Below are 132,858 nucleotides of genomic sequence, written 5' to 3'. Positions count from 1 at the left end.
AGTTGTCATATTATAGTTATGGTTTAAGACAGAGGTTCTCAACCGGGGGGTTGCAAGTGACATTGTAATGCGTGTGTATGGGTGCATTAGTGACTACTGTTGTACATCACAACAGTATAAATCACTCTGCTCATCTCGGCTCATGAAACATGTTTTGGCTATAACTGCTGGTAAGTGAGACAACTGCATGAAAGGATATGACATGGGTAGTGGACACATCTGAGTTCTTGATTTCTGAGTTCCAGTATCTTTTTCCACTTGTTCCTAATTAGGCAAAAGTGTAAGCAGCTGTCTAGAGAAAAGACAGAACTCTTTTTTTTTGTTTTTTAGAGAACTTGTGTCTTTCTTTGTCCAAGCACTTCAAAGTGAAAATTTCTAATGAACAACACAGATGTTATGATCAACACACCTTTTCAGGCAACCTAGCAGATGGTACTATATGGGAAGTATGTAGTACAGCAGTAAAAACAAAGGTTTCAGGGAAAAGGCAGCATTTATAAACCAAAGTAGTAGTATTTAGTGTGACCTCTTTTTGCACTTAACATGTCTTTAACCCTTTGCTCAGACAATATGAGATTTTTAAATTATTATTTATTCTCAAATGTTTTAGAACAGGTTTTAATTCACATGTGGGATGTTTCTTACTGTTTGTGCTGCTTCTTGTCATGGTGTAAGGGGTCAGAGTAAAAGGGTCATTCCAGAATTGGAGGACATTTGACGTCCCACCCATCAAATTTTAAATAATCCATGTACAAAATACTAAAACATGGAATTTCTGTGTAAATTTACTCGTCCTGAGACCAAATCTAAAAAAAACTAGGAGAAAAGAATGTTTGTAAATAGTTTTAAAAATACCAAATAAGTCTGGAGTACCCCCTAAAATGCCATTTTTCACTTGTCCCAACCCCCTGATGACCAAATTGAATCTCAAATTGAATCTCAGAGTAAAAGGGTCATTCCAGAATTGGAGGACATTTGACGTCCCACCCATCAAATTTTAAATAATCCATGTACAAAATACTAAAACATGGAATTTCTGTGTAAAAGGGTCAGAGTAAAAGGGTCAGAGTAAAAGGGTCATTCCAGAATTGGAGGACATTTGACGTCCCACCCATCAAATTTTAAATAATCCATGTACAAAATACTAAAACATGGAATTTCTGTGTAAATTTACTCGTCCTGAGACCAAATCTAAAAAAAACTAGGAGAAAAGAATGTTTGTAAATAGTTTTAAAAATACCAAATAAGTCTGGAGTACCCCCTAAAATGCCATTTTTCACTTGTCCCAACCCCCTGATGACCAAATTGAATCTCAAATAAAACAGTTAAAATGAAATTTAAATCTCTTTGTTTTGGTATGACTTGTTTCATTGCTTTCTCTTGTAATTGTGGGAACATTTTTTTAATAAACATAATATTTTAAATAATAATTATTATGCATGGAACCTGTGTCCCACAACTTGCATGCAACCCTGTTACCCATAACCTTTTAGCATGGTAGAAGAAGAAGAAAGCAGTGAATCGCATGATATGCTGGAATTGACATCATCAGTCTTCCAAAAGAATGGGTAGAGCAAAGGTATGTCCTCTCTTCTACTTTTCATATTTTCAAAAGACTGTGAGCCTTGATTGAATGTCTCACTCTACCTCACGCAACCCTGTTACCCATATTAATAGGATAAGACAAATGCTGTTTGATTTTTTCTTTCCTAATTTACATAAGTAAGTGTGTCCTCTTGGTCAGCAGTAACAGCTAGCTAAGTAGCTAGCTTCTATGCCTGAGAAAAAGCTAACGTTAGTTTGGATTTGCAACCCTGTTACTCGCAACCCTGTTATTGTGATTAGAGTAACAGGGTTGCACTACATTAATAGGGTTGCATCTCCTCCAGTTTACTCAGACTTTACAAACTATTATTTATGGTTCAAGTCAATAATTTACATTATCTGAGATAGAATTTAGTTAATCTACATATTGTAAACACATTCCTGAATTTTCCAGACTGTATTGTTTCCTTTTATTTCCTAATGGTAGTCCAAACGGATTATGGTTGCAGCAGCTATCTTGATGGGATTATTTACTTGACATAAATCAAACTATATATAAACAATGAGTTACAATTCATAATAGGGGACACTAAATTAAGTTAGATAATTTTTTTTCTTACAGTGTGGCCCACCATTGAGGTCTGCTGAAAAGTAGAGATGCCACCGTGCCAAGTGTGATGCTGATGTACAGAGGAGAAAACAGTATTTACTAAAAGAAAGACAGAAATGGAGGAAAGATGCAGAAACAGGAAAGAAGTTGCTTCAAAAAGACTGCAGTGAGAGGGGACTGTGTGCCCAACGAAAAAAGCGGAGAGAGGCTCATAAGAGGAGGAAAGCCAGGAGAACGTTACCTGAAGGGTTAATAATGGGGGGGGGCTTAATATCAAATACCATATTAGCCCTGATTTTCTGATGCAACAAGATGTTCTAAGCACTCCTGTGTAATTTTTTTTAAAATTTTCATCCAAAACCCCCCCTACCCTGAAAATTACTTTTTTAACTCTGAAAATCACAACTTTCCCAGCTTCTTCACTCTTTTGTCTGGTGCAGTGTATAAATATGTTCATGATGGGCCATTTAATGATCTTATAAGTGCCATATTGTATCGTAAGAGTACTTTGTACAGTGAAAAGTCTAATGTCAAGGTCATGTTGTAGGTTAAAGGTCACCAAAATGCCTAGTTTTTTTCAAAAATTCATACCATTCTGACATTTTATCAAATCTGTCCTAAGTTCTGTTCCCTCTGGTTTCCTGGTGGGATCCCCCAAGGCCTTTGGCCCTTTAAAGACACATTAGAGACTAAATATTAAAACTTTACTTACTTTACATTTGAATTTGCCGCCATTAGTGTGACGGGAAACACTAGCACACATTTAGGAAGGAATCACCAACACTTCATTCATTCATTCATTTTCTGAACCCACTTCATCCTCACTAGGGTCACAGGGGTCGCTTGGAGCCTATCCCAGCTACTTATGGGCGAAGGCGGGGTACACCCTGGACATTTCGCCAGTTCATCACAGACTGAACATATAGAGACAACCACTGTCACGTTCACACCTATGGGTGATTTAGATTAACCAGTTAACCTATCAGAGCATGTGTTTGGATGGTGGGAGGAGCCAGAGTACCCAGAGAGAACATGCAAACTTCACACAGAAAGGTCCCACCCCCATCGACTGGTGTTAGAATGGAACCCAGGACCTTCTGTCTGTGAGGCACCAGGTCTATCCACTGCACCACTGTGTCGCCCACAACAGGACATATACATGTAAATGTCAAAGTCATGTAAAACCACCGTTTGTTCTTTTTGACATGTCTGTATGGAGAATACATGAGTGAATAGTTCTGTTTAATGTGTCTTATTGAATGGAAGTTGTTTGTGGTCAGTAGATGTGTTCTGAGGAGAGAACCTGAGCCCAGCATTTGGAAGAACTAACAGCTTCATTCCATGAAATATGCATTTGGACCATTTGGGTGACCTTTGACCTATAATTTGACCCTTGACACTACACCTTTTTTAGTGCAAAGCACTCTGAAGACATGACATGTCTCACAAAAAACATTTAAGGCCCAGCATGAACAGATTGTTACATTGTACTTCATCAAAAGTGAAGAAGGTTTGAAAGTTTCCAAAAACCCCATGTTTTCAGGGCTGAAAAAGTAATTTTCGGGATAGGGGGTGGTTTTTGGATGAAAATTAAAAAAAAAAAAAAATACACAGGAGTGCTTAGAACATCTTGTTGCATCAGAAAATCAGGGCTAAAGTTGAATCTGAAAAATTTCTTGAAATAAGCCCCCCATTATTATTATTATTGGTTTTTTTGTTTGTTTGTTTGGTTTTTTTTGGGGGGGGGGGTGTTATTTGAGAAACAGTGCTGACAGAAAGTATTAAAAGTTATTCAAAGAATACTTTGGTGTCTTGAGCATTTGTCACTTTTATATAATGACCTATAATCAGAAATAATGTAGCTAGACATCCTTGTTACTTTATGCAACCCTGTTACCCTACTTTCAACCCTGTTACCATATAATTTTAATTGAAAATAATCATAAATTACTTTCTCAACTCAAAAGTGTTCAACCCATTGCCCTTTAAAGAGTTTATGTAATTATATGCAACATGTGTCACAGTAAATATTGTAAAATAAATACTGAAATTGTTAAAGTGAAACATGCCACTATTGAAAAGTTGGCCGAGATAGATTTTGAAAGTTGCTAAAATTAATTTAAATCAAGTCATATGTGGAACCAAATGGTTATTCAGAGAGAATGTTACTTTCTTTACTTAATGGAAAAGGAATTACATTTAAGAAATTAATGAATGCACTTTTTTCAGGTTCCTTAGTGTTGGTAACAGGGTTGCACCAAGTATTACAAACACCAAATAAATCATGTAATAAAAATTGTACCATTGATGTGTAAGCTCAGCCAATCAAGCCTTTGATAGTTTATTACCTATTATTGATGAATATATAATGGAAAATTAGAAAAGTGAAGGTTTATTTTTCAAGAATTTTGAAGCCCAAATGTCCTCCAATTCTGGAATGACCCAAAAACTTAAAAAGACTAAAAAGGCTGCACACACATGTGTGCTCATTTTATCCCTGCAAAAAGAACAATGCCAAATGCAGCCTAAAATTTTTGCACAGTATTGAATGTGTCTATCTGGACAATAGGAATTATCACAACCAAGACAGAAAAGCCCATTTGTAGACATAGATCTGTTAGATCAGGGGTGTCAAACTCATTTTCTTCCGGGGGCCACATTCAACCCAATTTCATCTGAAGTGGGCCGGACCAGTACAATAATAGTGTGATGGCCAATAAATAATAATGACAACTCCAAATTGTTTTAGTGCAAAAAAACAACAACATTCAATTATGCCAATATTTACATTTACAAACTATCCAAATGAAAAGGATGTGAATAACCTGAAAAAAATGAGATTTGTTAAGAAATGTGATTACAATTTTATCAATATTCTGCCTCGACTTATCATTTACACATGCATTTACAGATCAGATCTACAAAGGCACAAAACATTCAGTAACAGGCAGCATATTGTTAAAATTACACTTAATTTACTTTAGACATTTTAGATTATTCCCATTTTATTGTTAAAGGATAGTTTGTTAATGTAAACATTTTCATAATTTGGTGTTTTTTGCAGTAAATTAAAGAGAAAAAATTGATGTTGTCATTATTTCTAGGTTATTATGATATTATTTTTGAGTTTGATGCCCTAACTTGCACTTTGCAAATTCACTCCAGGGGCCAAATTGGAACCTTTGGCGGGCCAGTTTTGGCCCCCCGGCCGCATGTTTGACACCTGTGTGTTAGATACTGAATGTTGTCACCCTACATTCTCAATTTCCTGGCAACAGTTTTTCCAAGAAGTCAAATATGGACAGATATTACCTAAAAAAAAAACTAACTCTCAAAGTCATAAAAAAATAAGCTTCTTTCCTTCACAGTTTTGATATTTCAAAGTATTGAGTCATTCACTGAATCAACAACACAATATCTCCAAAGCAGATGCAAAACAGTTCATTTTGGTTTACTTTGCCAATCAAATCAGTTAGAAAAGGCAAGGCTGTCTTACACACATCAGTGACCTTGTTTATTCAAAGGCTGCATCACAAATTGACTTGTCCAGGACTATCAGTCAAATAGAATTTCAAACAAGCAAAAACGGTTGGAGGGAATTATCAAATTTATTCATTAAAGTTTTTATGCTTTCATTCAGAGTCCTTTCTGATGAGCACTAGGGATAAATCTCTGAGACATTTTGCACTTGTATCCTGACACCCACTTGTACCCATGCCACAACATGGTGCTGTCTTACACTGTCCCTGAAAGATACATTGTGTGTGTGTGTGTGTGTGTGTGTGTGTGTGTGTGTGTGTGTGTGTGTGTGTGTGTGTGTGTGTGTGTGTGTGTGTGTGTCATGGACAGCACATACTTCTAAACTATTTTGTGCAGCAATCTTGTATAACATTATACTGAACAGAAATCACCTAAGGTTGACTGTGTTCTTTTTACATGTAAGGTTAATAGAACTCCATGTAACCTAGTCATGCTCAGAAACAGATTTTTGTGTTTTGTGTGAGTGTTACTTAGTTTAGTTTCCATATGTGAAGCCCTATTGAATAGGAACATTGGCTACCTGTTCACATATGTAGAACAAGGCTTCTAAACAAGTGTTGTTATAGTCACATACTCCAGAAAAAAATGATTTAATGTTTTTAAGGTACTTGTAATTGGAATTCATCTGGTCCATTGTCGTTTTATTTTACATTCTGCACTTTATAAATTCAATTTACTTTTGTTTGAAATACAGGATTATTGTTTTATCCTATTTGGCACTGTGTTTGCGTAATACAACAAATGCATGATTTAGACATTACCATCTTATAACTGATAAAAATAAACTCTTTTAAAATCAATCATTTCAGCCCCTCTTTTATTAATCTGTTTGCTTTCCTAGGTGTAAAGGTCTTTGATCATTTGAGCATTTTTACCACTGTCTGTGTGCCAGTCAAGCTGTAGGTAACGTCCATGTCTGTCCAGAATCTAGTGATGAAATTGAAGTTCTCTATATATTGGCATGTGCAACTCCAAACATGCTGTGTGCCCCTATTACCTATCTTATGTGATATGCAGAGGGGATTATTCAACAATCAGTCCACTTCCATTGTAGCATTAATACTCCAAGTAAAATAGAGAGAGAGACAAAAATGGTCTGAGTGTTCCATGAGTAGTCACAACGGCTATATAACACAACACAAAACCAATTTTTCATTGTTACTTAACCTTCCAGTATCCAGGTGAGCATTATGCCTGTTGCCTAGGGACTACAGATGGTAATTAACACTGTTGCTACAATCTGGCATATTTACAGTTGCAATTGTGGATGTTCATTAATATGCACTGTCCCTAAGAAAGAAAGAAAGAAAGAAAGAAAGAAAGAAAGAACACTTTGCATTTAATATTATTAAAGGTCATATTATTTTTCACAATTTGTATTAGATTAGAAATCAAAGTTGTTCATTTTTGCATGATTTTAAAAATTCTGACCCCGCCACTAAAATCAGCACATCATAAACAAAATATTTACACTAGCACCTTTCTATGAAGTGAGTAAAAAAATGTGCATTGGAACATTTTAGGTCATTTGACATAACACAAAAAAAAAAAAAAAATCATAATAATAATAATGCATATTACCAATGTTGCAATTAATCACTGACACATGCCAGGATGGAAAAAATGTTACAAATACGTATTTTTATATAGTATAGTGGAAACAAAAAAGTTCTTTGTGTTTTTTTGCATCAACAAAATATGGTTTGTTTACATTACAAGCATGGTATTTGAAGGGTTGATTGTAAATGAGTATTTGGTATTTTTGTTAATAGCTTATGTTTGTGGGTTAGATGAAATACGAAAAAAGGAAAAAACAAACTGTGATTTTTTTTTTTTTTTTATTACTGTGGCACTGCACAGATTATGCAGTCTTTGTGATTAGGAAGGGCCTCTGGGTGGGATGCTGGAGGGTTAATATTCAAACTGTCATCAAATTAATTGTGAAACACAGGATATAAAATGGATTAAATCAGACAGTTCTTTCTTTCTTTCTTTCTTTCTTTCTTTCTTTCTGTCTGTCTGTCTGTCTGTCTATCTGTCTATCTATCTAGGTGATGGCCCAGGTCTTCTGGATATTGCCCATGGCGCATCATTCTGACCAAAAAAAAAAAAAAAAAAAGCATTTTATTGTGGTCAGTGATGAGAGACAAGTAATTTTTCCCATTTCTATGTGTAAATGTCTGATCATGGTGAAAATGCCATTTTTGATTGGAATCTGTGTTAAATACTTATGTGCTATTAAATAAAAAAACAAAACAAAAAACTTGTTCATGTACAAAAGTCTGTGGCACTCTTTAGCTTTGGTGTTTTTCCAGGGTTGTAGTGGACGTGTCTTTATTTCTAACAAGAAAGATGCAGGAAATATGTGCACAGTATTGAAACACGTACACAAATCAGAACTAAAGAGTTTCTGCATGTAAAATTATTTTTTGCATGACCACTTGGATTTAGTAAGTCTTCAATCCTTTTGGGTTGACTGTCTGGATGTTTTCTTAAATAATCATGTGTTATATTACACACCTGCAGACTGTCCCAGAGACTTTCACAGTATTTAATCTTTTTCTCTGTCTAGATCAGGGATGTCAAACTCATTTTAGTTCAGGGGCCACATGCAGCCCAGTATGATCTGAAGTGAGCATAATAGCCTATAAATAATGACAACTCAAAATTTTTCTCTTTGTTTTAGTGCAAAAAAAATCAACATAAAATTATGAAAATATTTACATTTATAAATTATTCCAACAAAACATATGTGAATACCCTGACAAAACTGAAATTTCTTAACGAAAATAATTGCAATTTTAACAATATTATGCCACAGCATCATTTATAAAAGTGCATTATGGATCTTGTCCACCAATGCACAAACCATTTAGTATCGTTAAAATTGCACTGAATTTTCTTGAGACATTTTAGCTTGTTCATATTTGTTCAGGTTATTCGCATTTTATTGTTAAAGGGTAGTTTGTTAATGTAAATATTTTCATAATGTCATGTTATTTTTGTGCACTAAAACAAAGGAAAAATTTGGAGTTGTCATTATGTATAGGCATAATGTAATAATTTTTTTTCACATTAAATCAAGAAGAAAATTTGGAGTCATTATTTATAGGATGCTGTGCTATTATTTTACTTGAAATCATATTGGTCTATATGTGGTAGTGATGGGGATGATGCCGCCTATGTCGAAACTGAGTCAAGACCAGATTGTTGGTTTTCAAATGCAGTCGAGACTGAGTCAAGACCAAGTGTTTGAGGAGTCGAGACCAAGGCCAAAAAAATAGGACCAATGGCCCTGTAGCTTACCGGCCAAATTAAAAGCTTTGGGAAATGTATCCAGATGCCATTTATTATCACCCAGTTATGTGTATTTATTATATTACAGAAATAGCCCATGTTTTAGTCATATTCCAATCAGATCTGTAAAAATTCAAATTCCAACTTGATATCATTGATACTTAGTGATTTATTGTATCAATCCACTGCCTATCTCTTATAAGGGGGAAATTTTTCAAAGTCGCACCAAATCCAGAATCAGATCCAGATTGAAAAAATTTCAATACCTTGTGGTGACATCATCATAAAGAAGCTGTATACCAAGTTTGAAGTCAATCAGAACTGTAGTTTCGGAGAAGAAGATGATTGAAATTTTTTCCCCATAAGAGCCCGTGTAAAATTTTCCATAAGTTCCCGAATCCAGAAGAGGATCCTGATCAGCATGTGGCCATTATGTTTTGGTCATCTCCCCATCAGGGCTGTACTGTAGAAATTTCAACTTGATATCATTTATATTTACTGCGTTACTGCATCGATCCACTTCCTATCTCTTATAAAAGGGAAATTTTTCAAAGTCGCACCAAATCCAGAATCAGATCCGGATCCAAATAATTTCACTAACTTTTGTTGACATCATCATAAAGAAGCTGTATACCAAGTTTGAAGTCAATCAGAATTGTAGTTTCAGAGAAGAAGACGATTGAATGTTTTGTAACAGACAACAGACGACGACGACAGAAGACGACAACAGACGACGACAGACGATGACAACGCCGGACGCTGCATGACGACAATAGCTCACGGCTTGTCGGCCGGTAAGCTAAAAACTACTCCATTTTCATAACCATGATTTAATATCACCCCAGTTAATAATCAACATTTAGGCCTACAGACTAAGCCAGACTGGGAATTGTTCATAGGAGCAGTCTTACGTATATATATATATATATATATATATATATATACATATATATATATATATATATATATATATATATATATATATATATGTGTGTGTGTGTGTGTGTGTGTGTGTGTGTGTTAATTTAAATCATTCAACAAAACAATATGTTACAAATCAACAATATTTAGTTAATAATGAGCAAAAATATATGCATTTACAACACATTAACAGTGATATACTCTTTCAACCGAGTACTGGGTTTCTAACCTTTGTTCATACTACAGTATATTCCACACAGATTTGGTTTCAGCAGATTTCACAGTGCACTATGTAGAACTCACAGAGGAGCCAGCACCATGGCTCTTCAACCAGGTCCTTGTATCCTTTCTAAGATTAAACTTGGAAATAGGTGGGCCGTTGATATTAATCATCATCAAGTTGAAAGACGTTTATTTTGCCTTTCTCATTTGCATTTCCAACAATCGCCCATCTTTCAACAAGACGTGCAGTGACCTGTCAATCAACTGGGGTGGCACTAGCACCTGAGGTGTCCAATCAAGTTCCAGAGGTGGTCAGTGTCAGGGGACGATTTGAGTCTCTGGACGATGTGAGTCGTGCATGACTCACATCGTCCCTTGACACATGGCTAACATCCTCACCTGGCACACACACACACACACACGCTGTCAAGGTTAGCACGGCTCAGCTCTGAAGTAAAGTTAGCTCAGCCTCAAGTTTAGCTCAGCCCAGCCTGGGATGGTGAGATTGGGCGGACGGAGCAGAGCTGGTTCGGCCCCTTCCGATGGCTCCTCTCTATTGGTCAAACACTCACAGAATGGTGCGCATCAGGGGATTTAGAAGCAAGTATACTCAATGCTGACTGCAAAATAAGTAGGTATACCCTGGACTACACCAGTGGCTGAAATGGAATGAAATGGAAATCTGTTGGTCTTGAGGACTTGCTCTGAAATTACAAGTCGTCCTCCCATTGTGGTTCAACATCGAGTCAAGACCGAGTCCTCGAAAGGTCAAGTCCGAGACAAGACTGAGACAGTAGATAATGGTCTCAAAAACAGTCTACAACACTAATATGTGGCCCCTTAACTAAAAGGAGTTCAACAACCTTGACAGTTAATATCTTTACTTGCACTTTGCCAATTCATTTCATGGGCCAATTGGAACCTTTGGTGGGTCAGTTTTGGCCCACGGGCCTCATGTTTGACACTCCTGATCTAGATCACAGGGATGAATTTATGAAGTGCAAAAATTACGCTGAAGAAATTAACAATCACTAGTGTCAAAATCATTTTAATTTGAGTGATGGAGATGCATACAGACCAATTAGTTCTCAAATGGATCAGAGCAGTAAAATATTATAATATCCTAAATAATGACAACTGCAAATTTTCTCTTTGTTTTGGTGTAAAAAAGTTAAATTACATGAAAATGTTTACATTAACAAACTATACTTTTACAAAAAATGTGAATAACCTGAAAAAATATGAACACCATGTCTTAAGAGAAGTAAATGCAATTTTACCAACATTCTGTTATTAAATGTTATGTGTATTTGTAGATCCACCATGATCTGTAAGTTATAATGTACATGAGTAAATGATAAACAGAGGCATAATATTTTTTAAATTGCACTTATTTTTCTCAAGACATTGTAAGTTGTTCCTATTATTCAGATTTTTAAGGAAACTTTGTGGATGTAAATATTATCATAATTTAATTTAACTTTTTTCATTGTTATTATTTTACTGGTCCAGCCCACTTGAGATCATATTAGGCTGAATGCGGCCCCTGAACTAAAATGAGTTTGACACCCCTGGTCTAGATGATCCCATATAGCTTTAACAATACTCAGATTTTTTTTTCTGAAATGCCTAACCGCACATGCATTTCTTAGTCTTTGTATATATACTACTGGAACATACAGCAAATATGTAACAGTTTTATTAACAAAAATAAATTTCAGCAAAGATTCTGTTCAATGCACTAGATCCAATTTCAGTCAAACGATCAAACTCATCAATTCTTACTTTCAACCTGTAAGATATATTTCTTAAATGCCCAGAAATAGTCTTTTAATGGTTTTTATGTTAACCCATAATGACCCAAACATCCACTGCCAAACAAACTGTTGATTCACTAATCCTATCAATACATGTAAATAATTGTTGTAAAATGCAGTTTGTCATCTTTTCATGGTCATCATATATGATCCTTTTGGATGTCCAGAGGCTCCATAGTGAAGGTGGAAACACCATCATCTTCCGTAACATTGATTCACCAGTAAAACCCATGTAGTTTGATAAATGACAGTTGATGGAGACACTTGATTTATCTTCAGTTAATGATATATTTTACTGGTAAAAAATCACTTTTTCTTCAGTTTTATCTGTTTTCATATAATAAACTTTTACTTTACTCTGAGCTTTAATGAACATCTACACGATTAGTAAATTCAGTATAGGCAAATGCCTGATTTTGACTGAAAAATGACAAATTCAGTGGATAATATCACAATAAATTACTTGGGAAAGACAAAAAAAAAAAAAAAAAAAAATTGAAGTTGTGACAAAAATGGTTGTGGGTCCTTAAGGGTTAATTTGAATTAGAAAACTATCAAGACTAATATAATTAAATATCAGCTTAGAAATCAATTATATGCTTTAATATAAATTATGATCAGCAGCAATAAATGTATTCCATGTTCACGTCCACAACAGGCCAGACAGTATGAATAAACATTACAAGGACAGACTGAGCTCAGAATAATCCCCAGAAAAAATGTATCTTAGTCCTCATTTATGTTCCTCCACCAAATGAGGCGATCTATTGACAATATGAAGGCCTACCACGTCATGTCTCCATTATATGGAAATGCTTAGGAATAAGTTGCCTGCTCATAAACACACACGTACTGTACATGGGTCTCATTTGAACACTTAGAGGAGGCATGTAGTTTTTCTTGATTTTTGAGACAAATTCCTCCATACTGATGCTCAAGTTCCTACCGCAAATGCATATCTACATGTTCATCTATGTAAACTTCCAAACTCTGTCTTCAGACGTCACTCGATAGCCATATAGAAAGCCAAAGACAAACAGTGCACACTGGTCGCATTCATTTTCTACTTCCTCTCCTTCTGCCTTCAGGTCTGTGTGGAACCAAACCACACAAACTGGCCCAGATTTCCTTCATGAGTCCTTATTCTAGTGAAAACTTGATGTCATATATATGAATAAAGTCCACAGAGAAAGCTAGATGCATCTTGTCACTTTAACAGATGCAGCATATATCACTTATGTTCCTGTAGATGATCATTTTGGTGCTATGCAAATCACCAGAATATGTTTTTCCTAGTCAACACAGGGGTAATCCACAAAAGCAGGCTAGAGGCAGGTGGAGGCCGGTTTGGAACAGACATGACTATGTTGAAAGCAAACAGTCATGTCTGTTCTAAGCAAAGTCACATACTGTATTTTTGACCAACTGTCAGCATAACTTAAGTAGATGTTTTCATAACTAACATAATCATGAGAAAAGAGCCTGTTGAAGAGAAGAGGAGATTTTTTTTGTCTTTAGGTGAGTTAGTGACTTCACAGCATCAGTATTGCACACAGTCTCAAAGAAAGCTGGGAAAAAAAGAAACTTGCGGATCTGCAGGGTCTGATTTCAAAGTGTTTGTTCTAAGGAAACCAAATCGTGAGACAGGCAGCTGCTCTGTGACCTCCTGAAGGGGATGCATGATTTGGTAGACAAATATCCATGGAAAACTGAAAAGGCTTTGTGCATGTGCTGACTAGCTTTGATGGCATGAAGCTATGCCATTGATGCAAATGGCCTCTCATCACAAAGGCCAGGCATCAGTGTCCCAAATACACACCCACCTCAACACACACACACACACACACACACACACACACACACACACACACACACACACACACACACACACAGAGTCCCTTTCCAGGTCCAACTGTCTGACACATGACCTTATTGAACACTGAGTCTAATCCAGTGTTGCCTCTGACAGAAGAACATGCTGTACAGTTGGATACCTTTTTGCTGAGCAGGTTTATGGGTCCTCATCTACTTTTTGTGTACTGGTACTTATAAAGCTAAGGTGAGAGTGTTTCATGTACTTCAATTTTTTTTGTAAAATCCATCAGATCTGAAAGGTTTTACAAAGACTGAGGGGTTTTACCTAAATTGTTAAATGGTATAATTAAGTAAGTTTTACTTGGAAAAACATAGACGTGAAAATTTGAGACTGACTACTGATCATCAGCAAAGAATGAACATCTTTCAATGGGCAAAACAGTGAAAAGTTCTATTAAATAATATTCATGACAATGCCTATATATTTAAGGACTACCAATTAATATACATTGATAATAGGCACAGTAATAGTGAATTTTACTATCCTCAGGGGGAAGTTTGTCTCAGGCACACATACTACCTGTTGCATTATGTAATATGAACCAAAGCTCTGGAGTTCAGCAGCTTAATGAGGATTGAAAAAAATGGCAACTTCAAAAGATTAGCTTTGTACTTCAGTACCCTGAGTCTTCTACCTAATGGCAGTTCGTTTAGAAATGACAAGAGATGTTCAGGGTCGGCTACAGTTTTTGATGATATGCAGCTATTTACACCAACAAGCCTGCACAAAAAAAATACATAGTGGAATATGCAATGCATGTCTGCACCAGCACATGACTTTTACACAGGATACAGAGGTTAATTTTGCATATAATTTATACAATATAATTTACTTGTTACTAATTACTAATAGTTATACAGCTGCTACTTGCTGCCATATTACTACTTGGTTTCAAAAAAGATCAAAGTTTGGGTTAAAATAGATGCTCACATGATGTAATACACAACATCCATGTGGAAATAATATGCTTGGCTATGGATACATCCTGACATACTACTTCAAAATAGGAAAAGACGGTGCTCACAACAATCTCAAAAAGAGTCAAATGTATCTGTTGTTACTATTCCGCATAACTGCAGTTGAGGGACATAGTCTTTTTAGTAACATCTTATATGCATGCTTACTACACTACACTAGCAGCACTCAAATGCTGCTAGTGTAGTTTAGTGTGGCCTAGTGTCGGCTGACCGCTTTGTGACAACAGTTAAAAATAGCTTCAACAAGAAAATGAAGTGGGCACAAAAAGCATAAACCGCTGTGGGCGCTTCCAGGAAAGGACAGTGCTCTGTTGTATAAAGCAGTGAAAACCACCGCCAACTCAATGTTTGAGTTGATAATCCAAATGCAAAGTGATGCAAACCAGTGTTGGTTTACAAAAGATAAGCTTCCATTAAAAACATATAATATCACAAAAAAGGGAAGGAAAATAGAAGAAGGAAAAATAACAGGTCACTGCAGATGTAAGCTTTTAGATGACAATGTTACAATAGATTTGATGTACCATCAAATTTAAATTTCAAATTGCAGCTTGCAATTTGGATTTATAACCATGGATGTCAATTTATATGGCAGACGGTTTTGTAAAAAGGTAGTACTGACAAAGGCAAGTAAACTGGAATATGATTTTAGTATGTATATTTAATATACCTACTGTACTTTCTACATACCAAATTCTTAGCGCAAAAAGGATTGGCTTTATGTTAAAAATGAACTGTGGTAGAGGAAGTAATCTTAACCTTTAACCCTTTTGGTAAAAGTACCAACTGTGACAATGCCCCACCACTAGTATATATTCTTTATTTGAAACTTTGATTAACCCTTAAAGGCCTTGGACAAATTTTGTAGTGACTTCATATGGTTTTCGTTCTCCATATTTAGCCTTTGCTAAAGGCCTTTTTCAGTAGAATCTGGTGTTTTCCTGTATTTAGTTTACTGACCATGTAGCTATTCATAAAAGCTCACAGTAAATTCAATGGTTATTTTATTAATAACAGAGAAAACTGCTGCATCTTCTGCAACACTGATTCACCAATAAGACCTAGATAGTTTAACAAATGGCATTGGTTTTAGATATTCATTTTTGCATTCAGGTAAAGATGTATTATGCAGAAAACATCAGTTGTTCAGTTGTTCTTAATTTTTTTCTGGCCAGGGGGTTTCTGTTTGCATGTCTCCCCCCCCCCCCCCCCCAGCCATCCAGATAGACGGGTCACAATGACACACCGGTTATGGGCACAGGAACCAGTGGTCTGAGGCTCTGTCTGCAGCTGTTAGCACCGAGCTGCAAACATTAGCTGCAAACATTAGCTTGAGAGCAACTCCGGTTCCACAACCTCCCCTGTGAAGTGAAAACAAATGTCCAAAACTTCAATGTCCAGCTAAAGTTTCCCATTCTGTTCCACTCCAGTAGCGTATTTGATCACTATGTTTTACCTTCTCATCGCCAGCTTCATTGAAAACAAATGCACGTGGTCGGTGGAGGTGGATTAACGGTGGGTTTATGACAGTGAATATTTACTCCGAAACTGTAGGGGGGGCTTTGCAGAGAAAAATGCTACAAAAACAGCAAAGAAGAACCAAAATGGTAAAATGTTGCTTAGTTCCACTTAAAGGCCAGCAGAGAAGGCCTTGCTGGCCCTGATGGCCCACCACTAGAATATATGCTGAGCTTTTACAAACATCTACATGATCAGTGACTAAAAATTTTCACTGAAAAATGCTAAATGCAGAGGAAAATCCAATAAATGACATTTAGGAGTGGATAATGTATATAGAAATTAATTTGGATGTCACCACAAAAATAGTTGTAGGTCCTCAAGGGTTTCAGAAATCTTGAATGAGAAATTACTTAATGACATTCTATTGCTTCAAATGAATAAAATTATTTGAGGCACAGAAAGAAGGCAATTTGCTAAAGTAAAATGAGATCAGCAACTTGCAGAGTACTGAATTCATATTTTTCCTGGTTTCAGTGCAGGCTTGGTTTTTTCTATATGCCTTCAATTAGCCAACACTGTCCTAGTGGCACAGATAAAGGTGTAGGCTACAGATATGTCTTTTCAGTTTTCTTGTTCATAGTTGATGCTGTTGGTTTATCCTTGATGCCTTTTTTCCCTCTAGAGTAACAATGCGTTCCAAGGCACTTATCTACCTAGTTGGTGCCGTGTACATCTATTGTCAGGTAAAGATTTCTCTTAATCTAAGATGTTCCTAAAACTGTGTTTGTTGGCTTTAAATACATTTGTGAGTTTTAATATAAATGTATGATGATGTTTTGTACCTTTAAATAATGTCCTTTAGTGACTGAAAGCTGGACTGTGTAATTTGCTAATAGCATTATCATTAACACTGTTCTTTCATTCCAGGTCTTTGCACGTGAGTCACTTTGATCCATTACCACCAGAAGACACTGCATTCCTCTCACTGCTTCCAGCAGTCCTACAAATTTTGTTTTAATATTTTATTTAAATTCTTCCTCAAAGTTTCAGTGTTTAAGATTTAGTGACCTCTCGTGGCAAAGTTGCAGATAGCCAATTACAGTGGCCCTTACGCCACTGTAACCTGAAGTGGCCACAAAAAAAGAAAAATCCCTCTTTAGAAGTGATATTTGTCATGTCCGTTCCGGGTTTTTTCATCTTAACACTTGTGGCCCACTATGAAACATCTATTCTGAGCAAGTGTAGAAACATTGCAGTCATTAAAGGTGAACCACCACTATAAACAAGGTGACGAAAAACACAGCAATTCTTATTTCAAGGTGATTCTACACTAGTGACAATATGATCATGAATATCATGTTCCTTTTCTGAGGGTGGCATGGTGGTGCAGTGGTTAGCATCACTCCACAGCAAGAAGGATCTGGGTTCAATTCCAGCACCAACTGGCATCAGCTTTTATGCATAGAGTTTGCATGTTCTAACTGTGTCTGCATGGGCTCTCTCCAGGTACTCTAGCTCCCTCCAGCCACCCTAACACATGCACAAATAGGTTCACTGGTCCATCTAAAATGTGGTAAATGATAGTATAATCCATTTCTGTTATTAGAGCCTTCTAAATCCCTGTAAATCTTACACACTGGACCTTTTTGATTAATTATTTAAAGCATTTGTTTTTGAACATATGTTGTCACTGTTGGTGGAAATGAAAGTAAACTTATTTCAAGTGAACAGATGACGTCAACGGTGTTGTGTTGAGAGGTTCCCTGTGACTCAAATTGTGTATTTTAATCAGTACACTCACATGCAGTACCCTGTGTACATACTGTACTGACTTGTACTTTGTAGTGTACTGAAATACCCTATTTTCAACAAATGATGACTCAAATCAAACCAGTTGGGCAAAAATGATGATAGAATATTATTTTTCACAGTTTTTTAATGGTTAATCATAGCTGCATTGCCACCCATGAGAATGTCTGCCATCTCACTCAAATTTGTGTTTGTTATGTGCTACCTTACTCGGTAACATGTATTCCATATTGTGTTGTAAATTAATTTAATTTGTTTGATGTGGACATCACAAGTACATTGAGACTGTCCCAGAAGACAGACCAGATGCTTTGCTTAGGTGTATATAGCACACGTGCTAGTTTTCAATACATAGGCGGCTTTTCTAAAAAAAGAACATATGATCAACAACAGGAAATAAAACAGGTAAGATTCCTGATGACATCAATTATAGTAATAGTAATAATAAAAATAATAATAACAGTCCATGTCTATACATGTGAACACTGTTGTTTTGCTTTTAACCATGCTTTGAGCCCTCTCTTAAAAGCATTTTACATCAGTCTCCAGTTTCAAGTGAGTGGCTAAAGGTTAGGTTAGCCCCTTTTACTGAAAAGGCAGACTGTCCAAATGATGTTATGCACCTGGGAACAATACAGTCACCATTGTAGGAAGCTCATGTATTTACTTGGCTTGAGCTCCAATGTCTTTTTACTAATGCAGAAAACAGGGATGGGACATAATTCTGAAGACATTTAAAAACCAGTCTGATATTACAGTAAATTATGAAGTTTTCACATGCAAGAAGGTTGTGTTTTTTCTTGATGCCACAATGGTGCCATCTCATTGGTTTCTTATCCATATTTTTTTTTGCCTCTTTATATATTGTTATTACAGGTTTGAGAGTGACTTGGGAAGTTTGTGACCATGATGTGATGCAGTAAGACAAATAGGAGAGATTCATTGTGTGCATGTAAAGCTGTGCAGCTTTACATGACTGGTCTCTTCTGATAAAACAAACAGTTTAGGTTTGGTTCAACCTGCAGATGTACTGAACTTGGTTATCAAATTTGAAGGTCTTATCTAGTGTAATTCCCAAGTATTTGACCTCATTCACCTCAGTAATTATTTCATTTTTAATCATTACCTCAAACAGATTGTTCACAGGCTTATTACAAATAGAAATGCACATAGAAACAGTTTTCTTGACATTCAGGGATAGATAGATAGATAGATAGATAGATAGATAGATAGATAGATAGATAGATAGATAGATAGATAGATAGATAGATAGATAGATAGATAGATACTTTATTAAGGCTGAGGGGAATTAAAGTATTCAGCAGCTTTGCATACAGCACAAGAAGACAAAAAACAGACAGACCAAAACAAAACAAAACAGTGGGTTAGAAACCAGGTTGACACTAAGGTCAGTATATATACTCTAAAAGACACTTGCTAATGAACTTCCTCTAAAAGAGCTTCCTGTACTGTACTGTAAATAAAGACTTCTGATTTTATTTACACATTTCAGGGCAGTGATATAAAGTGAAAAAGGGATATAAAGTGTTGCAGCGATATAAAGTGAAACAGTGATTTAAGTGTAACAGTGATTTAAGTGATCTACGGTGGTTTGAAAAGTAGGTGAAGTCCAGCTACATAAGGTGCTTGGATGTTTTACAGTCTCATTGGATCAGTCCTATTGTGGTCATGACTTAGATAGAGACCCCCCCCCTGATCACTCGGTGATGAGTTGTACAGTCTGATGGCCAGGGGGATGAAAGAGTTCCTGAGCCTATTTGTGGAGCAGGTCAGAGACAGCAACCTGGAGCTGAACACACTCCTCTGTCTGATCACTGTCCTGTGCAGAGGATGCTGGGAGTTGTGCAGGATGGAGAGAATCTTCTCCAGGGTCCTTCTCTCTGCTACTGACGCCAGGGAGACCAACTCTGTACCAACCACTGAGCCAGCTCTTCTCACCAGTCTGTCCAGATTTGCAATGTCCCTTTCTTTAATGCTCCCTCCCCAACAAACAACAGCATAAAAGAGAACACTAGACACAACAGACTGGTAAAACATCACCTGCAGTTTCTTGCAGATGTTGAAGGACCCCTCAGGAAATACAGACGACTCTGTCCTCTCCTGTAGATGCTGTCTGTGTTATCTGACCAGTCCAGTTTATTGTCCAGCTGCAGTCCAAGGTACTTGTAGGTCCTGACCACCTCCACGTCCGTGCCCCTGATGGAAATGGGCTGGAGATGGGGTCAATTTCTCCTGAAATCCACCACCATCTCCTTGGTCTTGGAGGTGTTCAGCTGCAGGTGGTTTTAGCTGCACCATCCCACGAAGTCCTCCACCAGGCCCCTATACTCCCCGCCCTGTCCACCCTGGGTGCATCCAACAATGACAGTGTCATCCGAGTACTTCTGCATGTGGCAGAACTCAGACTCGTACTGGAAGTCAGATGTGTACAGCGAGAACAGAACAGGGAACAGTACAGCGCCCTGTGGTGCCCCCGTATTGCTGACTACAGTCTCCGATGTGCAGCCTCCCAGTCTGACGAACTGAGGCCTCTCCGTGAGGTAGTCCCGAATCCAGGTAACTGGGTGTGAGTCCACTCCCATGCTGCTCAGCTTGTCTCTCAGAAGGATGGGCTGGATGGTCTTAAAGGTGCTGCTGAAGTCGAAGAACATCACCCTCACAGCGCCACTCCCTCTGTCCAGGTGAGAGTGAGCCTTGTGCAGCAGGCACAAGATGGCGTCCTCCACTCCCACCTTTTCCTGGTAGGCAAACAGGAGGGGACCTGGGCGTGTTGAACCTGGGGTCTCAGGTGGTAGAGCAGGAGCCACTCCAGGGTCTTCATGACGTGTGACGTCAGGGCCACTGGTCTGACGTCCTCTGGTTGACTTGGGTGTGGATTCTTGGGGACTGGAACTATGCAGGACATCTTCCACAGCAGGGCACCTTCCCCTGATGAAGGCTCATGTCAAAGATGTGTTGGAGAGGCTCCCCCAGCTCAGCAGTACAGGCCTTTAATATCCTGGGACACACATTGTCCAGTCTAGCTGCCTTGCTGGCTCTTATGCTGCATTTCCACTACGTGGAACCGGCTCGACTCGACTCGGCTCGCCTCAGCTCAACTCGACTCGACTCGGGTACCAGGTCCCGTTCCTGGAGACCGTTTCCATTACAAGATACTACCGACTTTACAGTACCTGGACATCATAGCGATGCGACGCATTACTTTCATGTCGTCTGCTCAGAGAGTTGCTGATTAAGTCACTCGTTGAATGTTGTCTCATCAAACTCATGCAGAATTTTTACACCTGAACCTACTCGACAAACCATGGTGTAGTTTTTCGGGCTGTCATCATGTGGATTACCCTACCGCTATATTTACTGTAAACTTCTGCATCTATTTATTGTAATACTACAGGTCACAGGGACAACTTTGACCAATCAGTGGTCTGCAGTGTTTACACGTCACGTTTTAAACTCTGGTCCCCAGTTTTGGAACCTCGGTGATACCAAAAAACTAGTAAAGGGTACCAGATTCCAGGTCCTTTTCCGTAATGGAAAGGCAAAAAGGCCGAGTTGAATAGAGTTGCGTCAAGTCGAGCCGGTACCACGTACTGGAAACACGGCATTAGCTGCCTCAGCTCCCTGCTGACATCCTGTCTGGTGATGGTGGGGGAGAGGGGATCTGTGGTATTGTCCATGACCTCCCCCGACTGCTGAAGATGGGTGCTGAGGGGGTTGAGAGGGGAGCAGGGCAGTTAGGAGACACATTAGCATCACAGTGAAACCTATTAAAGAACTGGTTAAACTGGTTTGCTCTGTCTGTGTTCCCCTTTGCTTTTGTGATTGTCTTCATCCCCTCCCAGACCTCTCTCATGTTATTTTGTTGAAGTTTCTGCTCCACCTTTTTGCTATAGGACTCCTTTGCACAGACGGACCTTGAGTTCCCTTTGTGCCTGCTTCCTCTCCTCCCTGTCTCCATCTCTGAACGCCCTCTTCTTTCTGCTGAGGATGTCCTTGATATCACTTGTAATCTTGGGTTTATTGTTGGGGAAAGAACGCACAGTCTTCATAGGGAAGACAGTGTCTCTGCAGAAGTTCAAATAGTCTGTGATGCAGTGTGTGACCCCCTCAATGTCCTCACTGTCCGGCTCCTGCAGTATGCTCCAGTTGGTGGACTCAAAACAGTCCCTCAGAGCCTCCTCTGCCTCAGGAGACTACTTCCTGAAGGAGCAGGTGGTTGTAGGTTGGCTCTGAATCCTGGGAGTGTACTGGGGCTGGAGAAAGACCAGATTATGGTCTGACCTCCCCAGTGGGGGAAGGGGGTGTCTGTGTATGCTTCCTTACAGTTAGCATAGAAGAGATCTATTGTCCTGAAACAATTCAAGTCAGTTAGTGACATTCTAAAGTGCTTGGGCCAGGTGGTCAGCTGCTTTGCTAGCTGTTTTGGTAGATGCATAGATGACGGTATCATCAGCATACATCTGGCAGCTGACACCTGGACAACTTAGCAGCAGGTCATTAATGTACATGGTGAACAACAGCGGTCCAAGTATGGACCCCTGTGGTACTCCCATGCTGTTGGTGAGAAGTTGGGATTTCACCCCATTTACCTTGATACATTGTTGTTTTTCCTCCAGATGTGATTTAAACCACTAAATGGCATCTTTAGACATTTTAAAATGTTTTGAAACTACAGGAAGAATGGCAATAAGCCTATAGTTAATCGCCATGTCCCTGTCTCCCGACTTGTAAATATGGGTGATTATTGCTGTTTCCCAACTTTCTGGGAATGCATTTGTTCTTATTGAGAGGTTCACTAAATGAGTAATAGGCAGTAATATTTCTAGTATTTCTTAATTAAACCAGCATTTAAATTATGAATATCCTTTGACATTGAGTTGTTCATCTTTGGAATAACCTTTTTAACTATCACTGGATACTTCTTTGATGCGAAAACCATCTGAGGAAGCATTATCAAAGTCTTCATGGAATATCTCAGGGTCAGTTGATTTGAAATGACATGCCAGTTCATGTACAGGCTTGATAAAAAAAGCGGTTAAAAACATTTGCCATTGACTCATTACTGTCAATTAAGTAATTGTCTATTTCAAGACTGGTTATTTTAGGGTGTTTTTGTCTGCTTGAGTCTGTTAGTCTATGGATCTGCTGCCACAGTTTAGAACTGCTGGCCTCTTCAATTAGTTTGAGGAAATATTAAAGGTTTTCTTAAATGACCTTGGTTTTGCACGGAGCAGTGTTGAGCCCTGCTGTTGCTGCAATCAAATGGTGGAATTTCCTCCACCATTTTCTTGTCCCTCTCATTCCTCTACATCTGGCCAAGATGCAGATTGCCGTGTGTGACATGTTTTTGTTCCACAATCATTTTAGTCATTTTGAGCACACATCCAAGTACCTACAGTTTTAAACACTCAAAATAGAAAGTGTAAGTTAGAAAGTACATGATTTGAGACAGTGTTTGTTGTTGATGTTAGCTAGCTGCACTTCTAATCCAATGCTAGCTAATGGTGCATGATAATTACCCAAATCCTCTACATAGAAATCTGTGTACAAGCCGCTATCATGGATGGACAGGGATGGTTGTTAATGGTAAATGTCAGTAAATGACCAGCTCCCAGTACAAAACACATTCCAACACAAGATATGACTGACAAATCTGATGTATTGAACCTTTAACAGAGTTATTACACTGTAAACTGTTGTAGAGGACATCTACATTGCTGAACTGATGGTGGAGAGCAACGTCACACTCGAAGCAGAGACTATCCTGTCAGTTCTGAATTCAACCACAAACCTCCAAGTGACAGATGCCAACGGAGTCAACCACACAGTGACCCTCTTACAAAGTGAAACATTAGCAGGTATTTTTCCAGAGTTCCTCGTTGTGCTGGAGTTATTCCTACCAGGCCTTTTTTCAGTGTTAGAGGAAAGCAAGTTCAGTGTACAGTGTACAGAAGGGCGTGTCAAATGTGATTTTCAGCAGTCTAAAGGGTTTGAGGTCAGAGTATTTAACAAGAGGGGAAGGTGAAAAACTTTATATCAATAGGAATTTATACAGTAAAGGAATTTATACAGTAAAGGAATGTGGATGTAACCTCTTTGATCTCACCCATTGGTTTGTGGACTTGTCCTGAAGCTGGTGGAGAACATGGGATGAAAGTCTCCAAAATACTGATAAACGTCTGTGTTACTTACACATTATTTTGCATTTGGACTAGCACTTCTCACACTGCCTTCACTCAGACAAATGGACACTTGCTTGCTCAAGGCAATGGCATTACAGACTTTAAAATCTGTTTTTGGAGCTTTCAGATGACTTAAAGTTCATAAAACGGCCATGTTAAGAAATATTTCCACACTTTTTTGTACTTATAGGTGTCTAGGTTAGTTGTCCTGACTATGTTTCTAAATCTTTAACTTTCTTCCATGGCCAGGCAGGTTTGTAGCTGCTCTGAGTTTTAAATGTCCCTAAAACACTGCTAATGGTATCTCTTGGATTGTTAAAATTTCTGGAAATCTTCTTATACCCAAACCACCTCAGACATGATGAAATAATCTCCTCTCAGCTTTTGTGGAAGCTCGTTTGTCTTTCCCATGATTGAAACTCACCTTAAATATCTTCAAGGATGTGATTCATATGTGTGTAACAGCTGAAGCAACTGAATGATCATTACAGAGTTCCCAAAGGCTGAATTGTGTTTGAACGCCACTTTAGGCCATAAAAAAACTCTCAGAACGCTTTAAAGACAACACTATTATATAGGGGTTGAATATTGTGACATGGCTATCTTAAAAACATACTGTAGTACATTAATGCTACATCATGCATTTTCCATGGTGATTTTATATGTATCACTCACCTAATATAGAAGTCATCCAAAGCAGAATCTCAGTCTTTTAAAAAACTTTACCTGACAAATCCTTAAAATCTTTCGGGGGTTGGATATTTCTGATCACAACTGTAATTATCTTGTTAAGGCAGGGGTCTCAAACTCATTTTCTGTCAGGGGCCACATTCAGCCCGATTTGATCTCCAGTGGGTCGCACCAGTAAAATAATAACATAATAATCTATAAATAATGACAACTCCAAATTTTTGTTTGTTTTAGTGCAAAAAAACCTTATTAAATTATGAAAATACTTATGTTTATAAACTATCCAAACAAAAAAGATGTGAATAACCTGAAAAAACTGAAATTTCTTAAGAAAAATAAGTGCAATTTTAACAATAATATACCTCAACTTATCATTTATACAAGTGGATCGGATTTATGGATCGGATAAAAAAAGACACTAAACACTTAGTAACAGGTAGAATATTGTTAAAATTGTGCTTCATTTTCTTTAAACATCTCAGGTTGTTCTTATTTGTTCAGGTTATTCACATTTTATTGTTACAAGATAGTTTGTAAAAGTAAATATTTTCATAATTTAATGTTATTTTTTGCACTAAAATAAAGACAAAAATTTGAAGTTGTCATTATTTACAGGCATAATGTAATATTTTTTCACATCAAACCAATAGAAAATACGGAGTCATTATGTTTTGTAGGTTATTCTGCTGTTATTATTTTACTGTAGATCCTATTGGTCTGTATGTGGAACCTGAACTAAAATGAGTTCCACAGCCTTGACTGTGGAATTTCTACACTTTGCAAATTCATTCCACGGGCCGCATTGGAACCTTTGGGGGGCCGCATTTGGCCCCCGGGCCGCATGTTTGAGACCCCTGTGTTAAGGAGACTAGCCTAAATACTTTTGAATCCTACTTACGGGGACAAAATTCAAAAAATTCAATATTCTTCACTGATCTATCAAGAGAAAAGCTAACACATTCTTTACATTATTCATTAAAAATAGTATTTAAAAAATCTATAAAATAATAAAGCTAAATTCTAAAGAATCAGATTGTATAGACTTCAGGATAGGACTGCTGTAAATCCAATCTTTTCTCTTAATTTTTTATTTCTTGCTAGAGTGCCTCATTATTGGACCTGAAACCACTTGCAACTGTTCTGCCGGGTACATCTGGAGCAACGAAGTATGCTACAATTTCAACTGTTGCAGTGATGCTTCATGCTCAGGAAATGTGTCCTTCATCACACCCCTCTGCATTAGCAAGGTCCCAGGTACAGACTTTAAGAATGACAAATGATCTTCCCAGTATTTCTTACGATTGTTTTCTTGACAATGTGGAGAAAGGTCACAGTGGTCTGAAAGTAAATATTTGTGTGTTGCCTGATTTTATACCCACCTGTATGTTTTTTTTCTGATATGAACAAACAGAATTGTACAACATATCAGATCTGAAACTCATCATAATGTTCATTTTTAATAGTTCGCTTCAATGGATCAGCAACACTAAATACAAGCATGTGGGATGAGACGAAAACTGCAATGGTAAGAAAACAGAACTTTTGTGGAATTCATGTTTAACTACCATTTACACTTTTCGCTACTACATACTAACTCATTTAACTGCATTTTTTTTTAAAGCTTGAGACTGCCTTTAAAGGACTAAATGGATTTGAATCCCTGAACATAACTGCTCAGAGGTATTGTACTTTGTAATAATAATCATTTCCCTATATGATATGTTATGTTACAGTGCATGCCAAAGGCTAACAGGGTACTGTTTTCATTTGTGTGTGGCTTAGTGAAATCCTTAGTTTTTCCTGCATGTAGCAGATGAAATAATGAAATAGGCTAGTGTCCAAAAGTCAACTATTTAAACTGTTATAGCAATGATTCAGAAGTGGAATTGTAATAACTTATCCATAGTTAGAGTGACACCTGCAGTGAACTGTCTATTGTCGGATTCAGACATTCACTATTTTCAGATATGTCCATGCATCTCTTCAAAAAGTTTGTCCATGATTCTATAACCTCTCTAATGTGCTGTGGACAAGGGTGGGGCAACAAGCGCACTGGTCTGCCTGGTAGTTTCTGTTAAGTTATTATAAGGACAGGTAGGTCTGGTAACAACAAGGAACAAACCCAGGAGTAGTAGCAAAAATGTACATTTTTTATTTAACAATATTAATAAAATACATTTTTCAATTCATTTTAAATGAATTCAATTTAAATTCATTTAAAATTTTCAATTCATTTTTTGAGAAAAAGGCTAGTCTACCAAAAACAAAACCCACTGATAAAATATGGTTAAAGCAGGTGTGGATTTAAGCATATAGAAATAACTCTAAACTAAATCACCACAAACCAAAATTATAACAAAACCAAACATTAGTAAAGAAAAACTTAAATCCACATTAAACTCCTAACAAAAATACCCAGTGCTAGTACTTTGAGGGGTTTGATACAGTGCAAAGAAAAAAACAGCTAAAGCTAACACTGTAAAGCACTAAATTAACACCAAATCAACCTATACCCAAAAACTCCACTCACACCCTACAGCTGCACACTACAATTTAAGGCCAAATCGCCAACACTAAACAGTTATCATTAAAATTGGCACAAAATAGTTCAGTGCCGCTCACTATACCCACGCGCCCCTGAGCCAAAGTTTGAGAGCAAATCCACAAGCAATTGAGAGCAATGCTGAACAGTGGCAGCCCACTGAAAAACCATAAATGCACCCTGAAAGCAATTGCATAATATAAAGGATTTACCGGAACACTCGACCATGGCTTCACAGAGGCTTGGGGCATCTTCACAGGAGCAAGCGGTAGCAGTTCATACTCCTTCCCAACACCTTAACTCGAAAGTAAAATAAATCAGGGAAGCGATTGATTTAGCATTAAACAAAACACATTAAACATTGGGGATGCAATGGTACATGGTATGGCTCATTTGTCATTTAAAAATGACATTTCCAGACAACTCGAGTTTATATTAGAGCTTTGCAAGACGACTGACTTACAGATTTCTGTCACTGGTTGGAGCTGAACGCAGAGCCCGGCTACAGCCAAGGCCGCCTTAATGCACGGGCTAACCGGGGCTGAAGCCCAGGGGCCTACTGACTTAAGGGGCCTATCATTTTTACGTACTCCATAAGCATAAAAACTAATATCGATTTGTAATTTGTCAGTTTTCCTGTCTATCTTTTTATACGTACTGTTCGCACGTCTGAAGCTGCATATTGATCCCAATTGGTAAGCCCAGCCCCGCCCCCATGTGTCAAGAGGTCAGTTCAGTTACAAAATGTCGGGGAAGAAGAAATTTGAGAGCGGTGCCCATGAAAGAAAACTGGCACGAGAAAAGCATGATCGAGAGTCAGAATTATTAAAGACCATGCCAAAGCTGACAGGGTTCTTTAAATCAACCTCGGATGACAGCGGAGAAGGCCCCCAAATGAAACCAGTGGAGGAAGCAGCTGAGCCAGGGCCCATGCAGGTGGAGTTAACAGCCACAGAGGGGGAGAAGGAGGGGGAGACAGAAGCATCAGGGCGGGGGAGGAGAGCCAGATGAGCCTTTCAGCAGTGACCCGGGTCGTTGGGGAAACAACTTTGACCAGCAACAGGTACGCGCATACTGGGTGAAAATGGGACCAGAGGCGAGCCAAAATCCAGACACTGTGTGCATCAGAGAGTGTATACAAGCATCAGAGACGGGATTGTTCTAGAACTCATTTCAGCCGCAAACTAAATAACGGAGAGTGTGTTAGTAGAGAATGGCTGTTATTCACCATCAGCAGGCAGTGTGTTTTGTTTTGCATGCAAGATATTTGGTGAGAAAAATGAAAAGTCGGTATTTGCTAATGGGGGATATTCAGATTGGAAACATGCAGGTGATCGCACAGCAGAACACGAAACTGGTGACACCCACAGAAAGGCCATGATCGCTTATATCAATCAAGCAGCTGGCCGTGGGACAGTGGACTCAGAACTAAAAAAACAGTTGGATGAGTGTGAGTATTGGACACAGGTTCTACAGAGGGTTGTTGCTGTTGTGAAGTATTTAGCTGAGCGTGGGCTAGCTTTCAAGAGTGATAGCCACAGGTTTGGAGACACCAACAATGGAAATGATTTGGGCAGTATGGAACTGACTAGCCAGTTTGATCCTTTTTTAAAGGCTCATTTTGAAAAATATGGAAACGCTGGCAGAGGAACTCCATCCAACCTTTCTCTAAATGTGTGTGAGGAATTCATACAGCTGATGGCACAGAAGGTGCTGGATGAAAATATCAGTCGAGTGAAAGTTGCAAAGTATTTTGCTTTCAGTGTGGACCCCACACCAGATATTCCACATTTGGACCAGCTGACTTTCATTCTGTGCTATGTATCGCCAGAGGGCTGTATAGAAGAGCACTTTGTAAAGTTCCTCCCCATTGAAAGCCATACAGGAGAAGCACTTTATCTCCATGTCACTGTCCATGGTGCTGTGTGTGTTTGTGTGAGCTGGGGGGGGGGGGGGTGAGTTTACGCCTATGTGCAGGTGCATGGGTTCTCAGGCTTTATAGTTTGATCTGTTGCTGCTGTTAAATAATTGTTTTTCCTGACAGTTGATGGTTGGTGACAATAATTTTTATCATGAAGTCAAACTTCCATCCATCTTGGTTACAATCTACTCGCTGTTGTAGATTACCAAGATATTACATTTTATAATGAGGCTTGGTAATTTTGAAGGATGGGACAGGGGGGCCTACAACGCCTCCCTCAGCCCCGGGGCCTACCATTAGGTTAAGGTGGCCCTGGCTACAGCAGTACATTACGTGCGGAGCCGGACACAGTGAGCCTTGGCACCAGCCGCACGGCGGACTCTGGCCTGAGCTGGAAGTGGCGTGAGCTGGACACGGTGCGAGCTGGACATGGCGCGAGCCGTGAGCTGGAAGTGGCGGACCCTGGCTCGAGTCGGACGCAGAGCACAGCCCTTCTACTTCAAACTACCCTTCTCAATATTAACATTAGTAAAATCTCCTCTGTTGTCGCCATGTTTCTTATTATTGACTTTTTTCTTCTCAAAAAACTTTACTCTTCTTCATGGTATTCAGCCAGTATGGTAATTACGAGTGGCGCCCTCTGGTGGATTGATTGAGAAACGCTCATGCCAACGTACAGGAGGCACGACAATGTTAGAAACTCACAAACCTATTTACGTACGTAAAGGAACATAAATGAACCCCAAGGCTCTCCATTAGCTCCCAGTTATGTTCTGGTGCACAACCGGGCTCTAGCCGGGCTTTGCATCTGTCCTGTACTGAACCGTGACTCAAGAACACATACATACAGAACTGTGGATAACCTGTACCATTGTATCCCTATTAAACAAGAACTACTTACATGCTCCACAAGACATGGCAGCCAGTAACCCCAAACCCACTAGATGCTCAGTGTGCACACCTTAAATACATTGACTAATCAGTAGAAGTAGGATGTAGGAAATACCACCCCAGTAGGAAATACCACCACTAGCCGAAAACACACAATACTACCCGGTTACAATTCATTCAAACACAGTATCAATGGAACCGCTAAAATGGAATTTCCTCAGATTTGGCAGAAACACTTGGCCATTTTAGTATCCAAAAATCAACATGGTTAGAATAGAATAGAATAGAATAGAATAGAATAGAATAGAATAGAATAGATCGGATCACAAAACATGTTTTTGACTAGAACTCAAGATTTAAGATGCAATGGACATGCTCACCATACTCTTCAGGTGGTACACTGACTGTGGATAACGCCACTGAAGAAAATCCTGACTACCCCTTTAACACTAATAACTCTTTCAAATTAAAGGTCATCTAGTGTTTCAGTAGACAGACCTCCAGTTCATAACAGGGCTTTCATTTTGAACCATAGAAGAAGTGAGAAGCAGAGAAGTGTTTGGAAACCTCTCTATAATATTTTTCAATATTTAGATAAAAATTTCTCTGCACACTCAGTTTACGTTGCCATTTGGGTGCATCTTTCATTTATCTTCTGGGAGACAATGTCTTTTGATAAAATAAATGAGGTGCAATACAGCAAGTGTTTTAGTTACCATGTTCTATAATCTACAAAGTTTGAGTGACAAGCTATACATTAAGTACCAAAAGGCAACTTGACGGTGAAACCAGTGCTAAACTATCTTAAAATGTAATATGTCCAAGGGCCACTATAAGTTAACTTTTTAAAAAATCCTGTCTTCCACACTTCCATAGAACCGTTGAAATCTCTATAAATATCTTTTTCTGACAGACAACATTACAGTAGTTGTCATTCATAAGTTATACAAGTCTACTTCATTATTTGGTCACAAAAATGGTTGTGTTACACAAAATTATTTTTTGTCACTAAGCAAGCATTTAGCATATGCATTAGCATCATTTCCCCTCACACTCCATCCTGTCATCCAAATATGAGCACCAAAAAAGCCAAGACAGTTTCAGTCAAAGTAATGTTCCAGCTCTTACACGCTGTAAAAAAAAAATTCTGTAAGAAAACGGTAATATTCTGCCAAAAAAATACTGTTAAATAACGGAAAATAACCATCTCATAAAAATATGGAAAATTTCCATAATTAAAATACAGTTTTTTGCCTGAACGTTATATGAGATTTTGCATATTTTTTGACTTTTTAATGTTTAATAAAGAATATTTACATGTATTAAAACACTCAAATTACCTATAAATATGGATGAACATTGTTATAAAACAAATAATAGGGCTTAAAATTGCAGAAAAGTTCTGTTATTAGTTGGTGTTTATCACATAATTTTATGATAAAAACTTGTGTATCAATTAATATTTGATGTAGTAAAATGATATACTACACATAAAAACATTTGATTTATCTGTCAAAACCTGTCAATTAACTGGTAATAAACTAATTGTCTGGATTTAAATTTCAACAATTTACTGTTAATTTAAGATCATATAAAGTATAAACATTATGTTTATAGATTACTTCACATTCAATCATGTGGCTTTTTTGGATTACTTCTTTTAACAGAAGGACAATTTTGACATATAGTCACACAGGCTGTAGAACAATAACACATCAACCACAGTGCAATTCAAATAGCACAAGATGTGCTTTTAATTTGGCAAGTTCAGTGTTTGATATTGAAAAGAACTTGATTATCTTGGATGAACAGGAAAGGCATTGTTCAGCCTATGGCTTTCACTCATGGTGCGCCTGAACAAAAATACAAAAACAAACACAAAAAGGCCAATAAACATTACCATACACGTATTAACCCCAAATTTACACTAACACCACAACCCTGCTTGAACCCCTGCACATAAAAAGAACACGTAATCAACAACATGCCCAATACCCACAATGCAATGCGGCAAACATACCACAACATTATCTTTACTTTTAAAAACTGTCATAATACAAATAACCAACCATTTATAGTTACAATATCCTACTGCTAATTTAAGAATTTGTGAAGTGTTGTTGTTGAATGACATATACTTTTCAATGAGACTAAGTTGTACAATCCACTGATAACAACTGTATTTTGACAGTTTATCAGTGTTTATGTGTTATACATTCACAAAAATACATTTATTCAACATTTTTGTTCTGAAACCTCCCATAATCACACAAGATATTTATCAATTAACAAACAAGTCTTGTTAAACTTACAGAACAAATACTTCTTTTACAGTTAATTGACAGTAATTTTATCTCGTTTTTTTTTTTTTTTTTTTTTTTTTTTTTACAGTATTAAGCTTTAAATTAACAGTTTAATCTTATAAATAAAAAAGAAAAATTTGTGAAATTATGATACATTTGCAAATGTATTTTAACTGTAAATTTCTGTGAAAAAAGAAAACATTTCTTTTAAAAAATGGAAATTTTAGGGTTATTCACAGTTACCGTTTTTTTCATGTTATTTTACATTTGACATGTAAAATCACAGTCTATTTTTGTAATTTCATTGATATTTTCCTGCATCTGATATTTTCCTAAACTACATGAAAGATCTGTAAAATAAACAGTGAAAATTGTGTTAAATTACAGATTTTTTTTTTTTTTACAGTGCAGCTGTGGCCAGCAGTTTTGGGAATGATGCAAATGGATTCTTTGTATAAATGCGATTTATTTGTCCGTAAAAGCTTTTGAAATCTGCATAACATTTTTTAAGTGTTCTTCAGTGTACCTCAGAAACATAAAAACATAAAACACAACAAGGAAATTTTGTGATAACAATACTTGTGTTAAACTTTTGGCCATGACTGTAAACCTAAATCCTCCTTGAATTTAGATGTGATATTCATTATCCATCCAGTATTTCACTCGTCCATCAAAGACTAATTGCATTCCCTTGCAACACAGAGTCAAGACTCGGATTACATAATTTCTTTACATTTACCTACTAAACATAATTGGATTAGCAGTTCATTTGCAGTATGAACTCAGGGTTGGAGAGCAGGGGCTTGTTTCCCAGTTAACTAGCAAGTGCAACCTTAGCATACCTTTTAATGCAAATAGCGAGCTAACGATGGCGTAACGAACACAGAGGCTTCACAAACACAAAATCAGTTTCTGGGCTGGTTGCATTTGTTAATGTTGAATAGCTCCCACTGTTTCCGCTTCCATTTCAAGGAGATAAATTTATGACAAGAGTCCATATGTTGTTCTAATTTTACATTATTTGGAATTCGATGGAATTCACCATAACCGAGGACAATTTTATTAAAGCCAATTCTTTGCTTTGGTTCCAAAAGTATTCATTTTGTATTCATTTTATTAATGTATGATAAAAACCAATACAGTTTTATGTGATTTGAAGCATTCATAATGTTGATTTTGATTGGCTTCGCCCCATTGAACCCCTATTGGACCCCACCATTCTCCTGTCCCCTCAGCATTATGGTTTGAATGAATAATTATTATATTCACACATACTGTAGCCTTCCAGGTTATTCCACACTGGTGACTTTATTAACAAAACTAAAAGGTTACTTCTTGGCCGTAACCATGCCGAACAACAGGACAAAAAGACTGAATAAAAAACTTAACCTTGCTCCATTCTTTCATCCACTCACTCACCACACTCATACCTTATCATGCACACACACACACACACACACACACACACACACACACACACATGCACGCACACACACACACACCGGTCCACTGGCTCTGCCCCAGTATCGCTCTCACTCATTCACCCATCTCTCAAAGCCACACACATGCTGTCCTCTGTTGTACTATGTCCTGAGGTAATCTATATCCATAAATTGATGCGGATAATTAAATTTAGTGAGCGAATCAATCCTCCCACAATAAATTTGTTTTTGCCGGTGCAAAAATGTCCTGGGGAAAAATCTGATATCATCAAAGATATTATCAAACTTCTATAAAAAATCTTCTTTTTCAAATATAAATAATATATTAATAGAAATACTTTACAGAAATAAAGTGAAATGAAGCTACAAGAATATATCCTCATTCTAACCTCAGATGTTCTGATGAAAATCAGCCCTGTAATGAGGCACTTAACAACAAATTTTAATCAACTAGCCCAGAAAAGGGATAACGGATTTTGCGCTGCATTGGGGTTAATGAATTACTGAGCAAGCCCAGAAACAGGATAAGGCAAAATGCATAATATGGAAGCCTTTTGCATTGCGGTCAACAATTTAATGAGTGAGCACAGAAACAAGCCCCCGGTTCCTACATAAACTTGCTGAACACAAATCAAATATGCTGTTCATGAGTCTAAGCACTCATGAGCATCGTAAATGATTTGTGTTGATTGGATTTCTTTCTCTAAATGCAATACATTGAGTCAGAAATTAGGCATGCAGCCTCATTTGACACCAGGCAGTCTGATTTTAGAACCTAGTGTTCTAAAAATCCCAATTTAGATCATGGAGCCATATTATGATGCTGTCTAACCTCGACTGAGAGTGTGTTTTATCAAGTGTATGGTATCTTTTAAATGTTACAGGTTAGACGCCACCATTGTTGACTTTGAGACAGCGGTCAGTGTCAAATTTGAGACCTCCAAACTTCTGGGCATAGTGTCAAAACTGGAAAGTGACCTTAAAGCTGTACTTCATATTGACACTACAGGTTAGTACAAATAATTCTGCTTTTATTTTTAACTTTTCAGGTATATGCTTTTCATGCTGTATTTTTAAGGTACATCCACTCATCTACAATGTTTGGCCATTTGTCTGTCCATTATATGAGTTGGTGGTAAAGTATAATCAAACCAGATGACTTTTGACTGAGATCTATTTTTTCCCTCCATGTCAGTAAATTGTAATTTTTCAGAATGTAGTAATTAGGGATGTAAAGGTACAGGTCATCCACAGTTCAGTATGCATTGTGGTTCTTGAGTCACGGTTTGGGTCAGATGCAGAGCCCAGCTGTGCACCGAAACATAACTGGGAGCTGATGGAGAGCCTTAAAGGTGTTAAAGACTTTTGTGACAAATTTTTCATCAAATCTGTAAAACCTAAGGATCACGAATCTGTAAGTCTTTCTGTGATTATTCACCTGAATCTCTTGCATTGCGGTGAACAATTTTGAAGTGCCATCCACCATAAACAAACCTCATGTGTTTACATTCAGAGCTGGAAGGTATAACTCAGGCATCTTCTGAATTTTTTTGTCGCGACGTGCATTGTGGGAAATGGAGGTGCCGCTGCAGACGGCTTTGTGAACCTCCCTAAGGCGGCAGCGCACACACGGAGTTTGTTTATAGTGGATGACACTTCAAAATTGTTCACCATAATGCAAGAGATTCAGGTGAGTAATCACAGAAAGACTTACAGATTCGTGATACTTAGGCTATGACTGAGGTTTTGCAGATTTGATGAAAAAATCATTACGAAAGTCTACCACACCTTTAAGGCTCATTGATGTTTGCTTTATGTACATAAATAGGTACATCTGTTTCTAATGTTGTCATGCGTCACTGGCTTCATACTTCCTATACGTAGGAATGAGCGTTTCACAATCGATCCACCAGAGGGCGCTGCTCTTAATTGCCATACTGGCTGAACACCATGAAGAAGAGTAAAGTTTTTTGAGAAGAAGAAAGTCAATAACAAACATGGCAACAACAGAGGAGGTTTTACTAGTGTGGATGTTAATGTTAATATTGAGAAGGGCTGTGCTCTGCGTCTGAGTTGGCCAGGGTCCACCGCTTCCAGCTCATGGCTTGGTTAATATTGTGAAGTGTAGTTGTCATAAATATGTCAGTAGTTTTTCACCAACCCAAACAGTCGCTCTTTGGAAAATTCTGCTATTTATGGAAATTATTCTCTTCAAATCTCAACACTGCCTCCATGGTTCCCAGTGATACTGCTTCGTATTCTCCATCTGGGTACGGATCTGCAAGTTCCCGGAAAACATACAGAAGTACATACAGAATCTACGCAGGGACAGACAGAACGTGTCATCCGTATCCATCTCCGTCTTTAACATATAGCATAAATGAGCTGTTACTCAGAACTGGATTCGAGTTCTGTTTAAAGCCTCAGTCCCAAAGCTTCTTATGAACAATGGGTTCGTACAAATCTCCCGGTTTGTACAAGTTCTGGAGTTCGTAGACACTCATGGTGGGAGCAGTAGTTTCTTATGGCTGTCTTATGAAGTCAGAACGGATGCCGTTCAAAACGCAAGAGCATCTTGAGGCCTCCTAGAGAAAATGATGTGATTTTCTGTCGTATGAACACCGTACAGTTGTCACAGTCTTCGTAAAGGTGCCTTGGGACCTTCCTACATCACACCTACGGCCACTTCTATTGTGCTGTCTGCGTGTGGGTTCTTTATACTAAAATAACGACACCATATATTGTAGTCTCTGAACATTTACTCTAAAGATGCATGTTGGCATGCTACAGGTGGACACATGTCAGGCTCTTCAACAACCCGGAACTACCCCGCATTCACCTGTCTCTGACATCATCATATCAACCAATACCATTATACCACATCCCCCCTTCTTTAGGTTTAGAACTTACCCTTAGCTGCAGTTACTTTAACCTTTGCTCAGGCTTCAATACCAATCAATAAACATCCTTTGTATAATCAACAAAACAGTACTTACTCAGTTCTTGATATCATTGTCTCCGTATTTCACATAACACATTAATAGCTGAATCTTAAGTGCTGTTAACATGTAAATAAACTGCATCATCATTGATCAATTTCCACATCTCCATAACTCATATGAAAACATTGTCATTAGACATGTATAACATTGTAACTAGACATGTACAGTATACACTCCTGCTCCTTCATTTGTTTTTTTTCTTTTTCAAAGACTGTCTTTACAGGTTGACGAGACTTGGTTGTTGGTCTACGCCTGGTTCCCCGCCTGATACTATACTGTCAAATTGTAACTAAGTGATGAACACGAAGAAACTTCTTCAGAGTCAAAGATGAGCCGAGTCAATCAGTCTTCAGAGCCGTACATGTGTTTATTAGCAAATGCAGGTTAAAACACACGGAGACACACCCGGGGTTGGTCTGAAGGGCAGCTGAAAATTCCCCATCTTTTATACCTTGTTTCAGGCTCGGGGCATGATTTCCCGCAAACCTGGGCCCCTCCTTTCAAAATCCCCTTTTCCCAGCCTCAATTTCTATTAATTAGTAATGTTCAGAAATAACCATGACAGGTGTCCTTGACCATTGTTTTTTATATATGTTTCTTAAGCCAGGCCCTCGTTACCACCCTGGGAACCTGACTCAGCGTCCTGTCCCAGCATCAGTTGGTCTCCATCTGTTGCCTTTTAATACATTTGGGATACTGGTTGGAGCCACCAGTCTCCATTTAGACTGTCACCTGGGACCTGAGAATGCACTGTTCATGTTCCTATTAAAACAATGTGTGGCACACCCTTGTGCTGGGAAGTACCTTTATCCCCTTTCTACACAGCCCCTATGCTTGGAAAGTTCCGTCTACTTGTGTCTCAAACCCTTCTCCTGATTAGGCCCTGCTTGTGTCTTTTCTCATCAAGGTCAAGCTTGTGCAGCTCCTTTACTTCCCTGCCTGACCTCATTCTCTTGACGCCAGCTTCATTCTGATGTTTAGCTGGTGACACAGTCTCTTGCATAGTCTCTCAGGGAGCCTCACTCTAAGGTTCAGATTGGAATGGGGACCGAATGTAGTCTGTTCCTCCTGAATGCTCCTTGTGGTCCACTGACCAAGTAGGACCATGGTGAATGATGTTTAGATATCACAGTCTCTTCAGTTTTTGCATCAGAGATCCACACAGAATCTCCAGGTGAGAGCTCTCGGAGGTCTCTCATTCTGTGTCTAAGATCTCTGTGTCTCTAGCCTCCTTTTCTTGTTGCTCCCTCTCCTGGTGCTGGAGAGCTCGAAGGCCTGGCAGAACTGGCTGTAAAGTCTCTGGGAAGGTTGGCAGTGGGGTGCAAAGGTGACATCCCATGAGCAGCTGGGCTGGGCAGTAGCCACTGCTCAGAAGTGTGGCTCTGTAGGCCAGTAAAGCATGGTAAGGATTGTTGAAGAAAAATCACAAAACGTGGTTCAAAGTTTGCTGCGATGAGTGTAGCTTTATTTAGTGTTCCGGAGCACGGTGAGAGTACCGATGCAGACAGAGTCTGTTTCAGTAGTCTGACCCCGAATCTACGTTTTCAGCTGGTATTTATACAGTTACTTCAAAGCAGTCAATAGAAAAACAAAAGACAAACAAAGAAATAAAGAAAAAACTGGGGGTTGTATCACAAGGAGGGAGCCAAGGGAATTTACATTCAAGGAAAAAGGGGAGGGGGTTCGCACTCCAGGAAGGGGGTTTCACACCAGGGGAAAGGAGGGTAAGTCTCTCAGACCTGGCGGAGGCATCTTAACATATAGTCAAAACATCACTGGTTAATGCTAAAGAGGTTAGCTCAACAGGGGACATGAAACAAAAGGGTGCCGTCTGTGCTCTCAAACAATTAGGGTGCCGTCTGCATTCACAAATCACAAATTTTCTTCCTCAATCCACACTTTTTTTTTTTTTTTTTTTTTTAAATCTCCTATTCAGACATCGTCAATCTCAATCTGATACAAAAAATCATGGCTTTCTTCTTCTACTGGAGGGGTGGGTTGAGTTGTATTGGTATACATAATTGTAGTGATTGGTTTTGTAACAATTGATATACAAATGGTTTTGAGGCAGGTGATCAGAAGAATAATTGTTGTTAGGGTTCCAAAACCAAGTAAGACAAATTCAAAAATGACGTAACCCAATGCCCCTAACTTCTGTTTAAGCCAGTCAAATAAACCAGTGATGTCAGGGTTACGTAGTGTCTTGACAATATCATGCATGTGGTTAGTTATTTCTTGTATGGTGGAGTTGTGATCGGGTATAAAGGTACAACATTCAGTCCCAATAACAGCACACGTTCCTCCTTGTGAGGCCAGTAAGTAATCCAATGCAGCGCGGTTTTGTAAAGTCATCATTCGAACAGCAGTCATTTCTTGTGAGAGCAAAGACATGCCTTTTGCGGTGGAGTTTGCAAGGTCCTCTATTGCATGAGAAAGGTCTCTTATTTGATCCAAGGCTGCCATGACTCCATAATTTGGAATGAGTGCACCAAAAAGTCTAGTCCATGGTGTTTGTTTGTGTGTGTATAAGTCTCTCTTTACTATGTGAACTTCAGGTGGCACGTTAAGGACTCTCATTGCTGGTATTACATGACCCAATCCACATATCCCAGACCACCCCTGTGGTAAAAATTCATATGCTGTCATGCCACAAATCCAGTACATCCCTTTTGGTAAAGGAAAAGAACAATGATTTATCAGTCTAGCAAAATGGATATAATCATCAGCAGGAGTAGATGTTGTTTGTTGTATTAGAGACACAGTTTCTTGAACCTTAAACAGTTTTTCTGGTGAGGAGTATGTAGAGTCACAATTAGATATTCCTAAGTGAATGTTCCCTTTACCTACAACACACCATTTCAATGTCTGTGGAATTATTGTGAGGGTGATGGGATTAGGAGTGTTGCAGGAATAACAGCTGTCGTACATTTGATTGCAGTGTATTTTTCTGGTTGGGGGTGGTTTGGGACAAGTACAGTGTTCATAGGTGGAGTTAAAATGTAGTATATGGCAAGTGTCACAGGGGGTAATGGGTACAGCCATTAAAGGGAGTCCTTCACTTGTACTGTGTGGGATGAATCCGCATACATAGCAGTTCTTGGGGTGTGGGCTATTATCAGCCACCAATTTTGCTAACTGAAGAAATGTGTTCGTTGAAGGTTGTGGTTCATGTTCATTTGATGTCTCTCTGTTCTGGTACCCCAAAAGGTCCCGTTTGTGGTGTCTATAATTTTCCTTGTTTGTCTTGTAAAATCCATACAGGAATGTGTTTTTGCATTAATCCATTCAGACTTTTTCTCCATAGTTGTATTTGTAGTTGGTTTTGTGAGTGTTGGTCATCTACTTCTGGGTCTCCGGTGCCAGCGTTGTTCCTCTGCTCCTCTGTCTGTAGCAGATGTTGGTCAGCTTCTTCTGGGACTCCGGTGCCAGCGTTGTCCTTCAGGGGAGGAGGATTCTTCCAGGGATACAGATGACATTCTATGGTACCGTAGGTGATGAAGATGTAGGCCCACAGGATGTAGAGGGGTTTCGCTGGTCTGTGTGACATGTTGGAGGAGGCGTCTTCTTGCAGTGTGATGCGTGGACCCAAGTGAGACGACCCTCACACTTGACGGCTGTATTGGTGGTCAGCAAAACGTGTTGTGGTTTGGACCAGCGGGGTTTCAGGGCGTTTTTCCGCTGGAATTCTCTGATGCAAACCCAGTCTCCCGGTTGGATGTCGTGGCACTGCTGGTCACTTAGAGGAGACTGAACTGCTTTTACTCGTCTGTGGATTGACTGAACAGTAGAGGTTAGAGCAGAGCAAAATGAGATCATAGACTCATTCATAGCATGAAGATCCATTTTCTCCATACATAGTACTGGACTACTAGGTATTGTCATTGGTCTGCCCGTAATAATCTCATGAGGTGTGAGTCTGTGTTTCCTGATGGGAGTGGACCTCATAGACATTAGGGCTAGGGGCAAGAGCATTGTCCATTTCAGGCCTGTTTCAGCACACAGTTTTGCTAGTTTGTTTTTTAGAATATCGTTATGTCTCTCAACTAGCCCTGCAGACTGTGGGTGGTACGGACAATGAAGTTTTTGCTTAATTCTTAGTGATTTACAGAGTTCAGTCATTATTTGTCCAGTGAAGTGGCGGCCTCTGTCAGAATTGATGCTCTGAGGAATGCCAAATCGTGGGATAATGTCTTTCAGCAGGCATTTTGCTACAGAAATAGAGTCAGCCTTCTTACAAGGCCGGGCTTCTGGCCAGTTGGAAAACATATCAATACACACAAGAACATTGTCATATCCATCACATTTTGGCATATGAATAAAGTCTATTTGTAGAGCTTCAAAAGGTCCTCGGGGGGAAGGATGTGTCGACAGTGTTGTCTGTACTGTCTTCCCTGGATTGTGTTGTTGACAGATCAGACATTGTTCGCAGTGTTTTTGGGCATAGGATGTAAATCCTGGAGCATACCAGTCTTTCAACACTATTTGACACATCCCCCCTTTGCCTACATGTGATAATCCATGTGACATGCGTGCTAGCCACGGATACAGGGATGTAGGAGCCACGACGCGGCCGTCATCGTGGACCCACAAATTATTTACATATTTACATCCATGGGAAAGCCATAACCTATGTTCCTTCACATCAGTGGTCTCTTGTAGGAGAGCCACATCATTAGGAGAAGCAAGGTTATTAGCAGGTAAGGAAAGACAAAGCTTTACATGGACAGAAACATCAAGTTTGGCAGCTGCTTTGGCCGCATGGTCAGCCAAAGCATTGCCTCGTGAAACAGGATCACTTAATTTGGTGTGAGCCTCACATTTAACAACAGCAATAGATGAAGGTAGTTGACATGCTTCTAACAATTCACCAATCAGTTTGCCATGTTTAACCGGCATTCCCGAGGATGTGATGAATCCTCAGTTTGCCCACAGTGTACCAAAATCATGTAAACATCCAAAAGCATATCTGGAATCTGTATAAATGGTAACAGTTTTACCTTTTGCAAGATGACAGGCTCTCATCAATGCGTATAACTCAGCTACTTGGGCGGAGCTTGAGGGTGGCAGGGCGGCGCTTTCAACAATTGAAAAATTATCACAAATTGCATACCCGGCATGTGGCACTCCATTTTCCCTGTATGCTGAGCATCAGTATAGAAAACAAGATCGGCGTTGGTTAGAGGAGTTTCAGAAAGGTCAAAACGAGGTTTAGATGAGTAAGAGATTACTTCCATGCAATTATGGGGTTCACCATCCACTTCTGTGGACAGTAAAGTAGCAGGGTTAAGAATGGAACATCTTTTGAGTGTTATGTGGGGAGCGGTAAGTGTTAGTACATATTTTGCTTCTCTGTTCTCGGTTACATGTCTGTGTGTCTCTCTTGTGATCAGACTGAGAGCATCATGTGGAATCATGACAGTGAGTTGGGAACCTAGGACAATATCAGAAGATTTGTCAACTGCAAGAGCAGCTGCAGCTACGGCTTTTAGGCATGGTGGAAGTCCTCTCTCTACTGGGTCTAGTCTGGAGGAGAAATAAGCAACAGGTCTGTAAGAAGAGTTGTGTCGTTGAGTAAGGACAGATTGTGCAAATCCACATTTCTCATGTACAAAGAGCATGAAAGGTTGGTTATAGTCAGGAAGTCCTAAAGCAGGGGCTGACAATAATGCTTGTTTTAGTTTGTCAAAAGATTCATTAGCTTGTGATGACCATGTAAGGGGCTGTGTACAGGTTGTGGGTTTGGAAATATCTTGGAGGGGTGCTGCAAGTGACGCATAATCAATTATCCATTGTCTACAATAACCTGTCATTCCTAAAAATGTCTTCATTTGTGACATATTTGTGGGTTTTGGCACTTCTAATGTGGCTTTTATTCTAGAAGGGGTAAGAACTCTTGTGGAACCAGATAAAGTATGTCCCAAATACTGGACTACTTTCTGGCATAACTGGGCTTTCTTTAGTGAAGCCTTGTGGCCTTTCTCTGCTAAAGCTTGGAGGAGGACAACAGTGTCAGTCTCACAAGCAGAGGCAGTTGGAGAAGCTAAAAGCAGGTCATCTACATATTGTATCAAAGTAGAACCTCCTGGGAATGAGACATCTTTGAGGTCCCTATGTAAAGCACGAGAAAATATGGTAGGTGACTCAGTGTAACCCTGGGGTAACCTGGTGAATGTATATTGTTGTCCTTCATAAGTGAATGCAAACAAATACTGACTATCTGTATGTAGGGGAACAGAAAAGAAAGCACTGCAGAGGTCAAGTACAGTATAATGGCTTGAGTTGACAGGTATTGAAGACAATACAGTTGCAGGATTTGGAACTAAAGGGAAACGTGGAAGCACTACCTCTTTGATAGCTCGTAGGTCTTGTACAAATCTGTATTCTGGTTTGCTTGGCTTTCTAACTGGGAGTATGGGAGTATTACATGGACTGTTGCATGGCACAATAATTCCTTGATCTAATAAGGATTGAATCACTGGACGTATGCCTTCTCTCTTCTCCTGGGAAAGCGGATATTGTGGGATTCTAGGCAAGGAAGCATTTTGTTTTAGCAATATCTGAGCTGGTTCTGCAGTTTTTATCAATCCAACATCATTAGAGGAAGTGGCCCATACTGAATGGGGCACACAGGACACTATTCTATCGTGAACTTGTCTTTCTTTTACACTCACAGGTTGTTGTTGATCCACCAGAGTTGCTAACACTGCTGTTACATTGTCCTGGTTGGTCTCCAAAAAGATACCGTCTGATGTACAATAGATGGTACAGTTTAGTTTACATAACAAGTCATGTCCTAGTAGATTAACAGGAGTGGTGTCAGACAGAAGAAAAGAGTGAGAGGTTGTGAAACTTGACATGCTTTCAGTGAAAGGACCGATAGAAACTACAGTTGGCTCAGATACTGGTAAGCACATAGGAACACCTCCAACCCCGACAGCTCTTACAATTTCTTTAGATGATTTCAGATTAGTGGATTCTGTTGGTTTAATGGTTGAAAGTGAAGCTCCTGTGTCTACTAGGAATGATGTGGATTTTCCATTAACGTCTACCAATAGATGAGGTTCTTGATCTGGTTTTGCCAATTTAATTAAAGGAGCTTGGATCACATTTATCTCTGTTTCATTTTGGTTTCTATCCTGACCGCTCTATGAGTGTGGGGTTTGATGGTTTTCCATTTGAGTGCTTATTGGAGGTGCTGTAGGCAGGGTTTTGTGTGGACAGTTTCTCACCCAGTGGTCTGTTTCACCACAATAGTGGCAATTATCATATCCTTTGTTTGAGAAGGGTGATGAGTTGCTTTGTCCCAGATGTAAATGGTGTCTTGGTCTACCTCTTGGTCCCCATTTTCCCCTGCTGCCGTCTCCTCTGACATTGTATTTACCTTCGGTTGCTCCGCCTGTGTAGTGAGACACTTGGGCATACATTAGCATTTCATTCATTTTATATTCTCTTTGTGCAGTGTTGTCCCAATGATGCTGAGCTATTTCTACCAGTTCAGACATTGTTTTTCCTGTCCATCCAACCGTTAACTGTACCTTTTCTTTAATTTTTGGTTGTAGACTATTCACAAACACATTCTGTAGATAACCAGGTGGAAGATCATCAATCTGACTTTGTGATAGACCACAATTCTCTCTTGCTGTTATCATGAGCTTTTCATAAACTTCTCGAGGATTATCATCTTTCCCTTGTTTTATTTTTGTAAGAGGAGTAAAGTCAATCTGTTGTGTTACTTCCTTTTGAACTGCTAAGGCTATGATACCATAGAATGCCTGTGCATTCTCTGTTGTGATTTTAGCAAATTCGGTGGGATTGCGAGGAATTTCACAGATATCAATTATTTTATCTTTCAAATTAGGTGGCAAAGTCAGCTTTAACAGTTGCATCATGTCTGGCATGTGGGGCTTGTAAATTGTGCACACAGAGTCCCATTCTTCAAGCCATTTTTGTTTGTTCTTTCTGACATCTTTGGGGAAGTCTCCCACTATTGCTTTTAACTCTCTTCGGCTCCAAGGTTTGTAAACAACCTCTTTTCCCATTGTAATCAGTGGAGCCAATGTTGAGGATTTTGTTTTCTTTGACCTTCTACTTCTCTGAATCGTAATCCACCCCTCTTCTCCCTGATCATTCACCTCAGATTTTGGACATTCAAAAAGAAAATCGTCATCACTGGTTTCATCTCTGGTATCATCATTGGATTCTTTTAGCTCTTTCATTGGATAAAGTGTTTTGACTTTCTCATTTTTGGTAGTTTTGACAGTGTTCAGTTTAGTTTGTGTCTGCGTTGTGTTATTTTGTTTTTCCAATTGGGCCGTTAATTTGTTATTTTGATCAGTAAGTGAAGCTATTTGAGATTCTGCATGACGACATTTACTTTCATTTGTCCAAAATCTGAGAGAATTTAAGTGCTCTTTTTTGTCTGTACAGAAACTTAATTTCTCCTTTAAATTTTCTAATCGAGTTCGATCAAATGTCCCGTTTTGGGGAAATTTCAACAGACCATCATTTACAGTTATTTCAACCCATGTTGCAACAAATTTAACGCTACTGGCACCATAATTTTCGTACATGTACTTGACAGGACCGGTCAATTCTTTTCTGGACTCTCTACAAAAATAACTTCCCATTGTCTTTCTCTAAGATCCCTCCCAACACCAAAAACAACTTTGTTTTACACTTTCTCTAACCCACAAATCACTTTACCAATCCCTCTAATCAGCTTTCTACTTAGGAGATATACCTCGAGTTAGCAATCTGCTACTAAGTGTTGGGAGAGCGAGTCATCCCCACTTATTCCTCGAGTGTGAAATCCACTACTAAGTATTGGGAGAGCGAATCATCCCTGGGAGAGCGAGTCATCCCCACTTCTTCCTACCAGTCCTGTTTAGGCCTATTTACCTAGCAGTGTCCCAGACACTTGCCTTACCGTGTCTTCCAAGACACTTTCCTTGTGGTGTCTTCCAAGACACTTTCCTTATGGTGTCTTCCAAGACACTTTCCTAACAGTGTCCCAGACACTGCGGACCTATCTCTCTTGTGTCCCAGACACTAGGTCCTTGCCCAAGGGTCTATGCACATTGGCCAATTTCTGTTCTCTATGTTTACCTGTGATGTTAAACCGATAGAAGAGCGAGTCGGATTCTACGGCAGGCCGATGCAAGTAACTTTCACCACCAAGTAAAATATGAAAATACAAGCATTCCTAGACATACACAGGATAACAATAACAGAGCAAAACCTTAACAAAAACCTCTGTCCACACTCACACACAGCAAACTTACTTAAATTTGGATGGCGTCACCCTTCTTTGGGACTCCAGCTCTCAGACCATCAACAATGCACAGTAACAAAATTTGGGTTTTTAAAAGGACCCTTACCTCTGGAATTTGGTTGTTAGGTCACTGGCGTTGTTTTTGTCTGGAAAGAGGAGTCTCCATTGAAGGTCTGTTGCCATCCGAGTCACGGCACCATTTGTTGAAGAAAAATCACAAAACGTGGTTCAAAGTTTGCTGCGATGAGTGTAGCTTTATTTAGTGTTCCGGAGCACGGTGAGAGTACCGATGCAGACAGAGTCTGTTTCAGTAGTCTGACCCCGAATCTACGTTTTCAGCTGGTATTTATACAGTTACTTCAAAGCAGTCAATAGAAAAACAAAAGACAAACAAAGAAATAAAGAAAAAACTGGGGGTTGTATCACAAGGAGGGACAGCATGCTCCGCTTTCCATTACTCTGGGGAAACTTGGGCCTGCTGGTTATGTAAACAAACCTGTAGTCTGATGCAAATGGTTTCACTGCAGCTCCTGAAAACTGTGGAGCATTGTTACTCACAAAAATCTCTGGGATACCATGTCTGGCGAACATTGATTTCAGGTGAATGATCACATGTGTGGACCTGGTTGGGCTAAGCTGAGCTATTTCAACAAAGCAAGAATATTAATCTACCACTAGTAGACATGTGCTACCTCTTAGGGAAAACAGATCAGCACCTACACTTTGCCAAGGCCTGTCAGTTAGGCATCAAAGGCTCTTTTGCATTGATTTTCTCTTTACAACATTCTCTATACCTAAGGTCTAGCTCTTTTATCTCAGTCCAGGCCACCACACTGTCTGGCCAGCACGGTTCCTGCACTTTACAACACCTTGATGGCCCTCGTGAATTTTCTCAAGTACATAATTTCTCATGTTAGCTGGTATAACCAACCTTGTGCCATACAGAAGGAGTCCATTGTGTACACTTAAAACTAGGGATGCACCAATACTGATATGAGTATTGGGCATTGGCTCCGATACTCAGTGTGTGTACTCGTATTCGTACTCGTAAAAGTAATCCGATACAAATGCACCGATACCACTTATGGCCGTATGACATTCACAGTTCAGTGCAGCAGGTACGTGGTGGTGTTGGTGGGAGTGTGAAAAGTGTGGAGATTTTTCAAAATAAATGATGGTGATAAAAGTAACGCTTGACTGCAAGTAACGTTAAAGACACAGACAAATACGGACAGAGCGTTCTGTCCGTCTTCTGTGTACATTCCATCCCTTTTCCAGGTGCTGGCGGATGCATACCCAGACAGAGAATACCACCGGGAGTATGGAGTGGTGCGGACCGCTGCCAGCAGAAGTGAAAATGAAACTTATCACTCATTTGTCTTTTCTCTACCTGCTGAAGCTAAGTTTTTAAACCTTGCCAGCGAAAATGCTGCAATATTAGTATTTCATTAGTGTTACCTCTGTTGTCTCCATATTTGTTATTACTGACTTTCTTCTTCTTCTTCTCAAAAAACTTTCCTCTTCTTCACGATATTTGTCCAGTATGGTTAATTCAGAACAGCGCCCCCTGGTGGATTAATTGAGAAACGCTCATTCCAACACATTAAATGTCAGTTGCAGCACTTTTTTCCAGTCAAACTAATGACAACGACAATAAAGCACATTTACAAAAGGAACTAAGAACTGGAATGGGATTATTAAGTACTCGTATCGGTACTTGGTATCGGCAAGTAGGTTAAGTACTCGTACTCGGTCTGGAAAAAAGTGGTATCGGTACATCCCTTCTTAAAACTGCTCTCTCATGCCATTAGTGTCTAATTGGTGGTGGTAATCAGCTCTTGTCAGGCCACCCTTCCAGACGGTATTTCATTAATTTAGCACAAACACTGTCTGCACACAGCTGCTCACGCAGCTCAACCATGTAGTTGTCGCGTGCTGGAAGGCCCTCAGCTACACCGTCAATGTAGATGTTAGTATCCTCCATCAGGTGAATATCAGCCTGTGTGGCACCATTTCTAATGAGTGAACATTACAATGTGTCAGCTGCTGTAAGGCTCTTACCCAGTGTGTGTGAGATGGTGTATGAATATCTCATCAGATGCATCCTGAACCTCTGTATACGAGGCAGCAGTGAGTCAAGAGTCCGCCCACCTAGAAAGCTCACCAGAGGTTTGTGGTCTGTTTCCAGCTCAAAATAGAGACCAAGGATGAAGTCACTGAACCTCTTGCAGTAAGTCAGAGCTAGCACTTCTTTTTCCAGGTGGGCATAGCGCTGCTCTGTCATCGTCAGTGACCGTGAGGCGTAGGCGACAGGTGCCCACGTCTCTCCACTCTTTTGTAACATCACCACCCCCAACCCATAGGATGAAGCATCAGCAGATATTGTCAGAGGTTTGTTAGGGTCATATAGCTGGAGAACAGGAGATGTCAGCAGCTCCTGTTTGAGTCTATTAAATGCCCTTTGCTGCTCTGGACCCCAGTACCACTGATTCTTCTTTGACAGGAGGTCTCTTAACAGTCTGTCCTTTTCTGATAGGTTAGGAATGAACTTCCCCAGCTGATTCACCATACCAAGGAAGCTCCTGACCTTGGTTGTCTTCATCAGCTCTTGCACGTTTCTTGTCTGGTCAGGATCAAGTTTTAGGCCATCACCCAAGACAATGCAGCCTAGAAACTTCACCTCTTTCTTACCAAACTCACACTTTTTCAGGTTGAGTGTGACCCCTGCTTTCTCTACCCGCTGCAGGACTGCATGCACTCTCATCATGCTGCTCCTTTGTGGCCCCTCAGATGAGGATGTCATCCATGTGACAGACAACCCTTCAAGGCCCGCTGTCACTTCAGTCACCATCATGTTCTGGAAGTAGTCCGGTGCAGAGGAAATGCCAAAGGGCAAGTAGTTGAAGTGATAACGCCTGAATGGCATGATCAAGGTTTACGCGATCAGGGAGTGTTGATTCTTTGGCTCAAGGAATTTGCCAGAATCCCATGTTTGCATCTAATCTGGTGTAAAAAAAAAAAAAAAAAAAAAGGTGCATCAGTAAGCATGCCAAGAGTTGGGTCAGCTGAGGGAAGAATACATTTTTCTCTGCTCACTGAGTCATTTATGGGTGTCATGTCCACACATGTTCGGACCTCTTCTTTGTCGTTCTTTGGGGCTACGACCATGCCACAGCACCAGTCTGTGGGCCGTTGTACTCAACTAGACTCTCTATCCTATCTAACTCTGTTTTCACTTTACCCATTAGAGGCAGTGGTATCCGTCATGGCACCTTGAGTGAGAAAGGTTTAGCATCAGGTTTGAGTTTTATATTGTAATGCTTCTGAACCTGGCCAAGACCAGAACAGATCTTCAAGTAAGTAATTTTCACTGTGTTTAGGCCTATGCTTATGCTGTCTAGCCTAGCCACAAGCTTGAGTGACAGTGAAGCTGCTCTGCTCAACAGTGCTACCTATAGATTCTTCACTACAAATAACTTTTCTGTGATGTTTCTCTGTTTGTATGAGAATGTCTCTGTAGTAACCCCAGTGACCTTGAATTTTGTACCCTTTGGGCCATAGAGTGGTTTCTGAGCTCTGTCTAACTGTTCATCTCTCCGTAAAATGCCTGCAAACACATGCTCAGGAATGGCTGATACGTCAGCCCCTGTATCAGTCTTAAAGGTTACTTTCTGCCATTTACATTGATGTCAGCCATCCGTGGACTCTCATTGTCCTCAGAAGTCATTGTTCCTAGAAACAGTCTCAGTGTCATGCAGTTCTCCAGTGTCCTCAGATACTGCATTAGCTGAGCTGGCGGATCTGCTCACTCTACCATAATGACCACATTTACCACAGTTGTGGCATTCCAAATTTTTGGGTGGACATTGTAATGCAGGGTGAGAAGGCAATTTGCCACATTTATTATATGACTTACATACCCTCTTAGTCTGGATGGGTTTAAATGGCTTCAGCCATCCCTATGGCAGTTCTTTGAATTTGGTCCTAAGCTGTTTAGTCTTTTTAAGGTGCATGGCGTCCACAGTTACTTTACTGGAATTTGCCTGCCCTCTCAGGTCCAACTGTTGGTGTCTAATTTCTACTGACTGCCTTGCCATAGTAACTGCTAATGGCGAGAGTGAGGTTTTTATTCCAGCTGAATTTTCTCTGACAATGCTGCATCTTAGAGATCCACAACTAACCTATCTGTCAGGAGTTCATCATGCAGTTGACCATACTCACAATTTACTGACAGTGCATAAATTGCTGAGATGAATGAGTCCACCGGCTCTCCCAGCTGCTGCACCCTCTTGTTGAACCTGGCCTGTTCATACAGCATATGACGTTCTTTTTAGGGACAAAGTATCTGTCAAATCACATCTTGACAGCCTTGTACTACTCACACTGCTCTCTGGTTAAATCCAACCCCTGTAGCACATTGTCAGCCTAGTCCCCCATACAGTAAACTATCGTGTTTACTTGGTTAGTGTTGGATAATTCATTCAGGCCAGTCTGAAGCGCTCAAATCTCTGTATCCACATTGTCAGCCTAGTCCCCCATACAGTAAACTATCGTGTTTACTTGGTTAGTGTTGGATAATTCATTCAGGCCAGTCTGAAGCACTCAAATCTCTGTATCCACTTCTCCCACTCATGCGACTTTGAGAAGTCAAAGGAGTCTGGAGGTTTTATGGTGAATGTAGCTGTTGGGCCGGCCGGAGGCTGTGTCTGCCATCTCTCTCTCATCTGCTGCTCGTCTTGATGTCCTCTATCATTAGCTCTGCGTTAGCCAAAGTAGCCGCTGGGCTAGTAAGCATCTAGCTCCATTACTGAGACGTAACTAACGCACCATGGACTGAGGCAGCTCCACTTCTGACACCATGTTGTGTTGTCTGCGTGTGGGTTCTTTATACCAAAATAACGACACCATATATTGTAGTCCCTGAACATTTACTCCAAAGATGCATGTTGGCATGTTACAGGCGGACACATGTCAGGCTCTTCAACAACCTGGAACTACCCAGCATTCACCTGCCTCTGACATCATCATATTAACCAATACCATTACACCACAACTTCATGAATTATTTTGTTGTAAGGTGGCTGTAAGTGGCACTTTTAAGTCGATGGTAGGCAGATCTTACACTGTTTCAGAATATTTAGATTGGTATATAAACAGTGGCTGTGTACTAAGTCCCATGTCGTGATCATCGCATTCAAGATGGTAATAATGCCTACAAAACTGAAACTTCTGCAGCTACAAGATGAAGAGGAGGAAGGTCCAGCGGTTGTGGCCACTGTTTTGGTCTGATAGCAGCAGAAGCAGAGGGACATTCTAAAGTGCTTAACATAAAAAAATAAAAAATAAAAAAAAAACACAGCTTAACATATATGCACCAGAACAGTGATCATTCATCACCGAAGTTTGTGTGGGAAACAGTAGTCATGTCCCCTTTCACCTCTTCAAAAAACTTAACATAGTTTAATCTTAGAGTACTGTTCATTCATTCATTTTCTGAACCACTTTATTCTCCAGATGGTCGTGGGGGTACTGGAGCCTATCCCAGCATTAGAGATGTCCACCACAATTTTGCAATGATTGGTGCTGTTTTCAGACATTAAACTACGTTAACCTATTTTTACATTAAGCCTTCTAGGATGTGAATGTGCGTTTCTGTTTGGGATCATGCACTGTCTGTGGTGCTGAATCAGCATTCCTGTGATGTGTGCGGGAAAACTGACCTGTGCTGTTAGAAATTAGGAGTCATAACAAGGCCAGACCAGATGAATAAATTTGAAGTAGAAGGTATAAGAATAAAACAAAGATCTACAAGAATAATAGAGGGAAGTGAACGTTACAAACACTAACCATTCAACACCGAGTGCTGAACCCTAACTGAACCTCCTTCCTGTGGACTGTGCATTATCTTTCTCCAGGTGTTTCTTTGTGCTTATCTTTCTGTTAAATACTTTATTCCCTTCTGCACCTTGCATTTGAGTCCAGTCATTCACTCCATCTTGACAGTTTGTATATGACCCCCCTCTAACAAATACTGCATGAATGATGCACTACTCCCTATAGAAACACCTTACGTCCACCTTAAGAACACGGTGGGAATCTCTGTCTGTGCGTCCGTTTGTGTGAACGCCTTAAGGGACCTCTAATAACAACGTAATGTGTTCTTGTGATCTACTTGCAGCCAGCGCAGGAACATGTGGGTCCTGGAATGGCCTTCTGATCCACAAACATCGTGCGTTGTTCTTAGGTTGTTTCTAAGGCATTGGTTAGTGCGCCCTGTGAAAGGGGGTTTCATACTGTGTTCGTGGAAAATCTTGGACAGGGTCACTCACCTGGCTACAAACTTCGGAATTTAGGAACTTAGGTCCAGGTTACAGGTTATAAGCCTGCTTTGAGAAGGCCGTATGAAATGGTCCATAAATCGTTGAAACGGTGTTCGTAGCCGTTCGTAATAGCATTTGTGACTGAGGATTAAGTCAAACATGCTGGGTGCAGCACACAATCAGGGCTCTGGTCGGCTGGGCATTGCACCCAGCCAGCTCCACGTCTGGGTCCAACCAATGGCAGCAGAATTCTGTAAGTCAATAATCTTGCAGAGCTCTAACGAGTTGTCTGGAAATGTGATTTGAAAATGACAAATGAGCTGTACTGCGATACATGCTCAAATTGAACTGCTAGGTACAATGGTGCGCCCCTGGTAATAATCCTTTCTGGTGTTGACCTTTAGAAAAGCCATCAGACCTGACACAGAGGAACCAGAACAATTTGTCCAAAACTGTTAATGGTATATTACTACCAGATGAACAAATGCTGGTGAAAAACAGAATTTGCCCTTTACATTAATTATTATTATTATTATTAATTATGACAAAATCTCTCATAAACTTTATGTAATAAGATAAATGCTGATAAAATGATGAAATTATGACATTTTCTGTTCAAGAGGTTAAAGGTCAACTTAACTTTAATAAAATTTTGTTTCTAATCACAGATAACGTGTTGTCTTTGTGTTTCTGAGGTACACTGAAGAATAATTAGAAGCTTTATATAGGTTTCGAGGGCTTTTGTCAATAAATAAATTATATTTAAGCAAAGAATCCATTTGTATCATTCCCAACATTTTGACAATATTGTGTAGGAAAAAATTTCAAGTGATATACTTTTATCAAGTGTCTCTTCCTAAAAAGTAGGTTGGCATTGATAGAATGCCATGAACACATAATGATGAAACATTGTGAAAGACAGTGGAAACATTTTGGCAAAGTACGTTATAAATATGTGGTGCCAGGTATAACAAACTCCACCCCTTGCAGGTGTTGTAGCTTATTTTGGCATCGATCCAGCTGATGTCATCATATCTATGCGTGTGCTGATGTCAGCATAGAAATAGACAGCATAGAGAAATTTCACCTATTATAAGTAAATGGGAAATAAAAAGGTTTTTAAAATTCATTTAAAAAAATTAAACTTTGACCTAATTTTCCTAAAATTTAATAACATCTATTTTGGGTCACTGGCAATCTATAAATCCAATTTGGTACGAATTCAACTAATAGTTCTGCTGCTAAAGTGTTAACAAAGGAAAAATAAATAAATAAATAAATAAATAAAATAAAATAAAATAAAATAAAATAAAGAACCAAAAACAATACCCCTTGCGGTGTGGTAATAAAGCCATGATGAAGTCCACTGCAGTCCAAAGCTGTACAGTATGTACTGTATGATGTTCATTCAGCCCTTTACCCTGAGCTTATTCAGTAACTGATGACAGCGTTTTCACACAGGGATGGTCACCATAGAGGCTCCACCCGCTATGGTGTGCTACCTCTCCAACCCAGAGCTTAAATGCACATTTGAGGAAGCCACAGATGCTGCTGGTTGGAGCATGAGCAATGAGCATTCACGGTTTCAACTCAACAGTGGCACCGTGGTGGCACTGGACAATGCCTGCAGCACACCAGAATACCAGTCGTGTGTCGGAGTTAGATTGACGGAGGTGACAGGCCTCTGGGCAGGCAAGTTTCACATGGACAATCTCAAGGTTGAAGGTTTCTTTGTCTCACATGAAGAAATTTGTCTTGGACAAGGGCAGTGCTGTAACGTACGGAAGCGTATTGCATTCACAAAAACAAAAAAATTCGGCTCTTTTTCTGAATTAATGAGATAATTATCTCATAATTACGAGAAAAAATAAGTTAAAAAAAAAAAATTGGCGCTGTTTTTCTGAGTTTATGAGATACTGTTTCCTGAACAAAAAAAAAAGCTCTGTTTTTCTGAGTTTACGAGATACTGTTTTCCGGAAAAAAAAAAAAAAAAAAGCTCTGTTTTTCTGAGTTTACGAGATACTGTTTTCCGAAAAAAAAAAAAAAAAAAAATAGCTCTGTTTTTCTGAGTTTATGAGATACTGTTTTCCGAAAAAAAAAAATAAAATAAAAGCTCTGTTTTTCTGAGTTTATGAGATACTGTTTCCTGAAAAAAAAAAAAAAAAGCTCTGTTTTTCTGAGATTACGAGATACTGTTTTCCGAAAAAAAAAAAAAAGCTCTGTTTTTCTGAGTTTACGAGATACTGTTTTCCGAAAAAAAAAAAAAAAAATAGCTCTGTTTTTCTGAGTTTATGAGATACTGTTTTCCGAAAAATAAATAAATAAATAAAAGCTCTGTTTTTCTGAGTTTATGAGATACTGTTTCCTGAAAAAAAAAAAAAAAAAAGCTCTGTTTTTCTGAGTTTATGAGATACTGTTTTCCAAAAAAAAAAAAATAAATAAAAGCTCTGTTTTTCTGAGTTTATGAGATACTGTTTCCTGAAAAAAAAAAAAAAAGCTCTGTTTTTCTGAGTTTACGAGATACTGTTTTCCGAAAAAAAAAAAAAAAAAAGCTCTGTTTTTCTGAGTTTACGAGATACTGTTTTCTGAAAAAAAAAAAAAAATGTGGCTCTGTTTCTCCGTGTCAGTGGGACAGTGGTCCCTGGTCCAGGCAGGAGCTCCTTCTATCTGTGCTGCTGAAAGCCTCTCGGGGGAGCGTGAAGTTGTTTCCGTTCTCGTAACCGGTTCCGATTACGGATCATGGAACTAGTTTCGTTCACAGAAATCAGAACCAAGCCCCACTTTGTGCACGGATCAAGCCCTTCAACCACACCGGCGCTCAGAGCCTGTAGCCCTGCTTCCTGACAGGACACGACCGCGGTGATGGGAGTTGGCATTAATGAAGTCAAATAAAATGACATTCACCAGCATTAAAGAAAATATAGACAGCAGAAGAGTGCAAATGTGTATTCATTTATTTGTCGGACCTGATGGAAAGCATTAGTCAGAACTAGATCCATGGAGGAGCGGCTTGGTGTACCGGTTCATCCCCCCCCAATAACTTTCCATCAGGTCCAGGTGGACAGCTATCCGCTCCCCGGTGTGTAAGCCGGACTGGAGCGGGTGGACGGAGCAGCTCAACTCGACAGAACAGCGGCGCTCGGAGCCTGTAGCCCGGCACCATGACGCGGTGATGGGAGTTGGCATTAATGACTACTACCACTACTAGGACTCCTGCCATGGGGCGGGTGTCCCGTCCCGGTGCATTGGGCCGACCAGGTGAACCAGTGTTGTCCATTGCTGGTGGTCTTACTCCAGCTGCTCTGCGTCCTCCATGGTAACTCCATGTTGTTGGAGGTCGCCTGCAATGACGTCGAGCCATCGGTTACTGGACTTGCCTTGTGGTCATTTCCAGCCTGCGGACTTTGGGTCAAACTGAAGGATGGCTCTTGTTGGATGGTCAGGAGGGAGGCGGAGGACATGACCGAACCAGCGGGTGCGACGTTGCGCGGCCAGGCTGGATGCTTTGGGCTGGCGTGTGCGGGCTCCAAGCATCTGATTTCAAACCCGCCGGGTCCACCTGATGTTTTCGATGGTTCTGAGAGCCCTGCTATCAAAGCCATCTGTTCTGGCAGCCAGAGTCTGGTTTAAGGGCCGTGTTTCCGAGCCATAGAGCAGGATGGAGAGGACAGCAGAGTTGTAGATCCGGAGCTTCATCCTGCGTGAGATGGTCTGGTGCCGCCACAGTGGTTTCCAGAGAGACTGCAGAGCTGATGCTGCCAGGGCCCTTCTGCGGGTAATCTCTGGTTTTAGGTCCCCGTTGTCTGTCACCACCCCAGATACACAAAGCTCTTGACAGGTTCTACAATGTCATTACCAAGCTGCAAGGGAGGTGGATCCAGCCCATCACCAACATGCATGAGCTTGGTTTTTGTCCAGTTCACTTGGAGGCCAAGCTTCTGTGCCTCTTCACTGTATCTGCCCAGAGCATCTCTCAGCTGACTGTAGGATGTACTGAGCAGGATGGTGCCAGCAGCGTGCTCCAGGTCCTGGCATTAATGAAGTCAAATAAAATGACATTCACCAGCATTAAAGAAAATAGAAACAACAGAAGAGTGCAAATGTGTATTCATTTATTTGTCGGACCTGATGGAACGCATTAGTCAGAACTAGATCTGTGGAGGAGCGTCTTGGTGTCCCGGTTCACCCCCCACCCCCATAGCTTTCCACCTGGACCTGATGGAAAGCTGTCCGGGGGTGGGGGGTGAACCGGGACACCAAGACGCATATTTTCTTTAATCATGGTGAATGTCATTTTATTTGACTTCATTAATGCCAACTCCCATCACCGCGTCGTGGTGCCGGGCTACAGGCTCCAAGCGCCGCTGTTCTGTCGAGTTGAGCTGCTCCGTCCACCCGCTCCAGTCCGGCTTACACACCGGGGAGCGGATAGCTGTCCGCCTGGACCTGATGGAAAGTTATTGGGGGGGGACGAACCGGTTCACCAAGCCGCTCCTCCATGGATCTAGTTCTGACTAATGCTTTCCATCAGGTCCGACAAATAAATGAATACACATTTGCACTCTTCTGCTGTCTATATTTTCTTTAATGCTTTTGAATGTCATTTTATTTGACTTCATTAATGCCAACTCCCATCACCGCGGTCGTGCCCTGTCACGAGGCAGGGCTACAGGCTCCGAGTGCCGGTGTGCTTGAAGGGCTTGATCCGTGCACAAAGCGGGGCTTGGTTCTGATTTCTGTGAATGAAACTAGTTCCATGATCCGTAATCGGAACCGGTTACGAGAACGGAAACAACTTCACGCTCCCCCGAGAGGCTTTCAGCAGCACAGATAGAAGGAGCTCCTGCCTGGACCAGGGACCACTGTCCCACTGACACGGAGAAACAGAGCCACATTTTTTTTTTTTTCAGAAAACAGTATCTCGTAAACTCAGAAAAACAGAGCTTTTATTTTTTTTTTTTTTCGGAAAACAGTATCTCATAAACTCAGAAAAACAGAGCTTTTTTTTTTTTTTTCCAGAAAACAGTATCTCGTAAACTCAGAAAAACAGAGCTTTTTTTTTTTTTTTTTTTTTCCAGAAAACAGTATCTCGTAAACTCAGAAAAACAGAGCTTTTTTTTTTTTTTTTTTCCAGAAAACAGTATCTCGTAAACTCAGAAAAACAAAGCTTTTTTTTTTTTTTTTTTTTTCAGAAAACAGTATCTCGTAAACTCAGAAAAACAGAGCTTTTTTTTTTTTTTTTTCAGGAAACAGTATCTCATAAACTCAGAAAAACAGAGCTTTTTTTTTTCAGGAAACAGTATCTCATAAACTCAGAAAAACAGCGCCGATTTTTTTTTTAACTTATTTTTTCTCATAATTATGAGATAATTATCTCATTAATTCAGAAAAACAGAGCCGAATTTTTTTTTTTTTTTGTGAATGCAATACGCTTCTGTAGTAGCGCAATTAAAAAAAAAAAAAAAAAAAAAAAAAAAAAAAAATTAAAATATACATCTCATCATACAGAGAACAATAAATACATTGAACACATAACCACACAGCATCGTTCAAACATGATTACTTTGACCAAAATAAATTGTATGTATTGTCCCTTTTTTCACTGGTCAAATAGGTAGTGAGCTATTGTGAAGGTTCTGTGTCTGTCATCATCTTTGTAGTTGTCTTTGTCATCTTCGTTGTCCTTTGTCCTATTTTTTTAATGTCAGAGTCTATATAACCTTAACTGATGTTTCCATGTAATGTCAAGTGAAGCCCAGGTATTTATGTTGATTTATTTATTTATGTTTACGTAAATAAATCATTATCACAAAGACAAACAAGTGGTGCCAGGCACAACAAACCATGCCCCTTGCATGTATTGTAGCTTATTTTGGCATCGATTTAGCCAATGTCATCATATCTATATGTGTGGTGATGTCACCATATCAATTGCCTCTATATATGTGCCAAGTTTGAAGTAAATTGAAACAAAATTGATGTTTTATAGACATTTGAAATTTCGCCCTTTATAAGTAAATGGGAGAAGAAAAAAAAGAATTAAAAAATTCATAAAAAATTGGAACTTTGACCAACTTTCCCCAAAATGAAATGACATTTATCCTGGGTCACTGGCAATCTATAAACCCAATGTGGTATGAATTCAACCAACAGTTTTGCTGCTACAGATATTTTAAATTTTGCCCATTTTTTCCCAGTTAATGAAGAAAAAAAAAGAATTTAAAAATTCATAAAAAATTGGAACTTTGACCTACTTTTCCTAAAATTTAATCAGATTTATTCTGGGTCACTGGCCATCTATAAACCCAATTTGATATGAATTCACCATATGTTGCTGCTAGAGTGCTTAGAAAAAACAAACAAACAAACAAACAAAACCAAAAACAATACCCCTTGCCTTCCCTTCGGGGGGCGGGGTAATAAATCAGTTTATGTAGAGCCATCAGAAGGTGGCGTGTGTTCTGTAATAAACATACTACTATGACTACTACTACTACTACTACTAATAATAATAATAATAATAATAATAATAATAATAATAATAATATTAAAAGTTCCTCATCAGTCTACACTATCTGTCAGAACTTATCTGAAGAAAGAATTTCCATTTCCCTTTATGCATGTAAGATCTTTTTTGAAAGTACACTTTTTGTCCATTTTTTGCCCATTTATAATAAAGTTGCTTACATATTTCCTACAGGCATTTATGAATGTGGATTCACCAAGGGTTCAGTGAGGCACACAGCCAGAGCACAACTGGGAGTTGCACTCCTGCCTGATGAGATTATTATAAAGATCAACCCTATTACAGGGGACTGCAGTGAGACTGCAGTGACACATATTGAAGTGATGGGCACTGCTACCATTCCGAAGAGTATACAGAATTTTACAGTTTGGTGGAGCTACAGGGGCAAGAAACAGAGTGATCTACAGCCCAACCGTAAGATGGCACAGTATACTACAGTATTTCTGACATCAGCACTACACATTACTGAGATACAGATATGAATTCACAATATTGCTGCAGCTGTGAATATAAATGCAATTCAACCATTAAACTCTGTCAATTTTTCATCTCAGATTCAGGAGATTACCTGGAATATACCTTCACCTGTGACATCAGTTGTAAGGAAAGCCCAGTCGCACATTATTTTGAAGTTACTTTTCGTAATATGAGGGATCAAATCAAAACCGCAAGAGTGGACATTCCAGTAATTTATGGTATGATACTGATAAAGTCTGGGTTATCTTTAAGATAAATACAGAAACTAGAAGATGTTTCCTGTCAGTTGAAGTCTGATACATAAATTTTGGCCTTATGATTCTTCTATAAAAGTGGCCTAGCTAAAAGTCATACACCTGTCATGGAAACACATTTTTGCTTATGGTTAAAAGATTAGATGTTAAAATGTTAAAAACACTACGGGCCTGATTTACTAAAGGTTTGTGCGTGTAAAAACGTGTGCAAACTTGACTGCTCACGCAAAAACACGTTGAAGCTTATCTACTAACAGGGCGCACCGAGGTTTGCACCTCTCAAATGGGCAAAATAGCTCGGGCAACCCATTTAGTGTGTTTGCCCTGATGAATATGCAATATGGGCACTTCTGCCAGAATGCGCAAAATTATTGGGAGGAGTAAATGCAAAAAATTTAGTGCGTGCAATGTCATTTACCAAACCTGAAACTGATTGCGGTGGCTGATTTTGCGTCTGAAAGCCAGGTTTTAACTTCGCGCAAAACTGGCTGCAGTAGTTGTGGTGAGGAGGAGGCATAGACACAGCGAACCAATCTGTTCTGATCACATCAACATTTTTGGAATGATGGAAGAAAAAATAATAATTTGAGACATATGGCCCCCCACTTTATGGGCCTGCCCCCCACGCCCGGTTCCACCAGTGGCACATCACATTAGGCCAGGCCATTACCCTCTGTGTGGAAAAAGAGCAACTTCATATTTATGAGTGCTGGCATATCTCAGAGCAGTTTTTGCAGCACACTGTCTCCATGACGACAACCAGTAGCACACGCAAAATCCTCATATAATTAGGGCGGTCTCCAAGACTTTGCACCTGTTGTCATTTGCACAGGCAATCTTAGTTGTTCACCCCTGACACGCAAATCAATAGCATGTGCATATTTTAGCGCAAGCAAACACATTTGTGCCCGTTTTTTGCAATCTTAGTAAATCAGGCCCTATGTCTGTAAATGAGATGGTTTGCCCTGGTCTCTAATACTCCCCTTTATTTGGATTGTCCTGCACTGGTTGATTTTTCCCAGCGGGTGCAGGCTTTTGCGACATGGAGATAGTAAATGGAGAAACATGGCCAAAAACACCAAATGGAGACACTGCCATTAATAGAACATGTCCAGAGGGCCGGGTGGGGTATAAGTCACGCACCTGTGAAGAAAGAACATGGACATCACCATATTCCAACTGTGTCAGTGAAGAGCTTAACAAAATTTCAGGTCAAGCAGATGTAAGTAGTCCTCTAACTTAGCCTTTTGTAGCGTTTGAGTCTGGGCTCAGAATGAATTTTAATGGGTTGTCAATTCCCTGAGAAAAAAAACAATGATAAGTGAGTTGAATAGGTGTGTTCTTTGGAAGAGTTCATAAATGCTGACAAGACCTGTAACAATTACAACTATTCTATTTAACTATCATTAATTGGTTTGAATATTTAAGTATAAAAAACCCAAAAAAATTCTTGACTCAAGCTTCTTAAACATGTGTTTGTTAGAAGCTATTGCATGCTGTCTGTCCAGTATTGATGTTTCAAAATCTTATTCAAATACATTTCTTCCTGATTGTTTGATGGTGGAAGAGTTAGTAAAAATGTACGGTCATGACCAAAAGTTGTGGGAATGACACTGATTTTTTGCTTAAATGTGATTTTTTTGTCAATAAACGTTTTTGAATCCAATATAAAGCTACTAATTGTTCTGCAATGTACCTAAGAAATTTGGCAGGAATAAATTTGGCAGGAATTTTTGTGGAAACAAAAGTTGTGTCATTCCCAAAACTACTGACTATGACTGTAGACATTCTGGTCCTGAAGAGATATGAAAATAATCTTTGGATCTCAAGGTCAAAAAGCTTGGGAACCACTGTTCCAACTTTTCACACATTAAAAAAAAATAAAAAATACAGGTTGTGTTGATTTCTATAATTGTCCATGTATGTATTTTTTCTTTTTTCCCACAGTATTTCCAACGGGGACTAGGGGCAACCCCAGAGGTGGCACTGAACATATTTGAGGGGCTTCAGAACAACAGTGATTTTGATTCTGATTCAAGTGACACTATAGCCGATATCAGTGCCTCCGTTAACATCCTAAATGTGATGGCCAGTGCATCAAATAATATTCCCTTGGGAGAAAAGGTCCTGAGTGTAAGTTCTTTTTGATTACAGCCAATAGTATGGTGTTCTTGTTTATAACACTTAACATCTCTGCAGCATTCTTCAATGAAGGGATGTACTCAAATGTCTTACACAGCACAGATATATAACATATATAAAAATGCTAATAAATTCTTTAGTTAAGAGATAAGCTAGAGGGAAGTATACTGCCATTTTGTAAGATTACAAATGATGTAGCTTCGTATCTCACTTAGATGGAGTGAACTGGTCTATGAACAACAGCATCTGGAATACAGTTAGCTTTAGTGCAGCTCAGGAAGATATCTGAAAATGTACCAAATAGAGCTAATCCTTGGTCTTGACATGACTCTAGCACAAATAATTAGCTACCTTGCTTGTAGTAATGAAGATTCTCCAAAAACAGTTGCTTCTATAATTAGGTAAGGTGAAATATGATTATGTGTTTGGTAGTTCCTGAGATGACATTTTAGAGCCACACAGTTTAGCTCAATTATAAGATGTGCCCTGTTTTTTTGCGTTTCAGCCTTTTATGGATGCAGCGAGCAATATGTTGAACAACACCTGGGCAACAGTCAATAATTCTGTTTTACACTCCATGTCATCAACCTACCTTGAGTCTGTGGAGAGTCTAGTGAAGAATATTAACATCAGGAATGACAGCAAAAATATACTGACTGAAAACCTAGACCTCAAATATTGCTCAAGTTCTGAGTGCAATGTGTCTCTGTTTGATATCAGTTTAAACCTGAACCAGACCATTGGAACAATGAAAACTGTCGCTGTGAAAAATTTAATGGACAAATTACGGAACAACTTTCACAATACGAATCCTACCAGCCTCTTGGTATCAGCCACACTGGAAGACAGAGGTAACTCATCTATAGTCATTCAGCTGGATTTTCCCAAAGATGAATCAAACCAAACTCAACCTTTTTGTGTCTTCTGGAACACCAAAATGAAGGACTGGTCAGATGTAGGATGCACTGTCAAAACTGAGGGTAATAACCGCACCCTTTGTGAGTGCAACCACCTGACCTCATTCTCTGTCCTCATGGCTAAGACTGATGTATCAAATGACATCCTCGATAAAATTACACTTGTGGGCCTGATTGTTTCAATCTGTGCCTTGGCACTCTTCCTCATCATTGAGTCTCTTGTGTGGTCGGCTGTGGTCAAAACTAACCTCTCACATTTCCGCCACACAGCCATGGTAAACATTGCCACATTCCTCTTGCTGGCTGACTGCTGTTTCTTGGCTTCCACATCTCCTGAGACTTTGGGAGAGTCCTGGTGTTTAATCTTCACTGTATGCAAACACCTATTTTACTTAGTCAAGTTCAGCTGGATGCTGTGTTTGAGTGTCATGCTTGTCCACCAGCTCATCTTTGTTTTCAGCCCCCTGAGGAAAAGAGTCTTTATGTTCCTCTCCAGCATTGTGGGCTATGTTTGCCCAATCCTGATTGTGGGGTCCAGCTATGTGTATTACAAATACACCAACAAGCCCTACTATTGTAAAAAGACGTGTTGGCTGATATATGAAAGACTCCTGGTGGGCTCTATACATGCTTTCCTCCTGCCTATAGGAACGGTTGTTCTGACGAATGTTTTCTCCATGGTGGTAGTCATTGTTACATTGCTGAAATCCTCAGCCGCTGATGGCAGTAAAGCAGACGACAAGGACACAGCCAAAAGTATAATTAAAGTGATGGTTGTTCTTACCCCAGTCTTTGGAGTGACATGGGGTATTGGCTTCTTTCTGTTAACGTCAGATGAAAAGGATCCCATGTTTCATATTGCCAACTACAGTTTCACCATCCTCAATTCCTTCCAGGTAATCTGAACACACACTCCTCACTCCAAATGTCATACAGATATTGTACAGAACCTTTTAGGAAACACTCCTCCATGTTGGGTTTTGGGAGCTAGAGGTGACCATACTAAGATAAACAGTCAGCAATATTAGGGTGGGTGATGGGTGAGCTAATGCTAAACCCTAGCTCAGTGACATGGTAAATAAATAACTTCATCAACATTACTGGATAGTCTTCGTAGTGTATCTTAGGGCAACCATACCAAAAGGGTTACATGTCAGAAAATAAAGTTATTGAATAAACCGAAGCTATAAGAATTCAATTTTGCAGGTGAGTTGTCAAATATGTCCCAATATGATAGACTCTTAAGTCCTAAAATCATGTTAGTGGAGGAATAGTTTATAGATAGATCATCAGAACACATATTAGAGGGTCCATTTAAAATGAATAAAACCAGAATTACTCCTGGATGCTTGAACACGGCCTTGCAATGGAGCTGAGACCTTTGCCTTTGGTTGCTACACCATAAGTGGAGTTGAGGATTCAGAATGGTAAAAAATAGACCGGGTTTTCAGGACTTGTTCCCTAGATTACTGTTTTTACAGGAAACACATTAGATGCAAAAGAAATAGAGCTACAGTAGCCATTTCATGGAGACTTTATAGCAATAGTAGATTTCAAAATCATCTCAACTCTTTGACTCAGATTAGTGGGAAGGTTGACAACTCTTAAAACTGCCTGGTAAAAAATAAATAAATAAATAAATAAATAAATAAATAAATCTTCATTTCAGCTAATTCTAAACAAGAAACATGATGATAATGTTTTGCAAAGGTGTTACACTTCAAGCTCACTGTAACTGAATGACATTTGTTGTAGTTTCAGTGGTTTGTAGAATACACAACCATAATTCACACTAGGAGGAAAACACTCCTCTTAATTCCTGTAGTGATACAGATTTGTTTTACTAGACACATTTGTAATGCACTTTTGTAAAAATCAGATTTCTTTTCTTAATGTTTGGCAGGGTCTTTTTGTTTTGCTAAGTGGGTGCTTTGCAGAGCAGAAGGTAGGTTTGTCATTTTATCATTTACTATTGTTAAAAACACAAATGTCCACCAGCCAATAAGCAGGAACAAAGTATGGAATATCAAGTTGCTACTAGCCTGGCCAGCCATCCGTCTTTCTGAATGAGAAATCCGTCTGAAATCATGAGACTTGAATCCAAATATGAAGGCGGGACTAACAGGCGCTGAGTAAACCAATCATGAATGATTACTGTCACTTTTGTCAGAGAAATGTAAGAACAGTTAAAAAGAGATTTGCGGACTTGGAACTGACTTTGACGCACGACACAAAGAAGTCGCTGTGTATGACGCATTGCTGAACACCCGCCCCCCGACTTGTGATTGGTCAGTATAGAATAGATAGTGCATATTTCACAGCAATTGACCCAATTCCAGACTGTTTTCGCAGTACTGAATACACTGAGAAAACCAGATGGCTGGCCAGGCTAAGTTGCTACAGCAAAATTCACCTTCTGAATGAATATTTGAAGCACAGCATGAGACGTTGCCAGTCTGATGCATTAAACCTTCCACATTGTAAGGCATTCAACCTATGGATCTTTTCACAAAAATGTCTTTATTATTTTTTGGTCCCAGGTGGAAACCAAAGTACCAGGTTGCTAAATGGTTTATTTTTGTTCCAAAACGCTTCAAATGCATCAACATTAAGTGTGTGAACCAGAATAGCACCCATTCTGTTTTGGTGTGACAGGACTATTAGTGGCAGATTTTGTAAGCCAAGGATTCCACCCAAAAAAAATTGAGGGTAATAATGATGCTGTTTATGTATGTACTTGCAAGTAATATGTGTGATTTTTTTATAGGTTCGAGAGGAACTGATCAAGATTGTTATGGTAAGTGTACAAATGAAGTCTTCCGAATTTCAATAAAATGAGCTAAGATGAATTTTAACCTTTTCTGTCTCTCCTTTCAGGGAAAAACAAAAGGACAGAGTGATAGCACAAAGAATCTGACTTCCACCACATACACAAAAGACAAATAAACATCCAGTTCAGTTTTGCATTCTATCAGCAATAGTCTTGTTCCAATATATTTGCAATATCTTTAGTAATGCAAAATATGTACTGCTTACCAGTGCTCAGTGCATGTAGACTAAAAGAGCTTCTGGTTTGGCTTGAACTGCTGCTCTTGCAACTGTGTGTAGGCCTGTTGACCTGTTAACTCTCTGTAACAATCAAAATAATGCAAGCACTCATAGCACTCAAATGCATCATAGTAAAATTTTTCTGTATTAACACACTTTTTATTCACATAGAAGTTTTAATCCTCTGCAGCTTTGACACGCCAAAATAAAAGACACATCTGCTCCAAAAGCACTGGAAAAAAAATCTAAATCTTACCAAGTGTTTTTTTTTTCCTTTCCAGTCAAAATATCATCACACTTAAAATAAGTCATAATCACCTAAATAGTAACTTTTCAGTGAGATATAAGAAGTTATTTTTAGACAATAGGTCTTGAAAATCTTATTTCAAGAAATCTTACAAAGATAATTTTCACTTTTTCCATTGGCAGATTTTTTTTTGCTTGAATTAATTGAATTAAGCAAAAAAAAAAAAAAAAAAAAAAAAAAAAAAATCTGCCACTGTCTAAAAATAAGTTCTTATATCTCACTGAAAAGTAACTCTTCAGGTGATTATGCCTTATTTTAAGTGTGATGAGATATTTTGATTAGAAATGAGAAGAAAACACTTGGTAAGATTTTGATTTTTTCCAGTGAGCAAGTATTTTAACATTATTCTTGCATTTACAAAGTAAAACAGCAATGTATTTAATAATGATTTAAAACACCCACTTAGGTAAAATAGATTCAGCATAGTTTTTAAGAAACCTATGACAATGTTCCCATGTACAGAAGGAAAGCCTCCTTTTTTAAAACTTAGTAAATTGTGAGTGCTTGTGTGTGTTTTGTTGTAAGATTTTCACATGGCAGGATTCTGTTCTAGATCTGTAATAACAAGCATCCCTGTGTTCCAGTTAACATAGAAGTTGTGGCAATTCAGTTTATAAATGTAATAAATATTTTATATTTTACACAGTAAAAACTGACCATGACAAAGGAAAAAGGAACACACAACATTTTCTTTGAATATTATCATAGTTTCTAGACAGCTGGAAAAGTGTAGATGATCATAAAACCATAATGCTAATGTGGATGTCTTAATTTTATTGTTTTGATAGAAGTCCATCATTGTTAGTGGTAGCACCAGCACTGATTGTCATTTTCAGCGAGGAGAAGTCAAATCAAAAGTCAGATTACACTGCATCAATGCACAATGTGATTTTAGCTCATCTACAAATGTAGATTTATTTTTTAAGAAGTTATCATTTGTTATTTTCTCAGAAGTTAATTGATTAAGAAGTGATGGCTTTACATCCATTTTTCCGTCCCTCATGGATGCTGCAAAATTTTGATCATAGTGAATGCAATTTGAGTCATTCTGCATGAATTCTACCCACTTCTGCAATGTGGTCCAATCAATGCAGCTTCTCAGCAAATGGGATCAGTCAAGTGTAATTAACTGTGGGTAAAGTTTCATAACAGCCCCCAGTGCTAAAAACCAAACATCAATGAACTCACATTCTTAGTTCTGTGACACAAATATCTCACATTTACCAACAAAAATTATTTTCATTCTTATTCTGCATAAAAGGTTGGGTAAATGTGTTGCTGATAAGTTACAGTTAATTATACAAAAAATAAACTATGTTTACTATTTTCAGTTACCACAATTTTATTTCACAATACAGCAATTTGTGTTGCAAAGCTTTTGAAAAGCATTTTAGACTCCAACAGCCCCCCTAAAAAGTCAGCGAAATCCTAGAGGGACTGATCATTACTCAAAGTACAACTACAGTACAACTATGTTCTGTATTAGATTAAGACAGTGCAGAAAACATATTTTAATTGTAGCTTGGTTTAATGGATTGTCTTTTTTTAGGAATAACAAATTAACATGTATATTCTCCACTCTGTATATGTATCCAACAATATGTAATAAAGTAGTCACATTATGTCTTCATCTGTTTCTTTGTATTTATTTTATTACTATAGTATGGCACACTTAAGAGGTCTGACTGTAGTAAAGAATTAAAGTATAATTTACAATTGTGTCTGCTTTGTAACTGAATTTTACAAATGAACCCTGTGTTTTCAACAACTTTTATCCCCAGATTTCCAGTGATAAGTAAAGAAACAAAAAAAAAAACAAAAAAACTTACATGTACTCATGACTTCAATACTGAATTAAACCAGAGACAAATATTGTTTTTCTGGAAGCATATCACTGGGCTTGTCTGACGACAGTGAAGATGGCCACTGTTAGAATTACAGTCCCTGCAACACCACCAACCAGTGCTCCTAGGATGCTTCTGTCAAAGTTCATGATTTCACATCTTGCACCAGTGTAGTAGGAGGCTTGGCTTGATGCACACCTGAAAAGCATCAGACCGGAATTGCAACGTTATTAGACTATAGACTACTAGTCTATTATTAGACTTATTACTACTTAAACCTCAAACATCAATATAGTCGTTTGTGATTAAACGTATCTATTGATCTAAACTGTTTAATACCTTTGGAAATCACTAATTCTATCAATACATTTCCAAATTTCATGTAAAATGGAGTTTCTCAGCCTTTCAGCAACATCAGCTGTCTTTTTGGACGTTCAAAGGCTCCAGAGTGAATATGGAAACATTATCATTTTCTGCAACAGTGATTTGTAGTTTTACAGGTGAGAGTGGTTGTAGACACTTGTTTTTACATTCAATATATATTTTGTTGAAAAAGGCACATTTTCTCCATTTTTTTCCTATTCTGATATAACCTTTTAATTTAGTCTGATCTTTTGTGAACATCTACATGGTCAGCAAATTAAAATAGGAAATATTTGCTTTTCACTGAAAAATTTATAGAATAAAATGTTTATAAGTAACTTGGTAAGGTTAAATGTAAAGAAAAAAAACATTTGGAAGTCACTGCAAAAATAGGTCGAGATCTTTAATGGTTAATAGAACTAGAATAACTGCTTCAGCACAAACTCAAATTGTGAATATGAAAATAAAAAAGATCCAACAAAGGAGGCTTCAGGGTATGTTTCTTTTCCTTTTAAAATCAAAGAATGGACATTTGTAGCTATACATCTGATATATTGTACCATAACAATAGATTTGAAAAACTGAAGCTTCTGTACCTGCACGAGGCCTGCCCTTCACTCTCAACACACACTCCACCATTCAGACAGTAGTTTGGATGGCAGAGGTTGGTAGCACGAGCTACTCTGTGTTTAGACTCCTCTGGTCCTATTTGCACTTCGCTGACTGGCTCCTCATCTGTGATGTCTTTTTTTGGAGTGGATGGCTTCACAGGAACCTCAGTCTTGATCAGGTGAGTCAAATCTATTAACAAAAAAATTATATAAAAAGTACAGAACCATAAGTATGATCAGAAAGGTCATCTGTCCTCCCCTTGTCATCATACAGTTCACTTATGTAACCTTCAGTTACTGACATAGTTGCCCACAAGTGGTTAAATGCCTTTCATATATTCTAGTATTTATTTGTAGTTTTGTATATTGTCGATATTTTTTAAGTACATATTTTCAGTATTTAAGTGCCAAACTGGCACAGAAGTGCAGTGGTTCGTCAGGCCACTAGGTGCAGACCCCCAAAGAGTTGGCTGGAGTCAGAGTCGCGTACTGTGACCACACTCAATGTGGACCCAAATCCGACGTGACAGTGCACAGCATGGTTAAGAAAAAAAGAAGGATGAAGGAAAATGCCTCTGTAAACCATAGTTTGGAATAATCTGGAAAAACAAACACTGAAGTCTCAACTTCCTGTTCAGCTTCACTACGGCTTGATAGTGAAGACACGATAGAGCAGAGGAATGGGTAAGAGAAATGGAACTAAACAATAACTTTCACCAATATTTTGCTCAAGCCTGTGAAAATGACCCAAATGTTAAGGCAAATGCTAATAATGCAATGTTAGAGTCTGGCCCAGCTCTGGGTATAGGCGACACAGGCAGCTGCCTAAGGTGTCATCTGCTGAAGAGGGTGCCAAATTACAGACAAAAAAATAAAAAAAATAAAGCGACCAATGAAAATATCTGTATAACAAACTTGAAACACACGATTTACACTTCCTTGACATGTTTTCTCTTAAATAAATCATAATCAAGCCTCAATATGACAAATCTTTATTACACTTATTCCACTTTGTGGATTCTGTCATTCACATTTATTTCTTATTCACTATTTAAAGGCATGACACCAACTCCATCCGTCCATTATCTTCCACTTTATCCGGGGCAGGGTCGCGGGGGTAACAGTCTAAGCAGGGACACCCAGACTTCCCTCTCCCCAGACACCTCCTCCAGCTCTTCCGGGGGGACCCCGAGGCGTTCCCAGGCCAGCTGAGAGACATAGTCTCTCCAATGTGTCCTGGGTCTTCCCCGAGGTCTCCTCCCGGTGGGACATGCCCGGAACACCTCCCCAGGGAGGCGTCCAGGAGGCATCCGAAATAGATGCCCGAGCCACCTCAGCTGGCCCCTCTCGATGCGGAGGAGCAGCGGCTCTACTCCGAGCTCCTCCCTGGTGACTGAGCTCCTCACCCTATTCCTAAGGGTGTATCCAGCCACCCTGTGGAGGAAACTCATTTCGACCGCTTGTATCTGGGATCTTGTCCTTTCGGTCATGACTCAAAGCACATGACCATAGGTGAGGGTAGGAATGTAGATTGACCAGTAAATCAAGAGCTTTGCCTCTCGGCTCAGCTCCTTCTTCACCACAACTGACCGATACAGCAACTGCATCACTGCAGACGCTGCACCGATCCCTCTGTCAATCTCATGCTCCATCCTTCCCTCACTCGTGAACAAGACCCCAAGATACTTGAACTCCTCCACTTGGGGCAAAGACTCCCCACTGACCCGGAGAGGGCAAACCACCTTTTTCCGGTTGAGAACCATGGCCTCGGATTTGGAGGTGCTGATCCTCATCCCGCTCGCTTCACACTCGGCTGCAAACTGCCCCAGAATACACTGAAGGGCCAGGTTTGATGACGCCAACAGGACAACGTCATCTGCAAAAAACAGAGACGAAATCCTGTGGTCCCCAAACCAGACCCCCTCCAGCCCCTGGCTGCGCCTAGAAATTCTGTCCATAAAAATTATGAACAGAACCGGTGACAAAGGGAAGCCCTGCCGGAGTCCAACATGCACCTGGAACAGGTCTGACTTACTGCCGGCAATGCGAACCAGGCTCCTGCTTCAGTCGTACAAGGACCGGACTGCCCTTAGCAAAGGGCCACGGACCCCATACTCCCAAAGCACCCCCCACAGGATACCATGAGGGACACGGCCGAACGCCTTTTCCAGATCCACAAAACACATGTGGACTGGTTGGGCAAACTCCCATGAACCCTCGAGCACCCAATGGAGAGTATAGAGCTGGTTCAGTGTTACGCGACCGGGACGAAAACCGCATTGTTCCTCCTGGATCCGAGGTTCGACTATCCTCCTCTCCAGTACCCTGGAATAGACTTTCCCCAGGAGGCTGAGGAGTGTGATCCCCCTATAGTTGGAGCACATCCTCCGGTCCCCCTTCTTAAAAAGGGGAACCACCACCCCGGTCTGCCAATCCAGAGGTACTGTCCTCGACTGCCACGCGATGTTACAGACACATGTCAGCCAAGACAGTCCCTGCACATCCAGAGACTTAAGGTACTCAGGGTGAATCTCATCCACCCCCGAAGCCCTGCCACCGAGGAGCTTGCCAACCACCTCGGTGACTTCAGCTTGGGTGATGGACAAGTCCACCTCTGAGACCTCAGCCTCTGCGGAATGATGGAAGGCGTGACAGCGGGGTTGAGGAGATCCTCAAAGTATTCCTTCCACTGTCCGACAACATCCCCAGTCGAGGTCAGCAGCTCCCCACTTCCATTGTAAACAGTGTTGGTGGTGCACTGCTTTCCCCTCCTGAGGCGCCGGATGGTTTGCCAGAATTTCCTCGAGGCCGACCGATAGTCCTCCTCCATGGCCTCCCCAAACTCCACCCAGACCCGAGTTTTTGCCTCCACAACCGCTCGGGCTGCTGCACGCCTGGCCTGCCTCCATCCATCAGCTGCCTCGGGAGTCCCACAGGCCAACAAGGCCTGATAAGACTCCTTCTTCAGCTTGACGGCATCCCTTACTTCCAGGGTCCACCTCCGGGTTTGGGGATTGCCGCCACGACAGGCACCGGAGACCCTGCGACCACAGCTCCGAGCAGCCGCTCCGACAATGGAGGTGGAGAACATGGTCCACTCGGACTCAATGTCCCCAGCCTCCCCCGGGATCTGGGACAAGCTCTCCCGGAGGTGGGAGTTGAAGACCGTGCTGACATCGGGCTCTGCCAGACGTTCCCAACAGACCCTCACAACACGTTTGGGCCTGGCGAGTCAGTCTGGTTTCCTCCTTCGCCGGCGGATCCAACTCACCACCAGGTAGTGATCGGTTGACAGCTCTGCCCCTCTCTTCACCCGAGTGTCCAAAACACGCGGCCGGAGGTCTGATGATACGACAACAAAGTCGATCATCGACCTCTGGCCTAGGGTGTTCTGGTGCCAAGTGCACTTATGGACTTGTGTTCGAACATGGTGTTTGTTATGGACAAACTGTGACTAGCACAGAAGTCCAATAACAAAACACCACTCGGGTTCAGATCGGGGAGGCCATTCCTCCCCATCACCCGCCTCTAGGTCTCACTGTCGTTGCCCACGTGGGCATTGAAGTCACCCAGGAGAACAATGGAGTCCCCTGTCGGGGCACCATCCCTCACCGCTCCCAGGGACTCCAAGAAGGCCGGGTACTCTGCACTGCTGTTCGGCCTGTAGGGCGAGACAACAGTGAGGCACCTGTCCCTGACCCGAAGGCGCAGGGACGCGACCCTCTCATTCACCAGGGTGAACTCCAACACATGGCGGCTGAGCTGATGGGCTATGAGCAAGCCCACACCAGCCCGCCACTTCTCACTGCAGGCAACGCCAGAGAAGTGGAGAATCCAGCCCCTTTCGAAGGGTTGGGTTCCAGAGCCCAAGCCGTGTGTGGAGGTGAGCCCGACTATATCTAGATGGTATCTCTCAAACTCCCTCACAAGCTCTGGCTCCTTCCCCCCCAGCGAAGTGACATTCCATGTCCCAAGAGCTAGACTCTGTGTCCGGGGATCGGGTTGTTGGGCTCCCTGCCATCAACTGCCACCCAATCCACATAGCACCCGGCCCCTATGATTCCCTCTGTGGGTGGTGAGTCCACCGGAGGGCAGGCCCACGTCGCTATTTTGGGCTGGGCCCGGCCGGACCCCGTGCGCATAGGCCCGGCCACCAGCTCCTCCGCTTCGAGCCCCAACCCTGGGCCTGGCTCCAGGGTGGGGCCCCGGCTGCACCATACCGGGCAATGTCACGTTCTTCTGTTGTTTTTTTGTCATATGGGCTTCTGAACTGCTCTTACTCTGGCCCGTCACCCAGGACCTGTTTGCCTTGGGACACCCTACCAGGGGCATAAAGCCCCCGACAACATAGCTCCTGGGATCATTCGGGCACTCAAACTCCCCCACCGCAATAAGGTGGAAGTTCAAGGGGGAGTGACACCAACTCACATGGTCTTCAACATGGTAAGTATCTAAACAGTTTAAATTATTTCTCATTGTATATTTATTTCTCTCAGACTTATTTCTCTTATACTTATGGTTCATTTACATGAATTCTTTACCACTACATGTACTGTTTTAGAAAAATCTTGGTTCTTTTTCTAACTTCACTCGGTGTTTCACTATGGGAAGCGCTTTAGGCGTGACCATAAACTACGGAAGCTCCAACGACATCACGTCTGTCAATGACAGACAGGTCGAGCCGTGCTTGGGGACCCGCCCCCTCCTATTACCACGGTCGACCCCTCCCTCCTAAATCATTCTCGCTTTCTTCCGTGAGAAACTACATTGCTCCCTCAATGCATTCCAGGCTTTTGGCTAGCTGCTTAACAGTTCTCAGATGTCCTGTCATTGCTATTGCTAGGCTATAGCTGCGCTATTAGCTCTAGCTTGGACAGGTGCTACGTGTCGTTACGAGCTGAGCCTGATATTTACCCCCCATTTCCATAGTATGTCTACGGCCGCTACCCCCACCAAAGGGTCGGAGCTGAAGGCTAAAGAGGCTGCATCCCGCCCGTGTCCCGCGTCATGCGGTGCCACCATCTCGGGCAGGGACCCTCATCCAATGTGCATAGCGTGCATGGGCCCTAAACATGCCCAAGCTTCACCAGCAGACCCACAATGCTGTTCTCACAGTGCTTCAATGCTGGAGAAAATTTTGGAAAGGAGGCTGAGAGTAGCAGTAGCCGACAGTCAGGAACTTCTCAGGCTGACGTCCATCAGGGGCGAGCTCCGCTGAGCTGGGCGGACATGATGGACGCAGAATCCCCAGTTATGACCTTGCTGTTCAAAGGTTTAAATCAAGGGCTACTGGGAGAGGAGGATGCAGAGTGTGATGCTAAGTCTGACCTCCTCAACATGGGGGATATGGAGGAAGAAGAGGAGGATGACTCTCCTTTCCCACCCCAGCAGTCCAGACCTTCAAGTGGTACTGAGGTGGTTCCATCCATGGACAGCAACTTGTATGAGGTCTGCAAAAGGGCTGCAGCCAAGCTGGGAGTCCCCTGGCCAGCAGCCCAGGGTGCTGAGGGGATGGAGCGGGACCTGTATGATGGTAAGAGGCTCCCGCCAACCCAGCCTCCACCCAAACAGCTTCTTCCAGCAGTACCTGCTTGTATGAAAGAAATGAGTTGGTACCGGCCCAGCCCCTTTAAGAGCAAGCTGCCTACCAAGGGCTGTTCCAAGCTGGAGGTCCAGGGGATGAGTGAGCTGGGGCTGGCCGAACCCCCAGCTGTGGAGCCTTCAGTAGGTCACCACCTCCACCCCAATCAGAAATCACTCTCAGCATCTTCTAGTATTTCTCTGCCCAGTAAGTCAGATTGCCTCACTGCATCGATTTACCAGAGGATGTACAAATACGCAGCGCAGTCAGTGTGCTCCCTTAAAGCTGTCACACTGCTGTCTGCATACCAGGCTGAGATACTGGAGGAGATGGATCATCAGCTGGTTTCTCAGGGTCTGAACCCCATCCTCTGGGATGAGATATGTGTGGTGAATGACCTTCTCCTACGCTCCTCTAGGGGAGCAGTTCAGGGTTGTGGCTGTGTTATGGGGCTAGCAGTCACAGGTGAGAGAGTCTTGTGGCTGAATCTGTCTGGTCTGGGTGATTCTCAGAAAGCTGAGATCATGGATGCAGCATATGACCCCACCAAGGGTCTCTTTGGCCCTGCATTGGAGAAGATGAGGGAAATGAGCACCCGCAGGAAGCAGGAGGGAGAAGCTTTTGACCTCTGCTTGTCACGTAAACCCCAGCCACGTCCATCTCAGCCCCCCAGTGCTGGCTTTGCAGCGGCAGCTATGAGGGGGAAACACAGCAGCCCCAGGGTGCATAAGCTGGGGCCAGCACAGCAGACAGGCCACCAGTCTAAGGCTGAGAACCCAAAGCCATGGGGAAAACAGTCCTTTGCAGCCGTGGCAGAGAGGAATAGGCCATCTTCTCACCCAAGGGGAAGAAGAAGCGTGCAACCTAGCACAGCCTTTCTCTCCACCGTTAAAAAGACAGCGGGAGGGATTCAGCCCCTTAATACTAAGTTTGGAGGCTCCTATGGTTCCCTGTTCTTCAGGAGCCCTCCTTCAGTCTCTTTCCCCACAGTTTCAGGGAGTGGAGACACAGGGGCAGGCTACACAGTGTCACCAAGCACTCTCACAGTGTCACCACATGGTTCCAGGGTCTCTGTTAGTGCCACCAAACACTTTACAGTACCATCAATTTCTTTGTTCTCTCTCAGGGGAAAAAGAAAAATTAAAGAATGCATCCCTGCATCCAGGCATGTTGCCAAGGGCAGAATGCTCCCCTCAATTAATGGACAAAAAAATGTTCATAGGAAAGAAAAGAGAACATTGCTGTGGCCTGCCATTCCCAATAGGGGGAGCCAAAACTCCTCCGACGGGGAACAGCCCTATTCGTTGCTGGTGGATGATGTCACTCACGTGCGACGTTTTGGGTCCACTGGCTCCACGAGTGGAATGGTGGCGGGCATGCACAGCTCCCCCTTGGGTGTTGTCAACTGTTGCCAGGGGTTACAGACTGCAGTTTGCTACAAGACCACCCAAATCCGGCAGCGTGTTAACTTCTGTAGCAAACAGAGCTTCAGCTCGGGTCTTGGAAGAGGAGAATATGTCATTATTAAACTAACACGCAATCAGACCAGTCCCGAGCGAGGAAATTCATCAGGGTTTTTATTCCCATTACTTCCTCATTCCAAAGAAGGGCGGCTCATCCTTGAGGCCCATTTTGGACCTCCGTATGTTAAACAAACACTTATGGAAATACAAGTTCAGAATGCTGACACACAAAGTGCTCTGCAGTTCAATCCATCAAAACGATTGGTTTGTGACGATCGATTTAGCAGACGCGTATTTTCACGTTGCGAGCACACAGGAAATATCTCAGGTTTGTCTATCGAGGAGCAGCCTATGAGTTCCAGACAATCCATCAATTGGGTCTTTCTTTAGCTCCGAGGGTGTTCAGCAAGTGTGTGGAGGCAGCGCTGTTTCCATTAAGGAACAGCGGCATCAGAATATTTTCATACATAGACGATTATCTCATATGCTCCCACTCATGGGAGCAGGTGGTCAGAGATTCTGTTACGGTGTTAAATCACCTCAGGGACCTCAGTTTCAGTATGAACGAGGTAAAGAGTCGCCTGGAACCAGCACAGTGCACGGAGTACCTGGGGCTCAGTATAAACTCCCTCACTTACCGCGTCAGGCTGTCAGAGGGGAGGGAGACAGCTTTCATACAGTGTCTCTCACTTTTTCAACAAGGGAAAGTGGTGACATTCAGTCTGTGCCTCCAACTTCTCTAACTCATGGCATCGGTTATATCTGTGGTGCAATTAGGGCTGCTTATGATGAGGGATTTTCAGAGATGGACAGCGTCTCTGCGCCTCTGCTCTCAGCGTCATCTGTACCGCAGAGTGAAAGTAACGACGCAGTGTGTAGCAGCTCTCCGGGCGTGGAGAGACCCGGAAGTGCTGACGTCAGGCATACCTCTGGGAACAGTGTCGTCCATGGTAACCATGACAACGGACGACTCCCTGTCGGGATACGGTGCGACGCTATTGGGCAGAATGGCCAATGGCGTGTGGTCCCGACGGATGGCTCGGCTCCACATAAATGTGTTGGAAATGCAGGCAGTGTTTTTAGCACTCAGGAATTTTTTACCTCATCTACAGGGGCGTCATGTGTTGGTGAAGAAAGACAACGCCACTGTGGTAGCTTATATCAACTGTCAGGGGGGCACTCGCTCTCTGCAGCTGCACAAGCTGGCTCAGAGGATAATTGTGTGGGGCAGGACATGGTTCCTGTCCCTCCGAGCGACCCATGTAGCAGGGATTCTGAACAGGGGAGCGGACTTATTGTCCAGGGGGAACCCACTGTACAGGGAGTGGAGGCTTCACCCACAGGTGGTGCAACAGATTTGGCAGAGATACAGCCAGGCAGACATAGATCTCTTCGCCTCTCAAGAAGACACTCACTGCCCACTGTTCTTCTCCCTGTCAGATGTGAGTGCACCTCTAGGTGTGGACGCTCTGGCCCACCCCTGGCCGAATGTCCTTCTTTATGCTTTTCCGCTACTCAGCCTGATCTCTCCGACACTGGCCAGAGTGCGGGAGCAGAGGCTGTCGCTAATTTTGGTTGCTCCTCGGTGGCCATCCAAACACTGGATAGCAGAGATAATGCAGCTTCTGGTGGACGAGCCATGGCCACCACCCATACGCAGGGATCTTCTTTCCCAGGCGCGGGGCGAGATTTATCATCCTCACCCAGACCTGGCCTGGCCCGTGAGAGGTGGAACTTGAATGCTGCAGGCCTTCCCCCCGAAGTAGTTGACACTATTCAGAATGCCAGGGCCTCCTCCACTCGCTCACTTTACAGTGGTAAGTGGTGTGTTTTTTAAGAGTGGTGCAATAATAGGGGCACTATCCCTTTCCAGTGTTCTGTTGTGGAGGTGCTTTGTTTTCTGCAGGAGTTGTTGGATAAAGGAAGAGCTTTTTCCACAATTATGGTCTATTTGGCAGCAATTTCAGCTTGTCATGTAGGTTTTGGTGAGAAGTCGGCGGGGCAACATCCGTTGGTATATCGCTTCATGAAGGGGGCCCGCTGTAAGCTCCCAGTGTCCAGGCCACTGGTGCCTTTGTGGGATCTGTTGTTGGTTCTGGACGCCCTTTCACACCACCCATTTGAACCCATTGAGGTGGTGGGGTTAAGATTTCTTTCAGTGAAAACTGCTTTGCTTCTGGCTCTGACCACTGCGAAGCGGGTGAGTGACCTACAGGCTTTGTCGGTCCACCCCTCGTGTTTGGAGTTGGCTCCTGGGCATGCTAAAGCATGCTTTCGGCCTAATCCAGCGTTTGTACCTAAAGTAATGGAGCCATCATATAGATGTCCTACTTTAGAGCTGTTAGCTTTTCACCCTCCACCGTTCTCCTCAGAGGAGGACGAACGCCTTCACACCCTATGCCCTGTGCGGACTCTGGGGGTGTATGTTGATAGAACACCTGAGTTCAGGAGAACCAATCAGTTGTTTGTTTCCTGGGCCACCCCTCATAAGGGCAGGCCAGTGTCCCATCAAAGGCTGTCACACTGGATTGTGGAAGCCATTTCTATTGCTTACAGGTGTAAGGGCTCTCAGCCACCTCTGGGAGTGAGAGCCCACTCCACCAGAAGCATGGCCTCATCGTGGGCCTTATTTAGAGGAGTGTCAGTTCAGGACATTTGCACAGTGGCAAGTTGGGCAGCGCCTCACAAGTTTGTGCGCTTTTATAGACTTGATGTTGTTCATCCATCACTGTCTCATGCAGTGCTGGAGGCAGGTACTGATGGTCTAGCATAAAGGTCTCTCTTGAAGTCGTGTAGGGTCACGGCGTCAGGGAGCGGTTGCAATTCGGGAGGGGCTATATCTCCCTTAGTGAAACTCCAAGCGACGTTAGAAAAAGAACGGAGGGTTACTTGTGTAATCCCTGGTTCTTTGATAACAGAGTGAGGTGTTTCACCAACATTTCCCTCCTTGCTGGCATGGAAGAAACCGGCTTAAATGATTTAGGAGGGAGAGGTCGGCTGTGGTAATAGGAGGGGGTGGGTCCCCAAGCATAGCTCGACCTGTCTGTCATTGACAGACGTGATGTCATTGGAGCTTCCGTAGTTGATGGTCACGCATAAAGCACTTCCCATAGTGAAACACCTCACTCTGTTATCAAAGAACCAGGGATTACGGAAGTAACCCTACGATTCCTTTTTAGATCTATTGCACAAACCAATTCCAGTATTAATTCACAGTCTCAAATATTTTACATATTGCAAATCAACATATCAGTGACAGTCAATATTTTGAAAATTTTCCTACGGCCGAGGGTTTTCAAGTGTGAGCATGTTATGTTTTACATAACAACAAAGAACAAGAAGAAGCCTCAAGCAAAATAGGTATTTTCTGTAGTTTCTACCTCAGTATGTCACAACATCGAGGATAAAAGATGCCATTTGGAGGACAATAGTACTACAGCATTTATGAAGTCTGACACTGAATCTTCTTCACACATCGCTTTTTCATCGGGCCGGGCTGTCTCCTCTGATTCAGTAATATATTGATTCAACCCTCAGTGGTGAAAAGATTTCCCCTGGCTTGTATACAATCAGACCAAAAAGGCAATGTTTTATAAGTATTGCATGGCAGCAGGCAAATGGATGGCAGGGAATACACCATACATTACAGGGAGTACCATATTTAAACGTGACAACGTTCATAAACACAATAATTCAGACCAGCACAGACTGTTCACTGATACGCATTGAAAACTGTACTGTACTGTTGATTTTTCATATTTAAAAATGTTTAAATTCATCCTGTTGTTTTCAGGTGGAGGAAAAATAAAGGTTAAAGAATCAGTGTAATTGTTGTTAAACATTGTTAGAATTTCTGATCAGTATGAAATTAATTTAGCCAATAAACACGTTAACTAACAGTCCAACTGTGTGTGCTACAAATTTGTCTTTGTGTTACTAAAATTTTTAACTTGCTAGCACCAGTGCTACCACTTAAAAAAGTAAGCATACAGCCCTGATGTACCAAAGAATGAATGAATGAATAAATAAATAATTAAATAAATAAATAAATAAATAGTGTTATAAAAAGAAAAAAATGCTGTCATGCTGCTAAGATAATTTTCAAGTCAAGGGAAATGATCAACAGACAAACGTTTGGATGCATGTAAACAGCACAATGTGAGCCAATTTCCAATCCGAGTTTAGATAGTGTATTGTAGTTTAAGCAGGTGAAAGAGTGGATGTTTCTATTTTGTACCGTTAAAGTCAGCAGTGATGATGAGGTCATTGTTCTTGAGGAAGCTCCTGCTCTTTAGATGAGTGTGAGATATGAATGTGCTCCAGCCTGTGTCCTTCCCACGGTAGCAGCTGCAGTCGGCATCCCACAATGCTCCTGAAGTTGCTGTTGGTCTGTTCCAGCTGGCGTCACCGTCTGAGTAGAAGAAAATCCAAAGAAGAGGAGGTGTAGCTTAAATAATATTCCAAAACATAAAAACAAACTGCACCTAACTGTTGCACTAATGACTGCTTATGTTAAGAATTGGGAGCTTTTAAATGCATTGTATCCCATTACTGTTACAGTATTTTTGATGTAGTATAAAGGCATTTACATTCCACGTGAAAAGTTCACTACTTTGGTTCACTATTATGCTACTTATTATGTTTTCAGTGAAAAATATGTAGTCACACAGAAACAACCCATGAAGTAAATAAATAAATAAAAAGAATAATTTTCCTGTTCCCTCATGAAAATGACTCAATTCAAAACAAAATAATAAGTGACAAGAAAGATGCAGCCTGGAGGAATAAGCAATGGCTAATAGTTTATTAACAGTTAGCTAATATGACCAGTAATTTAGATTATTTTACAACACATTAACTAGAACAATCATAATAAGTTATAACAAAGTCCCAAATGATTATTTACTGATGGTAATCATCATATCTATAATCCAAAGTCAGTTCTGAACTACAGTACAATTCAGCTAGATTTGGTGACCTGCTCCTTCTTTAGATATACACAGTTCAATCTACGTTTATGGAAACAAAATTACTCAGATTGTTTGTGATTCTATACACTAGTTAAAACATACTTATGGTCATTTCTGTCATTAGATCTGCATAAATATCCATACATTTTGCACACTGGGCCTTTTACTGTTAGTGAGCTGCTCACTAATGTTTATTATGTTAACCTTTCCCAATAAATGTACTTTTATCATAAAGTCTTGTAAAGTCCATGTGTTAGATGTAATGGTGGAAATCTGAAACCTACAAATGTTTATGACCAAATTCTTGCAGTATTGTCACCACATTAATGTTAGCATTTAGGGAGAAAAAAAAAACAAAAAAAACATTGCTGTTTCTTTAAAAAGCTCAACAGAGATGCTAGCTTAATTACACAATGTAGTATGATGTTATCTGAAATGATAAAATTTTGATGATCTGACTCTCTTTCTAGTAAATTGTTTATTTAAGTAGAGTGACCTGTGGTGAAGCTTCTGGTAGAAGACATCCTCAGTCTAGCGTCAGGATCCTGGTCCATGGCAATGATGGTCACTTGCCTGTTTTTGGCTGGCCACTCCATTACTGCATCATTTTCCCCGCTGCAGAGGTGAAAGGTAATGGCTAAGTATTCTGGGTAACCAGGAAGCCTTCCGTTTGGGTATACCCTTAGGCCAAATGAGTAGCCCTCGGAGTTATAGAAGCACTTGCTTGTCAGTGAACTACCCAGAGCTGTGGTATTGAGAAGGTTTGGGAAGTTTTTGATTTGCCAGATGGCATTGGGACAAACAGTCTCAGTCAGAGTAATGTCATCGATTAAGATGGCACCCAAGGAGGTGAGTGACCCCCTGATTCCTTGGAAAACATAACGGAACTTGTTCTTCAGTTTGAGAGACACATGGGCTACTTTCCAGGCATCATCTCCATCTCCTGAAAGACAAATATTGAACTTAATAGCCTACTGAAATTTGCAATATACTGAACGTCTTAAATCACAGAATTCAACTTCCTCGGGATAGAAATGTTAACTTTTTTTCTTCAAATAAATAACAAAACAAAACAAAACACCTGTAATGGTCTGGATCTTTTTGTTAATGTGAACATTTCCAGTCCCATCATCACTTCTGACCCATAACACCAGCTTGTCTCCAGCTACTCTGCTCATCTTGTAGAAGAACTGCAGACACTGCTCGGCTCTCTTGGGGTAGAGGATACGTGACTCCAGCAAAGCACTGCTCCCAGGTTCGCCAGAAGACGTGTCAAACTTCATGAAGTAACCAGAATCTTGAAAAATAAGCACAGATCATTACATGTTTTATTGCCTTCTTTTGCAGCAACATCTGTTCTAAACAATAAAAAATAGGAAGGTGGGCTAAATTTACTTGTATAAATATGTCTGGTTTTATCCAAGTTCTTTTACATTCCATATGTTTCAAACATACAGTATTCACAACAGTTGAACATTTTGCATTAAATAATGTTGTAAGCAGTTACCTCTGCAGCGCCCTACAAGGGTGTGATCAGTGTCATTTGGAGAGCTCAAGGTCTGGACCCAGTCGGCATTATCGATGCTACTCTGGACCATTCCACAGATGTTAATCAGCTCAAATGAGCACTGGTCCAGCAGAGTGTGGGTGTTGGCTGCAACAGAAATTTGAGTCACGTTGATTTGTTTAGTTTGAGACAACATGGTGATGATAAAGCACTCTCAATGATCACCCTATGAATGAGACTGACCCTCTGCATCACTGACACAGGACGTAACCCACCATAATCCCTTAGTGACGACTGTCATTAATTCACGACATACCGTTTCCATCACAAAAACAGCTGAGTGTACTGTACTGTATAGTGTATACAGTATATTCCCCCCAATAGCGATTTGGGTATATTCAACAAATTCCTAGGAACCTTTTGGCAAGCAGTTGTTTCTCATAGGATCGGTTGGTGATGGACATTAGAGCCAGTTGAATGAAGCGAACGCTCCCACTTTGGACATGCGCAAAACAAGGGCATAAATTTGTAGCAGTTTTTGTATATAAGGTAAGTTGTGCTAAGATAAAAAATATTTGACAATTCATTTCTGCCTCTCCAGCTGATATATTGAAGTAGAGTATGTGTGGTGGGCATTTTTAAAGTTATTTGAATATTTTGGTTTGTAACAAATTGGCAACATTTGGCCATAATGGTAATGGTAGGCTACTCACTGATTAGTTTTGTATTTACATGGCTTTCAGCACACACAGGCATTTTGATTAGGAAGTGCCATTTCCTGGATCTCCATACTCCAAGATGGCAGTGCACACAGTTGCAGCAGCTACTCGAGTCAGTACTTTGTATGGCAGTATGTGTAAATGTTTTTACTTGTCCTGTGTAATTTCTGTTGGGCAAACTACACGTGCATCTACTTAAATGTCCTTCATATTGGAATTCATTATGAGTGGAGTGTTACAGCTGAGTTTCTCTACACACACAAGATCCTGGTGGACATAATGAGGAGGCTGTCCATGGATTACCATCCCCGCAGTGAGGAGGCCAAGGCAGAGAGAGGAAGCAGAAGTGAGGCTGCAGGGCCAGCACGTTAGCTAGTCTACAGAGGCAGCCAAATGGACCACCACTCCCCAGCCTTTTTCTGACAAACACCAAATCACTCGTCAACAAGATGAATGAACTGAGGCTGCTTATTGCTACGAACAACAGTATGAAGGACAGTTGCATTCTGCTGATCACAGAAACCTGGCTTCATTCATTCATCCTGGAATCAGCTATCGAGCTAGCAGGCTATACAGCACAGCAGCATGACAGGACAGTGGACTCTGGTAAGATCAGGGGTGGGGGGGGTGGGGAAGGACAGTAGACTCTGGTAAGACCTGGGGGGGGGGGGCTCTAGAGGAGTGTGTGTGGGACAATGTGGGACATGTAACTGTAATGCTGGAACAAAGTCTAGATTTTTAAACAATGTCCATTTTACTGTCAAGCTTATAAATAAATATGTAGTATGCATATCTTTGCACTGGGCATTTATTTTTTGCTTTTTTTTTGCACGGGTTTCATCAACTTTTTTTGCTTGTAAAAACAAAACAAAAAAAAAAATCTACTTGTAAAAACTCAAAAAGAAATTTCAAGTTTCAAATATTGTAATTACTTTTAGAAAATCAGCTTTTTCTTTTTAATTTGAGTACAAGTTCTCAACCCTCAAAGCTAAATTAATCTATGTGCAATGAAACAAAAAGGCATCACTGACAATATTTTAACAGCGGTTTCCACTTCCAGCCAACTTAAAATTACTTGGACCAAAAACCTTTGCGCATTCATACACAGAACAGTTAAACATTTTGCATTCTAACACAGTAAAAAAATTAAAGCTGCAAGCAGCGTTGGGCAGGACCGCCTCCCACACGTTCCGCCTCCCGTGTGAACCACCTCCCATGACCGTTGACACCTCAGCTCCACTCACACCTCTCCGTCCCGATACCAGCTCCCACCCTTTTATGTCTGTCCTCGCTTCATCCCTACAGAAGGAGGTCAGGAGGACGCCGGTGACAGGTTGATGGACTCCTGACCCCACGTGTATGTTGGTTGACAGTGGACACAGCCAATGGTGATAGCGCTGTCTCCGCTATAAAATGAAAGTCATGTTTGGAGGGAGGTGACTGTACTGCACTTTACAGAGCCAGAGCCAATCAAATGTGGGACATTGTTTCAATTTGCAGGATGCGACAAAAAATGGTCATAATGCTGTGCAGTCCCAAGCAAAGTGGGACACCTGGTCACCCTACTACCACATCAGGGCCAGTGGTGCCAGTGGTTGAAAAATTGTCGCTGTTTTCAATCCCTGCATATGCCCCCTTCAGGAAAACTGCTCTTACCACCTCAAAGACTGTGAAAACTTGGTCTGATAGTGCCTCTCAGCAGCTTTCAGCAGGACGAACTGGGATATTTTTGAACATCTGGATCTGGTGTTCACTGACAGTATTTTATGTGACATTAAATACTGCATAGACACTGTGACTGGACAGACGCATCCAGGTCTACCCCAACCAGAAGACGTGAATTACTCAGGAGGTCCAGCAGTTGAACACCTCCTTCAGGTCTGGAGACAGGGCTCTACAGCATGGCCTGAGTCAACCTTAAGAGAGGCTTCAGAAAGGCCAAGTTGGACTACAGGAGGAAAACCGAGGACCACCTGGACAGCAACAACAGCAGGTAGGTGTGGCAGAGATTCCAGCAACTCACCAACTACAGGACTAACCTTGGTGCTGCGGAAGGTGATGCATTGCTGGCAGAGGAGCTGAACCTCTTCTTTGCCCACTTCGAGGTGGAGCCATCAGACGTAGCCACACACCACCCTGAGGCCCACAGCACAGAGACCTTCACAGTGAAGGAGGGTGGTGGGCCCGCAGGGCGATGGGTCCATGTCACCAGGTCGGGCTGGGCCCGGCTGGCCCCCACGGGCAAAGGCCCGACCACCAAGCGCTTGCCCACAGGCTCCAACCCCAGGCCTGGCTCCAGGGTGGAGCCCTGGTAACCCTCCAGGCAGGGTACACACACTCTTGTTTGATGAAGAATATATGAAGATGAAGAATATAATATACTTAAGCCAGGAGATGTAAATGGCAATAATAATGCTATAATTTTGTGTAGTTAAAGCTTTTTTGTTAACACATGGCCATATGGTTATGAATGTAACTATGAGTACATTTTGTGTCTATGATGTAAATGAAAATGTCTGCACTTTTCACAAGTGATTATTTTTTCATTCAAAACAAAGTGTAACAAAATGTGTAAAGTTAAACATTGTATCATTCAGTTCCAGACTGCTGCTTCTAAATGTGTTGTGTATTTGTAGATCCACTGTGTTCTGTAAGTTGTAATGTACATGTGTAAATGATAAATTGAAGTATAATACTGTTAAAATTGCACTTAAATTGTTCATGGATTTTCAGGTTATTCACATCTTTTTGTGAAAGGACAGTTGTAAGCATAAACATTTTTATGATGTAATTTTACTTTTTTGTACTAAAACAATGAGGAAAATTTGGATTTGTTATTATTTATTTGTTATTTTACTGGTCCATCCTCCTTGAGATAATACTGGTCTGTATTAGACCTTTTCTACCAAAAAGAACCTGGTGCTAGCTCGGTGCTGGTGCTAGAGCCGGTGCCTAACTGGTTCCAACCTGGTGCCTTCAAAGAACCGGTTTGCCTTTCCACAGGACAAGAGCCAAGTCAGAGCCGTGTCATTACGTCATCATAAAATGTGATCACGTGACTGGGTCTGGTGCGGGAGGCACTCGCCTAGAAGAAAGCGCTGCTCTTGTGTTTAAGAGAGAGTAAGACATGCCCACTCCAGGCAAAATGCTTGGTTTATAGTGAGTCCTGTGCAGACAATGTGTGTGTCCTGTTCCGAACAATCTTAAGTGCTTGTGTTGTGGATTATATAATTACATTTTCTAGTCTACAAAGTGCTTCTCCACAGTGTTAAGCCAAAAAATAGCGTCTGTGGTCGTTACCATGCTACTTGATCAATAAAAGAGTTAAGCTACTGAAACGTTACTTGATTCAGGAAATAGTGACATTACCGCCAAGCTACTGAAAATTGTAGTAAGTTACTAGCTTTGCTACAAGTAGCAACGCTACTGCCCAACACTGATAATTAGTGAGGTCAGCAGAGCAGTATTGTTACCCAAGTTTATGTGAGGCACAGGAAAACAAGGACAAAATGAACTTCATGGATTTCAAATGGGTTTATTCACACTGAAGTAAAAAAAAAAAAAAAAGGTTCAAATAAAAAATGCTTTTAGAAACTTTATACAAGGGAAGTAAAATCCAGGTGGTGTTGCTGTGAATCTGCCTCCTCATCCATGGACAACAACTGTAAAGAACAAAACAAAGAAAATATGTTTTAATTTAACATGTTCTCCCCATTGTGGACAATAACCCATTCTACTGGAACATGGTTCAGTTAACTACTCGGTTCAGTTCTGACTTTTATGAACCCACCAAGGAAACAGTGTTTCGGAGACAACACGGAAATGTTACTGCTAGCTTGTTGTTAGCATACCACTAGCTAGTGTTTTAACATCCGTAACGTTTGTAGCTCACTTTAATCTCTAAAGCTGACTTCTTGTGAGATATTAACCATGACTTTGAGAAACAAAACTTACCAGTATCGTTTTCCGCTGTTTGAACAACAGACTTGTCCACAATCCAAAGCCGCCAGTCCGTGTCTGCTGTGTCCGAGTTCAGCACACCTGTAGTCGGATTCACCAGTTCCCTAAAACCTAGTCCAGCAGGTACAAATGTGGGGTTCTTTTGGGCTGTCCGCTGCGTCCAAACTGTCTTTTCTGGTCCCTGTAGTCTTTCTTCAACTTCTTTAGTTTGTTTAGAAACTCATCCAGGGTCCAGTTGTATCCATCTCTTTATATTTTTTTGAACACCGGCTTTGTGTGAGACTTGTGTTGGACTTTGGATGAAGCTGACAGTGTCAGAATGCACTGGGTCTGCTCCTCAGTCCACTGCTGCTTGTTTTTGCCATCGATTACTCTTTGTCTAAAAACTAAACTAAAACCCCACTGGTTGTACTTTTACAAATACACTTATACAAATGCTGGTTCATAGCTTTCACTGTTCCAGTTTGGGTCTGTAACCCCTGCCCACCAATGACGCAGGAGATTGCGTCATCGGTGCTTAGTCTGGCCTCGGTTTAGCCCAGCTCGAAGTTGGTGCCCAACTTCGACCTGTTTGGAACCACTTTGGAACCGGTTTGGCCGGTGAGCAGTGGAAACACAAAGAATTGGTGCTAAGTCAGCCACCAGCTCCAAACCAGCCCTGGAACCAGTTTGGTGGAAAAGGGTTATATGTAGAACCTTAACTAAAATGAGTTTGACACCCATGTTCCAAATCAAAAGCTTAAGATGTGTTTGTTTGGATAATAACAGTTAAGATAGTTGGTGTTACAGTTAGGACACTGAAAATAATGTGGCATCAATAAAACCATCTGCTTGACTGAAATCAAAAAATGTGCTTTTTTACCTTTATTGCCTGTTGTTGCAAATATGCATCATACCCACAACTCTATCTGTTTTGTGTGCTATAGTCAAAATAACAATCTCGACTTAATTTAGCATCTACTTGAAAGCAAAAAACACAAATAATAAATTGTTAATATACTTGTAAATAAATTCAGGCATTAAGGAGTTAAGCATCAGCCGCGAGAGGAGAAACTCACCACAGTCATACATGCGATTCAGCCTGGTGATGTCTACAGCACTGAAGTCCAGCCGCTGGCCAATGATGTTGTTGAAGTAGTCAATGGTGGTAGTGATGGTGGGAATGCTCTCGTTCTTGTTGAAGGACAGTGGCCTGTAGTGCATGATGGACTCATAGTCATAGGGCGTGTTCAGATCAGTGATGAAGTCATCTTCATACTTGTTGAAGTTGTGTTCCATCCCTGTGAGGACAAAGTTGGCATCAACACCAACATGTAAATGATCCAGAGGCAGCACAGTTCATCATCCACAACTACTGTTAAAACAAATGCATCTATAATATTAGGTGGATTTTTTTTTTATCCACTTCAAACTTAATTGGAATGATTGTGTACTTTTCAAACTCAAATGACCCAGAGGACCCAGATGCAGTAATTGTGGAACTGAAGATAGATAATCGAAGTTACTTCAAACACAAAAGCTCTGAGCAGAGCGAGGTGTTTTATATATATTCAGGGCTTCGTTTGCACATGGATTGGCCAGAGTCCAGACATGAACCCCACTCAAAGTCTTTATGATGTGCTGGACAAGACTTTATACTGCGTTTCCACTACATGGTACCGGCTTGACTCAACTCGACTCGACCTTTTTGCGTTTCCATTATGAAAAAGGACCTGGAGTCTGGTACCTGGTACTAGTTTTTTGGTATCACCTCCGCCAAGGTTCTAAGACTGGGGACCAGATACTAAAACGTGACGTGTAAGCACTGCAGACCACTGATTGGTCAGAGAGTTGTCTCTGTGACCCACCGTTAACAGATGTGGAAGTTTACAGTAAATGTAGCGGTAGGTTAATCCACATGATGACAGCCTGCAAAACTACACCATTCAGTCAGGACATTCAGTCTTTGGTGGCCGACGTAAAAATTCAGCATGAGTTTGACAAGACAACACGCAACGAGCGAGTTTATCAGCGACTCTCTGAGCAAACGACACAGAAGTAATGTGCTGCATCACTATGATGTCCGGGTACTGTAAAAGTCGGTAGTATCTGTGGATCTATACTTTTATTTACTTTTACTTCTATTATGTCATTATTTAACCATATTATACTATATGTCAACTTTAGACACACTTCTACTCTGTATAAAGTTCATACAAGCTGTTATAAATAATCTTAGGGTGTCAAGGCCTTACACAGAGACAGTGGTGCCAGCTGAGCTGACTTATCTACCACTTACGTAAACACATACATGTAACAAACTCAGAGGAATCCTTGAAAAGACCGTTCACTAGATGCAACTGGTATTGGGACATTGAGATGCTGTCAGTATGCCTGTTTACCTTTTATGTACAAAAATAAATCCCTCTTCTTTGAGACGATCCACTTGTTTCACCTTGTTTTTGTGAAACAAAACAACGACATATCCTACAATGGAAACGGTCTCCAGGAATAGTATCTGGTACCCGAGTTGAGTCGAGTTGAGCCGGTTCCACATAGTGGAAATGCTGCATTAGTGGTCTGACATGATCAATACAAGATCTTGGTCAAAAATTAAGAGAACTATGGACAAAAAGAAATGTTTTGACATTTCCTGTAATATTGCATAAGCACTGTTTGACAGAAACATTGTCACAGCTAATGCTAATAGCAGTCCAACTAATTATTAAAGGATGGGACTTTTTTGGCAAGGCTGTATTGTATATATATATATATATATATATATATATATATATATATATATATATATATATATATATATATATACATACATAAATACATACATACATACATATATATATATATATATATATATACAGTACAGGCCAAAAGTTTGGACACACCTTCTCATTCTTTGCATTTTCTTTATTTTCATGACTATTTACATTGTAGATTCTCACTGAAGGCATCAAAACTATGAATGAACACATGTGGAATTATGTACTTAACAAAAAAGTGTGAAATAACTGAAAACATATCTTATATTCTAGTTTCTTCAAAGTAGCCACCCTTAGCTCTGATGACTGCCTTGCACACCCTTGGCATTCTCTTGATGAGCATCAAGAGGTAGTCACCTGAAATGGTTTTCACTTCATAGCTGTGCCTTGTCAGGGTTACTTAGTGGAATTTCTTGCCTTATTGATGGGGTTGGGACCATCAGTTGTGTTGTGCAGAAGTCAGGTTGATGCACAGCTGACAGCCCTATTGGACAACTGTTAGAATGCATATTATGGCGAGAACCAATCAGCTAAGTAAAGACAAACGAGTGGCCATCATTACTTTAAGAAATGAAGGTCAGTCAGTCTAGAAAATTTCAAAAACTTTGAATGTGTCCCCAAGTGCAGTCGCAAAAACCATCAAGCGCTCCAACGAAACTGGCTCACATGAGGACCGCCCCAGGAAAGGAAGACAAAGAGCCACCTCTGATGCTGAAGATAAGTTCATCTGAGTCACCAGCCTCAGAAATCGCAAATTAACAGCAGCTCAGATTAGAGACCAGATGAATACCACACAGAGCTCTAGCAGCAGACACATCTCTACAACAACTGTTAAGAGGAGACTGCGTGAATCAGGCCTTCATGGTCAAATAGCTGCTAGGAAACCACTGCTCAGGAGAGGCAACAAACAGAAGAGATTTATTTGGGCCAAGAAACCCAAGGAATGGACATTAGACCAGTGGAAATCTGTGCTTTGGTCTGATGAGTCCAAATTTGAGATCTTTGGATCCAACCGCCGTGTCTTTGTGCGACGCAGAAAAGGTGAACGGATGGATGCTACATGCCTGGTTCCCACCGTGAAGCATGGAGGGGGAGGTGTGATGGTGTGGGGGTGCTTTGCTGGTGACGCTGTTGGGGACTTATTCAAGATTGAAGGCAACCTGAATCAGCATGGCTACCACAGCATCCTGAAGTGACATGCCATTCCATCCGGTTTGCGTTTAGTTGGACCATCATTTATGTTTCAACAGGACAATGACCCCAAACACACCTCCAGGCTGTGTGAGGGATATTTGACCAAGAAGGAGAGTGATGGAGTGCTGCGCCAGATGACCTGGCCTCCACAGTCACCGGACCTGAACCCAATCGAGATGGTTTGGGGTGAGCTGGACCGCAGAGTGAAGGCAAAAGGGCCAACAAGTGCTAAGCATCTCTGGGAACTTCTTCAAGACTGTTAGGAAACCATTTCAGGTGACTACCTCTTGAAGCTCATCAAGAGAATGCCAAGAGTGTGCAAAACAGTCATCAGAGCTAAGGGTGGCTACTTTGAAGAAACTAGAATATAAGATATGTTTTCAATTATTTCACACTTTTTTGTTAAGTACATAATTCCACATGTGTTCATTCATAGTTTTGATGCCTTCAGTGAGAATCTACAATGTAAATAGTCATGAAAATAAAGAAAATGCAAAGAATGAGAAGGTGTGTCCAAACTTTTGGCCTGTACTGTATATATATATATATATATATATATATATACATATATATATATACATATATATATATATATATATATATATATATATATATATATATATATATATATATATATATATATATATATATATATATATATATATATATATATATGGTGTCCCAAAAAATATGTACACACTTTAAATAATTGTAAAGTAGGTGTTTATTAAAATTCATTTCATTTTCAAAATGTAATAGAATTTACAAACATCATTTTATTGTTTTGTCACCACCTGTTGTCAAAGTTGACATCCGTTCTGGTTCTAAATTCTATTACACCTACTTTACAATTGTTTAAAGTGTGTATAAATTTTTGGGACACCCTATATATATATATATATATATATATATATATATATATATATATATATATATATATATATATATATATGTGTGTGTGTGTATATATATATATATATATGTGTGTGTGTGTGTGTAAACTTTTCTAATTAAAACAAAACAAATTTAAGTTATGTAGAGAAATTACAATTAAACTATTTAAAAAAGGATTAATGCAATGTGTAATTTTGATAAATTAAAACTACCTTACAGAGTTTGAATGGTGGGTGGAGTTAAAAGAGTTAAAATCCTACAGCTGCTGCTCAAAAAAAGACAAAGTAACCATAACTGACCTTCTTCAATCTGGTCCCACCAGATCTTAACATAGTCATCTCTGTCTGAACGAGATTGTTCGTGATAGAATCCCAGAGCGTGAAGGAGCTCATGCTGCACAATGGACTTAGTGTCACACCTTGCCCCAATAGACACATTCTGACCCACTTTATCATCACCAACATACGACCAGCATCTGAATTGAGGAGATGGATGATGTTAAAGATGTTCTATGTGCATGCAAAGTTTTAGGTCATCAGCAGTTTTTAAGCTTTGATTCCTGAAGCTTCTCAATTTTACAGCGCAGCCTATAAAGTTGTGCAACAAACAAGTGCACTTCAGAGCAAATCTGACAAAATGTTACTCACCCTGAGAGCTTAGTGAAGGAGATGTAGCTGGTCTCTCCTTCATAGGGCTTGAAGTCTACACAGGATCTGAGCCGGTACTCCTCAAAAGCCTGCAGGATTACACCTTTAGCATTCAGCTCTAGAATGAAGGAAATTTACAACTCATCAAACTAAGTGTCAATCAGTGATAAGCAGAAATGAAGAGTATTTTGCATGGTGTACCTAAAGAATCCATTAGGATATATGGGATAGGAAATTTCCATCTTCTTGTTTCATCAAGGATTGCATTTCTGCTGGGCTACAAAGATGCATTGAGTATCAGAAATGCATATTTATACTCTTAAACAATCTCTGCACATATTATCTGTATACTTACATCACCAGCAATGTCTCCCTCAAAGAGGTTTTTTAACCCTATAAATGTATTTAATACATTACCAAATATTTTTCATTAATTATACATTAATTATATATTATTATACATGATCAGTGTAATATATCAGCAGGTGTAGTCATTGGTAACAGCATTAGAAACAAAAAGGAAATGTTTACCTCTATTGATCTCAGGAATGTCTTCCCTTAGTTCACCTGCATCTGCATCATCAACTGAAAGATATAGTTACTGTTAAAAGTTCACAAGTAACAAGCAAAGAGGTTTTATTTAACACATGTGACCAATGAAAATGAAGGAAAACCTACTGGTACAAGTTGGAAGAGGCTGCACCTATAGTATATAAAGCAAGATAGTGTCAACATAAACATTTTGCAGTGATTTTCTAAATTCAGTGTAGAAATGTGAGCCAACTTTATTAGGAAAAAACATTCTCTACCTGCGAAAATACAAAAGTGCCAACCAACAGGGCGATCTTCATGAAACCGTCACCAGAGCCCATGTCGTTATCCGCTCAAAAACGTGTTTCTGAAATGTAACTGTAAACATGTCAGTAAAGACAGCAGCGAAAGAGGAACTTTGATCAGTTTTATAGAGCTTAATGTGTAACAGACATTTATCATGTGTAATTACTGGCAGCTGGTCAGGTAATGACTGCAGTAAACGTCAACCTTGCACTTCAACGTTTAGAGTTAGTAAAACTCTTGATTGGGATGTTTATGGCATTCTAACCTGTGACCTCTCTCTGTTCCAGACAGGTTTGTCCTTTTCTTTGGATAGGTACTGAACCTATTTGTGTGAAAATCCTCTTTGATTTACTTAAAAAAAAAAAAATAAATAAATTTTTAAAAAAAAGCCAAAACTCCATGTACTATTTATTCAGTCATTGTGGCTCATGTTCAATTACTGTTGGTGAGAAATCTCTAATCATCATGGAACATCTAACGCCTGATAAGGTGTTATACTGGTCTTATCTCAGAGTTACTATGTTAAGATGCATATATTGTAAACTCAGCTGTTTCAGTTAATATTAAAGGAGCACTTAGGTGATACATTTCTGCCCTTTTATCAGGCTGAGATCTCACATGACAATGTAGTCAACAACAATAAGAGCTGAAGTTAGTTCTTCCATTTTCCAGTTGATGTTTGTGCTTAAAGGCGTCATTGTCAGATAATAATTAAAAACAATTCCAATTAAGTATTTTAGTGAACATGTAATTACTCCCTTTTAAGTATTGTATAATATATATCTGGAATAAAGATCATTTGCATTGGTGCATCTGAAACAAAGATACATAAAATGTTATTTTATGTTCAAATAATAATTTTTCTCCTGCCCCGTAGGATGTAATTTTGGAAAATGGCAGATCACTTTTTGTCCCAATGAAATTGTGCCCCCATTTACACTTATCATATTTGTCAATTAACTGATAAAATTAAAATTATTTATCTGGAAAAATTGATATTTTCTCTAGCATTTTCCCTCTCAGTTGCATGAAAGCTCTGGTCAGAGCCATTTCTTGCTATAGGTGAACTAGGCGAATACTTAGATCCCCCAGGGGGCCCCAAAGCTGCATGTCCCGCTTTGTCTGGGGAGGATTAAAGTGTTCTGTCTTTACCTGTAGCTATGTCATGTGTTTATTTCAACCCTTATATGCTTAAAAATAAAGGCAGGATACAAATAAAATACACTGCGATGATAAGCTGTGGCTGGTGTTTTTGTGGCACATTCGTTGGACCACACAGCCACACAGGTAGTGACAGGTAGTAGCGGGCCGCTGACAGGTGTAATGGGAATGAGGGACCACTAAACATCATTCTCCTTAGCGAGAGTATTAAACTAAACAAACACCATAATGGCATCAAAAAGAAGTTATCTCAGTGGTGTGGAAAAATGAAAGAAAAAGAAAACTGATGAAGAAAAACAGTCAAAGGATAAAGGTAAGGCATATTTTGGTGATGTAGGCTGGATAGGGGGAGGAAAAAAACAAAAATTATTCAAAAGGCTCGGAGAATTGCTGATGGTAGGATATAAAGTCATCTTAAGTGGAGATTTTAATACAGTCACAGCAGAAAATGATCGCTGTAGCACTGCACCATTTCACCTCACAACAGAAGGTAAACATCTAAAACTTATTAATGAAGAAGCCAAACTGATAGACACCTGCCGATCAATTAATCCCTTTGGGCTGGAATTCACTAGATTTGATTCCAAATCTAAAACCCACATTGACTACGTATCTTCTCACTTTAAAGTGATACAGTATTCAACAATACTGAATCATTTTTCTGACCACTTATCAGTTAAAACAACCTTGTCTCATGGTGAATCCGCCCATAGAGGGTACTGGAAACTTAATACACAATGTCTAAAAAATAAAGAACTGCTAACAGAATTAAAACATGAAATCCGAAAGGTGATACAATTACAATGTATCACAAACTCGTATACTAAATTATGGAAACATTAAAACATAGAGTCAAGGATTTCTTTAAATTCAAATGTAGAGAACTAAATAAAAGAAAAAACTTGGAATATAACATCATGGTCAAGCAATATATCACCTTAAAACAGAAAGAACACAGAACTAACATTGAAGAAGATCTTATGGGTGACCTAAAGGTCCTAATAGATAAGTTGAATAGCGAAATGTCATTTAATATTTGTAAAGATACTGAGATAAATGAAAAAGGAAACGTATCACATATTATCACCTCTGCACAAAAACAAATTCAAAGTAAAACTATACAATCAATAAAGAAACCGGATGGTCAAACAGCAAATACTGACAAAGATATTAGAGAAACCATCAGAGAACACTGTGTGAACTCATACAAAAAAAAACGACATAGATAGGAGTTGTACGAAAACTCTTTTAGACTCCATTCGGGACTCTACTCCAATAAATTGTGACTCCCTAAAAGGAGAAATTAAAAGAGAAGAAGTGGTTCAGGCCAGGCCCAGACTGGCTAATCGGGAGGACCAGGACAATTCCCGGTGGGCCGGTATAATATTTGGGCCGCGAGGGCTGGAGTTCACTTTAAATATGTATTTAATATTTTATTTATTTATTTTTGGGGGCCGGTGTTCAGTCATAGCACTGAGTTGATCAGTCATAGCACTGAGTTGATCACATAATCTGCAGCTGCTGTTCCTGGGCCCCACCCCCTCTATGAGCAAACTGTTTGTTTTGTTTGTTTTGGATGGTCTGCTCTCGTTTTTTTCTCATAGTAGATAAATTTTTTCACCTGTTCTTTTTTTTTTCTTATAGTGAATAATTTTTTGGGCCAGTAGATAATTTTTTTTGCCTGTTCTCTTTTTTTTTCTTTTAGTGGATAATTTTTTTGGCTGGTCTCTTTTTTTTCTTATAGGGGATTTTTTTTTTTTTCATCTAGTGGGTAATTTATTTTAGGCTGTTCTCTTTTTTTTTTCTTTCAGTGGATAATTTTTTTTGAGCTGTTCTCTTTTTTTTCCTTGTAGTAGATAATTTTTTTCATCTAGTGGATAATTTTTTTTAGGCTGTTCTCTTTTTTTTTTTCTTGTAGTAGATAATTTTTTTCATTTAGTGGATAATTTTTTTTAGGCTGTTCTCTTTTTTTTCTTATAGTGGATAATTTTTTTAGGCTGTTCTCTTTTTTTTCTTGAAGTAGATAATTTTTTTCATCTAGTGGATAATTTTTTTAGGCTGTTCTCTTTTTTTTCTTGTAGTAGATAATTTTTTTCATCTAGTGGATAATTTTTTTAGGCTGTTCTCTTTTTTTTCTTATAGTGGATAATTTTTTTTGGGCTGTTCTCTTTTTTTTCTTGTAGTAGATAATTTTTTTCATCTAGTGGATAATTTTTTTAGGCTGTTCTCTTTTTTTTCTTATACTGGATAATTTTTTTGGGCTGTTCTCTTTTTTTTCTTGTAGTAGATAATTTTTTTCATCTAGTGGATAATTTTTTTAGGCTGTTCTCTTTTTTTTTCCTTGTAGTAGATAATTTTTTTCGTCTAGTGGATAATTTTTTGGCCTGTTGCACCTCTGGGCCACCGTACTCAGCCAATCCTGTTTAGTTAAATCAATAGCTTATGCAGACGACATCACTGTTGTAATTAAAAACCAGGTGGAGATGGATGTTCTAACTAATCATCTTAATAGGTATGAAATGGCTTCAGGAGCTGTCCTAAATCATAGCAAAACAGAGGGAGTTTGGATCGGAGATGCAATAGATAAACCCAACCTAAATATTCAAACTAAAGATGAAATTAAAATCCTCGGAATCACATTTGGAAATAACAACTGTGGGGAAAGAAATTGGGAACAAAAATTCACCACGATCAAGGAAGAAGTTAACAGATGGCAGAACAAGAATACAAATTATAGAAGTAGAATTAACATTGTGAAAACTCATATCCTCTCCAAACTCCTCTTTTTAGCTAATATTTTCCCTCCAACTGAGAAAATGATAATGCGGTTGAACAAATAGTGTGTAAATCTGATCTGGGGAACCACCAGAGAGGTCACTAAAAGAATACTATTGTTTAAAAATAAAGAACTCGGTGGACTCGGTGCACTAGATATCGGTCTCAAATTAAATATTGCCTTTATTAAGAATGTCTCAATGAGCATGTCACGGAAGTCAATATGGATCGATGACCTGTCTACATGGGGGAAAAAAAAGGCAGGGCAAGGAAAGGACCTTATTACAAAATCATATATGGTGACATAAAAGAAAAGTATAAACATTTAAATATCGACTGGGTTAAGGGGACTTCTAGAGGGATTTACAAATGTATAAGCGATTTTAGCTATGGTGGATTGGTGGATTACAAACATGTAAAGGAAAACGAGAAGAAGACTGTTATTAAAAATATAAAGGACAAATCTATTTCTGAGAATTACAGAGACATCTGCTGGCTTATTTCTGTAAGTAGACTTCCAGCCAGAGCTTTGGTATCCTGGAGCTGTTATGTCACAACAAAACAATGTCCGATGATAAACTGTGGAAATGACGAAACTCAAGAACATGTACTTACTGACTGCTATAGAGCGCAAGCTGTTTGGACTTCCTTTAAAAACATTGGCCTGAGCTGCCCTATAAACTACCGCTCAGTCATGTACGGACTTCTAGAGGAATCAACACCAACAAACAAACTCTTCCAGTTAATCATCTGCATTGTGACAGTCAAGCTCTGGAAAACGAGATGTTTAACAGTCATTAATCAGAATCTCATAGATAGTAATACAGTGATTAAACAAACATTGACTGAACTATGTAGAAGAAGAACTCTGGACAAACAGCAGTCTCTTCCATGGAACATAATAGACTTGTAAGTCAGTCTTCACATTAAAAGAGGAAGGAAGGAGGGAAGAAAAAAAGAGAGAAAAGAGAGGAAAAAGAGAAAAAAAAAACAAACATGTATGCATATTTTAAGAATGTGTGCCTTGTTGTTAAGATGTATATGTATGTACCTTTTTTTTTTTTTTTTTTTTTTTTTTTTATAGGTTTTAATGTGTTTACAAAAGTTTTTTTTTTGTTTTTTTTTTCTTTTCTTAGGTGTTAATGTGTATACAAAGGTTTTTTTTTTTTTAAGTTTGTGAACATAGATAATGTACGGAAGCGTATTGCATTCACAAAAAAAAATAATTTCGGCTCTGTTTTTCTGAATTAATGAGATAATTATCTCATAATTACGAGAAAAAATAAGTTTAAAAACAAAATCGGCGCTGTTTTTCTGAGTTTATGAGATACTGTTTCCTGAAAAAAAAAAAAAAGCTCTGTTTTTCTGAGTTTATGAGATACTGTTTCCTGAAAAAAAAAAAAAAAGCTCTGTTTTTATGAGTTTACGAGATACTGTTTTCCGAAAAAAAAAAAAAAAAAAAAAAAAAAAGCTCTGTTTTTATGAGTTTACGAGATACTGTTTTCCGAAAAAAAAAAAAAAAAAAAAAAGCTCTGTTTTTATGAGTTTACGAGATACTGTTTTCCGGAAAAAAAAAAAAAAAAGCTCTGTTTTTATGAGTTTACAAGATACTGTTTTCCGGAAAAAAAAAAAAAAAAAGCTCTGTTTTTATGAGTTTACGAGATACTGTTTTCCGGAAAAAAAAAAAAAAAAAAAAAAGCTCTGTTTTTATGAGTTTACGAGATACTGTTTTCCGGAAAAAAAAAAAAAAAGCTCTGTTTTTATGAGTTTACGAGATACTGTTTTCTGAAAAAAAATAAAATGTGGCTGTGTTTCTCTGTCAGTGGGACAGTGGTCCCTGGTCCAGGCAGGAGCTCCTTCTATCTGTGCTGCTGAAAGCCTCTCGGGGGAGCGTGAAGTTGTTTCCGTTCTCGTAACCGGTTCCGATTACGGATCATGGAACTAGTTTCGTTCACAGAAATCAGAACCAAGCCCCGCTTCGTGCACGGATCAAGCCCTTCAAGCACACCGGCGCTCGGAGCCTGTAGCCCTGCTTCCTGACAGGGCACGACCGCGGTGATGGGAGTTGGCATTAATGAAGTCAAATAAAATGACATTCACCAGCATTAAAGAAAATATACACAGCAGAAGAGTGCAAATGTGGATTCATTTATTTGTCGGACCTGATGGAAAGCATTAGTCAGAACTAGATCCATGGAGGAGCGGCTTGGTGTACCGGTTCGTCCCCCCTCCAATAACTTTCCATCAGGTCCAGGTGGACAGCTATCCGCTCCCCGGTGTGTAAGCCGGACTGGAGCGGGTGGACGGAGCAGCTCAACTCAACAGAACCCCGGCGCTCGGAGCCTGTAGCCCGGCTTCCTGACAGGACAGGACGCGGTGATGGGAGTTGGCATTAATGACTACCACTACTACTAGGACTCCTGCCATGGGGCGGGTGTCCTGTCCCGGTGCATTGGGCCGACCAGGTGAACCAGTGTTTTCCATGGCTGGTGGTCCTGTGCCAGCTGCTCTGCGTCCTCCATGGTAACTCCATGTTGTTGGAGGTCGCCTGCAATGACGTCGAGCCATCAGGTGCGGGACTTGCCTTGTGGTCGTTTCCAGTCTGCGGACTTTGGGTCAAACTGAAGGATGGCTCTTGTTGGATGGTCAGGAGGGAGGCGGAGGACATGACCGAACCAGCGGGGGCGACGTTGCGCGGCCAGGCTGGATGCTTTGGGCTGGCGTGTGCGGGCTCCAAGCACCTGATTGGAAACCCGCCGGGTCCACCTGATGTTTTCGATGGTTCTGAGAGCCCTGCTATCAAAGCCATCTATTCTGGCAGCCAGAGTCTGGTTTAAGGGCCATGTTTCCGAGCCATAGAGCAGGATGGAGAGGACGGCAGAGTTGTAGATCCAGAGCTTCGTCCTGCGTGAGATGGTCTGGTTCCGCCACAGTGGTTTCCAGAGAGACTGCAGAGCTGATGCTGCCAGGGCCCTTCTGCGGGTAATCTCTGGTTTTAGGTCCCCGTTGTCTGTCATCACCCCAGATACACAAAGCTCTTGACAGGTTCTACAATGTCATTACTAAGCTGCAAGGGAGGTGGATCTGGCCCATCACCGACATGCGTGAGGTTGGTTTTTGTCCAGTTCACTTGGAGGCCAAGCTTCTGTGCCTCTTCACTGCAACTGCCCAGAGCATCTGTCAGCTGACTGTAGGATGTGCTGAGCAGGATGGTGTCAGCAGCGTACTCCAGGTCCTGGCATTAATGAAGTCAAATAAAATGACATTCACCAGCATTAAAGAAAATATACACAGCAGAAGAGTGCAAATGTGTATTCATTTATTTGTCGGACCTAATGGAACGCATTAGTCAGAACTAGATCCGTGGAGGAGCTCTTGGTGCCCCGGTTCACCCCCCACCCCCATAGCTTTCCACCTGGACCTGATGGAAAGCTGTCCGGGGGTGGGGGGTGAACCGGGACACCAAGACGCATATTTTATTTAATCATGGTGAATGTCATTTTATTTGACTTCATTAATGCCAACTCCCATCACCGCGTCCTGTCCTGTCAGGAAGCCGGGCTACAGGCTCCGAGCGCCGCTGTTCTGTCGAGTTGAGCTGCTCCGTCCACCTGCTCCAGTCCGGCTTACACACCGGGGAGCGGATAGCTGTCCACCTGGACCTGATGGAAAGTTATTGGAGGGGGGACGAACCGGTACACCAAGCCGCTCCTCCATGGATCTAGTTCTGACTAATGCTTTCCATCAGGTCTGACAAATAAATGAATACACATTTGCACTCTTCTGCTGTGTATATTTTCTTTAATGCTGGTGAATGTCATTTTATTTGACTTCATTAATGCCAACTCCCATCACCGCGGTCGTGCCCTGTCAGGAAGCAGGGTTACAGGCTCCGAGCGCCGGTGTGCTTGAAGGGCTTGATCCGTGCACGAAGCGGGGCTTGGTTCTGATTTCTGTGAACGAAACTAGTTCCATGATCCGTAATCGGAACCGGTTACGAGAACGGAAACAACTTCACGCTCCCCCGAGAGGCTTTCAGCAGCACAGATAGAAGGAGCTCCTGCCTGGACCAGGGACCACTGTCCCACTGACAGAGAAACACAGCCACATTTTATTTTTTTTCAGAAAACAGTATCTCGTAAACTCATAAAAACAGAGCTTTTTTTTTTCCGGAAAACAGTATCTCGTAAACTCATAAAAACAGAGCTTTTTTTTTTTTTTTTCCGGAAAACAGTATCTCGTAAACTCATAAAAACAGAGCTTTTTTTTTTTTTCCTGGAAAACAGTATCTCGTAAACTCATAAAAACAGAGCTTTTTTTTTTTCCGGAAAACAGTATCTCGTAAACTCATAAAAACAGAGCTTTTTTTTTTTTTTTTCGGAAAACAGTATCTCGTAAACTCATAAAAACAGAGCTTTTTTTTTTTTTTTTCAGGAAACAGTATCTCATAAACTCAGAAAACCAGCGCCGATTTTTTTTTTTAACTTATTTTTTCTCGTAATTATGAGATAATTATCTCATTAATTCAGAAAAACAGAGCCGAAATTATTTTTTTTTGTGAATGCAATACGCTTCCGTAATAATGTGCTGTTTCATAAGTGAACGTATTTATGGGTGGCTAAACAAGTGTGTTAAGCATAGGGACCTATGTCTGTGCCTGTATTTCTTTGAACATTTCAATAAAGAATATTAAAAAAAAAAAAGATAGGGGGAGGTGAAGCACTGGGTTTCTTTTGGTGAGTTTTATTTATTTGTCCTGCTAGCCAGCTAGGAGCCTCGGATAAATGTAAGCTAGCTGGCTAATATTTGTTCATCATAAACTCAGCTTTAGTGTTTGCGTCATGAAAGTTGGCTAATATAAAATGAATATGTCTCATGTCAACAGACAGTCTTGGAATGACTGACTGACTCCTGACCTGTTTATTCAGATTATAACAGGGAGGGCATGTTGTTGTAGTCTGCTTTGTCATTGTTCAGTGGAAGTTGTCTCCCAGATATTTGACACTTAGCATTATTTTAGCATTACTTAGGATTAATTTACTGTTTAGTGTATATTTTATAGGCCTCTAATTAGAACTGTGCTACTCTTTTATAATTAAAAATATATATTTTACAGGTTTGTTTAAGTGATTTATAAATATTAGGCATCAGAAACTTTGTTTATATAGTGCCAAATCATAACAAAAGTTGACCCCTGACACTTTACGTAAAGAGCTGGTCAAAACCAGACTCTTAGGCCAAAATAACATCTATCTATATGTCTGTCTGTCTGTCTGTCTCAGTGGAGATTTTTTTTTTTTTCGTGCATACACGCAAGGGGAAATAGAGTTTTGGGATCCTGAATTTCACAGTATGCAACAAAAAATACATTAACATATCAATCAATCAATCAAATTTTATTTATATCGCACCAAATCATAACAAACGTTATCTCATGACACTTTACATATCGAGTTGGTCAAAAGCAGACTCTAAGCCAATTTACAGAAACCCAACAGAATTCTCCAGGAGCAAATACTTGTGACTGGTGACAGTGGTGAGGAAAAACTTACTTTTAACAGGCAGAAACCTCGAGCAGACCCTGACTCCTGGAGGATGGCCGTCTGCCTTGACAAGTTGGGGTTAGCGATAGAGGGCAAAGGAGGAGAAAAAGAGAGAGCGATAGAGATAGAGAGAGACTGGGGGACAGAGGGAGAAGGGGGGAAGTAGGGGGGAAGTAGGGGGAGACACATGGATGCAATTGATGCACAGATAACTGAACTAGAACTGTCAAAAGTAGATCAACTGGTGTTAGTATAATTACTAGAAACCAGAGCAAAGGTCCATGACTGTTAATACTACTACTACAAATACAAGTACTAACAGTGTACTACTATTACAACAGTTAGTACAAATAATAGAAACCTCTACCATCTATGGAACTATATAATAAACACTATCATAACTATATGGATAAGTGACTGATGACAATGAAGGCAGGAGAGAAGAAGGACCACAGCAGCAGGTCCGGAGATGATCCAGGGAAAACCTGTGATGATCCTGGGAAAACCTGTGAGGAGATAAAGCACAGAGACTCCAGGGAAGAAGTCAAGTCAGTAACAATTATTCACTGGGACGTAAATAGAAGAGAAAATTAGGAGAGAAAAGGTCAGGGAGAATGAGGAGCAGAGAGGAGGTCAAAGAGGAGGAGGAGCAGAGAAGAGCTCAGTGTATCCAGATGAGTCTCCCAGCAGTCTAAGCCTGTAGCAGCATAACTAAGAGCAGCCTGAACCACCCTAACTATAGGATTGATCAAAAAGGAATGTTTTTAACCTACTCTTAAACATAGAGAGGGTGTCTGTCTCCCAGACTGAGGCAGGGAGGTGGTTCCACAATCATGGAGCTTGATAGCTGAAGGCTCTGGCCCCTGTCCTACTTTTGGAGATTCTAGGGACCACCAGTAAGCCTGCATGTTGAGAGCGTAGTGCTCTAGATGGATTGTATAGAACTAAAGCTCTTTCAGATAAGTAGGTGCCTGGCCATGAAGGGCTTTGTAAGTGAAGGAGGAGTATTTTAAAGTCTATCCTAGCTTTTACAGGGCGCCAGTGCAGAGAAGCCAACACAGGAGAAATATGGTCTCGGATACTGGTTCTAGTCAGTACACGTGCAGCAGCATTTTGGATTAGCTTAAGGGTCTTTAAGGACTTTTTGGGACAGAGAATTGAGTTACAATAATCTAGTCTGGATGTAATAAAAGCATGGACTAATTTTTCTGCATCGTTCTGTTAAAATATGCCTAATTTTAGTAATATTACACAGATGAAAGAAAGCAGTTCTAGAAATCTGTTTTATGTGAGAGTTAAACGATAGACCCTAATCAAAAATAATGCCTAGATTCCTCACAGTGGTTTTGGGATCCAGGGTAACACCATCCATGATGACTACTTCGCTGGACACTGCATCCCTAACAGTTTTTGGGACAAACACAATGACTTCAGTTTTGTTTGAGTTTAACAGCAGAAAGTTGTTGGTCATCCAATCTTTAATATCTTTAATGCACTCCTGTAGTTTGGCTAGCTGATTGGCTTCATCAGGTTTAACTGATAAATATAATTGGGTATCGTCAGTGTAGCAATGAAAGTTGATGGAATGTTTCCTTATTAAGTTACCTAAAGGAAGCATGTATAGGATAAACAGTACTGGTGCAAGAACCAAGCCTTGAGGTACTCCATAACTAACTGTAGTGCACTGAGAGGATTCATTACTAATGTTAACAAAGTGAGAACGATCCGTTAGATAGGATTTGAACCACACTAATGCCGATCCTTTGATACCAATTGATTTTTCCAGTCGTTGCAGAAGGATGTGATGGTCAGCAGTGTCGAAAGCCGCACTAAAATCTAATACAACCAGTATAGAAACCAGACCCTTATCTGAAGCAGTTAGAAGGTCATCGATAACTTTGACCAGTGCTGTTTCTGTATTATGATGTTCCTTAAAACCTGACTGGAAGTTCTCAAATACACTGTTGGCTTGAAGGAAATCACATAACTGATTGGCTACTATTTTCTCCAGAATGTTAGATATGAATGGAAGGTTTGATATGGGTCTATAGTTAGCTAAAACTGCAGGGTCGAGGCTGGGTTTTTTTAAGAAGAGGTTTGATTACAGCTACTTTAAAGGACTGTGGTACATAGCCTGTTGATAATGACAGGTTAATCATATCAAGGAGGTGGCTGCTTAGTAAAGGTAAAGCATCTTTGATGAGCTATGTTGGAACTGGGTCTAAGAGACAGGTAGACGATTTAGATGAAGAGACTATCGACGTAAGCTGACTGATCTCTATGGGAGAAAAGCAATCTATAACACCAGATGGCTCAATAGTCAACTCTGTGGTTTCAGGGTTTGAAGGATTTAAGGGTGGACTATAATTTGTAGAGGATTAAGAGGACAATTTAATTTGATCTCTGATGAGCAAGATCTTATTATTGAAGAAGTTCATAAAATCGGCCTTGCGATGAACTGGCGACTTGTCCAGGGTGTACCCCGCCTTCGCCCCTATGTAGCTGAGATAGGCTCCAAGGGACCCCCTTGACCCTAGTGAGGATAAATTGGGTTCAGAAAATGAATGAATGAATGAATGAATGAATGAATGAATTCATAAAATCGTTGCTATGGAGGGTAGCAGGAATACTAGGCTCGTATGCACTATGGTTCTTTCAGTGGCAGCTGCTCATCTTTCAGACAGGGGAAGCTCATTGTCGGCTTACATCAAAAAAAAAAAAAAAAAAAAAAATTGTCAAGTTATTTAAACATAAATTCGGCCCTCCGTTCCTTTTTAAGAAAATGGTCAGTGACCTTATCGTACCAAGTAGGCGTCTTTTCCAGGGACTGGACCAGTGTCCTCTCAATGTCCAGCAGAGCAAGGCTGCTTAGATTGCCTTGGCCCATTGTGTTGTGGGTCTAAGACTTCAGCCTTTTTAAACAGGAGATGCTCCTTTCACTCCGACCTAGCCGACAGTATGATTGATTTAACTATCTACAAAACGAAATTAAACTCGAACAAGAAATGATTAAATTATGTAACTGAAACAAGAAAACGCTGAAATTATGTCAAATTGAAACAAGGACGTACAATGAGTGTGTTTTATTTACAGTGCAAGAAATGAACGAGTAATTTCGTAGTGGTTTCTCTCTTGATTTCACAGCAGAATGTGCGACGGTATTAAACTGAACTGTCAGTGAAGGAGTAGATCTCAAAATAGCTGTCAGTCAAACGGGGTTCAGCCTTTCGACTGATCCTCCAATCAGCACGTGGGATTCTGGCGTCTAGCCCGGCCGAGCTCAGCCCACAGCTCCATTCACCCCCAGAGACGTCCGGCGTCCGGGGGCGGGACAACATTGTGGCATTTATCCAGTTACCGTCCAGTTTTGAGGCAATGAAAAAAACTGTTCCACTCAGTCCCATTGAAGCCCATAGATGCCCGGCGTCTACGGACAAATGCACTGAGCAGAGATCGAATGAGAAAACAGCGCAACGGGAATGTATGAGAAGTGAACATCGCATCTGTTGATTTGTGATAAAGCTGATTCTGAACAAACTCATCTTTGAGATGAATGTGTTCTAACACATTTGCAGTCAATAAAATGTCAACACAACCGTACATATTTAACCATTTAATTTTCGTAATTTTAGGGGAAGCCGGGCTTCCCTTGCAGTCTATGAGAAATCGCCACTGGGTTCTTTGTCATTCTGGATACAGTGCTGAACAGAAACATGTGATTGTTCTAATTTTCCTCTTTTAATGATGAATCATAGGCTGCTCTAGCAGAACAAAGTGCCTTCTTGTATTTATTTAGACTGTCCTGCCAAAGCTGAAAGGTGTTCTATTAATTTAGTAGAACGCCCCTTTCTCTCAGGTTTTTGGGTATGCTGCTTTAATTGGTGAGTATGAGAACTGAACCAGGGAGCACGCTTCCCTTGTTTTATAATATATATTTTTTAAAATATATATATTTTAAGTGGAGCGATTAGATCTAATATTTTTCGCAGAGAGTCTGCTGTATTATCAACAAATGCATCAATTTGAGATGGATTAAAATTTACTGAATTGGGGGAAGAATCTGCTGTGTAATTCGATGTGGGATTAGATTGAAAATTGCTGGAATTTCCTCCTTAAATTTAGATATAGTATACTGATATACCGATAAACGTCTAGTATAAACATTTTTGGCAGGGAGGGAGTCAGAGTAACATAAATTCAAAGGTTATTAAGCAGTTTTCAGAGAGGAGAGGATTTAGTGGAAAGACTATTAAGTCTTCAAGTTCCACACCATAAACCAGGACATAAAACAGAATAAGTCTATATGATGATCTGATATGATATCATTAATAAATAAAGCTTTGGAAGATAAAAATCTAATATTAAGGAGGCCACATTTTACTTTCTTGTGCTTAGGAACTGTGGTAGTATTAGTGTTCATTTTTATTAGATTTTGATGTGCAGCAGTTTTTCTGTTTACTTGAACTTTACAAGTTCGGGGGACAGACACAGTCTCTACACGGTTTACCGTGGGCACCTGCTCTGCAAGCTCAGAGATGTGTTTAAGACTGCAACTCTGCATCCTGGTCTGAACTCTGGGTCAGGGTTTTGGGTTGGTAATAAACCTGGCCAGGTTTTCACTAGGGAGACCAGCGCCATTCCAAGTTGGATGTATGCTGTCTCTTCTAATAAGACCAGGTTTTCCCCAAAATATCCAAACTGTATGTCATTAACAGGACACCACCTAGACAGCCAGCGATTGAGTGAAGACATGCAGCTAAACATGTCATCACTGGTCAGAATAGGCAGGGGGCCAGAGAAAACTACGGAGTCCGACATACTTTTGGCATAGGTCCACACCGACTCAGTATTAATTTTAGTGACCTCCGATTGGGGTAATCGAGTGTCATTACCGCCGATGTGAATTACAGTCTTATGACATTTACATTTATCCTTAGTCAGCAGTTTTACATAGGATTCTATGTTGCCCACCCTGGCCCCCGGAATGCATTTGACTAAGGTCGCTGGTGTTTCTAGCTTCACATTCCGTACTACAGAGCTGCCAATGACCAGAGTTTCATTCTCAGCGAGTGTGTCGGTGAGTGGGGAAAACTTACTTGAAACATGAACTGGTTGGTGGTGTACCTGAGGCTTTCGCCTGCCACTATGCTTCCTTCAAACAGTCACCCATTGTTCCTGTTCTCCCGGCTGCTCGGTAGCTGCTGGGAGGCAGCTAACCTGAGCTGGTGGGTCCACTCCGGTTAAAAGGGGCTGGCTAGCTGTCTCAGCGTTTCGTTCATGGAGTGGACCTGAGCTTCCAATTGGCTAAGCCTCGCTTCCATGGACGCAAATATACTACAGTTATTACATGTACTGTTGTCACTAAAGGTAGCGGGCGTAAAACTAACACACCGAGCAAGACAGAAGGGAAGGAGAACAAGAAGGAGAAAGAGAAACCATATTAGCCGCTAAACTACCGTAGATCATCTACCGGGACTAAACTGACTAAACAAATCAAAAGAGGTTACTGTTTGTGTGTAATTAGACAACCTTCGCTACTAATTAATTCTCTAATAACTGGCGACTTTCTAACACACTGGCAATCAAGAACGACACCAGGTATGAGCAGTGATTCTACTAAAACTACAAAATTGCTGCAGCAAACACTCAACAGGAAACAGGAAATGATGCAGGACGCTTACCGCAGTACGTCAGATGTAGCAGGAGCCAGGTGAGGAGTGAGTCAGTTTTTACTGACAAAAACTTTACAGACTTTACAAACTTTACAGTTTTTACTCATACCTGGCTACATAAATACATGGCCCCAGTTTTGTGTGAAACAGCTCAATGGACTGCTCTTGTTGCCCAGGGTACACAACACCAATAGTAAAATGTCAATTTGGTGTACGAGGTGAAATTTAGAAAAGCAAAAGTCACTACAAATGTGGTCATGTTAAAGCTGCAGAGATATTTTCATTGACTCATAACAGACCATAAAGAACAATTATGATAACAACACCTAGCAAATGTATACACTCATGCCAAAATTTTTTGGAAATGACTGGAAGTGAATGATGTTTTTTTTTTTTTTTTAATTATTTATTTTTATCCATTTATTTAGGTCACCTCTGGTTTTATGACATTTTTAAAGTAGTGACAGCAGATGTTTATCTGAAGACTTGAGTGATCAACCTGAAGAGTATGAAATTAAACAATTACAAATGTATTGTGGGGCTTGTCCATGTTTTCTTCTACAAGTCAGTACTAAACTTGTAAAATCAATACCCCTGATGTGCACTGAAGAACAACTGAAGATTTATATAGGTTTCTAAGAAGTGTAATGACAAACAAATCACATTTAAGCAAAGAATCCATTTTTGTCATTCCCCAAACTTTTGGCCACAAGTGTAGTGACATATTTTTCACAGACACGTGGAACAGTTTTGCCACAAACTATGACTTCCTTGACTTATATAATTATCTATTACTACTACTACTATTATCTACTGACAGTGTAAATGACATGATTCAAACGGGATAAGAAAATGACTTGTCCCTTTCCATGGACTGTAATACTTTTTTCTTTTTTTTTTAACAAGATCCTATGGGGTACAAAAGCAAATATGGCTTACACACCCTGTTTATGTATGATTACTTGTGATCTTTATATTGTTATTATTGTTATTTGTTCTCAAAGACAACACATCTCTGGTTTTCTCTTTTCTTTTTTTAAAATTTGTGTTGATTTAGATTTTCATCAGTTATCTAGTTAATGTGTGATGACACTCCTGTTTCAGTCATATGTTTTAAAGACTCCAAAAAAAATGAAATTCCCACAGATTCCCACCTCTGCCTTTTAAAACTAAAACCTAGGCATATTGATAAATGTGGGTTTATATTAACTACTTTTATTGTTTTCACAAGTCGAAAGAAAAGGACAACAAGCACAAAGATATTTGGAGTTAAAATGCCTTTAATAAGCATGAACAGGTTGAATCAAGCAACTGGGAAAGAACTGTATTATTGCAGCACTTGAACAGCTTGATCACCTTTTTATACAGATTATGAACCTCAATGTATCTGTTCAATTGTTCTAATATGTAATTTTTTTCTGAAATTGATCTTCCCTTCTCTCTTTGTCTTCACACCAATCCATTTTACGCAGTGCCTGAAATTTTTAAGAGGAAAAGAACATGAGCGCATGTTCACAGGTAGAAATGGAAATGATCTAATATCTTACCCTCAGGTCATCTTGTGATTTTATTCCTTTGGCCTGATGGGAACTTCGGTCTTGATCAGTGAGGAAATATCTGTTGATAAAGAAATCATTTCCTTGTCATGAAGGAGTCCAGAGATGGGTGGTGTGTGTAAATATTTCTGAAATACATGTGTAATTACTTCTTGAGTACTTTGATACTAATGTAACACTTAAAACAGATTGTATCTATGTATTTAAAATGATTAAAACCCATTATTTAGATCAGGCATGTCCAAAGTCCGGCCCGGGGGCCAATCACGGCCCGCGGTCAGATTTTATACGGCCCACAGCTTGGGTTTTAGAATGTATTATTTATGGCCCGCTTGGACCGTTGAACAGAGTACATGAATCATAAAAGGTTCAAAATGCAGTTTCTCCTTTCACCTCATGGTGGCAGCACCACTCTTACTCTATCTGGCTCTGTGACTTTGCCGTGAACCCTTTTTGCTAATTTCTAACCATGGCGCCTGTAAATAAAAAAACGAAAGTTGACAGTGAGGGCCAGTGCTTCCAGGAGAGATGGGAATTACAATTTTTTTTCACTGAAAATCAAGGCGATTGTGTTTGCCTAATTTGTCAAGAGACTGTTGCCTTGTTTAAGGAATTCAATGTAAAGAGACACTAGCAGACAAAACATGCTAACGCATACGACAAGCTAGCAGGGAGTGAGAGTTCCGAAAAAATGAAGCAAATTCAAGCTGCTTTAAACTCAACAGTGACTCTTCATTTGAACCTCTGAGTTCAGTGAATTCACCACCAAGGCAGGCTACCAAGTTGCCAGGTTAGTTGCCTCTAACTGCTGGTGTTATGTACTTGTAGATGTGACACAAAATATTACTTTCTGAATGATTTTGTGAAAGACAAGAGTAAGAGTCATATGTTTTCATCTTAAATGTTAACAGACTTTGCATTACTGAGTAATATATGAGTAATGATTACTCATATAAGTCATGTTTAAAATGAATGTGGGGTTAAGATTTTTATCAGCTTGGATGTTTAAGATACTCCATACAGTTTGTTCTATGTTATGTGACACCAGATGTGAAAGGAAGGCAGAAATGTATTTTTTTTTTTTTTTAAATTTGTTCACACCTGAGTGGCTTAGATTTGGTTATATTGCCATTTAAAAAAATGATATTGTGACAATGAAAATAAAATTGTTGTAGAACAGCGCATTTATATGTAATTTTTACTGTTTAAAAAATTTCCAAAGGGACCACTGGCCCCTGGCAATGTCCACATTATCAGATCTGGCCCTCTTTAAAAAAAGTTTGGACACCCCTGATTTAGATTCTTCAGTATAATACTGTCTGTTTTTAAACAGAGAAAGTAGGTTGTGTCTTTTTTGTGCTTCTGTCTGCTGGGAAGGTAGCATCAGACAAATGGACGCAAAACTAGACTGACTGGTGACAAAATCTGGTTCTGAAGGGAAGCTGGAGACACTGGGGACAGTGGTGGACAGATGCACACTAAGGAAGGTGGAGGGCATCTTGGAAAACCAGGATCATCCTCTTCATCCTATTCTGACAAACCAGAAGAGTAGCTGCAGTGGGTGACTAACATTATTACAATGCAGGACTGGGAAGTATAGAGTATCTTTCATGCTCACTGCCATTAGTCTACAACACTTCAGTCTGATGATTCATGGAGTGATGAATTCTTGTTTTTGCTTAGTGTTCCTTCTTTATTTTCTTTCTTTTTACTGCGCTGATGGTAAAATGAATTTTCCCTGGGGATCAATAAAGTTCTTTTTCTGTACCAAAAAAATCCAGGCCTTTTCTTGAATATGCATTTATTTCTAATTTCCTTCTTAAGTATCATATAGCTCAGATATATGCTAGATTTCTTGTTATTTGCTGAGGAAGTATTTTTGTATATCAAAACTATTCTGATCAATGGTTCAATATGGAATTTATAATTATAATTTATCTGTTTTATGTTAGGAACCAGTCATTTGTTGATAGCCTCGGTTGTCTACATCCATGATAACAGCTAGTTTCAGGACAGAATATTGGTGAAGGCTTCACTCTCTTTTTTCTGCACCCCTAACGCAGGAATATGTACATGTATATGTAAGTGTATGCACATGGGTATGTATATGTGCGTATGTATGTATATCTAGGTGTACGTATATATATATATATATATATATATATATATATATATATATATATATATATCTACAGTACAGGCCAAAAGTTTGGACACACCTTATCATTCTTTGCATTTTCTTTATTTTCATGACTATTTACATTGTAGATTCTCACTGAAGGCATCAAAACTATGAATGAACACATGTGGAATTATGTACTTAACAAAAAAGTGTGAAATAACTGAAAACATATCTTATATTCTAGTTTCTTCAAAGTAGCCACCCTTAGCTCTGACTGCTTTGCACACTCTTGCCATTCTCTTGATGAGCATCAAGAGGTAGTCACCTGAAATGGTTTCCTAACAGTCTTGAAGAAGTTCCCAGAGATGCTTAGCACTTGTTGGCCCTTTTGCCTTCACTCTGCGGTCCAGCTCACCCCAAACCATCTCGATTGGGTTCAGGTCCGGTGACTGTGGAGGCCAGGTCATCTGGCGCAGCACTCCATCACTCTCCTTCTTGGTCAAATATCCCTCACACAGCCTGGAGGTGTGTTTGGGGTCATTGTCCTGTTGAAACATAAATGATGGTCCAACTAAACGCAAACCGGATGGAATGGCATGTCACTTCAGGATGCTGTGGTAGCCATGCTGATTCAGGTTGCCTTCAATCTTAAATGAATCCCCAACAGCGTCACCAGCAAAGCACCCCCACACCATCACACCTCCCCCTCCATGCTTCACGGTGGGAACCAGGCATGTAGCATCCATCCATTCACCTTTTCTGCGTCGCACAAAGACACGGCGGTTGGATCCAAAGATCTCAAATTTGGACTCATCAGACCAAAGCACAGATTTCCACTGGTCTAATGTCCATTCCTTGGGTTTCTTGGCCCAAATAAATCTCTTCTGTTTGTTGCCTCTCCTGAGCAGTGGTTTCCTAGCAGCTATTTGACCATGAAGGCCTGATTCACGCAGTCTCCTCTTAACAGTTGTTGTAGAGATGTGTCTGCTGCTAGAGCTCTGTGTGGTATTCATCTGGTCTCTAATCTGAGCTGCTGTTAATTTGCGATTTCTGAGGCTGGTGACTCAGATGAACTTATCTTTTTTTTTTTTTTTTTTTTTTTTTTTTCAGATGAACTTATCTTCATCATCAGAGGTGACTCTTTGTCTTCCTTTCCTGGGGCGGTCCTCATGTGAGCCAGTTTCGTTGTAGCGCTTGATGGTTTTTGCGACTGCACTTGGGGACACATTCAAAGTTTTTGAAATTTTCTAGACTGACTGACCTTCTTAAAGTAATTTCTTAAAGTAATGATGGCCACTCGTTTGTCTTTACTTAGCTGATTGGTTCTCGCCATAATATGTATTCTAACAGTTGTCCAATAGGGCTGTCAGCTGTGCATCAACCTGACTTCTGCACAACACAACTGATGGTCCCAACCCCATCAATAAGGCAAGAAATTCCACTAAGTAACCCTGACAAGGCACACCTATGAAGTGAAAACCATTTCAGGTGACTACCTCTTGATGCTCATCAAGAGAATGCCAAGGGTGTGCAAGGCAGTCATCAGAGCTAAGGGTGGCTACTTTGAAGAAACTAGAATATAAGATATGTTTTCAGTTATTTCACACTTTTTTGTTAAGTACATAATTCCACATGTGTTCATTCATAGTTTTGATGCCTTCAGTGAGAATCTACAATGTAAATAGTCATGAAAATAAAGAAAATGCGAAGAATGAGAAGGTGTGTCCAAACTTTTGGCCTGTACTGTATGTGTATATGATATATGTGGATGTGTATATGTATGCATGTGCACATGTATGTATGTATGTATATATAGGTATATGTGTAGGTATGTGTATATATGTGTATGTATGTATGTATAGATAGGTAGATGTGTTCGTATATGGGTGTATATATGCATGTATGTATATGTATGTATGTATATATGTACAAATTGTTGGTTTAGACAAAGGGGTGAGAGCTAATAAGCTATGCTTCTTCTCACTCCTTTTCGAATATGACTTTTTTTCTTTTTCTTTTTGCATGTATCATTATTTTATGCTTCCTTGAATTTTCATTTCTGTATTATGTTGTGGAAAGAAGTCAAATTGTAGTAATCAGGAAGCTTGTATCATCCATATTCAATATAAATAAATGAAAAAAAAAAAAAATATATATATATATAGTATACAGTCAAGCTAACATTAGCTTTCAATTGGAGTTAGCTAATGGCAACAACTGTATTACAGGACAATGAAGACCTCAACACTCCACAGCCCTTTGACCGTAGTGCTGATGAAGATCTGGAGTTCATAGTACATCTCCTCACAAAGTAATTCATGTTTTATTTTCGATACATTTCTGATTTGTAACATGACCCTTCTAATGTATTTGCGTCTCTGTCAGCAGTTACACACATAGCTAAGACAACACTTAGCCAATCACAAACCACTAACCCTCAAAGTTGATGAAAATAATAAGGTCATCATTCTTAAGGTAATTACGTCGCCGGAGGTCAAAGTGCTTGACAAAGTTCCTCCAGCCCCATGACGGCCCTCTGTAGCAATTACAAGAAAGATCAAACACCCCCACCTTGGAGGGATTGTCCCAGAAATAGTTTCCATCTGATGCTAGAAAACACAAAAGAACAGAGCCAAAATATGACATAAAGGAATTGTGAGCTACTGCAGTCATCCAATTATTTAATTTGATTTTTTCAAGGTAAATAGAGGAGTGCATACTTAGCATCATATTAGTAGTAAGGCTGCGAGCTGTGGACATCCTCAACTTAATGTCTGGGTCTTGGTCCATCACTACCAAGGTGGCTTGTCTGTTTACTGCAGGCCACTGCATCACCCAATCGTTCTCCCCGCTGAGTAGCTGGAAGTACAGCCCAACATAGTTTCCTGTGTAGTCACTGTAACTGGACAAAGGAATGAGGCGGACACCGTAAGCATAGCCTTCAGGGCTGTAGAAACGTGGACTATGGATGACCGTGTCGGGGGTGGCTGTCTCCATGATCTGCGAAAAGTTCCTGATGGTCCACACATTGTTGGGGCAGCGTGTCTCTGTCAGGCTGATGTCATCGATGTAGATGCCACCAGTAGACACAGTAGGATCACCACGTACAGCTTGGAAAGCGTAGCGGAATTTCACATCCACCTCCATTGGGACATGGACAATCTTCCATAAAAGGTCAGAATCAGCTGAGTATCAAGAAAAAATATAAAAGGTACCAGTGTATCAGTCAAACAAACTTACTTTGTATTATACCTGTCACACAGGTTAGTGCCGTTCAAAGTGCTTCACAGTTGAATGATAAACTGATAACAGGACAGAACAAGCATAAGCTATGTGAAATATGTAGTAGGTGAAGTACAATAAAACTGTATAACATAATTACAATAGAATGAGTTATTAATATAAATCAAGTAGTGTTTATGGAGCTGTGTGGCGGCATTCATACATTTATACACAAAATGCACCCCCCCCAACAGATTGTTTCCATTTACTTTCTTGTAGCAAGAGCCCTACATGATTATGTTTCAGGAAGGCCAAAACTGGTAGCGGCACCCAAGTAAGTTACATAGGCAGTGCGGGGGCACAAAGTACCAAACTGTGGAGGACCGGAGGGGCACAGAAAGTCGCCATTGACATAACATGCAGCTTGATATTGATACTTAAAGACCGATAGACCATTTGAAAAATATGTGAGTTCTTTTAATATGTGTCCACTACATGACATTTACCCGTAACTCTATTCTCTAGGGATGTAGAAATGAGTCCTAATAGGTGTTGGGCAAAGTCAGTCTATCTCGTTCTGTTCACAAGTTGGTCAATACCTCTTCGCTGTGAAGCTGATTTTCTCAAAACAAATTTCTAAAATAAAGTGAACAGACTTCTGGTTTTTCCTAGCTGACAATTTGCTCTGTAAAGAATAATATACAATTCTTTATGAGCAAAAGTGTGTCAGGTTCATTGAAAGACTGTCATCGCAGGGCCGGAACATAAACAGTCTGCAGATGCACTCATCCTCCTGAGACAACATTCAGGTATGGTTTGCTTTGTATTTACTTCATGTACCTTGAATATGTGCATATTTTTGTAGTTATTTTTATAGGCTACAAAGACTGTGAGCCATGCTTGCCATGCTTTCCCTTCAATGTGTTATGATGGTGACAACAATAGCCCTGAAATGTGCTACTCTCTACAGGAAGCTAGCCAATAGCTCAAGTGCAAACTCTAGAAAATGAAATGAAAGTCAAAGGCATGAACTTAATAGTTTTGTATAATTTGTTACCATTGTCATAGCTGTCGAAACAGTACAAACAAGCAAATTAAAGCAAAGCACTATGTAAGTGTGATGGAAAAGAACCCCAACTCTTGCAACCAGAACACTTTTTTTGGTTCACAGCTTGGCAAGGCGCCAAGCAGAGAGAGAAAGAAAGAGAGAGAGAGAGAGAGAGAGAGAGAGAGAGTGTCAGATTGTGGTGAAGTTGAGAGAAGGATAAATAAAGAGGAGTTGTGGAGGGACAGAAAGAAATAAAGGGGGTAGATGCTTCCCATGAAGCACTATGCTGCTGTGTGTGACAGTCTGTGCAGAGACACAAGTCAGTGTAAGTGTAAGGCAGTTGTTTTTTTTTTTGCAGGTGCAATTCCCCCCAAACACGGACGCGCTTTGCAAATGCAGTGGACTAACTCCAAAACCGCTTTTGGAGCAGGGGAATCATCCAGCAGACAACCAATGATTCTCTCTCCATCCATACTGCTCTGGTGGAGGCACAACAGGTGAGCTTTGCAGACTTTGCCAAGAAAAGAGTAAACACTCTGGCTTATTATGGAACAAATGTCTGAAATGGGTTTGCCTCTGGGGGAGCATTGACCTTCTTATACAGGTAATATTTATCTAAGGCCTTTGATTCTGTCAACCACTCCATCCTCCTGCAAAGGCTCACCAGCATTGGTCTGTCTTTACACTCCTGCAACTGGTTCGCCAGCTATCTAAATAACCGAGTTCAGCAGGTGAAGACTGAAAACATCCTGTCTGACCCTCTCACGATCACTCAAGGGGTGTCCCAACGCTCCATCCTGGGCCCAATGCTGTTCTCCATCTACATTAATGATGTAGCCAAGAATGCCGGCAACTCCAAGATCCACCTATATGCTGACGATACCATCTTATACTCTGAGGGCCTCTCTCTCCACTCCACGGCATCCACACTACAGCTCAATCTCAGTTCTATCGAGCAGTATTTTCATAGCCTTCATCTTTCCCTCAACACAAAACAAAACTTTTTTCTGTTACTGTCAGTAACATATTGATTCTTCTCATATATTAGACAACCAACTGGGAGTAGATGTGATGCTCTCCTCGATGGATGGGAACCTTCCAAGGCTGAGTGCAGAATCCTAACCTTTGCACAAACGTTGTCCAGATGGTCTCAGAACAGGGAGTGACAGGGCTTTTCTCATCTGTGAGTAGATGCATACAGCCCTTCATTTTCAATTATGCTAGTGCAGCAGGGTTGCTTATGCTTCCCTGAATTTACCTGATTTTCTGTGATGCTCCAACAGATTCAGTGTGTCGCTGGAGCAGCTTCCACACCAAGTTGTTGGATTGTATGGTAGTGGGTGGGGCAGGGACTTGTTCCCATGTTTGGGGTCCCTTAACTGTGTATAACTTTTGCCTATGATGGAGAGACAGAGGTATGTGATGTTCCCCTTGTAACTGTCTGTTGCCTTCTGAAATGTATTTAGTATTTTAATGCCTGTTTTTTCATGCTTTATCATTATGAATATTGCATTATTACTTTAATTCCTTAAGATTTTTGTAAATGCTGATGTATGTAGTCTCGTCATGCATGTCCTGTTGTCTCTACAAGAAATTGTATTTTTTGCAGTAACAAAAAAAAACTAAATTCTCTACTGTGTTGATGAAAACTTGAATGTTGAGTAATTGCTGTGGGTGCTTTCATTAAGTGTGTTGTGTAGGTTGCAATGCATTGATTGAGGGGCACGAGTTATTCACCAAACAAGATATAATTTAAGCCAAAAACCATACAACTTGCATAAGTACATACACACATGCACGTACATACATGCATAGACACACACATACATACACACGTACATATGTACATACATACATACATGTACGTACATACATGCATAGACACATACATACATACATACACACGTACGTATGTACATACATAGATACATATACACATAAATACACACATATATAAATATACATACATACAAATATACAACCAGGGTGCAATTTGTCAAAAAAACAGAGGTGGGATGTTTTTTTTTTGTTTTGTTTTTGGTTTTTTTGTTTGTTTTTTTTTGGGGGGGGGGCAGCAGCAGTGGGGGTGCAGTCCATAAATAATGGAACTAACGCTGGCGTGAAACAAAAATGAAACTTTACATACTTTTCAACGTCCAACTCCTGGGTTCTATTCCTCTATTATACAGTGGATCTTACACATAATTTTCACAACTTCTAACCTGTATCCACTGGACCACCTCCACTGCTCTTGGGGCTCCATGAGGCGCTACCGTGCATGGGGACATTCGCGAATTCTGAGACTGCCGACAGTGCAGTTCAGGAGAACGTTTGTACCACTAATGTAGGATTAATGTAGGATACAGGTGGAAGAAAACTCTTTCACAACCTGCCTGTTATTTCAATTGGTTCCCCCTGAGGATGAAATTCATTGAGCAGGAGGGATGTAAAAACCAGAGCGGGGGTTGATCCCCCCCAACAAATCGCACCCTGGATACAACCATAAGATACAACATACTGTCGAACCTACTGCGTTTTCAAACATTCATACCATACGTTCGTGATACACCATGGCATCCGAAAACATGACTAAAATGCAAAACTAATCCATTTGACTGCTTGTATACTGTCTGTCTCATCTGACAGATCGGTTCCAAGTACATCAAAACAAAAGATTTTCACAGCAACTCACAGTTTTAGAAGATAGCAAAGACATTGCATTAAGAGGAGACAGAAGTGAGACGCAACCTGAGTTGTTCACTTCCTGGTTGTCCGTGAAACTTAACACAAATCACTCATTATCATTTAGCTGTCCTGCAGGTTTGCCTGCTCAAAACTAATAGTTTTTAAAAGACTATATTTAATGCTGGTGCACGAGGCAACGAAGGAAACAGTTTCTATGGAGTTTGAACATATTTTTAAATATATTATCATTCAATGAAATCACACACAGCTTCTCCATATTAATTAAAAACGAGATACTAGAGTCTGGCCTACCACCTATAAAACTTTGAAGAGAGTGAACATCTCTGCTTCCCAGTTGAAGGAGTTTTGGTTGCACTCTTGCAAACATTTTGTAAACCACTTCTTGATGCTAAGAAGAAGGGTTTTTGTGGAAGAGGCAGGTATGTGAAATGTAATTGTTTCCATGTTCTTATGTCGCCTCTGAACGTGGACAGCAGCCCAAGATTGCCACATTTCTCTTGCACAATTGCAAATAAACAAGCTAAATCTGAGCATTTCCTCATTCAAACTACCAAAATTCTCAATAACCCATCTAAATTCTGGAAGACCGTTAAATCTTTGAATGACAATAACATGGAGAATACACAGAGTTGCCTACATGTATAGTCAAGGATTCACAGCAAATCACTGATAAAACAAAAATGTTAAAATGTTTTAATGTACACTTCATATCCTCAAGTGATTTGTTCAATTGGCATAATCCCGTTCCTGAAAGACCTGCTTTTACCAAGTCAGATGCTCAACTGTCTGAGATCTAATCTTTCAGTTTTACTCCTTTTAAAGTCTCAGAGGTGCACAAGGCTCTCAGACTTTTAGACACTTATAAATCAGCTGGTCCTGATCAATTAGAGCCTTTCTTTATACGTTTAGCAGTAGATTTTATAGCATCTCCTTTAACATGCATTTTTAATTTGTCTATCTGAACCAATGAAATTCCATGTATATGGAAATCAGCCTTTGTTCTCCCTCTGCTTAAAGGAGGTGACTCCAGTGTCCTTAATAATTATTGTCCTATATCAAAATTATCCTTCCTGGCCAAGGTTCTTGAACAGCTCATTAGTCGCCAACTTAAGGAGTTTCTTCATTATAATGACGTATTGTGTGTCTCTCAATCTGGTTTTGGGAAATCACACAGCACAACCACTGCAGCTTTAAAGGTCATGAATGATTTAATCAATTCTATAGACAGTAAACAACATTGTGCAGCCCTTTCCCTTTTCATTGATCTGTCCAAAGCCTTCGACACATTTGACCACCTACTACTACAACAGAGACTGATTGTCACTGGACTTTCTAACCATGCAGTCACCTGGTTTGAAAGCTACTTCACCAATAGAACTCAGTGCGTACAAGTCAGGGGACAGACATTGGACTTACTTACAGTTACAAAGGGCGTACCTCAGGAGTCAGTCCTTGGACCTCTACTGTTTATTTTGTATATCAAGAATATTGCTCAAAACGTTTCTGATGCAAACTTTCATTTTTATGCAGATGACACAGTCATTTATATGTCAGCATCCATACTCAGTCTGGGTCTTACACAGCTCCAAGGCACTTTAATTGTTTTTCAATCAAGATTTTATGATTTAAGTCTGATTTTAAACTCCTCAAAAACAAAATTCATGTTATTTTCAAAAGCCAAGTCAAAGCCTCAGGACCTTCCTTTAATCTCCAATATTTACAGCCATCATATTGAGCGAGTATCTGAGTATAGATATCTGGGTATTTTAATTGATGACTCACTGTCTTTTACCCCTCACACGAAGCAACTTTTAAGAAGACTGAAACTAAAATTGGGTTTTTATTACCTCCACCAAGGAGGTTATGTTTTTGCCAGGGTTTGTTTTGTTTGTTTGTCTGTCTGTTTGTCTGTCCGTTAGTGTGCAACATAACTCAAAAAGTTATGGACAGATTTTGATGAAATTTTCAGGGTTTGTTGGGAATGGGATAAGGAAGAAATGATTAAATTTTGGTAGAGATCGGGGGTGGGGGGGCCCACGGGGGGGCCCATTTCCAACAAACCCTGAAAATTTCATCAAAATCTGTCCATAACTTTTTGAGTTATGTTGCACACTAACGGACAGACAAACAGACAGACCGACAAACAAACAAACCCTGGCAAAAACATAACCTCCTTGGCGTGGGGGGGCCCATGGGGGGGCCACTGATCAGCCTTGGCAGAGGTCTGTGCTCTCCGAGTGCTTCTAGTTTCAGGATAAAATCTTGTCTTTCATTTGAAGCTAAGAAGAGACTTGTTGCTGCCACTTTTACTTCTGTGATGGATTATGGGGACATTATATGGATGCATCATCTCAGAACTTAAATGCCCTTGATACTGTTTATCATGGTGCTCTGAGAATCATCACAGGCCTCACACCCAGGACTCATCATTGTCTTTTATACGCCCGAGTTAGATGGACAGATCTTTTTACATTGAACATTGCTATTCTTTTATTTATAAATGTATCCCAGGTCTGCTTCCATTATATTTGGTGGTCTACATTTGTTGGAATAACTTGAATAATTACAGTCTCCGGTCCCAGGACCTGTTATATTTACAGGTTCTAAAAGTCAGAACAGAACTGGGAAAGACAGCTTTTAAATATTCTGCTCCCACTGCCTGGAGCAACCTACAGAGGGAAATTAAACTGAAGGAACTGGTCTCTTTTAATACATTCAAAGTCACTTTAAATCAATGGGAAAGGGACAAATTTGGGTATAGATGTTTTTCTAATGGACTGAATTGGGTTCGGCTTTGAGATGCTTTTAGGGACCTTGTTACTATACTTTTAGTACCTTTTAAAATGATGGTGATGTTTTATATGTAAGCTCTTATCAGTTTTAAGTTTGTTTTTAGTACTGACTTTCATTGTGTTTATGTATATTACTGTGGATGTATGGCTGTGATTTCCATTTTGTGTAACTTCTGCTGCTGCTGCTGCTGCTGTGTTGGCCAGGACACTCTTGAAAAAGATTTTTAATCTCAATGATTTTTTTTCCTGGTTAAATAATAAGAATAAGAATTAAAAGTTGGAGGCTTGGGGCACTCAAAATGTCAGCAAGCTGAATGCACGAATTGACAGACGTTCCCTAAGATAGTGGCTAATCCTGCAGTTAATACCTGAAGAATATTCAAAATAGATCATTTGACTCACTAAAACTTTTGTGCTTGTAATGGAAACCAGAAAGCAGAAAAAGGAGATGACCCTGCTTGCTAACTACATCGATGTGCGCTTACCTGTCTCTGGCTCTTCAGAAATGCTAACAGCAAGCAGTGCAGCTAGCAGTGTGGAGACTAATAGGGGAAACATGTTCATGAAAGCTATATCTGACTTGAGAGATGGTTCTCGGCAATCTTTGCAGGCATCCTAACAGCCATTCAAGGTGTTAAACATGACTTGAACAAGTTTTCTAACAGACTCGCAGAGGCCTAACAACTTATTAGAGACACAGAGGACAACGTTACTACTTTGCAAAAGACAGTCGCCGCTCTCCATAAGCAGGTAACTACTTTCGCTGCTAAGACTGAGGACCAGGAGAACCACTGTCGGCACAACAATCTTTGCCTCATCAACCTGCCGGAGGGAGCTGAGGGATGCGACGCCGCAGCTTTCTCAGAGAGATGGCTTCCCGAGGTACTTGGGCCTGACTCCTTCCCTTACTTGGTCATCATTGAGCGAGCCCACCATCTGCAGGGTCGCTAGGAGTGCAGTGTGATAACGATAAGCTTCCTCAACTTTAAAGATAAGGTAAGAGTGATCCGGGTAGCCAGGGCCAAAGGGAAAGTGATGTTTAAAGAGCAGGAGGTGAAATTCTTCCAGGATGTTGCCAGAGAGACACACATCAAAAGGAAGCACTTTTACAAAGTGAAGCAGCAGTTTAAAGGCTTGAATGTCCAGCATGGAATTCTTCATCCAGCCCCGCTGCAAATGACACACAGGTCCCAGATCTTTGACAAACTAGAAGACGGTGTGACATTCGCCCAAAGTCTCTCTGCTAGCCAGTCCAACGGGTCATCGACACTGGCATAAATCCTGGAGGTGAAGATAATAATCAACACATTTGAACATCTTGTGTCGAGGACTACAGTAAAACATTTTGGATTATTTCTCTTCCTCTACCTAAAACTTCTGGAAATTACAAGACAGCCAGAGGAAGCATGCTTCTGTTAAAGAGGAACTAGACAACATTTTTACCTTAATTAAACAGTTTCAAAGTAATTGTGATGGTTACATGGCTTGTTAGGGGGAGAATGGAAGCCCTCCACCTACCCACTAGTGCCTCTAGGGCCGAATATGCCATTTGCAACTTCTCAGTGCCGTCCCTGGAGCCTAAATCTTATCCTGGTGGTCCAATATCTCATCTCACATGAGAAACGTCATGGTTTGCTGCACTACCACAAAAACACACTACCTGCCAGGTATTGCTGGCTAACTGTAAACACAAGTCAGCCATGCTTTCATTTCACAGGTGTTTAAAAATGGCAGCACCAGCAGAGATGAATTTTCTATACTCTATGTGTTTCAGTGGATTTATGCTCTGGATGGTGCTATTGGTTGTAACAGTGTTTACTTGTTTATGAACTTATTTTATGAACGATGCTTTTTGGCCAGTGGAGATGTTAGCATACTGATTAGTAATCACGGTTGTTTGTGTTATGTAGGTGTATGTTTGTTCAGTTTACTAAATCACCCTTTGTCTGTCTCAGGAGTGTGTTTTTATTACTAGCCAAACAATTTTGTCAGTTCAATCTAGTTTTTGTGAGATGTATATAGTTCATGATATGCTCCATGTCTAATTCATTTCATCTGAATAGCGACTGGCATAACTATTTGCCTTGATGTTCAATGTTAGCTGGTGTTGTATGATACTTGTCTCTTGTACAGTAAATATTAGCCCTGATATGACAGCATGCTAATCACTAATGGGGCTGGGGTCTGAGGCTCTGTCTGCAGCCACTGGCACTGAGCTGCTAACCTTAGCTGCAGAGCTAAAGAGCAGCTCCGGTTCCGCAACCTCCTCCACAAAGTGAAAACAAATGTCCGAAACTTCAATGTCCAGTTAAAGTTTCCCATTCCGCTCTGCTCATGTAGCATATTCAATTTTTTGCTTTCTTGTCACTTGCTTCATTGAAGACCAATGCACATGGTTAAAGGGGGAGGGTTAACGGTGGGTTTTACAACAGTAAATATGTCTCTGAAACTGTAGGGGGAGCTCTGCTGACAAAAACAGCGAAGAAGAACCATAATGGTAAAATGATGTCTAGTTCCCCTTTAAAGCTCTCTTTCTCTTTTTTTACTTTTTTTTGCCTGTTGCTTCTGTTTTAAATACTCTCTGATCTTTTCTTTTTATGCCGTTTGGTGGGGGTGACTAATGATGGACGTGTTTGAGTGTCATTACTCTGCTCCTCTTTGTAGGATCAGACCAGCGTTATGTTGTGTTTTCATCTGCTTCGGTTAGTGGGGAATACTGTTGAGTTCTAGGTGACAGCACGAGAGGGATTTTCTCATCTTTCATTGGAGTACAATTCAAGGTGATAGTGCAATCAGATATTATAATGTCCTTACTTCATTTATGTTAGACGTTCTTTGACTGTGTAGATGATAGGTATTTTTTAAATACCTACAGCTGCATAGCTTTATTCATTCAAAGTTAAACAACTCATCTAACTGTCCCCCCTTAACAGTGTTTGAATGGTTTATAACCCAACATCAGTGTGGCAAAGGACAGATCTCTATACTTCATGACATATTCTCCTCTCATTCCAAAGAGTCATCTGACTCAGTAAAGAGGTCATGGAGTGATGACTTACAGGAATAGGTGTTGGATGGTGAATGGAGTCAAATATGCTCAAAGACCCAGAGCCTGACAATTAACTCTAGACTTAAGTTAATACAATATAATTGGATAATGAGGACCCATATTACTCCAGTAAAATTGAATACATTTAATCTGGACATTCCAGACACTTGCGTGAAATGTCGGACTCATAAAGGCACCCTTTTCCATTGTATTTGGGAATGTGAGAGAATGCAAAAATTTTGGAAAGCAATATTATATATAATCTTCCAAATAATTCCCATTCCCTTTCCTGTCTCTCCCAAACTCTGTATCTTAGGCCTCTATCCTGATAATCTTTCCCTAAAATTGCATGAAATCAAATTGATAAATCTTTGCCTTTCCCATTCAAACCGCATCATTGCCATGCACTGGAAGAATATATCATGTCATCCTGTTAGTCACTGGCTTAAAGAATTATCATCATGTCTGGTATAAGAGAAGTTTACTTATAGTCTTAAATATAAGCTTGGGTGAATTTTCTACACTGGCCCTACAATCCTTTGAGTAGTAACGATCTGCCATCTGGACACATTTTAATAGAATAGAATAGAATAGAATAGAATGCCTTTATTGTCATTATACATATGTACAACAAAATTATAAGAGACAACTCTCTAGTGGTGCGTAGTGCCAACAGTTTAAAGAAGAAGAAAGAAAAGAGTAAATATATATACAGAATAAAAACAGGCATGTCACCAACCAAGAAACAGTAGAGAAAATTATATATTGCACTTTGACTCTGGCTGAACACTATGAATATATGTTAAATATATGTCCTTTTGTGAGGTATTGTCATTGCAGTGTGTTCAGTACCTGTATCGCACTTGGATAAAACGTACTGCTAAATCTGGAGGTGCGGGCTTGGATGGATCTGTACCTCCTCCCTGAGGGCAACAGTGAGAACAGGCTGTGTCCGGGATGTGAACTGTCGAGGGTGATGCTTCTGGCCCTGCGCAGACACCTGGTGTTATAGATGTCTGACAGAGAGGACAGCTGGACCCCTATGATGCTCTGGGCTGACTTCCTGACTCTTTCCAGAGCCTTCTTGCCAGCCTGAGAGCTACTCCTATACCACACCTAGATGTTGTGGGTAAGAATGCTCTCCACAGAACATCTATAGAAGGATAGCAGCAGTTCCTGGGACAGGTTGACCCTTCTCAATGACCTTAAAAAGTACAGGCGCTGCCGTGCTTTTTTCACAAGGGCACTGGTGTTAGTGCCCCATGTGAGGTCCTGAGAAATGTATGTATCCAGGAATCTGAAGTCACCCTCTCCACGGTGTCCCCTCGGATGAGAAGGGGGGGGGGGGGGTCCTCCCTCTTCCTTCTGAAGTCCAGCACCAACTCCTTTGTTTTCGAGGAGTTGAGTGCCAGATTATTAAGGGAACATCAGGTAGTGAGGTTCAGGACCTCCTCTCTGTAGGCCATTTCGTCATTGTTGTGGATCAGCCCCAGCACAGTAGTGTCATCCGCAAATTTGACAAGGATGTTGCTGTTGTGATTGGTGCACGGTCATGGGTGTACAAGGTGTACAGCATGGGGCTGAGCACACAGCCCTGGGGGGCCCCAGTACTCACTGTCAGGACAGAGGAGTGATGCGGCCCCATCCTGACTGACTACAGACGGTTGGTGAGAAAATCTCCGATCCATCTGCAGGTGTAGTCACCAATACCCAGACTGTGCAGTTTGGACAACACTCTGCTTGGAATGAGTGTATTAAAAGCAGAACTGATTACACTATGCATTTAATTTTGTAGTTTTGTGTATATTAATGTTCTTTATTTTTATTTATTTATGCATTTTCTTTCTCCTCTTTGTAAACCTTGATAGATGAAATGTGGGGTTGGGACTGGGGTTGCTATAGCTCATATTGTATGTCTGTGTTCACTTTGTATCTATGTGCTGTGACTCTAATATTCAAAACTCATAAATATATGTAAAAAAAAAAAAAAAAGTTGGAGGCTTAACAGTAGTCACAAAGTCAGCAACTATGGTGTAGTTTATTTTACAGCTTCAATGTTAGCCTTTTATTTTAGTCAGTGGTGCTCCTGTTTCAAAGTAGTTTTCATTAGTGAAAGTTATTTTGCTGAACAAAACATGTAAGTAAAGCGCACCGTTGTTCGCAAGAAAACTTATTTTCTGCAATAATCCCATTGTCTTTTGGATGATGATGCACAGGTAATGTGAATTACGCTGAGTAAGCCTACAAAAACACAGCCTACAAAAAAACATTCCTGCTGCAGTCATAATTCCATCAACTAAAATAATTATTTTATGTCTTTGGTAAATGTATAAAGCTTCAACAAACATGAGATTAACTAAACAAGTCATCTGTACAACGTACTCAAGGAAATATGGAGAAGTCATTCATGATATGATCAGATTTTCATATTTGATCAAATGAAAGCCAGAATAATCCAGGAAATATAAATGAGTATCTCAATAATGTAGTCACATTTTAATGTTTGATCAGTTAAACCTTTTTTATACTTTGGACATGACCAGGCTTTTCCCCCTTACTCAATTCTATTTGCTCTCCATCTTTACTATATTCTCATAAGTATATATTAAAATAGCAAATTTCTACTGAATTTCTACTGATCTTTGAAAACACAGACACAAACCTAAGACCATAACTGTTCCAGACCTATGGTCAGTTGGCTATGATCAAATGCCACACTTGTTTGTTTGATATCCTGAAATAACTTGATTTGAATGTTATTTTCAGAGCAGGATACTAAGCAGCACAATTCAAATGAATACTTGCCTTAATGCGAAGCTGCATGCACAGGTATGCTGTGAGGCGTCAGGTGGCTGCTGAAGAGTACAGTTTGTGATCATACCTGTAAAGGTGTGTAGTTTCTTCATTTTGCGAATGGTCCCTGTTCCATCATCCATTTTAACCCAGATCACCAGCCTGTCCTTGGGGCTTCCTGTCATCTTGTAAAAGAACTGTAGACACTGATGGGTCCTCCTGGGGTAGAGTGTTCTGGACTCCAACAGAGCAGCTTGGTCAGGTTTCCCAGTTTTGGTAATGAAATGCATGAAGTAACCAGCATCTACAAAATCAGATAATCATTTTCAATGCCATTATCATCAAGACTGTTCATGAGAGTCCATGAAAGATTGTACCCTCATTTGTGTTTATTTTTATAATTTTTGAAGAGAATAATGAGGAGATTACAAAAGCCAGTATCGGTTACCTCTGCATCTTCCTAACAGTGTGTGATCCTCTGATCCAATACTGCTCTTAGTGTGGACCCAGTCTGCATCATCACTGGAAGCCTGGATCATGCCACAGATACTGGCATACTCAAAGGCACACTGGTCAAGTAGAGTGAGAGGACCAGCTGGGAGGGAATTACAGTTATGCTTTAGCACAATCCTACTTCAATCCATTTATTATACAATCTGCATGTGAAGAAAGTTTAATCATTTCCAAGATTAAGGGAACACTGTGATGTCATTGTTATGTCAAGTGTCACGTACAGCAGTTGTACATCCGATTCAGCCTGAGGGTATCCAACTTGCTGAAGTCGAGGTACTGGCCAATGATGTTGATGAATTGTGGAATTTTGGTGGTTATAGTGGGGACAGACTCATTCTTATTAAAAGAAAAGGGTCGGTAATGCATAATGGACTCATAGTCGTATGGCGTGTTTTGATCTGTGATGAAGTCATCATTGTATTTATTGAAGTTGTGTTCCATTCCTGTGGGGAAGTTTGTGTTTTAGTCACTTCTACAAGACAAATGGTACAGACACCTACATACTGAATTACAGATACAAAATAAAAACAATAAAATAATGGTTTGGCAGAACACAAAATTAGAAATGTATTTGTTCCTACCACATACCAGGTGTGACTTGATCCAGCCAGATGGTGACATAGTCATCCCTGTCTGTGCGGGACTGTTCATGGTAAAAGCCCAGAGCATGGAGGAGCTCATGTTCAATTACCGCCTTGTGATCACAGCCACTCCCCAAAGACAGAATCTGACCTGTCTGCTGATCACCAACGCTAGAGAAACACCTATAGCAAAAAGAAGAAAAGAAAAAAAAACAAAAAAACAACGAAACTAAAGGCAGTCAAACTGGGGATAGAAATTGAATGAGTTAGAATGAGTCAAGTACAAACAAAGGCATCCAAGTCTAGGTTTCCCATAATGCCATAGTTTCCATTAGCACCTTCCCCTTTGTTCATTTTGGTGGAATGACTTTCAGGCAGACAGGCTTCATTTGTGTTGTCGTAAAATTGTCATGACAAGGAAATATAGTTATATTTTTGTCTCGTTATTTCCACTTTTATTTTGAAAACTGTTTCCTCTGTTTTTGGTAACTTCCCCTTTCTCTCATATTCCTGTCAGTCTGATTGCCCTCTCCTGCCTTGATTGTTTCCACCTTTTCCCCATTACCAAGTGTGTGTGTATACACCCCTGATCAAAATTTTAAGACCAGTTGAAAATTGCATGAATTTACATTTCTCATAGTTGGATCTTAAAAACGTTCTAAGTATAGTTTCAAAATGCAAAAAGAATAAATGGGAATGAGACAAAAAAAAAAAAAACAACAACAACTGAGTATGCAAATTTTGAAAACAACAAAACTGAAATAGGCTGTTCATTAGCCGATCAAAAGTTTAAGACCACAGACTTTAAAAGCCAAAACCTGTGTAAAAATGTGGATTCAGTGTCATTTTCTGTCAGGTATTCACACTGTCATGACCTCCTGATGGCAAAGGCAAAAAAGCTTTCTCTCTTTGAACGTGGTCAGATTGTTGAGCTGCATAAGCAAGGCCTCGCAATGCGCCATCACTGCTGACCATTATTGGTGCCGACTGCAGCCCAATAACCATCAAACGGCATCTGCGAGAGAAAGGCTTTACGAACAATAAACACCTTCAAAGGCCTCGTCTCCTTCAACGCCACAAAATTCCCCTTTTGGACTTTGCAAGAGAGCACCAAACATGGGACATTCAAAGGTGGAAGAAACTTTTATTCTCTAATGAGAAAAAATTTAACCTTGACAGTCCTGATGGTTTCCAACATTACTGGCGTGACAGAGATCCCACTTGAGATGTTTCTATGCGGCACAGTGGAGGGGCTGCCATCATGATCTGGGGTGCTTTTTCCTTCAGTGGAACAATGGAGCTTCAGGTTGTGCTGGCTATGTGGAGATGTTTTTTCAACAGGACAATGCTGCAATTCACAATGCCCACCTGTCAAAGGACTTCTTCCAGAGGACTAACGTCACTCTTTTGGACCATCCTGCGTGTTCCCCTGATCTAAATCCAACTGAGAACATTTGGGGATGGATGGCAGGGGAAGTTAACCAAAATGGACATCAGTTCCAGACAGTGGATGCCCTCCGTGAAGCCATCTTTACCACTTGGAGCAACATTCCCACTAGCCTCCTGGAAACACTCCCATCATCATAATAATAATAATAATAATAATAATGATAATAATAATAATAATGATAATAATAATAATATTAATAATAATAATAATAATAATAATAATAATAATAATAATAATCAAGCATGCTGAAACGAATTTTTGAAGTGGTCAACAAGAAAAGTGGCGCAACTCATTACTGAGTCCCTTTTTTGAAACTTTTATATCGGTTTTAGGGGGGTTTTCTGCTTTTTTTTTTTTTTTTTTTTTTTTGAGCCATGGTTTTAAACTTTTGATCAGCTGATGAACAGCCTATTTCAGTTTAACTGTTGTTCATAAAAAATTGCAGACTCAATTTTTTTTTTTGTCCCACTCCCATTTCTTCTTCTTCCATTTTGAAACTCTACTTAGAAGCTTTTTAAAATCCAACAGAGTAAAATGTAAATTCTTGCAATTTTTCAACTGGTCTTAAAATTTTGATTGGGAGTGTATATTGCCCATGTCTCCCTTTGTTCCTTGCCAGTTCGCCTTGCCTCATGCCAGAAGAACCAGCATCGTTGTCTCCTCCCCACGTCAGGTCTTGTAAATTGTTTATTCCGTGTGCTTGTTTGTGGATTGTTTTTTTTTCTCCTTCTGAGTGATTTTGAGTTTTCTGATCATCTTTCATTTTTCAAGCCTTTGCCTCCATTGGGAGAGATTTTGTTTTTTGTAGTCTTTTACTTTTTAGTCCTTTTGTCTCCTTGAACAATTCTTATTTTTGTACTTTTTAAATGAAGACTGTTAATTTGAATTTGGTCTCACAGTTGAGCTTTTGGTTTCAATTCCTCGTTCAGCCATGACAAATCCTAAACGTTACAGTTTTTAACCCCTCGGCCAGCCTTGGGCTGAAGGGGTATTGTAATTGTTTTTTTGTCTGTCCGTCCATCCATCTGTCCATTCAACAACGTAATATTATCTGAAGAATGTATTCACGTATCTGCACCAAATTTATACTGTGGATGCATCTTAGCATGGAGCAGAGGACTATTGAAAATAGGTCACCTATTTTTTCAAGATCAAATGACGACATATCTTTTCAATGACATAATTGCTATATTTGGCCGAGGGGTATTAAAAGTGCGCAGCACATTATGTTTTTACAGCATTTTTCACTCTCTCGACTCTCATACTTCCATACTTACACTTACTATTTAGAGTATGTAAGAGCATTCACACCATTAGTTATTGGAAAATGCAGTCCAATGAAATACCAAGATGGACAATCAAAACAGTTGAAATGCTGAGTGTGGAAGATGGACCCTTCTCAACAATCGCCATCTTGGCAGAATGAGATTGACTAGCAATGCCAATAATGTTCGGTAATCAGTACAAATCAGTCATTAAAGAAACTTATAATACAAACAGAAGAACATGTTAGTGAACAATGCATCAGATAACAGACAGAAAGTTGAGTTAAATGTCAGATATTCCAGCGTGCAGAAATGCACTGCTGATCAACCATAAAAAAGCAGCGAAGAATGAACATTGCAGGAGCATTTTTATGTTCCGGGGACTGTAAAATTGATTGGTTTGATTTGACACTGACTTCTCAAATGTGGTGGAATTAGTGCAACAGAAGTACCGGTACTCATGTCTTGACCAAAATATTATGGCCCAAATCTGTTTTTTTATGCATAAATGTAACCAAACTGTGACTCAGAAAAGCAATAATGAAAACATGGAAATTATCTGAAACTTTGAAAATGACAGCTTGCGTCCAAATGTAAACTTCAGACAGTACCCACTCTACTTGTGGCTTGCTTCGACTGACTTCATTTCAGCCTTAAAGCCTTAAGCTAACTTCTGCAGGTACTGCCTGAAACAATCTCTCAGACTGTTACAAAATGTTTCATAAGCATGACAAGTAGTAAAATAAAAGCTGGCACCATACCCTCCTCTCTTCTCAAACTTGATGAAGGTCTTCTCTCCCTCATACGGCTTGAAGTCAATGCAGGACTTCAGCCGATACATTTCAAAAGCCTGATGAACACAGCCTTTGGCATTGAGGTCTGAAGAGTGGAAAATAAGGTCACGGGGGTGAAATAGTTTGAGATGACACTGTA

At 40.2% G+C, this 132,858-nt stretch overlaps 3 protein-coding genes across 4 annotated transcripts in view; 1 reads left to right on the top strand and 2 right to left on the bottom strand.

Moving 5' to 3' along the window:
* The first annotated feature begins 13,906 nt into the window (after positions 1–13,906).
* adgrf3b (adhesion G protein-coupled receptor F3b) lies at positions 13,907–66,367 on the top strand. The gene is made up of 17 exons (XM_030128941.1): positions 13,907–14,011; positions 16,949–17,009; positions 17,194–17,203; positions 23,799–23,954; positions 26,070–26,222; positions 26,432–26,493; positions 26,590–26,648; positions 34,952–35,076; positions 54,122–54,352; positions 59,361–59,600; positions 59,741–59,881; positions 60,940–61,139; positions 61,865–62,050; positions 62,565–63,872; positions 64,880–64,921; positions 65,744–65,773; positions 65,854–66,367. Exons 2-17 carry the CDS (start codon positions 16,956–16,958, stop codon positions 65,920–65,922), a joined length of 3,066 nt encoding a protein of 1,021 aa, XP_029984801.1. The 5' UTR covers positions 13,907–14,011; positions 16,949–16,955; the 3' UTR covers positions 65,923–66,367.
* A 1,855-nt stretch (positions 66,368–68,222) lies between these two features.
* mep1a.2 (meprin A, alpha (PABA peptide hydrolase), tandem duplicate 2) lies at positions 68,223–93,712 on the bottom strand. The gene is made up of 14 exons (XM_030129217.1): positions 93,650–93,712; positions 93,519–93,543; positions 93,372–93,425; positions 93,196–93,233; positions 93,042–93,117; positions 92,841–92,958; positions 92,493–92,668; positions 88,408–88,629; positions 82,671–82,817; positions 82,245–82,460; positions 81,660–82,106; positions 80,431–80,604; positions 69,135–69,339; positions 68,223–68,373 (listed from the first exon to the last, which is right to left on the bottom strand). Exons 1-14 carry the CDS (start codon positions 93,710–93,712, stop codon positions 68,223–68,225), a joined length of 2,112 nt encoding a protein of 703 aa, XP_029985077.1.
* A 16,668-nt stretch (positions 93,713–110,380) lies between these two features.
* mep1a.1 (meprin A, alpha (PABA peptide hydrolase), tandem duplicate 1) overlaps positions 110,381–132,858 on the bottom strand; it is a 23,827-nt gene continuing 1,349 nt past the window's right edge. The window contains exons 6-13 of one of the 2 annotated variants that reach the window (XM_030129253.1): positions 132,687–132,804; positions 129,218–129,393; positions 128,851–129,072; positions 128,565–128,711; positions 128,205–128,420; positions 115,227–115,691; positions 114,942–115,115; positions 110,381–110,445 (exon numbers count right to left, since the gene is read on the bottom strand). In XM_030129253.1, the coding sequence (XP_029985113.1) occupies positions 110,396–110,445; positions 114,942–115,115; positions 115,227–115,691; positions 128,205–128,420; positions 128,565–128,711; positions 128,851–129,072; positions 129,218–129,393; positions 132,687–132,804 (1,568 nt within the window). In that variant the 3' untranslated portion in view covers positions 110,381–110,395. The remainder of the gene's footprint in view (positions 110,446–114,941; positions 115,116–115,226; positions 115,692–128,204; positions 128,421–128,564; positions 128,712–128,850; positions 129,073–129,217; positions 129,394–132,686; positions 132,805–132,858) is intronic. The other variant, XM_030129255.1, reaches the window with a different exon arrangement.

This window comes from Sphaeramia orbicularis, chromosome 24 (assembly GCF_902148855.1).
Source record: "Sphaeramia orbicularis chromosome 24, fSphaOr1.1, whole genome shotgun sequence".
Lineage (NCBI taxonomy): Eukaryota > Metazoa > Chordata > Actinopteri > Kurtiformes > Apogonidae > Sphaeramia > Sphaeramia orbicularis.
This window is presented reverse-complemented; position numbering and strand designations above follow the sequence as displayed.

Bases quoted from the DNA above. Each gene is read 5' to 3' on its own strand.
- adgrf3b (XM_030128941.1), top strand. From the start codon at position 16,956: ATGCGTTCCAAGGCACTTATCTACCTAGTTGGTGCCGTGTACATCTAT. The intron at 63,873-64,879 runs GTAATCTGAACA...AATGTTTGGCAG, and splicing joins CCATCCTCAATTCCTTCCAG to GGTCTTTTTGTTTTGCTAAG. The intron at 64,922-65,743 runs GTAGGTTTGTCA...ATTTTTTTATAG, and splicing joins GGTGCTTTGCAGAGCAGAAG to GTTCGAGAGGAACTGATCAA.
- mep1a.2 (XM_030129217.1), bottom strand. From the start codon at position 93,712: ATGGGCTCTGGTGACGGTTTCATGAAGATCGCCCTGTTGGTTGGCACT. The intron at 82,107-82,244 runs GTGTTTTGTTTT...TTTGTCTTTCAG, and splicing joins AAAGATCCAGACCATTACAG to GAGATGGAGATGATGCCTGG. The intron at 80,605-81,659 runs GTCACTCTACTT...TCTTCTACTCAG, and splicing joins TACCAGAAGCTTCACCACAG to ACGGTGACGCCAGCTGGAAC.